This window comes from Scomber japonicus, chromosome 22 (genome assembly GCF_027409825.1).
Source record: "Scomber japonicus isolate fScoJap1 chromosome 22, fScoJap1.pri, whole genome shotgun sequence".
NCBI classification, from domain to species: domain Eukaryota; kingdom Metazoa; phylum Chordata; class Actinopteri; order Scombriformes; family Scombridae; genus Scomber; species Scomber japonicus.
The window spans coordinates 16,397,575-16,541,753 of NC_070599.1; the positions used below are offsets into that span (position 1 = coordinate 16,397,575).

Genomic DNA, 144,179 nt, shown 5'->3' on the forward strand with positions numbered 1-144,179 from the left:
TCTGTGACTGCCAGGAGAGTTTTGAGCTCAATATACATTTTAGTGGCCTATTCTTCTTCTTTTTTATATTTTCTTCTATTCTCCCACTTTTCTTGACTGATGATTCACTTTTTTTTGGATGATATTTCGGTTCTGTTTCTTGTGTAGTGTCTGCAGCCGCATTTTAGAGACAACGTGCTCATTATGACTGTCAATTTCCCCCAATTTCCTTTTCTAATTACAACAACAATCCTGCTCTAAATTGGTCTGGGAGGGAGAAAAAAAACTTCCTACATGGATCAGTAAAGGGAGAATGAGCCAAAAGTGACTAATGAGTGTGTTGTTGGGCTGTAATTACCTCATGTTGATCACAGCATAAGAGGTCAATTCACGTTGATTCATAATTTTAGTGAGTATTTTTGTCATTGTGACCTGTGAGCTGCAATTATGACTTCACCCTGCATGACACTGCAAGGGAAGAGAAGCTATTTATACGCCACAGGCTATTTTTGATCTCTTTATTTTGTGTGTATGAAGAAATATATAGATAAGATGAAGGCAAAACAAAGCAAAAGCATGGTGGAGGAAGTGCAACCAGGCCTATGAGCGTCTATATGGGATGGGTGAGAGGCAGCAAATGAGAGAAGAGGAGAGTTGAGAGCTCGAGAGGGTGGAGGGAGAGGAGGACAGAAGGAGGGAGGGTGTGAGACACAGCAGGCGTGTCCACTCACTCACCATGCTCCAGGGATTAGCTATTTAAAGTTCAGTCTCTCCGCGCCACAGAAACCTTTCCATACTGCCAATAAGGACGCACCAGGACGCAGCTTTTCTTATCAGGGACGCACTGAAGCGGGCTACTGAGAGGAGAGGACGCATTACTGAGAAAAAAACAGATGAAGAGAGAATAGTGGTGTCGCAGGTGGAAAACTACTAAGAATACTCTTTGCTTTCATTGCCTATCGTCAAACCAACAGTTCATTTCACCAGGTAGGTGACGCCACTTTGCCAAAAATAAATAAATAAATAAGTATTTACAAGAGAGCTGCTTTCTAGATTTGCTTTGTGTAGGATATTGTATGTGCGAGCTGGGTTTCTTCTGACAGAGAGTTAAGCAGATATAATACTTGACATGTAAGCCTCTGTTATCAAAACAGCTTTAGTGTGAGGGTTGCTTTTTTGGTTCTGGAGCAGGGAGGTGTGTCAGCAGGAGGGGTCCTGATCATAAATAAGCCCGTCTGGTATGCTGAGAGCTGTTTGAGTGTGTGTGTGTGTGTGTGTGTGTGTGTGTGTGTGTGTGTGTGTGTGTGTGTTGGAAAACCGCTTGTCAAACTTTATTCTGCACGCCTCAGTGAATCACTCATTATTCTCGTTAACTGTCCAGTCGGTCATCTTAATTGGCGTCACTAATTGGCACGAATATACAACGTGATTAATCTACTAGTTTAGCTGTCAAACGTGTCACTTTCACGCTATTAAATAAGCTAATCATGTCAGTGTCTCCTTCATGGTCGTCTGTACAGGTTTATTCGCTCAGACAGACAGATAAAGCGATGTGTAGTGTTCCAGGTGAAAGCTCAGATTAGCCTGTCTGCTTGTCTGGCGCAGAGCTTCTTCATTCAACCTTCCTACCTGCCCGCGCGCTGCAGAGCCCCGGGGGCCTGCGCCTTCTGCACGAGCGCCTGCGCACGTTCACCACCCAAACACCTGAAGCAACAAACTGAGTCACACATAGACTTATCATACTCTCGACTTGTCTTCACGGTGTCCTCTCATGATTAGTATAAACAAATGTCTGAACCGTGAATCATCCATCAATGGTCACAGATAAATGGGTGATTAACTCTTAATGAAGCTTTCAGAGAGCAAGCAGAGCAAGTGTTCTTTAGTTTATGGAGGGAAAGGCATCAACAGTCATACATATAATTATCCTGACACATAACACAGAAGAACATAATGATTTCAATTATATCAAACAGGAAGAATGCAACAGTGATTTTGAAGTTTTGGGGCAAATATGGGTTAAACACTTTTCAAAAAATGAGCAAATCAGCTGCACAAAAGTTGTAATATTTGCAACTATTGTACAATCTGGGTCACATTAGAAGAAATCATGAAATTTAGGCTAAAAGCAAAGTGTTCACAGTGTTTTGTTCCACTGGGCTCAAACTAAAAATTGGTCAAATCTGACCCTGAACAGTATGTAAGGGGTTAAGTACTTAACCAAACTGTAAAAGCACTCAATTACAGGCATAGACCTGCATTTTAAAAAAGTGCATAGGTATTATTAACAAATTGTACTTTGAGTTGCAAATGCAAAACTGCTTATTTTGCAGAAATGCCTCTTTATTACTGTATTTTCATGCTTCCATCACATATTACATTACTGTACTATTTCTATTGGTGTATTATTTAAGCTGCATTTGGTTGAATCTATAAAAATGCACCATATTTCATGAGCATGTGTTTGTAAAATCTTTATCAGTAACTCTTTACTAATGGCTAAGTAGCATAAAATGGACATATTTGAGTTACTTTCCATCACTGACAACATTACAGCCATTATATGATTTGTCTATTGTGTTAGATGTCTGCAGAACTTTGAAAGCTGATTTATCCACTGGCTGTGATGAATATTAATCAAAGAGGATTGTATGTTGCTATTAGTGGACACACTGGCACAGGTATACATGCACAGTGTATGTGTGTGTGTGTGTGTGTGTGTGTGTGCGTCATCCAGTCTGGCAGGCCTGTGTGAGACTTTATGTTGAGAGCTCCATGTTGCCACTTTCTTCTAAAGCTCTAAAAAAAAGGGGTGGACATGTGGAACTACATGGCTTTGGGAAGATTGTTATCACGTTACTGTAAGCTTTATGTGCTCAAACGCTGTTTACAGAGTAGATAAGGAGCTGCTGAGTGGGGACAGAGGGGGACTTGTGAAGGGAGCTTCGCTGGGCTGGGAGCAAAATTTGACTGATGGTTAAAAAAATATGTAACGACCACAGTTAGCAAACATGTCTGAGTGGCTGAGGTCTCCTGTTGACTTTTCCTGTAAACACACATGCACAAACATGCACTCAAAGTGATGAAAACATGCAACATGTGCCACATCTGAGATAATAAATCATCAGCCAGGAGTCGCTTGCTAATACTCCTCTGTGGGAAGGGAGAGGAGGAGGAGGGAGGGGGAGAGAGAGAGAGTGAGAGGGGATGATTGCGCAATTTTCGGCTCCATCACTGACCCACTGCTGATTGAACAAGTAAAACCGCATTATTCAGGGCTGCATGTCGCCTACTTCAGCTGCCTGCAGGCCAGGGCCTCCAATTTGAGAAAAACAAACAGGAGAGAGCAAAAAAGGAGGCCACGGCATAAGTCCAACCCCCCCCCCTTCTTCTCATGATCATCATTCTTTACCCTCTTTAGCTTTGTTTTTATCCTCCAGCTCTCCTCCCATCTACCTCGGATCTTGTGTTTTTTCAGCTTTTCCTTCTTCACTTTCTCCACTCCCTCCCTCCCTCTCTCTCCTCCTCCTCCTCCTCCTCCTCCTGCTCTCTGTCTGTGGTCAATGTGGCTACTGTCTCACTGCTTTCTAAGTGTGTGTGTGTGTGTGTGTGTGTGTGTGTGTGTGTGTGTGTGTGTATGTGTGTGTGTGAGTGTGAGTGTTTACCATCTGGGTTGTTTTTCTCGTCCAAACTACCAGACCGCTGTGTGCTGCCAGACCCCCACAGCCCAGTCATGATCTGGGCCCAAAATTCCTCACCACTGACCGAGGCCCTTGTGTCTAGTTAGCGTGTGTGTGAGCCGATTTTTTTAGCTAGTTAATACAGAAAGAATTTATAATCGGCGTGCAAGTCGAATGAAACTATAGCAGGTGGGTGAAAACAGTGTCAGCCTGTCTCTGTTTTGTGCCTGTGCTGTGTGTTCTTATCTCAAAGGCAGAACCTCTGCATTGACCTAAATATAATGGATTCACTGTCTGTAAATGGGATAGGATTTCAGAGCCACACCTGTGTGAAAGAGAGAAGCATTAAGAAGAAATGGAAGAGAGAGAGGGGGGGAGATAGGTTTTTCTGTGTGAATTTACCCCAGAATGAGCCAGTGAAATTAGATCTTTTTTTTCACTTACAAGTCGCCTCTGTCTTCTATTTAATGTGCAAAAGCAGCTTGGTGAGTGTGTGTGAGCTGTCACGTCTCCATTAAATTGCCTCACTGACTCAAGCTGCATGAGGAATTGGTGACTTAAAAAAAAGATGTTAGCCGAACACTGAACTGTGCTGTATGTCGCAATCGCAGTTTACTATTTGACATCAGATATCCCAAATCTTTCCCCTCTTGTGATTAATGAACAATGGGGCTCAGTGGATTATCACACACAAGTGGGTTTTCCCTTGAGGGGTTTATATCAGGCGCTCTAGGGGAGGAATTTGATGAGATCTGCAAGGGATGAAGCATGTCAGAAGTCTGCTCAGATATTTAAGAAATCAGGTTGATTGGCTGAATGGGAAGCCTGATTTTAAACTTCAATCACTTTCTGCTGCTTTTGTCTTTTTTTTTTTTTTTTTTTTTTAAATAAAAGGACGTGAAGGCCTTAGAAAAAGAGGTGAAAATTGAGGATGTTGCCGTGTGCTTTGCAGGAAATCATCCTCATCGTGAAGTCTCCCAGGAGCTATTTTAGTTTGTTTTAATTAACGGAAGCCCTCATGAAATGCTTTAGTGTTATGCCTTTGTTCGTCCGGGAGGAGAAAAAAAAAAGAACAATCTTCTACTTCTCTGCACAATTACAATAAAATCTGCCCTCCCCACCCTCACCACCCTCCATTTAACCTGACCCATTTCTTAACCTGACTAGACCTGAATAAATACCCTTTTTCCACTCTAAGCAAACACACAGCTCTTGCTCTAGTGTGCAGGCCCCCCCTCAGTTATGTTATCTTATCACTGAGCGAGGACACAGGTAGACGGACAATCCTTTAGGGGAATGATGAATGACTGACTTGTTGCTCTCTGAATCCGATCTACCAGCAAGGAGTTAGCAGGTATTAGATCAAAGATTGGGCGTGTGTGTGTGTGTGTGTGTGTGTGTGTGTGTGTGTGGATCAGCAGTAGGATAGTTCAAGGTTGATAAGTGTGTGAATCAGCTACTGTTGAATGAAACTGCACAATGGCTAGTTTTAGTGTCCCCGAAATGGAAACAGAAGCTTGTAGCTGGAGTTTAAGACATGCACTTGTCTGCTTGTTAGTCATGGCAGACATAGGTTGGATGACCTCTGCGTAATCTGTGTTTGATTGTGTGTGTGTGTCATGAGAGGGCTTATCAATTTCTCTGGCTGCTGTGTAGCTCATTGACGTCCTTTTCCAAGATTAGACGGCAAGAGGAGGAGGAGGAGGATGATGGCCCTTGAGTCGCAGGCTAATTGGTTGGCTGCAGGGCCACCGCCACCACGCCATTCAGTGATATTGTCAGCTTACATTAGGCTATCATGTCGCTGAGGCGCGGGATCATAATTCCATTAAACTGTGACCTGAGGATGAGACAAGGAGCTGTCAGCAGGCCCGGGGCGCTCAGTGACAAAGCAGCTTAGACAGGAAGCGAGAACTTTCATTTAATGTGACGCTGGCTTAGTATTTAAAGAGATGTTTCAAATGTAACCTTGTGCATTAAAAAAAAAGGTATTCATGTTACTGATAGCTGTCCTCTCTCTACACAGACGTTCCTGTCATGGGTGTGAAGATGCTGCAGTGTTTTCCTTTCTACAGACGCTGTAAAGAGCGCTGTAAGGGCCGGCAGTGCCCCCCAGTGGCAGGTGAGCAGCAACTACACCCTGACTACTTTTTTTTCCCTCAACAAAATACCATTTAATTTTTTTTTTTTTTAATTGAACACCCAATTAAATCTGACTTACTCTTCCTCCCTATTCTTCCATCCTTCAGTGCCCATAGAGGATATGAAGCCGCGTCTGGCCTCTACGACATCCTGGGGCAGCGACAGTGAAGGAGCGGGAAGCCTCAGTCGGGGCTCCCAAATTTATTTCTCCACCAAGGCCCGGCTGTCTTTTAGACACCAGCTGGACAGCAACATCAATGCAGTGGACGCCACCTACTGAGACACTGCGCAGGAGAAAAATTTCAAATTTAAAAAAACAGACTCCAATATTTTGAAGTTTTTAGTATTCATGGTAGATGAATTTGAAGTTAGTTGTGCAACGCCACAATTAGCATTTTAATGTCTCCTTCCGTGCTGCCCACAAAAGACATTCATCAGTTCAGACGCAGGAATGAAGCGGATAAAAACGGACTGAAGCAGCGTTTTCAGTCTCAGTGCATTAAATATCTGCTTTGGAGAGAGAAGACTGAACAGAGTGGATCCACCATGTCCCTAATGCACCTTTTACTGATGAGATAAGACTTGTTTACAGCATTCACTACCAACAAGTGCATTGTTTTCTTGTTTTTTCTACTGTTTGTTTTTATTTCTTCTTCTCTTTTTTTTTGACTACCTATTGTGGAATAAATTCACTTGATTAGGTCATGGTCTGTGTGAAATGTGGGTGTTTTACAAAGCAGGACACCTCAAAGTATGATGGTCGATATCTGGTGAGATTTTATCATTATTAGTCTTCATCATGTGTAAATGTTGCTAAACTTTGTGATCCTGCTCTGTGATAAAAAAAACAAACCCACACACATACACAGTGAAGCGTTACTGTACAAAACAGAAGAAAACTTTTCCTCTTTTACAAAACTGTAATCCTAGTAAGTGCATGAGCGTCATATTGACACATAATGTACAACAATTGCAGATCAGGTTTAAGGATGTTCAGCAGCTGTTTTTGCCTCTAAGTACTTCTCTTTTTTTTTTAAAATGTAAATTAAGCTGCACATTTTTTTCTGTTGGGTGTTATGGCTAATTTCTTCTTTAATATTTTTATAATTAAAAAAACTCCTGGTTACATTTCGTATATTAAAATGAATTTATTTTTAACTGACAGAAACAGCAGATTCTGTATGTGCATAAAAAAGAACAGATGTGAATTTAAACGCTGATCCAAAATGAGTGTTAAAAAACAACAACTGGTAAACAAAAAGGTCAATGTTTGTCCTTACATGCAAAAGTCATTGTCAATTATTCAAAATGAGTCAAAAAAACCCTGCATCTTTATTCTTTACTAACAAATAATAACAGAATTTACACTAAACACTGTCTCCTGTGTTCTTTTATTTTTTTCATCATTAATGCTGAATATCAAGTTTTGCAGCATATACTGTTTGTGGATTACATGTACATGAAAAACATCACTACGAACACTAAATGTAATTCACATTATTTCATCATGTGGTTTCAGTCGTTCACATTATCCAAACAGAGACGCAGACAATGTATCTTAACAATATTTATTTAAAAATTTACTTCTTAGTATAAAAAAAAGAAAAATAAACAACAAAAAAAACTGTCTATGGGTGATGACAGAAAACCTCTCTAGATGTGTGTCCATGGAGGATGTCGTCACTACATGTTCTTGGGTTTGGAGATGACGCCGTCTGGGTAGCGCTTCTTGAAGCGAGCCACGACTTCAGGATCCAAGAGGTGAATGCCATCGAGCTGGTTTCCAAGAGTGACCCTGAAAAGGAAAGAGGAGAAATACAGCGTGGGACCATCAGTACACCACATGTTGATATATATGTAGAGTAGTTAACTGGTGTGTAAAGGTTGATGATAATGATGATGTTACCAGTTGGGCTGGACGTTGTGGGGTCGACCGAACAGCTCGATCTTCCTGGTGCCGGGGGACAGTCTCTCTATCATGCCGTAGATCTCATCTGGTTTGTGACTGGTGGAGCGGACCTGGAAGAGAGTGAGTGGAAGATGTTAAATGAAGAAATATAATCTGTTTCATACCACAGAAGCCGTCATCTCAGGCTACATGGATCATATGAGTAACTACAGTATGTTTGATCAAGATGTTTACCTCTGCTACAATGACATCACAGTCCAACCCTCTGTTGAATCCCTGAGGGTTTCCCTTCACACCCACCTGAACAGAAACACAAATCACATGGCACATTTTTTACATGAATCACTTGTACAGACAGACGAGCACATATAACAGATTATAATACAGAACACAGAGGCATGTGAACGCACCAGGCAGTGCTCCTTCCCGTGGTTCAGCCAATGGCCGGTCCTCCCTGTGCGGATGATTCTCTGAAGCTGGTTGGTTTTCACCCAGATGATTTCATCGACTCGCTCGTACCTGAGAGAGAAAACAAAGCAACAAGAAACAAAGCAAATATATGAGAAATGAATCAAACGGTGTCTTAACAAAATGCTAACTTGATGGTGGTGGATGCACAGACAGGAAGACTTACCCCCATAGACTGAGACACTCTCTGCCCAGCTCCATAGCTCTGAAAAAACCCATAAAATGCACATGTGAGTCTGATTATAGACTAGATATTTCTAGATATTATAAAGTAAGCAAAAGGAAAGTGTATTTTTATCTAAACTATAATACAACCTTCTTGCCAGTATATCACTTTTGAGCATGTCCTAAGACTCCTGAAATGTTGTAGTTGTACTAAAAAGCTAGAAGTTGATTGAATTGTATTCAGTGCTTAGTTCAAGGACACACTGACACTGTAGGACAGAGAAACTATCCACATCTAGTAATCAAGCCCTCTCATCTGTGCTGTTGGGATGTACAGTATCAAACACTCGTGATTGAGCCATTTACTTAAGAATGTGTGTGTTGCCGTGGTTACCTGCCAGTGACCCAGAGGAAAAGGAAGCCGTCATCCTGCAAGATGGGGATGTTGAGTTTTCTCATCTCGTCGTCAGTCAGCGTGCCGTAGGGCAGCTCCATGTGGATGTCCCAGGGAGGGTCGGCCATCACCACGGCAAACTTACCCAGGATGGAAACGTCCAAGAAGCGAATATCGCAGCAGATCCACTGCAAATGAAAACACAAGAGACACTTTTATAACTTGCCGAAAAATGTATAAATACAGTTTTCACGCACTCTACTTAAATATCTGTTTCATTCAATCATTTATTATAAATTCTCAACTTTTTTTCCAGGCCCTACATTTAAAAATCTATCTATCTGTCCCCTCTCTTCCTCACCTGTGACGGGAAGAGTTTGCCAACGTTGCCGTCCGGGTCTCCCTCATGTAAGCCCAGCTCTGTGGACCCGGCCTGGGGCAGCAGGCTCCCCTCAGCTTCCGGAGGACTGTCGATCTCATAGTGGACGTATTTACAGGTGTCCATGTGGAAACAAGTGTTGAGGAAGGAACAGTCGCCCAGGCTCTCATCTGTGTGCTTGTTGATGATGCGACTAAGAGAGGACAAATAAATCACACAGTTCAACAGCTGTTTGTGTAAAGCAACACACAACCAAATACATTTTCCATATCTACTTAGCAGAAAGACAGTAAAAGCAGCTGTCTGTGTAACTTTGTTAACGGTGGCGTAGCGTTGCTGTGGCACCCAAGGTTAGAGGATATAACTGTGTGACTCCCTAAACACACAGATGGATAACTGTGTTTCCTTATTTGTAGAATAACGAACCAACCAGGCTAATTCATTACTGCATCGAGTATGACCATTTATGGCCATAGAGTATTTGTGGTACTGTCTGTGAAGGCTTAAAGACCATCCATGGAGGACAGAGTTTCCTCACAATCGTGGTGGCATCATGCATCAGACGGGTGTGTTGATAATACTTTGATTCTCCTTGGCCGAGTTTCAATAAACATGTTCAGTGCAAGACATCCTGGAGTCCTGGGCTCTTTCTCAGCTGATGAGGTGACAAACAAATTCTCTACAACAGTGGAAAGATGCCCTATTTGTCAAAATGATGTAATAGTCAGACCTGTGCTGTCAGATTTAGCAGCTGTGAAGTGTCAGATGTCATAGACAGAAGAAATTTGAAAAGAAAAAAAGTACACTGACCGGAAATGTAACTTTGTGCAGGGCTGAGGTGTGTCCCCAGAACGCACGCACTCCTCTTTGGTCCCGTGGTCGCAGAACTCTTGGACCTGAGCTCGGCCACGAGACCTGAACTTTTCCACGATGGACTGCTCTTTAGCTGTGCTGGTGTTCAGCAGCTCCAGGATCTCTCTGCTCACCTACACATTAAAAACATTGAGATAACGCCACATCAGTAATCACGCTCAAACCTCACCCTCTCCCAAAACTCTCCTCCTCAACCCCTCCTACCTACCTTCTTGCTCTGCTGCTCTTTTGTGGACTGCTGGTTCAGGAGGCTCTCTATCTCCATGTCCATATGAGACGACTGGCCTTTACTGCTCCTGCCCTTCTTGTCCGCCCCGCTCCCTGACGACGACGGCCCCGGCAGCTGCAAGGACAACGCTGGCGTCAGGGAGGTGGTGACGGAGCGCGGAGGAGAAGCTGAGCCTTGTAGCAAGGGTGAGAAGCCTGGAGCTCTTTTGTGCTGCGTTTGGTCCTCTGCTTTCCTCTTGACTCCCGCACGCTGAGCTCCGGCTACAGACCCGATCATAGCCCAAAGTTTTGTGTGATCCACCGCTACGACAACTGTGGCGGAAGAAGTTGTGGAAGACGAGGCTAAATTAGGCTGTCGGACGTCGATGAGCTCCTGAGCTGAGAATTTCAACAGAAGACTCTGGATGCATCCGTGAGTGACGGCAGATTCAGACTGTGAACGAGAAATACACATAATAAATAAATGTAATGTTTTTTTGTTTTTTTTTTACCACAAGCATTTACGTCCTTTGGATTCAGAGTCTTACACTGTTGAGTTCATTTGTGATAGCGAGGGAGTCTGTCGGCATTGAAAGACTCAGATCAGACAAATATCCCAGCAGCCTCTTCTCTAGTTCAGGGTCTGGTGGTTTTTCCGTCTCCTCCTGAGCGGGGAGTGGAGCTGACGGAGCCGGGCTGTCGCTCCTGGCTGTGGAACCCTCTGTGCTGCTTCCTCCATCTGATCGAGAGCAGACAAGAGAGGTTAATAGAAAACTTGCCCCGATTTAGAAAAAAGATATTCAATTTATAATGATTTAAAACTGAAAGAAGAATGCCCAAATTCTCTGATTCCAGTTTCTTAAATGTGAATATTTTCTGTTTTTTAGTCCTGTGTGTCAGTAAACTGAATATCAGGACAAAATAAGATACCTGAGCTTGTATTTTAGGCTTTGGGGAAAAAGTAATTGACATTTTTCAATAGAGCTGCAACTATTAGTCAACCAACAGCCCATCTATTGACATGATAACCAATTAATAATTTTGAGTGATCAACATTGTTCACTATAATTTGACATTAGGAGCCTTGATGCTTTTGGGGGTATGTAGACATGCATAAGGAAGTGTGTGTATTTTCAATGTACTGTTATGTGTATCTATTGAATGACTAAAAGAAGAAGGGTTGGTGTAATAAGTAAATGCTTCAGCCTACACCTTTTCAGTCAGAAACTGCTTTATTTATTTAGTTTTACTTTAGTTTTTCTCTTTTGGCTTGTCACTAGTACTGGTGGAGCAGGTGAAGGACAAGGGACGGGGACATATGATTGTTTTCTTTGTTTGTACATGAAAATAATCAACAGAAAAATCAATGATTAATTAGCCGCAGCATTATTTTTCCCCACATAAACTTTATAGATCAAAACGGATAATAGATTAATTGATAACATATCAACAAGATAAAATGCATGTAATTTCCTACTTAAACCTGAAGTAAACTCAAAGTTTGACTGGATTATTGTGATGATTTGCCTCCATCAGGAAGCAGGTTTAACACATCACTATGGCCTCTAGCACTTGCAAAATGACATTTACTCCACAGTGTATACTCTACTTGCCTAACTAATCAATTAGGTGACTACTACATTGATTATTTGACAATGAACTAGTGTTTAGTTTCCTCCCCCGCTGTGTTTAGTGTGCACCTACCCGCAGACAGCTGGGTCGGGTCTTTCCTCCGCCGCTGCAGTCTCTCCCGCAGAGAGTCCAGCTGCTTCTTGTGCGCCTGGATGTTGCTCCATGTGTCCGACATGACGAGCGCGACTCAAACACAGACACAAACACCGACACGGGACAAATAATGTTAGAGATAAAAGTTGGTCCGGCGTTAGCGCCGAGCAAAGATTGTATGGTGCACTGCGATAAAAGTGTCCGGGCGGGAACAGTGAGTGAAAGGTTCCGGCTGCGAGAACAAACGAGCCTGCTGGTTGAATTATATATTATTATTTAATTATGTATTTAAGATCAGAAACACTACACACTGTATATAATAATAGCTTATAGTCAGTGTTGGGGAGTAACTAGTTTCATTTGATTATAAAATAAATGTAAAATGTGTAATTAATGTACAGTTGATAATTACAAAGGAGATTACATCTGAAGTCAGACCTTTAAGATTTTGCTCGGTGGGAGCTTTTTTCCCCTCATTTTAAAATATTTAACATGCTACTGGATAGGTTTTTTAATATTTTGTAAATAAATCATGATGTGGGCTTATTTGGAGCACACATGGGCTTATATGATGTCACAGTAGCAATTAAGCCCATGACAGACTTTAGACTTAAAATAAGATATATTTGTTTTATATTCCAAAATCTACATTAACTAATAAATACATTTTCAAATGAGAGTTAAATCTTGCATTCATAAGAAATTATCTCCCTTATAAATCATGTCAGTATCCATGAAAAACACCTGAACTTTTTGGTGCTAAATGGTTAACTTTAACAGCTGAAAACTCACTAGAAAATTAGACAAGTGATTTTTTTTTTAAGTAATCAAATGTAATAAGTTACATTACTTTGATTAAGTAATTGAAATAGTTACATTATATATTACATTTCAAATCAGACTATTGGACACACTGCATTTTAATGTCAAATACTCTGCAATATTGGTATTTCATGTATAAGGACAATACTAATAATTTCCATTGTGTGCAATATTTATATAATATACATATATATTTATTTCACTTTAATCTGTGCAATAAGAATATCACCTCTGGTATATTACCACTCAATACCAATATTACTCTTGTAAACAATGTCACGATTATTTTTATTACATATTTTTATTATTATTATATCTTATTGTTGTTGTACTTATTATTTATTGTTCTTTATTCTTTTCTTATTTCTGCTTTTATATTCTATTTTGCTGTACACTTTGCTGCTGGAACAATGCAAATTTCCCCATTGTGGGACTTATAAAGGAATATCTTATTTTATACTAGTCCATCAATTAATATGTAAAGATGCCCCTCCACGGAAGCATTTTGAGTACGGACTACTCCCACTTCCGGCGTCACTGATAAAACCCTATTTCCTCTGTGCTAAAAGTTACTAGCTTTGTGTTAGCTCCCTACAAAGAGATGCATGTTTTCCATCAGCACACAGACACCACAGCCTTTGGTCTAACACTCATCTCTTAACTCGGTGTGTTGTGCTCCTGTGAAGGCTGCTCCTCCTCTGAAGGCTGTTGCTCCTCTGAACTAGCTCCCTAAAGATGGCGGAGGACGAGAAGAGCAGCGAGCCTGTGAAAGAGAAAAACGAGCTCCAAATCATGAAGGTAATTCCTCCCTCATAAGTCTTACATGTCTACTAAAAAACAACCTGTGAGTGTGTGTTTGGTTATTTTTCATGCTTTGTTTTTTCTTGACTTCTCACACAGTCGGTTTCATGTGCTCTCCTCTTTTAGTTTGGACATCTCGTTACTATAACAACTGCCTGCAACTGTCAAACCTTTTAATTTTAATCTAATTCACTCGTATATATGTCTCACGTTATTTTATGCAGAATGGCTTTACTGCTTTATTGTTTCTGCATTAAACTACCTTTTAAAAAAATGATTTGAAGTGTGCACAGTTTGCTGGCATTCATCCTTCTTGCTGAGTCACTAGATTATCAGGTAGCTTGAGGACATTTAATGCAGCAGAGATGCTCTAATGCTTCTTCTGCAGTCATGAGCATATATTGTTAAGCTGTGTAGACCGGCACGGTGCAAAATTCACTTTTTTTGCACACCAGCTAAATGATTAGTTAATGTTGAAATATTGGCAGTCACTGAGTAGATTACTATTGGATTTTTTTTTTGGCTAGTGAGTGAAGCAAATCCATTAGCCACTTGCTTGTTGTACCAGTATTTGGCTGGAGCTAATTGTGTGCCCTTGTTAGCTTGTTTAAGCCTTTCAAATATGCAATATATCTCATTCTTAACTTTCTTTTTTATAAGCATCTGTTGGTCAGTGAATGTGAACTGTGTGTGTGTGTGATAAATCTTTCTTTTTATGTAGATATTTTGAGTCCAGTTTTAGGCAGTGTACTGAATTTCATTGTGTATTCTATGCTATGACAAAAAAAAATTGCTTATGATAAAAGGTATATCTGTGCTTCAACTGTGATGCTTTTCAGACTCACAATACAATTTATTAACATGTAGGTTTGCACATGCCTTGTCATTGTGGTGTATTACAGTCACAAACATGCATAATCGAAATGAAATGTACACAAAATTAAATCATCTTAAATAATATGAAAAATGAGAGACATTTAAAATAAAAATAAGAATATATTTTGAGTGAAAAGAGCTGCAACAGGCTTAAATTTGTATTTTTAATCGTTTAGTCAAACTTGGTTTCATTGTGTTTTTTTTAATGCTTGAGTTTTTTGGTATTGAGTTCTTAATTAATTTAAAATCAAAATATATTCTGAGTGAGAAGAGCTGCAACAGGCTTATATTTTTATTAATTACAGGTGTATTTTTAGATACCGTCAAACCTTTGTCTTAGTTTCCTATATTTACATGGCCAAACATACAATCTCTATCTTGATAAATGTTATGTGATAAGACCAAGACTTCATTATTATATATCTTATTATCATTATTATATTGAGAATTTGTCAATAAACCAAGTCAAAGCAAACCCAAAACATCCATGACCATTTTACTGAATCATAAAAAAGCATTCATGGTCCAGTCCTGATGATGTGCTGTCATACTGGACCATGCTGCCCTAGTTTTCCACCCAATCAGAGTTGCACACCAGGCAGATTTAGCAGAGAAAAAAAAAGAGGTGCCTTTGGTCTATTTTTAGCTGCTGTCAAGATTTCACAATTCATTTTTCAGCATCTACCCTCTCCTTCTTTCTGCCCTGCCGTTACAGGAGCTCGTGGATGAGATGTATAACTACAGAGATTGTTACTTTGAGACTCACAGTGTGGAGGAGGCTGGAAGGAAACAGCAGGATGTCGCACAGGAGATGGAGAAGACGCTGAAGAAGCTGGAGGAGAAAGAAGGTGTGTGTGTGTATATATATATATGTGTGTGTGTGTGTGTGTGTGTGTGTGTGTCTTAACTGTACAAAAGCATATGTATACAGCTTATATGCAGAATATCATCCGATCCCACTTTCTTTCTGATCTCCCGCAGAGCGATTTAAGCACAAAGCAGAGTTCCTGCTGCAGAAGGGCAGGTGTCTGAACGTAGCTCCTGATTTCAGCGCCGTAGCGGAAGAGTGCCTTTCCCGGGCTGTGAAGCTGGAGCCCGGCCTGGTCGAGGGCTGGAACACGCTGGGGGAGCAGTACTGGAAAAAAGGAGATCTTACTGGTGCCAAGAATTGCTTCACTGGTGCCTTACAACAGGTACATTAAGGACAGAGAGACGGGGGATATGTATTTCACTTGGTCTGTTTCCATCGGGTCCCCTTGGCTTTACACATAGTACATAATTAGAGCGTGGGCTTTCTAGATGTTCAGTTCACTCATAATGTATTGTTTTATATTGTGGTTATATTATTAAGTTTGATAAGGGTTAGGGGTTTCCTTAAATGTAGACAGAACAGAGCATTTCACCTGTTTTTTGTTAAGGGTTGAAAATGAAGCCTGAGCTGTTTTTCTTTTAAACATCGAGGCATTACAGAAAATCTCGGACTGCTCTCATCACTTTCTATTTCTATATCTACATGCTAAGTCTGTGCTTCATCATATTTTTTTCTTCCTTCCTCTTTAGAGCAAGAACAAAGTGTCTCTGCGCAACCTGTCCATGGTGCTGAGGCAGCTGCCGGCAGCGGACAGCGACGCACACAGCAAGCAGGTGCTGGAGAGTGTGGACATGGCTCGACAAGCTGTCCAGCTGGATGTCACTGATGGGACTTCCTGGTGTGAGTAGAGCTTCAGGGGTATTTTCTTCTTCATGGGGCGTTGGGTAGAGGTCTTTGAGATCTCTGTAATGAAGGAGCTCTTAGTTATACAGACCCAGAGTTAGATGGATTGTGTGTAAATGTTCCTTTTTTTTTTTTTTTTTTTTTTACAGATATCCTGGGAAATGCTTACGTGTCGCTGTTTTTCACCTGTGGACAGAATCCACAGCTGTCTCAACAAGCTCTAAGTGCCTATGCACAGTCTGTGAGTAAACATATTCTTACTTAAACAGTGAACTTGTTTTTAAAATCCAAAAAAAAAAGGTACAAATTCATCTGTTTGATTCCTCTCTTTCTATCCCCTTTTATAGGAGAAGGTGGACAGAGCAGCGTCTTGTTACCCGGAGCTGCATTTCAACCGAGCCACTCTGTTCCAGTACGAGGAGATGTACGGTTCGGCGCTCGGCGGGTACAGCAGAGCGGCGGCGCTCGACCCGGGCTGGGAGGAGCCTCCGGAGAGGGAGAGGCAGCTGCTGGAGTACCTGGGGAAAGTCACAGAACTCATACAGAACAAGGTGAGAGTTACTACTGCCAGTGTCAGGACAGGATATGCATTATTTTATCACACTTTTCTTATTCAATAAAAGCAAAATATAAAGAATACAATGTTTTAACTACATGTATTTAATAGATTGTATTGTTTTTGACCCAATTTGGGAGCAAATGAATAGAGAAATTGATAGAAGCATTTGAAATCTTCTTAAGTAGCCTAAAACCAAGGATTATTTTCATTCTGCATTGACCTCTAAATTATTTTCTCAATTCTGTGATTCATTGTTAGCAAGATCCCAAATCCCAGAGCCCTAGATGACGTCTGAAGATATTTAGTTTAACTGCGGTAGAAAACCAGTAGATATTCACATTTGAGAAGCTGGAACCAGTTAATTTTTGTGGCATTTGCTTAAAAATGTACTCAAACTTAATCAACTATCAGAGTTGTGACTGATACATTTTTTGTCTATCAACTATGACTTTCATTTATCAACTGATTATTTTAGCTCTAGTAGATTCTTTATCACTTAATAGAATACAGTGAAACATGACATTTGGGGGAGAACATACAGGAATTGTTGTTGCATGTAACTAAAAGAGAAATGAAACTAAAGACCAAAATCAAACAGGGTAGAGGCTGGGGTCAGGAGGGGGTGAAAGAAGAGGGTAAGTGGCTAATCTCCCCCGACGATCTCAGTCCGCTCAACAGGCTCCTCTGCAATGAAGACGCCAAGGAGTCCGAAACAAAGAGAGTCATCACAAAGTTGAAACTAAATTATAGTTACAGAAATAATGTAGCTGGTCCCTGCAGTCAAATCTGGAACAAAGTTATGGGAAAATTCAATAGAGCAAATTGCATTTCAGTAAAGAGGGAACATGCAGTTACATAAAGGAGATGGATAAAATGCTGTCATTAAAAATAAAGATACACTCCTGAACTTTTAAAGAAGGAAATATCATGTAAGAAGTGAACGTGTATTATACTTTTATCATCTCCTTTTGTTTGTCCTGTCATTTTTATTTATGTCAGCATCATAGAATACGTATATTAATACATTTCTTCTCATAAAATGTCTTTTTTTTCAGCATGTTTGCTATTATTAATATTTGTAGTAATAACTAATTTATATAAATTAATAACCACAAGGTGGCAGCAAAGTCCTGCCCTGTTGTTCGATTTGCCTCTTACACCCAGTCTGTGGCTCTTTTCAGGGGAAGGTGAAGGCGCGTCGGTTACGGACGATGCTCTCTAACCTCAACACGTCGGCTTTGGGACCCTGCTCCTCCCCTCAGTTTCGTTCTCCGACGGGCCGCGTGGGCAGCCTGGAACCCCGAACTCTGTCGTCCCTCACGCACGGCCACAACGCCGGGGTGGCCGCCCTGGGCAAGGTGGTGTTCAGTCTGGCCTCGGAGGGTCGCATGGCCTTGTAAGTGCACTTAATCCTCGTGCAGTTTGCTTGAGTTTTGTTGTTAATTTCAGAGCGGTGTTGTTAAATCTCCTTTTTTCTCCCAGTACGTTCGGCATGGTGGACAGCGAGGAGACATGCATAGTGGTGATGGTGTACAACACGGCAGACAGCTGGGGCGTCCTCATAGGAGACACTGTAGTCATTCCTGAACCTCAGGTCAAACGACACAGTATAACACATAAAGATAAGGTCAGTGTTTGTGTGTCTGTAAATATTTGAGCGTCTTTGAGTCCCAGTTCTTAATATAATAATGTCTATTTCTTTTTTTTCTCCTTTTTTCTAGTCGTTTGACTTCAAAAGTATTCGAGTAGACTCTCCTCTGCTCACTATTGTGAATGGCAAAAGACAAAATGCCCAAAGTCAGATCGCTGCCTCTGTCAGCTACAAGCCTCAGAGCGAATGAGCACGAAGCGAAGAGGAGGACCAAGCATGGATGCTGGACGTAGAAGAAGAGTTTAGATAATTTTTTTGGGTGTATGAAGATTCCAAAGTTTGTGCCTGTTTCATTTTGTTTTGTACATACTGGTCTACATGTTACATTGTCTTTAGAGACACAGTTTGTTAATATTTATAAATAATTCCTTCTTTTTTTAAAAAAAAATTCTGTTGTTGTGTGAGCGAAATGAGTTATTTTGTAAGTGAACGAACAAACCTGTGATTACTTCAGTTTAGCCAGAGAAAAGAAAAAAAATCCTCTTATACTTCAAATGGTGCTCTGTCGATTCTCAAAGTGAGAAAAAAATGTTTAAATTTACAGTTTTGGTGTTTTATTCATTCAACAATCAGCAAAATGGACAAAATGTTTAAGGACTATTTTTATCAAACATCTCTTTTTTTTCCCCAAAAGACATTGTCGGATGTTTGTGGTCTCAAACAACTTGTTGTGCTGCGTTTTCAACACACTGTTTAAAATTGTATAGTATTTATGATTTCCTTTCATTAAGTCTTAATGCAATCATTCCTGATCACATCCAGAGACAGGAATGACTTTATTGGCCTTTTTACACAGCAGACATGTTGACACGTCACATTAGGAGAAGTGCAGGTGTTACTAATGACATTAATGACGTCTCGTTGTATTAAAGTATCTGACTGAAGAAAAGTAAATTCTGCCATCATTCATTTTTACTACTTACATCTGCGCTTTTCCTACTGTTGCATGTTAAAATGTCCTCTGTGAAAAAAGTTACCAGGTTGTTTTAAAAACAAAAAAAAAATCTGTACAAAAGACACTTTCAGTTGCAGCTGGTTAACCCAAACGGGTTAACCAGCTGCTTTGATTGTTTGCTGTGAAGTAGCAAAATTCACATTTCACACAATACCCAATCCACCCTTCACTGTTTCTCCTGCTATCTGCAATCAACAGCCCAGATTGCTGCAAATCTGTCCATTTAAACTTGTTTTTCTGCTGTTTACAATGCTGCAAATCAAATTACAACCTACCTTTTAGTGAGTTCAGTAACATGTACAGTATATACCATGTAAGGAAAAATGTGATTTCAAAAAAAAAAAAAAAAAGCTGATCTGATGTGGCAATAACACCACCAACCTTTTGATGTCACACTGTATTGTCCCATGGTTTTCTTCACTCCAGTTAGAGTTAAACTGTCCATGACTACAAAAAACCTTTTGTATATTTCAAATGTTAATAACACATGAAATTACTGACAGGAAAAAAAACTTTAAGGGCTGAATTCTACAGTGATGTCTTCTTAAATGTTTTATTTCTTTAAATCTGTCTGTTTTTGACAAGGAGCAGGTGAAGCTTACTCATTTTTGGCCAATCTGGTACAGTCTACATTAACAGAAGAGTTTTCTGTGTAAACAAAGTCTTAATGTTGTATTTACATTGGTCTAATACTTGGATAAAGAGCAGGACTGAAGATTCAAATTGGCTTTCACTGCCGAGTGTAGCCTACTATTTGTTATTACTGGCCAAGAACACATTTAGATCTGGAAACGACCATGAACACTATAAGATGCCTCCAGGCAACACCTCCAACTTAAATATTGAATAAAGAGAACATTTTGTTACAACATATACAAAATAAATGCAATTAAGCTGATGCTCCTCATCCACTGTGAAACCTGTGCCTGTCTCAGTGCTTCTTGGTGAAGGCTCGGCCTTTGTCTCTGGCGGGGGAGCTGAACTGGAAGAAGGTCTTGGCTCCGTCAGCCTCCAGGCAGGAGAAGAATCGGCTGTCCCCGTCGTGGCTCACCGAGAGGAACTGAGGGCTCTTCTGGGGAGTCGCCTGCCGAACCACCCCTGGGTGACACACGGGAGGTTGACGGATGTCCCTCATTGTTAGACAGAGTGAAATTCCCTTACATAGACAGTCAGCTCATTAGTCCCAGTGTTACTTCTTGATGAGTGTCTCTTATCGGCAGAACACCCACAGCTGTGTCTCCCTTTGTGCCGTTTAACATCATACTTGCTGAGTTTACTTCCTTTACTCATTAATCAATGTGGGCACAACTCAAATGTGACAACTGATCTTATTAAAGCTTTAAATTCTTCAGCCAAGGGCAGACAAACTTCTCACATTACCTTTTTTTAATCTCAACTAAATGAAAGTGACGAACTTACCATCATCGAAGAGTTAAAAAACTAGCAAATATCCACATTAGAGAGGGTTGATCCAAAGAAATGGGGAAATTTCTTAAATTTTGGCACTCAATATTGTAGCAAATTGATTTTTGAGTGATTAATTGACTAATAATATTGATTTTCTTAACTTGTTTGTAGTTAAATATATCTGTACTCTAACACATTCGACATTTGAAACCCTGAATTAGATTTATGTTTATTTGACTGCTTTACTTGCTTACCTGGCTCATAAGCTCCTGTAAAATTATGGGCACTTAAAAGTTTTTTATCTATCCAATCTATCCTTTCATTGTTGCACATTTAAGTTTAGAAAGGCGTTAACCTGAGATCAAATTATTGTTCTTACCGGTGCTGAAGTCATAATGTCCTGGATGTGGCAGGGTGTCTCTGTCCCCAACACCCACCACCATATTACGCAGCCTCAGAGAGTCGTACAACCCCTGTAGTTTCTGGTACTGCCTGTTCCTCTCCATCAGCCTCTCAGACACCTCACTGTACTTCCTCTTATACTCCTCCATCACCTGGCGGAGGAAAGATTTTATTGGTTTATTAAGTTGTCATCTATCACATATCCTGTTCCTTTTCTCAATGGTCTGACATGTTTATAATAGTTTACTGGCTAAATTGTAACTTTTTTGTGAATATTTGTGGAGATGAAGACTGAAAACATTTTGTATATGAGGTTCACCTCTTCTATTTCTTTCTCTATCATCTAATGTCACGAAAAGATGTTTCATCACTATTCCTTAGCAAGTCAGAGGGTAAACTGAAGCCATTTTTACCCAAATTACGATTAAAAAACAACTTTAGCACTTGATAACAGTCTTAGGGGCTCATTTCAAACATGAGATTACAAATCTGCACTTGAATTTAAGAGTTGCTGATTACTTTCTTCAGGGAGACAATTTCCCCCCTCATGGCGGTGAGCTCCAGTTCTCTGCTCTGGTTCTGCTGGGTCAACACCTTCTCCATCTGCTTCAGCTGCGACTCGGCCCGTGACAGACTGTACTCTTGATACATGCGTTCCTGATGGACCTGGATATAAAGAGATTGATGAGCTCATTGTTTTATAGGAAAAGACAACCAGACAACCAGACTGGCATAGAAAACAACATACCTTTATTTCTAGGAGTGTCTGTTAGATTTAATTCTCACTTTGTTCATATACATACAGACCTGATAACTCCAGAAGGCCAGAGCGCGGGCACTGATGTCCAGGATTACATCTGGTCGCAGACCTGCCAACACCATGGCTTTGTAGTCCTCTGAAGGTGACAGCTCTGTCCTCACAATGTCCAGCTTCCCAGACAGCGCAGAGGAGCAGGCCGGGCAGATTGCAGGAGAGCGGCTGAACTCACCGGACCCGTGCTGATCACAGAAAACGTGCGAGCAGGCCGTGACCCAGGCAAAGCCGTTCAGCTTGATCCGACACTTTGGGAAGTTACACAGGAGGGTGTCATCGCATATAGACATGGTTGTGACTGCAAAAAAGTACAGAAACAATTCAACAATGATTAGTGCAGCAGGCATTGTCATAAACTGATGGTAGAGGATTTCACCCTGTTGCACAGTCCTATGTGATGTATTACAGTTTAATATTGATCATAGATATCATGAATGGGTTAGAGTTAGACTCTACCTTATCAAGTAGAGACATAAAGAGTGAGCAATACTTTTAATAAAACCTGCAACTTTCCTGGATAATTAAGGCCCACTGGATCAACATATGTATATGTTTTGTGAAAGGTGTGTTTGCTAATTTAGTTAGTAGAAACAAACAGTAATGCTCCTCTTTGTGCTGGCAGCTCTTCAATAGGTGAATAAATAAAGGGACTGCACAGTGAATCTGGTTGCTATGTTAAATCTCCCATAGCAACCACCTGATATAACTTTACCTCATATTCAATGTTTCGTGCAATTCTAACTTGTTTCAAAGTGTCAATTAGGACAATGCTAAGTGAGAAATATTTGTTAGCCTCATATATTTCATAGATATTATAAATGTGTTAAATAGCGTTGTTTAAGTTAACTTTAACTGCCATTAATGCTAACTAGCATTAGCCCCCAGTCTTCTCGTCTACTCAAGCTAACTGTATGTTAATATCGGCTCTCTTTTCTTCAACTGCGTTTTAAAATCATATTTGACTACAAAAACTTTTTATTTTTATCTGTTAAACTCGAAACTGACACTTTAACCATAATAGGGGAGCGTATTTGTGTCCTTGTTAATTGTACATTTCCGCAGGTACGCAACTTACCGGTTGAGTCTTCTCTCGTCAAGTGGCAACAGGTGACGCTTAATCAACCCTGTAATTTGATTCGCTGATTTTAACTCGTATGATACGTCATTAATTATATAATTAATGTCACAACAATAAAGAAAACATTTCCAGCAATTAACAATTTTGAAATTAATCTGCTAATTATTTTAGTCAAATTTTACATTCATAAAATAAAATTCTTGAAGAAATTACTATGCTATTTGACTATTAAACAAACTGACTGATTTATTTTAAAACTCTACTAAGTCTAAAATCCTGTAATAAAAAATGAACCAAAACAATTAAGTTATGCAAACGCCTAACATTTTTTGCCTGATTAATTAAACCTTTTTTGTCTGTTCATAGGCTATATGGTGTTATTTTTATTGTTTGTATTGTTAAGTGTATTAGCCTAGATGTTTTTACTCACTGCTCACATGAAAATTTCATGACACTGATTGCTTTTTTTTTTTGGTGTTGTTGTTGTTTTGTATGTCCTTTCCTATGACACAAGTCCATTATGACATATCAACAAGTAAGTCGAAATAAAGTAGTTTTTTTTTTACATTAAATTTGAACAACACTTTTCATTCTTCATTCAAATTTCTGAATACACTTTTTCAACACTGATAAGAATATTATCAAGGAGAAAATTGACACCTGAAACAGCATTTTAGATTTTGACTCTCCAGCACCATTTTTCTGTTTATTTTCCAGGTGATGCTAATTATCTTGAATGAGGTTAAACAGTTCAATAAACAGCCCAGACTGTAACCTTTTGTTAAAATTTTTTTAGGAGGCTGTAATTTTCCCCAAATCAAACAATCCCCTATTTTCTTACCCAGTCTCTAAGTGGATATATATGTAGCTTATAATGTGAGACACCTACTTAAATATGGCCCCCCTCTTCCTCCTCCTACACCTCCTCCTCCTACTTTTTTCTCTCTCTCTTTTATCCATTTCTCCACGTGGTACAGGAGTAAAGGCAGGGGGTGAAAGAGGGGCATTGTGCTGTGCAGCAGTGGATCCGGGGATTCAGTGAGAGAGGGGAGATGCTCACTCAACTGTGTCCAGCACGCCATTGTCAAAGATTCCCATCTATTCTCTGCCTTTTAAATAGAGCTCCAGTGTAAGATGCTTTTTTGGGGTGGGGTGGGGTAGGGGGGGTATTATGCGCTTGGTGATAACACACGGAATACATGCATGCATGTGGAATGGCTGTGTGGCCCCACTTGCACACATTGGGCGACTCACTGTTGTTGATAATTGGCCCTATAGAAATCAAAGGGTAGAAATATTGCCTGTGCACTCCTCATCTGGCACAATAACTGCTGGGAAAATGTGGGATTTTTGACTCTTTACCGATGCAGACCACCTGCCACTCCATTATTATTGCCATGATTTCATTATCCACCTTGCTTAGACAGTAGACTAGTACACCTGGAGGCACATAAACGGATGTCACCTGATTCATTAGTAGCCTAACCTATATAATGCTTACGTATATTATTAAATCTTAATTTGGCTCCCCATGATTTGATTTATATACCAGCAATGATTAAAACATTTATCTTTAACAAATTGCCAATTCTAACGCCCTTTTTAATGTTTTTTAAGCATCCAACGGCTCTGACACCTCATTGTCATGTTTTATTGAAAGTTTATGGCTGCTGTGTGAGTGTGTAAAGAAAAAATAAAGCTGGGGAGAAAGAGAAAGAGAGAACCAGGGAGGCTGTGTGTTACACGCCATTGAAATGCAAATATCATTGAAGAACAAGGAGTGGTTCTGTGTGTGTGTGTGACTGTGTGTGTGTGTTTGCATGTGTGTGTTACTGTGTGTGTGTGTGTGTGTGTTCCCTGTATGTGCATGCAGCGGGGCAGCAGTGGGAGAGGAGGGGCGCAAATTGGACAAGTTTTTTGGGGGAGAAGAGACTTTAGAAAACAGCCACACACACGCACTCACGGCAGCTTCATATGACACGACGCAGACCTGCGGATTTCCAAAACACCTCTGCCCTCCTTTTTTTTACCTTCTTCCACGAAAAACGTCTCTCTTCATCATTTACAACTGCTTCTACGCTGTTTTTTCTACTGAATATCAATTTCACCTAAGAACTTGCGGGATTTGGGCGACTTTTTTATTTTTTTTATTGTTGATGGTTGGATGGTTTCAGGAGCGCGTCCAAGTGCGCAAAAACGTGCCTGGTGCCATTCAATCGACTGATGCCCCCCTCTCTGTCTGACTCGCCGTGAATCATGTCACGCCGGAAGCAGAAGCGACCCCAGCATCTCGTTAATGCGGATCCGGGGGGCCCAAGGCTGCTATCTCACGGTGAGAAAACATCTTTATGAGTGTGCATGGCATGCGTTTGTGACTTGAATTTCTTGAGAGAGAGTGAACGAGAGAGAGAAAGCATCCACCCTGCAACACATTGCCAAATGTTGCACTTCTTTGCATGTTGAATTTTATTCACAAAGTTCGAAAACTTAAAAAAAAAAAAAAAAAAAAAAAAAAAACTTAACAAAAGCAAAAGTTTGGATTTAGAGTGATATATATTATGTGTATTGTGGGGTTTCTCTTTTATTGCTGTGGTTTTTTCAGTCACTTAAACATGCATGGCCACATTCCATCAAACACACCTGATTTAACAGACTAAAAAGTTTAAGTCTGAGTTTGTCAACTGTAGAAACCCCTCCTGCTTAGTCATTCACTGTAATGGGCCCCACTAAATGGAGGCCTTAGGCACTTTCGTCGGGGCCAATAAACTTGTCCCTGTGAAGTGAATAGAGAAGGATTAACTAACATACATCTGTGGCCATTTTCATGTGCTGTTCATCCTCTAGGAAACCAACAGGCTGCTCAGCGCTGACTGCTGGAGGTCTTTGATTAGTATAGAGCACTCTCTTATTTGTTAACAATAAGGTGCATGGGTTGGGGGGAAGGGAAGGCAGTGTTTTTGGTAAAGATTAATCTTCCACCCTTCTATTCTCTCCTTCTTTTGCTCTTCATCCTTGCTATTCTTCCTTATGTTCCCCTCTTCCCCCCATTTTCCACTTTCTCATTACTCCCCCCCTTTCTTTCTCCCTCTTTCTCGCCCCCCAGCCCTATTGACTGTATACTCCTACAGAGTTGGGAGGTAGGGGGGTGGGGGGTGTCAGATGGATCAAAAAAAGATTGAGAGGTGATAGATAAATTGCTTTCGCAGTTATATACTGAGGGATAATTTATCACTTAAAGTGCATGCACCTTTGAATCTCTCCAGGTAAACTTCCACAAATGAAAGTAGGAGTTCAGATTGTGAACTATTTATATTCATCCTGCAGGATCAGCTTTGTTTATAAGTCACAGGGGAGGAATTTCACTGAGGTACAGTCTTTCATTCCATCACTATATCTCTCCAGGAGGGAATAGTTAGTTTGTCTCTCCATTGTTGTTACCCTCCCCCCTTCTTTTTCTTTTTACTCTTTCTCACTCTGTGCTCAAGATTTTGAAAGAATTTGACCCCTGAGCGGCAGAGGTCAGATTAGTTGACCAATCAGAGTGTCTGGACAGTGCCCAGAACCCTTAGCATGGCCTGACCCTTGACCTCCACTGTGACGTAAGGGGGGAAGGGTGAATAGGGAGATGAAAGACGTAACTGCTGAGGGGAGGGGGTGGGTTAAGAGGGGTTATGGGTTGTCTTGGTGATGCTCATTGTCCTCTAAAATGTGTTGCCATAGCAGCAAGGTGGTCTGTAAGCTTTTTTGTGTGTGCAAGATGTTTGAGGAGTTTTGCTCCGTAGAGCACAGATTGAGACAAGAAATTACAAAGACTCATAGACTGCAGAGTTCTCCCACTTGTTTATTTGCTTGTTCAAGGCAATTTCCTCACAGGCATTTCTTTTGAAGTTGTAACAGGATATTTTGGCATGCACACAAATTTGCAAACAAAAATTGTAAACAATAAGTGGAAGCAATGACATAAAAACACTTTGTAACTAAAGCAGAACATTTGAATTAATTTGCATACCTGGATATTCAGGCCGATATTGGAGACTCACTGTGATGTGTTCAGTTTGTAAAAAGTTCTTTCTTCTTTTTTATGTCAATCCTCAGATGATCACCTGGGCATGAAGTCACCATCCACATCTCTTGGCTCAGAAGTGACCTCATCAGGATCGTCCTCTTCATCCCCCACCTCTCTCCAAGACTGCCAGCCACCTCTGGCCCCTCGCCCATCCCCTGGTGGGCTCCACGCGCCCTCCTTACCCAGCGAGAGCTCGCCTCCTCCCCACTGGCCAAGCCACATCGCTCCCTTCACCACCTCCCTCCCCAACACCCACTCTTCCCTTTCCCCAGACTTTCCTCACCCGTCGCTGTCTTCCCAGACTCACTCACCTCCTCCCCTGGGTCAAACCTCAGGCTCCCACACTCTGTCTCATCAAGGCAATTCTCACTCCACCATGACCTCCCCACCAATGGGCAGTTCAGCCACCACCACTACCTCCTCATCTTCTTCCACCTCCTCATCCTGTATGCCACCCCACCGTGACAGCTCCAGCCCAGGTCAGCAGCAGACCTCCAGCTCTCCAGGGCAGCAGGGACAGATCCAGGTGCCTCCAACCCTGGCAGTACTTTTGGAGGAGCTTAGGGTTTTACAGCAAAGGCAAATCCACCAGATGCAGATAACAGAGGAAATCTGCAGGCATGTTCTAAGGCTTGGAGGGGCTGTCTTTGGCCAAGATAATAACACACAGGCTAGTGGTGCTGACAGCAACCAGAAAACTGCAGGGGTAGTATCTTCACCATCACCGACACACCCCTCTACTGCCACTCCAGTAACTACGGCGCCATCGCTTTTGACCGGACTTCCTTCTTCACTCTTTCCCCAGCCACTCATCTCCAAATCAGGCGCTTCACATAGTAATGGCAGCAGGGCGCCATCCTCCTCCTCATCCTCGTCTTCCTCATCTCTTTCATCCACTATCAGCTCCTCTGTTGCATCCTTACACCCGCTGTCTTTGTCACTGGGGCTACCACCACGCTACCTCCATGAGAAATCATCCAACACCTCTTCATTTGGTCACAGTAATGGTATCAGTTTCTCTACTCCTCCCCTTCCTCCCACCAGCCATTCCCAGGACCTCCAGCCCAGCTCCTCCCTCGGCTCTGCCTCCTCAGCGGGACGCCATCAGCATGTCTGCCGTTTTTGCGGCAAGGTGCTAAGCAGTGATTCATCACTCCAGATCCATCTGAGATCGCACACAGGTGAAAGGCCCTACCAGTGTCCGGTCTGCTTGAGCCGTTTTACAACCAGAGGGAACCTCAAAGCCCATTTCCTGCGACACAGAGAGCAGAACCCAGAGCTGTCTCTCTCACTGTTGCCACCAGCGCTGTCAGAGCAGACACAGAGTGGCTCTGCTCCTGGTGCCATCCAGAGAAGAAGAAAAAGGCGGGCTGATGATGATGAGCCATTTAATGGAGTGAAAGGCATGACAGAGAACATGGCTCTGGGATTCCTGTCTGGTGCGTCCACTCGCCCCTCACCTTCCTCTCTACCTCTGCCCCCCTCAGTGGACATGGCGCTGCTGTCCACAGCCCATTCACTTCTACAGCTGAACAGAGCTTCAGCTGCGGCTGCTGCCAGCGCATCTAGCACTGTAATACCTTCCTCTTCATCCTCATCTTCATCCTCTTCCATGGGCAGTCAGTTCAAAGGAGCAAAGCAGCAGCGATTTGATGAGAATACACCTCCTCACTCAGCCCTCCATACAACCTCTCCATACTCCCAGCTGGCCCACCTTCCCAAGATTCTCTTCCCTGGAGGTACCTCCCCTCACCACCTTGCACTTCTCAGACCTCCAGGCCACCCATCCACCTCCCACCTCACCTCTCCTCATCAGCTACCCTTCCCCTTCCCACCTTTCCCCAAACCGTCAACTTCATCTCCTTCTTCGTCTTCTCCCAATACCTCTACCCAGACCTCGGACACCTCCAAGTTGCAGCGACTGGTTCAGAAACTTGAAAAGCAACCCCAGGGAGGCTCCTCTCCTGCCTCCACCTCCTCACTAACCTCTTCTGAAGCTAACGGGGACACACATGGCCATGACCTGACCACCTCCTCCAGTGCCTATCGCAGGGAAATGTTGGCTGCCCTCGGCTTGAGCCCAAGTGCCAATGCTTCAGGACTACTGACCAGCCATGGAATCTCAAGATCTAGCACTACAACCACCACAACTACCCCTTCTCTGCCTACTGTTCAGGCTAACCAGTGTGGGGTGTGCCTGCGTGTCCTCAGCTGCCCTAGAGCTCTGCGTTTGCACCAGGCCACACATCTGGGAGAGCGGCCGTTCCCTTGTAAGCTGTGCGGTCGTTCTTTCTCCACCAAGGGCAGCCTCAGGGCCCACCAAGCTACTCACCGTGCAAGACCACCCAACGCCCGTGCCTTAAACTCCTGCCCACTGTGCCCACGTAAGTTCACGAATGCCTTGGTTCTTCAGCACCACATCCGCTTGCACCTAGGTGGGCAAATACCACCTGATGAAGACCTGCCATCTGAAGATGGCGCAGAGACTGAGAATTCTGTCTTTGATGATGGTGAGCATGGCTCCATTGGTTCCCCATCTAAAGCTCACCAGCTCCTTCCCCTGGCGTTAACAACTGGCTCCAAGTCTCCAGTTGGTGCTCTTGACTCAGGGTCCACTTCCAAGCAAGCCACAGCTGCTGATGCAACTTCTGTGAAGACAGAAGAATCTGAGGGCTCAACACCCAGTGTTAGCCCACCCCTGACCCGTAATCCCCCCTCAGCGGGAACCGAGGACCCCCTGCATGTGAGAGGCAACACCCTAATTGATGGTGCCCCCTTGAATGGCTCCAAATACTCTGAGGAGGAGACCCACGCTGACCTGGGCAAAGCACCCATAGCTACTTTTAATTCAGCTGTTGTGAATGGAGATTCAGAGGCAGATGACACCCCTCTTTCCCTCTGTGTGTCAAAGCCCACTGCAGAAAATGATATGCCGCACGGAGTGATTAATAATGATGTCACCTTGTCTGAAGAGAATAACGATTGCTCCACAGAAGAACAAACTACTAGTCCTGATTCTAACCCAAAACCTCCAGGTACAAACCCTTTACCTGCACTCACCCCTCCTGCCAGCCCCAAAGCCAGGGTAGAAGCAGAAGAGGCTTGTGGCAGTGTACCCCAGGAACCACAGGAGAGGGATGCTACCCAAAGTAAAGGGATGGGTGAGGCCAGCACACCCAGAGAGCCTTTGCCAGCATTAGACCCAGAGAAGGTCGCTCCAGTTGAGGAGGGTTACAGCGTGCCAGAAGAGCCTTTAGAGGACCCAGTGCCCTCTGTCCCAGCACCAGCAACACATTCCCAGCCTCCTCGCCCAGATAAACCCTACAGCTGCTCCCAGTGTGGAAAGGCATATGCCAGCCGTAGTGGACTGAAGGTAAGAGTTGAAGATATTAAGGATGAACACTGCTCTTGAGTTATAAGTTTGTGATGATTCAATTTCATGTCAGATTTAATCTTTTTGGACTTGTGAGTAATTTTTCCCCCCTTATTTCTCCCAACAATAGGGGCACATGAAAACTCACCCTGGAGCGTTGACCAATACCTCCTCCAAGGCTCAAACCAATGACAATGACATTGTGGAGGATCACAGTTCTCTTTCAGCCAATAAGAACCAAGGAGAACAGGAAGAAAAGCAGGGATTGGCTAAATCCCCAGAGAAAGGTGACAGCACAGATCCACCAACAATCAGCGTTGGTTCGGATGAGGCGGGCGAGCCTATGGACACTGCTGTGTAGAAAAAGTTAGTATTGTTAAATGGCTGCAGTCAGTTTTTAAAGGGTCCTGACAAGGGAATGTATTTTTTTAATAGAATAAGATTTGTTTTCTAGAGTTATTGATTCTAATTCATGTTTACCTTTCATTTTAGGCAGATAGATCTAGTTTGTGCTGTAGAGATTTGTGAATGTAGTACATGAGTCATCTTAACTATGTATTTTTGTACTTCAAAGACCACAGTGAGGCCTTATCTTCCACACTTCACAGCATTGTCATGATGAGAATTAATTGTTTGCGCCTTTTTTTGCTGACATTTTTCAGCACATACTGTATAAACAACCAGTATAAGCTGATTTGAAAAAGGAGGGTCCAGAAAAAGAAACTTACAAAATGAACTCAATACCAAAACAGGCCAAATTAGTAATGGCCAATGTCTGTAAATATGAGCTGCGGTTACATTTTATGCCTTTTTATTGTTACTTCGTTCCTTTTTTTAATGCGATGCTGCTGAATGCATGTTTCTGATGTGCTGAGTTGCACTGTGAGTTGCACTGTGTCCTGTGCTGCCGAAAAACATCTGCTGAAACAAACAAATGCTAGCAATGATGATGATGATGTTGATGATGATGGCGATGAATGTGTTAGATTATCAGTAACTCTGTGAACAGTCCTGTACTTATAGCTGTAATCTTTTGCTAGCGGCAAATTACTGTACTCATATTGATGATTGTAAATGGTTTTCCTGATTGCCGAGGCAATCTGCAGATTCACGCTGGACTTTTGCAGAACCAACGACAAGGATGAGCCCCGTCCGTTAAAGTTCCCCCTCCTTTATCTTTCCTTTTTTACCCCCTCTTCCCCCTACTCTACTCTCTCAAAGCACTTGAGAGTTTTCTGCTCCTGCAGAAATTGTCTGCACTCACTGCATTCCTGCTTAGCCCAGTTTAGTATTTGTATGCTTTTCTTTACCCTTTGTATCCCTTTTTTGTAGCAATGACACAAAATATGTTCCCATGGTTCCCATGTGATGTATAAAAGATAAATAAAACAATGGTGATGTGAAGAGGAGACCTGTTTGTTGCTCGTCTGTGGTTTTCCAGGGCCATGGGATTCGTATTTTTTTTTGTCTGGGTTCAGTTGAAGCCCGCTTCTCTGTGAATTAATTTATCTGTTTAAGCATTCTGTTTGCATGACTCTGATTCGGTGTGTGCCTGCATGTTGGTCAGTTTTTTCTTGTTTGTTCCAGCTCTGTGTGTCTGGATCGGGGGGTCCTTTGTCTGGGGCGCTGGGCTAGCTGTCTCCTAATTCTGCCTTTTTTTGCCCTCAATGTCTTTTAATATGTTTCAGTTCCCCAGTACTTTGTGTGTGAGTTTGTGTGTGTGTGTGTGTGTGTGTGCGTGTGTGTGAAAAGGATAATCAGAGCCTGTATGAGTGTGATTGAGGGTGCAGCTGTAGAGGCCGCCACCCCCCCTCCCTCCCCACCCCGCCTTTCCCTCCCCTCTCTGTGTCATACTCTCTTTCATACGCACTCTCTTTCATTTTCTCTTTCATTTCTCTCCCTCACTCTTTCTGCCCCCTCCACCCCCTCCACCTCCCCACTGCCTCACCCCCTCACCCCTATACTCCCCCCTATGCCCTCCCCCTCCCTCTCCCAACCCATGTAATGAGCTGACACACAGGAAGCTCTAATCCTCACACAATGCCACCCCTCTTCCCCCCAGAGTGACTGGGAGCGGGACAGGGGGCAACAGGGACCAACCTGGCCCAGCTGTCCCCAAAATGGCCGCCTTTAATCCCTCCAGTTTTTAGCCTACAGGGGCTCCCGAAACCATGACAACTGGTAACCAAGGAAAAGAATGCCCAGGGGACAAAAGGAGTGAAAGGAGCCATGTGTGAGAAGTTTGTCTACATGCGTTCGTGAGCGACAAGGGACGTGTCTCAATCAAATAAAAAAAAGAAAATAATGAAAAGAAATGAATTTTAATAGTTATAACAAAGAGAGAGAGGGGAGAGGTGAATAGAGAAGTCCACAGGTGTGATGGTGAGGGTATAGCAGCCTTTGATCACATAGCCTATAACACATTTATCACTCATCAATAAGCATCAATCAACACTTTGCGGACATCAATCATCTTCAGTGTGAAGGACAAAAGTTTTTCTTAGGTGTTAAAGGTCATGTAATGTGCATATTTAACCCGTAATTAATGAAGAAATAGCAGCAATCTGGGAGACAAAGAAGTTGTTTATCCACATTGGGCCTTATTCATTTCCTCTTAGTGATTAAACGTGCCACTCAACATGACTCCATTTCCACACCAGTTACAGACAAAGAGAAAATATGTAAACTACACATTTAAGTACTAATGTGTATAATAGACTTAAATGAATATATCCCAAATACTAGGCATGCATTTGATATTTGATGACATTTTGTTTCAGGAAGAGTTTCTGAACAGTTTTTGTTTTAAATGTTAGTCACAGAAATGTATCTATAGAGTTTATTTGTAGGAGAAACTATTGAAAGGTATTGAAACTATCTCTACATTCATTACAACACTGCACAAAGCAAAGGGACTTTAAAGCTGTGTTTATATTTTTTCCTTAGTATTTTTTGTAAAATAAATCTTGATCTCGGTTCCTGATTAAATCAAGCTTAACCATGCAAAAAACTACACGCTGAATCCAGTTTAAACGATTTATAGAAATGTTATATGGGCTGAATGCTGCAATATAAGTCTCACTAAAGTTGATATGAACTCCAATTACCAGACACACTGCAAATCCCTCAGTGATTTTTTAAAGAGCCACAAGAGGGAGCTATGATCCATAGTTTTTACATGCTCAAAAAAGTAAAATCATTTGCCAAGACATACTCAGTCCTTAGCATTATTTTACACTGACATATTATTATTCTTTAAAATCCTGCACAGAAACAATGAACATTTTCTGATGTATTCATTTATTTATTCTAATTTATTAACTATATTTTATTAGTAGTATGATATATATGTTTATTTCATTTTGTTTTTAAATTTTTTCTTTAGAGGGGTTTTCATGTACAGACAGATCACTTTTTTGCAAATAATTATTTGTCATTTTATCCTCCCAGATAGTGATTTATGACTGATTCATGAATGCAGACTGTTCTTATCAGTGTTCTTATCAAACACACCTTTCCTCAACCATTTATACTTATGATTAGCAGTGATAGAGAACTGCTAATCTTTTACTTTACATTTAAAGTAGAAATAAAGCATAACAAGTAAAAGTCATGCATTGAAAATGTCACAGGTTTACAATTCAAGTGTGTCTTAAAACAACAGTCAGGTGTCCATGTGAACACTGATAGAGGTTTTCCTCGCTGTAATCATCCCTCCTGCTCATACTGACTGTTAAAAGTTCCCCTTCAAATGTGCTTTAGATCTAAGTGACGGGGGCCAAAATCCACAGTGTGTCCACACAGTTATTTTGTGCAAAAATGCATCTAACCCTTATATACTGATTGGGTCAAATTTGACAGATTTTGACATTTGACAGCTGTAAAAATAACTCCCAAATATTGTTCATTTACCCTGAAATTGGTAAAAGTGGCCCAAACTGCACAAAAATGAACTTTTTAAGATTATATACTTTTGTACAGTTGCCACAGATTTTTGTGCATTGAGGCTGTTCTGGGTCAAATTGAATAGTTCATAGATAGTAGTCATGAGGATTTCTTTTAATGATCCAGATTCCATAATGTTTTGTAATTTTCAGTTTCAATAAAATAGATTTAAATAATTATTGCTATGTTCAAGTAAAATAGGACATAACAAAAATCCAAAAATGAGTGATGTAAAACCTCAAAAATACACTCTCTCTGCTTTCTAATCAGAGTTTAATCACCCATTTATTGATCAGTCAGTCATTTCTAAACAGATCTGTGGTTCAAAATTTGGTATAGACACTTTTTATGACACTTGATTTTGTATGACTATGATTCATGACTGTCAGGGTGTAGAATATCAGTATGTAAGGGTTAAAAGTGTATTTGAAGCTTATACAAGGCTTCTGCAGTCTGACGCATATTATGTGGCTATCTGACACATTTACAGTCTTTTTAGCATCACATTCCCTCTTTGTGTCTCCTTAGACAGTATCTCCCTGTTGAGCTGCGGTGACAGTAGTTAAACTTAATTCTTCCCTGAACGGCAATTGGTTTTGCAGCATAAGACGCAACATTACACAAACGTGAAATTACATTAATAAGAGTAACACAGACTCAGCAGCTTCGCATCAATGAACAGCATGATCACTGATGACTAACCGATCATCCCACTACATAAAGTATGACCATTACAATCAAAATGCATCAACAAATCCGTCCAGCGGCATCAACATAATCACACATTAACATGAACACCATTCTATAAGATGGCCTTCACACTCATGACAGTCAAGCTGCCTCCTTTTCCCTGAGTTGAGGAGGGTAATGTGTGGGGATGAATGAGTGTTTGTATCTGTTTGTCTTGACTGAGAGGAATCTGAGGTGGGTGCCAGAGGGCAGGGATTGAAACTCCTGATGAAGAGGTTGAGTGCAGTCAGACAGGATGGAATTTGCCCTCTTCACCACCTGACTGTTATACACAACAGGCAGTCTACTCTGCTGGACACCTGTACTTTTTCTGCTTGTATTCACCATTATAGCAACTGCATTCTTGGCTTTGATATTTAGACTGCCATACCACCTGATGAGGGGAAATTATAAAAAATGTAATCTATGTGGGATTTATAGAAAGAGAGTCATCAGCGACCTGAAATATTGAGGAGTTTCTGTAGTCAGCAAAGTTGTTGCTGACGTCTCCTACAAACCATTTCAGTATTAGGCTCCATTAAAAAGTGTTACAGATGATTAAACCAAGGTGTTCAAGCTCAGAAAAGCTTCTTCCTCTTGACCTTCAATTATGGAGTGGGAGGAGGGTGGCGTCTGAAGTCTAGTCCCATGTCTTCAGCTTTGAAATGCTGAGTTGGAGGAATGAGTTTTTGCACCAATGTAAAAACAAATTAACCACAGGACCATGACTCGATTCATCATCATAGAGGCAACTGACTATAATAATGTTATAATAATCATCTGCAAACTGTAATGTTGAAAGATATCAACTTGATTTGACTCATTTAGACTGCTGAAGCTTTACAAACTTTTAAATACATTTTTGCACAGTAGGAAGCTTGTGGATTTTGGACTCCGTCAATTACATTGTAAATGCATTATGAAGGGATCTAGTATGAACAGGAGGAATGATAATGGGAGGGGGGGGGGGTGCCCTCAGTGCTCATTTCAGGCCCTGACTTTAAGACGGACATGAAAAATTGTGAACCCGTCTTTTAATTTAAAGCACATAGCCTACTAGGAAAATGAACTTGTATGTATCAAAAACATAATCAATTTCAGAAAAGTAGTTCAATAAAATGTTACACAATTTCTGTATTCAAATTTTAGATTACCATCACTCAAGATGGGATAATTTTACTGTAGTGTAGTGTAGTGTAGACTAAAGTGAAAGTAATTTTAACCACTTTCTTTTCTGTTTTTTCACTGTTTTGTAGTTAAATCTATGAAAAATTTTCATATTTTCATATTTTAATCTTCACAGCAGCTAGTAGCTAAACCTGCCATACATATACAGTACAGTGGAGTAAAATGATCAATATGTCCCTCTACAATGTAGTGGAGAAGAAGTTTAAAGTTGCAGGAAATGTAAGTACTTCAGTTTAATTGTTCTTAGTTAAATTCCACCACTGTTAAATAGACCCTAATTGAAAATCAATACATACTTTAGAGTGTATATGTGCTACTTTAATTCATTACAATAAAGTGACTCAAGTTGTATTTGCATGATCTTTTTTTTTATAATCACATGGCTCTGCTGTCCTTTTCACTGTAACATTTATCAAACGTGCTTGATGTGCGTGATAATTTAATTAAACTCACTCAGGAGACACAATGCGGGGCAATTAAGCCCCCTCCTCCTCCTCCCCTCCTCTAGCCCCCACCTCCTCCCCTCGTCTCACCCGTTTCCTTGGTAGTAAAGCTATAGAAACCAGAAGTGCATAAAAGCCACAAGTGCATCAGCTGAGGAGCACAGTGGTGGAAGTCAAAACAAGAGGAAACAGGACGTACTGTACGGAGGCTTCATTGCACTGACAAAAACAGAGAGAGAGAGAGAAAGAGAAAGAGAGAAAGATCAATAATGAGACGGCGAGTCGATGAGGAGAGAAACGACATTTGAAGTCGTACTTTTTACTTGTGTGATCAGTGATTAAACTGCTGCTGCTGCTGCTGCTCCTGCGCCTTTTGGACACCAGGAAGGAGAACCCAAAAAAACGGACCTTGAACGCGTCTGGAAAAGGTGAGTCTCCCTCCCCAAACAGCTGCTTGTGCTTCACTGTCTTCATCAGGATAATTTCCACTGATATGAAATCATTATAGCCTCGTTTACAACACATGCTCGGGTCTGCTTATCATTTATTAACTTAATGTTTTTCCGCGTTGACATTTGGCACTGCCTGTACAGCTGCATCCTTAAAATCAAAGCAAGAGTGGCTCTGTGATACTGGTAACGAGCTTAAAAGACACTTTTGTCAGGCAAGTGTATTACATGTAGCTCATTTATATTTCAAATAAGAAAAAAAATGGGATTTTAAAGGTTTGAGAGAAGCTGAACCTGACATCTCAAAAGCATCTTAAAATAAATAAATCCTCATGACAATGAAAGGTGGGTTTCATTGATTAATGATTCATGCATCTCTTAAAAGGAGCTGAATAACCTCCACTATACCTCCCCTGTGAAGAGGATTTTCATGATCCAGGATGTAACCTTGAGTAACTTATGAAAGGCTGTACTTATCAGCAGCTTTTGGACCTTGCACTGTCTTTCTGTAAGAGCCTCGCCTCTCAGTGTCTCCAGCACGCGTTTGATCACATGCAAAGACACTCAATCTACTGTCCTTCTCCTTTGCAGTCACTCCTTCATGAACCCACGTGCTGCTGATCTGCTGCCACTGTGCCACAAGGTATCTGAACTTTTCAATATCCTCACAGGCTTCACACTCTCATTTGTACTTCTAACTTGCATTTTTAATATATGGTTGATTGCACTGTGAAATAGATCTTTGCACATGTTGATTGAGTTACCTGACTCAGTTTGACGATCCTTTCTCTGCCTGTATCACTTATTGGTGTCCTCTGTCTGCTATCTTGGGGTCAATTGTTGTTGACTCCCTGAGGTCTTTTTATGTTTCTAAGCTACATTTTGTCTCAGTATGAGTCACTGTTCTTGGTTGTTTGATCAATGTCTGCTCATGAAAAAATGCCCATGAAAGATTTTGAGTGATTTTAAGGTGAGAACATGCCTTGTAGATGTCTACATGGAGCCACAACAGCTTTGCAATAAAGCTAGAGGGTAGAAATAGTTGATAAGATAATAGATAATTATCTCAAAAACAAGCAGATCCTTTAAAATCATTTTTTATGCTTCTCATCCTTAAATCCCTTTTAAAAAGTTTCAGACAGGAGTGTCAGCATAGTTAAAATGTGTTTGTTAAATCTTAACATAATGTTACTGGAATCTCAGCCTTTATTTAGGTAATTCAAAACCTCATTAAATTTGTGAGTTTGTCAAGATTGCAGCAAATTGGAGCCCATTAACACAATGTCATTCAACTACTGAAGCGGAACGGTGAATGGTGCCCTACATGTGTCTGACTCATCATCAAACTCCATGCTGATGATAATGAACTTTGGAAAACATGTGACCAGTCACTGTGCTGACGCTCTAAAACTCTACGAGCTAATGTGTGTGTTTGTGTTGGCTAATAATCAAAATGTGTGTCTCAGTCGGAAATTCTTCCTCAGCTAGATGTATGGTTACTAGTGAAAACCCGGTGTTTTCAGGCATGTTTGCTCCTCTCTCTCTCCCTCTCCCTCTCTCTCTATCTCTCTCTCTGTCAATACACTCAACCTTAAAAGGCCATTTGCCGTGCAGCCTAATGGCTCTCCAATCCACCAAACTGTGGTATTCTTGCATGTTTGTTCCCACATTAGTGACTGTGACATAAAAATATGTTTTCGTCTGACTAGATTTGGACAAGATTGAAACAACGTGGGTATTTATATTTGTGCTATGACAAATCAGTCTTCATGGTAACAGCATCACTGACATGACCTTCTGCATTGCCCCCACAGATGGCAGGAGATGATCTACGATAGCTGAGGGAAAAGTTGAAGTCTTCCGTGTCACATCAAGGCGAAAAACACTACTTTTGTGACTGAAATCTCATCAAAAGAACTGCTTCTTAGTTTTTTAATTGATATATAATAAATAAGACACCAAAACACGAACAATGGCTTCCTACAGCCCTGCCCCAACACAAGAGGCACCAAACGGCGGCCCCCCGCCTGAGAAGTCTAATGGCGCGGACGAATCCATGAAGCTGAAGAAAGAGATCTCCCTCCTGAATGGGGTGTGCCTGATAGTGGGCAACATGATCGGCTCGGGGATCTTCGTCTCACCTAAAGGCGTCCTCATCCACAGCGCTTCCTATGGCCTGTCCCTTGTGGTGTGGACCATCGGTGGGATCTTCTCCGTGTTCGGCGCCCTTTGCTACGCCGAGTTGGGGACCACCATCACCAAGTCCGGCGCATCCTACGCCTACATCCTGGAGGCATTCGGAGGTTTCCTGGCCTTCATCCGCCTGTGGACGTCGCTGCTGATCATTGAGCCAACCAGCCAGGCCGTCATAGCCATCACCTTCTCCAACTACATGGTGCAGCCCGTATTCCCCACCTGTATCGCTCCATACTTGGCCAACAGGATGCTGGCTGCTGCTTGTATATGTAAGTACACATCTGGAGTGTGTGTGAATGTGTGTCTATTGCTTGTGCATGACATAGAATGACAGATGAGTCAGTGTAAGTGGTGAATTATGAGTCAGTGAAGATTTTCTGTTACAATCACATTCAATATCACGTCAGAAAGAAAGCATGTGAGTTGCGGTTTACAGACAGGAGAACTGAAAAATGGTGACAGCACAGCTGCAGTCAGCAGAAGAACACACCCGCAGCACATGAAAGAGGAACCAAGTGACCCCAAGGCTCCTGTGCCAATTAGGCAGAGTAAGGGGAAAAGCCATTTTACTCAATCTTCGAGAACTGATTTAGAAATCTTGGCATGGTGTCTTGCACATAAGGATTCGGGTCACAGGGTTTTTGCCCTGGAAACAGCAAGAAACTCTTCATAAATGTAAAGGGTAACCTTTCTGATGGAGGCAGCCCAGATTGCTGCGGTAACTAGAACACAATGGCACAGAGAAAGGGCAAAGCTGACAAACTGAATTAATCAAACTAACGAGAAATTCACAAAACTGCTCACTAAGCAACTGGAAACAACTGCAGAGGTGATGAAATACCAGCACGCGGACAACAAGACGCTGAGACAAGAAGACAAAGATGGACAGAGAGATTAGGCAATAGCACATAGATAAGCCCTATTATTAAAGATAAAAATATACAAATTGTACACGTGCTCGCAATAAATATTACTCATTCATCCATTAAACCCCCATCTGAACACACACTCACATAGCGTACACACTCGTGCCACGCACCGATAAGCAGTGCTCTGAGGAGGGCTGAGAGTGCTGATAGCTGTGAGGTAAAGTCCTTATTGCAGGGAGACTCTGACCTGAGCAGCATCTGATAGCTCAGCACAGGAGTCCAGCTTAAAACCAAATTAAACCTGTTTCCTGTTAGTGAAGGTCTCATTGATAAACTTTATACCCTTTGAGACTGGGAAACTGTGCGGAAACTATGTGATCAGACAGGAGTTTACGTTTCCTCTATGCCCCAATTTTGACTTTTCCTGTTTCTGCTGAGATCAAGGTTTTGGTCATACCATTATAATTTTACAGGTTATTTTTTATATCATACTTTAGTTATTTTTAACTTTAGTTTAATAAGAAAAGGCACATCTTCACACTGTTGCCTGTTAACTTTAACAGTAGTTGGTCAAAAACTAAGGAAGCTCATTTATGCCAAGTACAGAAAAAATAGTGATAAAAAGTAAAAAGTGAAAATAAAAGTTAGAATTATGAGATAGTTTTGACTTACTAAATAAAAATTACGACTTAATGAGTCAAGATGATTAGATACTGATATTTACCATTGGATCATTATGATTTACAAGGTAAAAAGCTTTTACTTTGCAAGTCATAAGACTCAGTAAGTCAGAAACTTGATTAAGCATCTCATACTTTTGAATATTGAGCAAGTGGATCTGAAACTTTAAGCCAAGGGAGAAGTTCTTTAATCTCTGTTCCCTCTAATGGCCAGTAAGGGATAACCTGCTGGCTCCATAAAGAAGTTGGTTTGTATAGTTTATGTGTTTATGGGGAAATGACTCACATCTCACGTGAATTTTTAGCTCAGTGAATGGTGTCCTAATGGCTTCATGGTCTCTCAAACACTAGTTCTAAGTCCAGCGTGATGTTCATTTAGTAAATTATGGCTCAATTTAATTTGAATCTAACAATAAAGCAGATACTTTAGGGTGTGACTAACTTGTGATTGACTACTCACTGCAACGAGGGCCTGGGGAGCTCCGTCTTCTTATCACTTCTGGCTTCAATATCCAAGATGGCGATGGTCAAAATGTTAAACTCGAGGCTTCACAATGGGAGTCCACAAACCAACGGCACCTCTGATATTTTTATATAATCTATGATATTTTGTCTTAGAATCTCATACTTATTGACTTAGTAAATAAAACTTAAAAAAAAAACCCAAAAACTTCTAAATGATGAAAAAAAACATCTTCATTACACAGAAAAAAAACATTATTAACCCTTTAAGTTAAGAAGGAGCCAAGTCAATGCTAACATTTTAAAGCGCTCCATTTATAACTTATTTTCCAATACAATAACAATCATATTTTTTAGCGGCTCACATCCAGAGATCTGGATTCACAGTTAGTGAACAAATGAATCACTTTTTCAGGATCTCTATTTCACCTCACATCTGGACCACATTTGACCTCTACTACCAGTCAAGCCATCCTCCTACACTCGATCTCACACCTCCCACCGTTCTAACCTTCCACTATCAACACACCACGCCTCTACTTCTGTGTGGCAACGTCTCCCCGGCCACCGCTCATCGCTGGCTGCCTCCCTGTAAAACGTTGTGTTTTGTTGTGTTTGACTGGGCCTCGTGCTGATAATGGACTTGTTATGATCCTCTGCCTGTCACTGTGGTGGAAGATGATAGTGTTATGATTCATCACTGAAGCCTCCTCTCACTGCGACCTGAGTGGGAGGCCTTTCGGTGGTCAGTGTGGAGGAGGAAAAGGACAGTGATGTTACGCTGTTTTGGTCCGGTCTTTAAACGTCTGGCTGATGTGGAGGTTAGTGAGAGGTGATAAGAACTTGTAGATAAAATATGTTCACTCAGCTGGTTTGTAGCTGAACTTGTTTAGTCAGTGCGCACAAGACTTGTGGAGTCAGGAGAAATGTTTAAACAACCACTCCCTTAAAATAACATTAATTATTAATTATTTCCCCCCTGAAAGGCTTGTTTTGTATGATTGTCAGAGATCTTTTTTATTTGAAAAGGTAAACACAAACCCCTTAAACACCTTCATCTTAGAAACCTTTAAAGGTGCAATATTCAACATTCATCCCCACTAGATGTCAGCAAACAACTATTTACTATGTAAGGATATATTAAAGTAATGGCATCCTAAGCAGACAATGAAGTCCCGCTACCTGTGTGTTTTGTAATCTCAGCCTCTGTTCTTTGTTTTCATAGCCTGTCCAGTCGTGCGTACATCTGTGTCTCTCTCATGGCCTCCCCGCATCAGTTTCCAACATGGCGGGCTCACAAATGTTCTCATATTGAAGCCAAACAGTACATTGAAAGTTTGATCTGAGTTTCGTGAGCTGTTGTTTCAGGTGTCGCACATTTGTTTTGATCTGAGATGCTGTTGCTCTAGTGCGACATCTAGTGGGGCTGTATGTCATACATTGCACCTTAAATTTACAAATTAGGTATCATTTAAGGACTACATAATCCCTGATTTATTAATTCAAGAAATAATTAAGGGATTCTTAAAGAGCAAAACAAAACCCCTTAAAAACACCCTAGACTGAAAACCACTGAATCCTTAATAACACATGAAGGTTTTTTACCCTGAAAAATTCAATTTCCCATTAAAAATACCTGAATTCATTTTAATCCATTAATCGTCACCTCAAAGTCCTATTAAAACAAATTTTGAAATTCTACATGACTAAATTAGTATAAATTTACCGTTAAAAAAAGGGGGTTCAGCTTCATAGTGAAATAAAGAAATACTTTTCAGAGCAGAGTTTATTTGACAGAAATTAGAGCCATTGTGAGTCTCTATGTTGTTTCTTGTGCAGTTGACCACTATTGGGAAACTGGAGGATTCAAAAGGAGAAGACATCCTGCTCCTTACTGTCCTAACATTCATGAACTGGAGGGATCATGTGCTGATAAGGGTCCAGACAGAGATAAGTCTCAGAAAGAAAGGAGCATGAAAACATCCAAAAACATCAATGCTGCTTTAAGTGAAGGAGGGCAGTAAGGAAAAAAGCAGCAGCTAAGATCACTGACCTCGAGTAGAAATTCACAAGGAGCTTTGATTCAATTTTATAAAAGCTTTTACATTTTCTCTCATCTCTATGATTGTACTAGGCCCTTGTGTTTGTGTGTGTATGTGTACGTGTGTGTGAGTGTGTGTAGGGTTGTATGTGCTGCACTCAGCTGTTTCCTCGTCTGACAAACAACAGTCTGCTTGAGTCAGCAGCACCGTTTCCTTAAACCCAGCAAACTCTCACACGGAAACGAGCGCTGAGTTTACAGAGCAAATGTCACCACCGAGACTGTTGAGGGATTCATTTGGTTCTCAAGAAATCCATTTGGATGTTTGTATCAGTAATACGTCCATGTTTATTAAGTGTATATGAACTTACTGTGGGTATTTCCCTTCAGGTTTGCTGACCTTTGTGAACTGTGCCTATGTGAAGTGGGGCACCAGAGTCCAGGACTTCTTCACGTACGCCAAAGTCATCGCTCTCATTGCGGTCATCATCACTGGCCTGGTGAAGATTGGAGAAGGTCTTTCATTTTATATTCTCCTTGAAATTTTAAGGATAATTCTCAAATAATATAATAAACAGTCAAATAATCATGAAATCATATTCCATTACTTACCTTTTCCTTTGTGTCCGTGTTTTCAGGTCACACGCAGAACTTCGAGGGCTTGTTCGAAGGCTCATCCCAGGACCCCGGAGGCATCGCTCTGGCTCTGTACTCGGCTTTGTTCTCCTACTCTGGATGGGACACCCTCAATTTTGTCACGGAGGAGATCAAGAACCCAGAGAGGTGAGGCTGGCAGGAGGGAGATAAAGATGATGGCATTTGATTGTCTCCAGTTTATCAGGTTTTTAAATACATTTTGGGACACAAGAGCTGATATTTCATATTTTACAGTGATAATTCACTTTGGTAGAACATTTATTATTCACCACTGCACCAGCTGTAATGATTTCCCATCACTTCATGCAAGAAATTATACCCATCCTTATTGTGGATATACATGTTTTGGATCTGTGTCTACATTGACTTTTGTCAGCATAGAAAGCCGGATGAGACTCTCATTCAGCAACTGGGGTTTTACTTAATTCCTTTACTATTACCATGTTTCACTATACTTGTTTACCAGATCCACAGTGTGTTTACTCCACCACAGCGATTAGGGGCAGAAAACAGGAAATCAGTTCCCAGAGGAGAAGCAGTGTCTTAAATAAGATCTCAGTCTCGATTCATTGACCTTTCCTAGACAGGAGCAAAGATTAATTATATATGTCATCATTTTAAATTAAATGATTACTAGCACTATGTTAACATGAACATTATTGGGGGATTGTAGATTGTGCACCTTCATTTTGTCCACACATTTAAGAATTTGTACTCATTATATGTAAAGGAAAAAAAAAGAGTGTTTGGTTACACTTTATTTTACATATGGCTTCATTTTATAGTAACTCCCCAGATATTTAACAGTTATTTTGAGGATATTTCGGACAATTATTAGAACATTTGAAAAAAAAAAGGCTTGTTCATTATATACTATTTGGTTTCACACTGTATGCAATGTAGACTCTTAACAATTCTTAATCAGAGAGAAAGAAACTTGCTTAGTTTTGTGTGTTCAATGAATCTTCACATATTAGATTCTTAAAAACATTTCTAGCAACAATGAAGATGACACTTAATACTTTTTAGGACATTTCTTTGAAAGGGTTTTGTCATTTTGGAGCATATGAGAAAAGTTTCCAGGGACTTGTATAAGTATTAGTATAAAATTAAAGAACCTGCACAATAAAGTGTTACTGAGGTTTTATTTGCATCTAATTTAACAGAATAACCAAAGATAATACTTTCTGTCTTTCGGATTATAAAAGAGGATAGATTAGCTTTTTAATGTGATCAATACCTTGTCTTTCTGACATGTCAGCCACTAACTCACATAGTGAACAGGATGTGACAGACAAAATGACGAGCGAGGGGAAAGAAAGGTTTGTGATGGTGTCTTTGAAGGAGACCGCATTAAAAGTATGTGTGTGTCTGAGCCTGTTGCTGTGACTCAAACAGCCAAACACTGATCAAATGAAGCGAGGTTACACATGTGATTGGATCACAGGCCTCTCCCCAAGTTCCCAGGCAGATTAAGTGATGAACACCCCCACCTCACCCCAATCCTCATCCTTCCCCTCACCCATGGAGTCGATTGGCTCTTGACCTGGAGACTCATGAGGAGCCCTGAATCTATGTCTCGTCTCACTTTTTTGCTTCCCTCTGCTGTTTATTTGTGTTAATTGCAGGAATCTGCCGCTCGCCATTGCTATTTCCATGCCCATAGTGACAGTGATCTACATTTTGACCAATGTGGCCTACTACACCATCCTACCCATGAACGCCATCTTAGACAGTGATGCTGTAGCAGTGGTAAGTGCCTGTAACCTCACAATAAATCACCTTATTTAAGCTTTATGTTCATCATCTTTTGTTAAAAGCTCTGTTTTCTCTCTCCAGACATTTGCAGACAAGGTGTTTGGAGTGATGAACTGGACTATTCCCTTAGCTGTGGCTCTGTCCTGCTTCGGAGGACTAAACGCCTCCATCCTGGCATCCTCCAGGTGAGTGATTCTGCTCTTTTTAGGAACATTTTGTGCCGTCATTTCATCCTTGCGTTATCAGAAGCTCACTAGTTGTCACTTGTGTCCATCAACGTCACTCATCACCACTCCGTTCCACATTTTTGTGTCTCAAAAGGCTGTTCTTCGTGGGCTCCAGAGAGGGCCACCTGCCCGACACCCTGTGCATGATCCATGTCACCCGCTACACTCCCATCCCTGCCCTGCTGTTCAACGTCAGTCTGCCCTTGTCATCTATTTTGTCTGTTAAATAATGGTTCCATTTTTTATTTAAAGTGTTGCATATTTGCCAAAGCCGCCCATCCTCACATTTCTCTATCTGACTTGCTTTATACTCTGCAGGGGCTCATGGCTCTCATTTACCTGTGCGTAGAGGACGTCTTCAGGTTGATCAACTACTACAGCTTCAGCTATTGGTTCTTCGTGGGTCTTTCCATTTTGGGACAACTGTACCTGCGCTGGAAGCAGCCAGACAGAAAGAGACCACTGAAGGTAGTGTATTGCGTTATTTCATCAACAATTCAAGGCCAAGGCTGGATTTAAGACATCTGATTATGTAGAGAAGCAATCCTTATGTCTAACCCCCCCCCTCTCTCTTCCTCCCTCAGCTCAGTCTCTTCTACCCCATCATCTTCTGTTTGCTCACTGTCTTCCTGGTGGTGGTGCCGCTCTATAGTGACACCATCAACTCCCTCATCGGCATTGGCATCGCCCTGTCAGGAGTGCCCGTTTACTTCCTCTTCTGCAAAACTCCAGCCTATAAGAGGCCAAAGCTGCTAAAGAACTTCATCGGTAAGAAAATTGCAGGATTTTCGTCCTTTTTTAAAAGCAGAAGTATTTCAAAGAGATCAATGTCTGGGTTGGTCAAAGGAGGTCCATGATCACTTTTTTAAACAATGAATGCCAATAACGTTTATTGCAGACCCCACCACAGGACTCTCACCTCTCTCTCACCTCTTAACATAATGCTCTACATGTTTAGCAAAGTAAGGGTGCTTGATATTGAATTGGAGCTTGCAGATGTGTCCGATGGATCATGGGTAAATCAGACCGCTGACGGTTATAGTTAAAGTGGTTATGTCGACAGCTATGTGCAACTTACTGAATATTAAATTAGAAATAAAAATAAAATACATTTTTATGCTCCAATTTTGCTGCAAGAAAATAAAGAAGCAACTGAAAAAACAAAATAGAAATAACAATGGGCGTTTTAAAAGAAACGCAGGCCAGATGTGAGGAATATGTGAGGGGCCTTATGATACGTCTTGTGGGCCAGCCTTGTTTTAAAGGGATCCATCACTATCATTCAGCATTAACTGCATGTACTTGGCTGGATGAAATATAAGAAACTGTATTTACTTGAAGGAGCATTTTCTATTCTTTTTTCACATTCGGAAATAATAATAATGTAAACATTTTGATTTCTTTAACTGACCATATCTTTTTTATTATTGTGAACCTAAACCAAATAGTAGAAATGCCCATTTATTTTTTTAGTGTAGTTAAATATATTTTATTTAACTTTAATTTAGGGGATAAAATATCAATAAAGTGAAAAAAGATATTTATTGTTTGACTAATTTAGTTAAAATCTCATTGGATTTTGTAGACTTTGTATTCCAGACAATATTTAATAAATAAATAAATGTGAGTAATATATTACTTCTACCATTAATGGACATTTCTATCAATTGGTGGAGCGTGATCTGAAGAATTGTTACGAGATGTAAGATGTGAGATGTTTAAAACGAATAGAATTTAATAATTAGAAATGGTTCACTCTGGTTAATTAGAACAAATAAATGAATAAATAAGATATCACTGCTCGAAAGCGGCCCTTTAAAAGGCCCATTAAAGTGTTAATAAATTGAAATAGTCATATATTGACTACTTAGCTTGGACCCAGCACTGAACTGCAGATTTTTACAGGTGTCAAATTAAATTTGTACAGTTGGATTCAGCTTAACTCTTATCTCGTCTTCACCTCTTTCAGCTAAGTCCGGCCTGTTCATTCAGAAGGTGTGCTACTGCGTCCTGACTGAAATGGACGTCGACAAGGCAGAGTAGAGACGTTTGGTTTTAACACCCTGCCGGAGACTGACAACGCACAAAAAAACCCACACAGAGGCTAAAACCTGAACTCATCCTGGCCAGTCACTGCTGCTCTTAGGCCTCGACGGACTAACATCGGGATTGAGCTGGACACGGCTCTCTGACCTGTCAATCATCACCCTGGTGATAATGTTAATGAATGCATGCATGATGGCGCCCCGGTGCTCGTTGGCAAGATTTCATTCAAGCTGACTGCGACTTCAGGGAGAACATTTTAATGCACTCCTGAAGAAATCAACTGCATCAGTTTTTTTTTGTATCACTGAACTGAAGGCATTATAGTAGAGGATTATTTAATTGATATGTCATGTGTGACGTCACATAACCCGAGAGATATCTTGTTGATTTTACTGGAAGGTTACAGATTATTGTTATTATGGTTAAATTGTTAAAAGTGGACAGGAGAACATTTTGAAACTAAAAGCACTGCTGACCATAGAAACAGCCTATTATTATTTGCACAAAGCAAAAACAAACATTTAAAGATTTGAATATGTAACTCCTCATTCACTCACGTGGAGAAAAAAGTTTTGTACTTTGAGCTGTAAAGTCTAGTAAAGTAAAGGGCTATTTTTACTCAAATTAACTTTTTTTTTTCTTTCAGTGTCTCTCAAAGACGGGCTGTTAAACGTAGTTTGAGACAGTTGAACTGCAAACACATATTTATAATAAAATGACTTGTTGACAACATAAAAGACTAATTTCTTTCTTTTTGCTGCAAGGATATTACTGATAAAGTGTATTAATGTGTTGTGTAATGACATAAAATGACAATATATGCATCAAAGTGGTTGTTTTGAGGCAGGTTTTATATTTTAATTAGAATAACACATACATAATGACAACTCTCACCTCCTGTCCTCTTTTCCCTCCTCGTCCTCCTTCTATAAATATGTACACAATTCATCATACTCTCAAACTATCAGCGGCTCTGATTCATCCAATAGTGTCCTTCCATGGCCTCGCTTTGCCACCGGCTGTCTTGTCTTTGGCTGATCCTGCGCTTATGGGAGGGGTCTGCTGGAGAGGATTGTGGGTAAATGTCTGCCTCAGTGGACCTGCAAAAAAGAGAGAGAAGGAATTTTAGAAATGACACACTGAATGAAACACATGTGCTGCAGTTTTCTTTGTAAACAGTTTCAGGTGCTGAATGCTTGGCAGCAGCGACGACTGTGCTGACGGCTCCACCTAGCGGTCAGGATGAGGAAGTACATGTGACAAACACAAAGTAGTTTCAAACCTTTGCATTGTTTTTTTCATAGTGAGAATGTTGAAGGGTACAAGAATTTAAAATGGTGCACAACAGGCATTAATAAATAAAGAATTGCGACCACATAAGATGCTTTTTTTAACAACACCATCAGTTGCATGTATACACCTGAAATGGCCTCAATACATATATTTATTTTCAAATGCAAACATACAGAAAATGACATTAAACATGTCTAATGTAGGGCTACAACTCACAAATATTTTGATTAATTGACCAATTGTGTTCTCGCTTAATTATTTGGTCTATAAAAAAGCAGCAAACAACTAAATCCAGATTACAGGTTCCTTGAGCTGATGGTGACAAAGACATGATTATTAAAATAGTTACTAATTAACATTCTGTTTATTAATTTATTGATTTATTGACAGACTGTTTCAACACTAGCACTAAAACTCTACATGTGAGGTGCTAAACATTCATATCAGTCGTTTATCACCTGCTGATTTTGCAGTAAAACTAACTTTATGGCCTTATTGACTCAACAGCAGAACCTGCAGTTTGTAAATCTGTACCACCAATATATGAAGGTGATCATTTTTATTACACTAATTTCTGACTCTCACTCTTGGGTAAAAGTGTCTGCAGAAAAGTCAAGCAAAACATCACCCACAATCCCCATTAATACTTCTTTTTTCCTTTCTATAATTATCTTTTTATTGTTCAAGTGTCATTGTTGCAATTCCTGACTTTGACCACAAGGGGGAGCACTTCCTCCATTTATACATTACTGCAAATAATGTACAAATTGTGCTGTGGAGATGTTTCATTTCTTTAACTGCACATTATTTTCTTGATAACACTGATTTGATTTTTTAATTGCCTCAAATATCTTCAAGATTTAAGCTTTAGTTCATCAAAATTATGGAACTACTTTGTTTTATGCATTTAAAGGGTTGTATCATCTTTGAGAGACTATTCTTTTTCATTTTAGCCAATTATAATATTTTTATATTACCACATACATATATTTCTCTCAATCCTTAATTTGCATTTAGAAACAACAGCCACCTCTTTCTTCTGATGTCACAAACTGTAAAATCAAGCCAAACTACGATGTGGATGAGAGTGGATCGACATATGTGAAGCTGCTGCTGGTGGAACTGACCTTTGGCAGCGAGGTCCAGATGATTTTTGATCCTTCGTTCCCTCTCTTGCAGCTGCTGAGCCAGCTGTGCGTTCTTCCAGCCTGGAAACACAACCAAAGAAATAAATCAGTGTGTTTTTAAACTTGTAATGTAACGTAAGAGGTTTAAGTAGTTTAAATCACCAACCTTTCTTCATGCTTTTAATGAAGCCTTCATTTTGAGGCAGGGCGGACTCTGGGTGTTTGATCCGTTCTGGGATCCCCAGTTTCTGTCTGACGAAGGGGTGTCTGAGCAGGGCGACTTGACCCAAGGAGAAGAAGTTGGAGGTTGTCCAGTAGGTAAATACAGCCTGAGGTTTGTTTGAGGAGGAAAAAAAGACTTTAGACACTGAATGTGACAAAGAGTTTAAGAGATTTAAGTTGTATTTACTGGTAATAAGATGAAGGAAAACACTGAAGAGTAGAAACAAATATGGCAAACTGACCGTGGGGAAGTTGATGGTGAGAGGGAGGATGACGAGGGGCATGATCCTGAACACTGTCTTCATAGCTTTCAGATTGGGGTTGTCAACACCGGACTCTGCACCCAGCTGGAAGCGACAAATGTGGAAGTTATTAAGGTGACCACCAGCCTGACTATAATCCTGATATTCTAATAATCAAGAGCTTGTGCTGATTGTTTATTATGTCTGGATGAAAAACAGAATAAGAGAGACAGGGTTCATATTACCGTATTGACCTGAATATAAGACAACCCCCCTTTTTCTAACCCCTATTTATGGAAAAAGATATTTATAAGATATAACACGCAGCCTAACCCTAACCCTAACCCTTTTCCTATAATCATCCTCAGTTCAGGTCAACAGTATTTTACAGTCCTATCAGACCAGTTTAAGGTTGGCTCACCTCCAGGATGAAGAACATGGTTCCAGTGACGACAAAAGGCAGGATGTAGAACGGATCTGACATCGTCAGATCTGGAAACCAGAGCACACCGCCGGTCTGCAAGCTGGGCACCGGCAGGTAAGCCATCTTCCTCAGTGCGATGAAGAAGGAGACGAAGATTGGTGCCTGCGGGGGACGGACAGAGTAGCGAGTCGTCCTGATAAATAACTGATACAAAGGCTGGAGAGATATTGCACAAAAACAAACTACAAAACAGTTAACGCATTACTGTCCTTCAGACGCTGAACTAGGCTCAGTTTTGGAGCTAGTGAAGTGAAGACACTGATATCATTAAAAACCAGATGACATAAGGCATCCAGTGGTACCAACCATATCATGTTAGGTTGTCAGGAAGGCGGCTAAATACCACTCCAAAGTTAGGATACATTTCATCAAGAGAAAAGGGCTAACTTTGAGCTCTCTGTCCTTATGTGAATTAAGCGTCTTTCTAGTTCTTTTTTTCATGGGCTATTGAGGACCTTGTTGAAATTCATCTGGGACTGTATTAATCCTGTAATTTCTCACTGTAATATCCATTATTACAAGCTTCAATATTAAGAAGAAAAAATGCAATTAATCACAGTCAACTGTGCGATTAATTAGTTTGTTTTTTTAATTGACTGACAACCTGAAATAAGTCACTAAGTACAAGGTTGATATGTTAACTTACTTGTATGCTTACTAAACATGTAGAATATTACCTTTGTTTTAAATAGATGAATATATTGTCATTTGTTTTTTAGAGTAGTTAAAATTAATTAGTTTTTAGCTCCTTATATTGAATCCATTATTATGATTATTTTGTTACAGTCAGGATTTCCCCCAGAAAAGGGCAACATATAAGAATCCTGCTTTAATCAGTTAGATGCATGCCGTGTTTTAAATATGATTGGAAACTTAAGATCAATCGTTTCGAGAATCCATTTAAAGTGATAAAACTGACCTGCACCAAAGGAACCAGGAAGCCACGGAGAGGATTCACGTCGTGTTTCTTCTGGAACAAGTTCAGGTCAGAGTAGGCTTTAGCAACTGCAACGTGAAAAAAACAGCAGCTCATTTATGAGAGCGAGCACAAGCATGGACGTCTGCGCTGTAACTGAAAACAGAAATGTAATCAAGAAGCGGGAACGAAAGTTTACAGTCAAATTTGTTTCCACTCTGTTTGGCCTCGTTCATCCGGTTGGTGAGTTTGGTCATCTCAGGCATGACGTTGTTCAGTTTGGCCGCCTCCCTCTGGCCCTTCACTATGACTGGAAACACACACAAACGAGCGACCACGGTTCCTAAACGAGGGCGGAAAGATTTATAGAAACGAAGAAGAGAAACAAGTCGATGAGAAGTGACGCACAAAGAAATACCGATATAACCTTGACCATTTTCTCATAATGCTACTATACTGCTTACCGACAACGATGGCACCCCACCAGGGCAAACCTAGATCTACGTGCATGACCTCTAACAAGTTCTGGATCAGTCCCACTGGTGTGTAAGCGGCGAGTCCCAGCTCCGCTAAAGTGGGTTCTGTAGCCGCAGCCTGCAGGACCTCCACTGCTGTCGGTGCAGCGTCGGCCACCTGCTCAATGATCGGCTGCGTTATGACGGGGGCGGCTGGGATCTGAAAATGTCAATCCGAACAGAGAATAACACGAATCAAGTGAGAATGTAAGAGAGGCCGTCGTCAGAGTATTTATCAGCAGAAGTAGCTTCAGCCACCTGTTCGATGATTGGTTGTGCGATGATGGGGGTGGGGTCTGCCGGCACGACTGGAGGTTCATAGGAAGCTCCCATGGATCCTCCCTCAGGTGGGATCTGGTGACAAGAATATCACTTTAGCAGGAGTTTAATCCGACAGTTCATTAATGTGAATTTGACTCTTGTAGCAAAGATTTAGTGCTTGAAGATATAAACTGTGTGTGCGGACATCATTTTGTCAACTTAGATTTTGCCATTATCATATAGAGTTGGCTATTCATTTCATATCTGTGGTTGTATCAGTCCATTGTGGGTGATGTTACAAATCAAAGCAGAACTGCTTTATTACATTTTTTACATGTTTTTCTTTTTTCTTGATAGGACTATTTTCTGTATTAGTCAAAAACGGGCATTTCTATTCCACCTAGTGCTTTTATCTGTTTTACATCTAAATTAGAGCTCCACAGATATATCAGTCAACCTATATTAGCCTATCACAGATATACATATTCGTATGTATTGGTGTATGTTGTCCGATATGTATATAGGCAACATTTTATGCATATTTGTAAACAAACAATTTGTAAAATATCATGCCTCCTTTACAAATCTTTGTGTTTTATAACCACATTTATTAGATTTTTTTTTACTCCTTGATATCTGTGCCAGCCGCAAAAACCCAGCATCAGTTGGGCCCTAATCTAAATTTGACGATACATATTAATATTGCAGCATACAATTACAAATACTGTGATAATGATCTTTTATGATCTTGCTGAAGATTTATTTGCATTAATAATGATTGAAAAAAGGCTTATATTTCTAATTCTGAACATTTTTATAACAGAAACCTGCAACTCAGAATCTTAAACTGTATATTTTAATCTTCCTTTCATGTACCTGGTTAAAAAATACACACTGAACATAAGCAACCATAAAGGGATAATCTAACTTTCTGAACAGTAATTTTTCCCTCAGATGAATCACCTGTATGCAGACTCACCTGTGAGCTGTTGTGTCGGACCGCCACGGCGCTCACCCACAGAAACTTCCCATGCTGTCTCCGGCCCAGCAGAGTCCTGGTGGTCGGACTGCTGCACTCAAACACTGTGTGCAGGTGGGACCTCTGCAGAAACCGCTGTTAGCAAAGCAGAGGGAATGAACGTCAGGCAGATGCTCACTTTACCCAACAATGACACATGTTGGTGCTGCAGCCACGAATGAATTCAGCAGAAATACTTTACATAGGTGTGACACTATATAAAAATGTTGCCTTCATAAGTTCACACATGGTGAAAGAGCTTTTATAAGTTTAAAAGGACAGGGTCACAATTTTTAAAATACATTTTTGCACATATTTTGCAAGGTCAAGTTATTTAATGTTACATCTCATTAGACGAGAATAAGGGAGTAAAAGTATCTTAAAGTTTAAGCTCTTCATCAGGCTGCTGTATAGCACATGTATACGTAAGTGCCCCATGAAATGATCTTCTGATAGTCAGTGTGAACAGGACAGCAAGAAAACCACATTTCCACTGTTCATTTGGGCTCCTGATTGTTGTTTTAAGACAGACTTGTTAACCTGTGTACTGGTCCTTTAACACAAGTATCAGGTTTAAGTTGAACACAGTGACCTCTAGGGGCATTCAGGTGATTTCTACAGCACTCTGTTAAATCTCAGTTTAGTTACTGTAAGTTAAACCTATATTAACAGCAGCTAAACAAAGGAGAGAGCAAACGCTGTAATATATGTAGCTTTAGGAGAGATTTCTGCAGGATCCACAGAGATTAAGGATAAACCTCAATAATGTCATGAAAACCGCTCATATTAACCAGTAGCAAACAGTTAGTTGTTTTTAACTTAATTATAAAAGTTGTAGCATATGAACTGTAGTGATTAACACTTAAACAGAGGGCTGAGTGTCTGCTACAGAGGCTGCTGCTGTCAAAGTCACAGAAGACAAGCTCATAACAGCGCTGTGAGGATGCTAACAGGCTAGCGAGTTAGCCGGGAGAAAGTCTCTGTTTTGTCTTTAATTCAGAGGCAGCGGTGAAATAGCAAGCGGCGGGTTGTAAGTAGGACCTACGTGCTTCCATATGTCTGGAAGAGGATGGCTGCCCCGGCTCGGTTTTCCAGTTTGTCTCAGGAAACATCTCGCTAAGCAGCCCGGAGTCACCCCACTCCGCATGGCGGCCATGTTGACTTAGAGTACAACCTGCTACGGAAAGCGCGAAGAGACAATTCAATCGCATTTTTCCCTTAGACATTTGTATCTGCCTCTTTTACACATGTTCTGCCTTTACTTGTCCACAGTTGTGAAGAAATACGAACAGTATAGCTTAATAGTAATCATTTTAATTTCAGATATCCTGTAAGAGTCGACATCATGCCTCCTTTACAAATCTCTATAACAAGTGTTTTATAACCACATTTGATGGATCATTTCAAGAAGAAATGTGTTTATGTAGGCTATGGGTCAGTGACAAATAAGGGTTGGCAAGATGAGCAATTCAAAAATATCTTAAAAATTTGTCTTGGTTTTATGAAATTTGGAATGACATTTGCACCATCAACCAAAAACCCAGCATCATTCAGGCCCTAATTTTTACTATACTGTATATTAATATTGCAGCATAAAATTACAAATACTGTGATGAAGATCTCACTTAATACTAATAGAAACAAACATTTAATTATTGCAGAATCTGCTCTAATAACTTGACAACTGCCTGAGTAAAAGAGTAAAACTAAATTATTTTGCTTCTACTGTCATACACCTAATGACTCTACAGAAGTTGTGTTGAACAATGAAAAAATATTATAAATGTGCATACTATTATATATCATTGTATAATTTATTTATGAAATTAGTGAAATAATCAAAGCAGAAATGTGTTAAATATTCAATCACTTTATTCGTACAACACTTTTGATATTAATGCAATATAACAAAAAATGCTTTACACAATAAAAAACGATACAAATTACCCCATCTCTATAGGGTTCCGGTGTTTACTATTATTTACAGAAACTGGTAGGTGGAACCACATGTTTTACACAAGGTAACCTCAGTTTGTTGATTAATACTCATGTGATCTGTTGCTTGATTTACAATCAAATATCAGTTAGTCATATATATGTAACATAAAGGAAGAAAAGTCAAAAAGTTAAAACAGTATTCCAGTCAGTCTATAGACCAGGATTTGGTGTGCACAGGTTCTCTTAGGGCATTATCAATCCTGCCTTGTTAAGTTTGATTGAATCGTAGTGCAGTAAGGCATTTTCCCCATTGGTGCAGTTAGTTTGGGCAGGTGTGAAAGCAGCAGTTGGACTCAGATGAGAGCCAAGAGGACAGGATTTATTTATTTTAATTGATCTTTATCTTTCTTCTCAGAATGAGAAAATGGGTCCTTTTTTGTTTCTATTTGCCAAGGATTTTATTTTTTAAGAAAAAACAGCTCGTCTTTCAGTTTGTATTTTAAACGAAAATCAAATAACCACTCACTTTTTGTTTTTCAATACTGGTTCCTGAAAAGAAAATCGAATGGCCAGAATATACACGGACCCCGACAAATAACCACATATTCGCTGTACGCCAACCTGCACAAAGGCTAAATACATAAAGCGGAAAAAAATAACTCAAATATTCATAACAAACAACACGCTTTTAGTGACAGCTCTCGCGCGGCTTTTGTTGATACATTTTGGTTCATTTCAAATTTGCTTGTGTGAAACCAAACCAAGGGCAAAATTCAACAAGGTAGCAACTCATCCACTGATTCAGACCGAAGCAAATTAACAACTGAGTAGATCTTGAGCTACCTCCAGGGTCATTTAGGTCACTACTGCTGTGACAGTATGTGAAAATGACAAATTTAAGTATCCCAGTAGGTCACAGATATATCCTGAGTAAAGTTAAAAATCTGCAAGCCTTTCCATACTTCGATTATTGCCCCTCTTGTCACCCATCCCATCATTTCCAGTCTCTCCAGTGCCACCTCCAGGCCACCCTATGCCCTCTAGACGTTTAAGCATTTGAATGATGGACATGTATTGGATTCCATATTCGGACAGCACGGTGTAGTCTCCAAACAGCTTCTTCTTTGTGATTATCTCTTGTGTGGTATCTAAATTAAGAGCACACACACACACACACACACACACACACACACACACAGGGAGTTTAATACAGCGTAAACATACCCAAGCATTTAAATGAAGTGAATTAACCATCATTAGTTTCATTAAACAGCTGCTACTTCATATCATGTTTACTTTTAGTTCCTTTACCTGCGTACTTGGACAGTCTCTCTGCTATCTTCTCCTTCAACTGCAGCACAGTCATCCTCTGCTCCTTGTTGCACACCTTGCAGATCACCATCTTCTTCCCCCTCAGACCAAAAACCATGATCTTGAAGATTTTCGGCATTTTGTGCTGTTTTTGTTTGCAAGCTGCTGGGATCTATTCAGGTTCTGCCACTTCAGGTTGTTGCCTGGATTATTAAACAGTAAAGTTAATTAGCTGACATGAGAGAGGGGCAAAGGACACTTCCACTTTCATCTAAACAAGATTATAATGTTAAAGGCCTCAGGCTTGAACACCCATGAACAGATGATGTGTCCTGTTATTAGAGAAAAAGCAGAGACGGGAGATATAGATAGATGTGTTCATTCAGAAATGTTGTCTTTGTTAAAACAGACTTATTTATCAGTCTTATTTAAACTTGAACCATAAGTTTCAAGTTCACAATCATTTTCACATAACAAATTCCACAAGTTATCCATTCACAATACAACTAAATGCTTACTACGAGAATAACAACACATTACTTTTACACACCAATCAGTGGACCAAAGCTTGCATTCTTTGCCTGCTGCTATAACCATCTTCAGACCGAGTGGATTTGGGTAATGTGGGACACTTTTGCAATTCTGACTTGTGTGCCATATTTACATACAAATCCAATGCACCTCATATCATTATGCAATCCCCAAGAAGATACATAGACAGATAGATAGCAGTTTGTAAACTTGTAGAGTACAACATGAGTGTGCTTGTTTATTGTTGTTGTGTTGTTTGTTTTATTCATGCCCAATTATATTATCATTAATTAATCAACATTGACTTTGTGTAAATCCCATGTCACAAACCTAAATATGGATTCCACAAGGGGTACTTCCAGTTTGACTATTTCCCTGCCACCATTTATGACATTACAGCCACAGTCATATGATTTCTAGTACTATGACACACCTGCTTGGATTCAACATTATAATCATGTTTACTTTAATGTTGTAGAAAAAGAGATAAATACACAAATCCACATTACACTACTCCACCCTACTTTACTTAAAGACGTTTAATATTATGAAAATATCACAACCGTTTTACCACATTAACAGTACATTGACCTAAATTAATTAACATTTAAATGTTCTAGACACTATACCAACCATGACGCTCAACCCCTAAAAACAACAAGTCATTTACTTCGTTTAGTTTTTACACGAAACCTTGGTTGAGCAACTTTGTTTTGGGGCCTTCAGTGCGCCACCATTCTGTGACGTCGTTTAGAGAGCTTTTTCAACTCAAAAAAGTTTCTACTACACAATTTTTTTTTTACCATACCTTCGTCTGAAAGGTTTAAAAAGTAATCAAAGATAATTTGTGATAAGTTAACAAACGTTACTTACCTGTTTTAACGTGATTCCAGAAAAGCAGAGACAGCAGTCAGTTACTTTCGGTTCACATGCGGTTGTTTATCTGCATCATGAGTGTTGATAGTGTACACGACGACTACAGGCCAGTAAGCGTATTACACATTCACATTTACTATTTTCATGTATAACCCTGAGTAATACAGGAAATGTAAAATGGTGGTTCCCATTTTGGCCAAAGAAAGAAGATTTGATAGAAAATGACAAGACACCTAGGTTTTCTTTTTGTATTATATTTTCTACTTTCCTGGAAAACATGCTTGACTGTTTCAGGTTGTCTACTCACTCACCTAATCCAGAATTATGTTTTCCTATAAAGTGCAACAAGTAGGCTGCTGATTTAATCCATAGTGTCTAAACCTGAGTCTGCATTTTTTTTAACAGAGTCTCCTCAGCTGCCATAAGAGTAACAGTCTTTTTTAAATTTAAGGATGAGGAGAAAAATAGTGCCTTCTTTTGGTCTCCTTTTCCCATAATTCCTGCTATTCTATTTCGACAATCTCCTTGATTTTTTCCTCAAAGTTTACATCTATTTCTCCTTTCCTTTAGGATTGCCTTTATTATGGAGTGGGTTATTTCCCTCAACTCCAGCCCAGGAACCCAGTAAAACTTGACTTCACACCTTGTCCTGCCAAATCTAAACAAACAGATAGAATCTCATGAATAAGGTCTGGCCAAATGCTTGACTTACCACTTTACCACAAAGCCCAAATAATGTCTAATAGTTCTGTTGTGAAAACAGGGCTTCTATTTGTAATATGCTTGTCAATCCTGAATCAAAGCTGAGCCTCATATACAACCCAAATCCTGCTTTCCCACTATCAGTGTCCTGAGCAATCTGTGAAAATGTTAATAAGATTCCATTACTTTGTTTAGACAATACTATATTTTTGAAACTATCACACTATTATATTTTTCTTGTAAAAAAAAGACAAGTAGCCCATATGTCTTGCTATGCTTTCCTCCTCCATATTCTGTTTCCTGGCCCACTGATTTATATTGCCAATAATGGCCTGTTTATAATCTTGCCAGCAGAATCACATGACCCTTGCAAAAGACACCAAGCTTGAAAGGTTTGATAAGAGCCACTTAGTTTTACCCAGTGCTGCAGCCCCAATCTAATGCACCTCAAGCATAAGGACATATCTCCCATTTCAATTTGCTGTGCAGGAATTGATGAGTTCTTGTAAGCCCCACAACCAAGGTTCAATGCCTTGGTCTGCAAGATATCTAATTTTCCAAGTAGTGACTTCACAGCCATGAACAAAACATCCATGGTCTCCCTCTCTGCCCCAACTCTCACCCAGCCAGACTTCTCATAACATTTTGACACTTAAACACAATACAACTTAAACATAGTTAACACTGGATCATCTTAACACAAGTGTTTTATATTAAAAAAGTACTTTCAAAGATAACACAGAAAAGCCTCTTTACAGCAAATAAGACTTTATTCATAGAGCACTTTTTAAAGTTGCAGCCGCTTCTTTCTCTTCCTTTTTTTGTCCCTTTGGCTTCTCCACTGGGCTGGCACTGTCCATTTTTTCGATCATTTTTCTCACACACCATGGTTGATACAAACTAACCACGGTGTACTGTGACATGCTGACCAGTCATTACTTGCCCAGTCGTCAAAATGAGAAATGAAACAGTCAATCATGAGACTTGATTTTCTTCACATGAAACTGTAGATGATGTTCAGTCATTTTCAGGCTGATTTATGAGGCCAAGAAAGATAATGCCACAGTGGATATTCTTAATATTCAGGATTATGATATGGTATGGAGTATTATTTATTTACTTAAGACTTTTTAATATTGAACAGGAAGGACACAGCGAAGAGACTCAAACAGCAGTATTACTGAAAATCTGAATCATGCGTGAGGACAATAAAAAAGGGTTAAAATTCAGGATTGTAAATGCATTAAAGAGAATTTCATCTTAACCACTTAACACACGCCCCTGTTTTTTATGCTGTTAGCCTAAACGACATGCCCAAGTTGTGAGCAGCACAGATCCCACATAGTTTGAGACTCAGAGATGTGTCTGGTATCATTGGAAAGGAAACACTCTCAGGATTCTTGTAAAAGGGTCTGTGTGATTCTGTGACTTACTGACAAAGAGTGGCAGAGGTTACAATGATGGGGTTGTTTACTCGCCCATAGGTTTGCCTTTACAATGACAAGTGTACAGACATTCAGGGACCTCTCAGCGAGATATAGACACAATGAGGCCACAGCCACAGGTCTTGGCTTCATGCAGTCCAAATTTGGAGTCAAAAGACCAAAAGATGAATTTTTCTGAATTATTTTTCAACAGGTATGTCCATGCGTTTTCCTCAGGTCCTTTTTGGAGACTCCAAATGGACCCTTGGTTACCAAAGCTGTATAACCACAATCAAACCTATAACTTCACAACCCCTTTGCCTACAATCAAAATCTTGGTCTCTAATGAAAGCTGACACCATATTATTATTATTATTATTATTATTATTATTACATATAACCATATTTTTTGTTTGGCCATATCTATCTATCTATCTATCTATCTATCTGTTTATTTTGGTATAAGTCATATGTCAAGTCGAAGAAGAACCAACCGTGTACCAATAAAGTGCGTAATGATATATGGTTCAACTCTTTTACGCACAGGGCGCATGCCGGTTACGCTTGGAGTTTGTTTATGGACAGCCAAACTTAATAGCTTAGTGTCATACACCGTTGGAAACCTCTGACTATTGGCTAAAAGGTTATCAACTTCATTTCACCGAATATTTCCATAGGCTAGAACAGCAGTCAATCAAAGCCATGTCGTCATTGTTGTCGGTCACATGTCCTCATTGGCTTTGGAGACATGGGCTGTGTCCCAATCTGGTCCCAATTGCGAGGCTGCATCCTCGAAGTACGCATTTAGAGGCCGATTACGTCACAACGCCGTGCGAAGGCTGTCCCAATTCGAAGACTCCTTCAAATGCAGCTTTGAAATGCGGCCTTCTTTTCCCTCTTTTTCGAGGATGCACCACTACTATCCTTCGCGGCCTTCCAGATCCCAAGATCCCAAGATCCTTTGCGCGGCGCTGTTCAGTGCCGCGAAAACACAACAATGGCGACACCAACAGGTGAAGACTTTTCATTCAAGTGTAAGTATTGGTTTGTTTTATTTAATTATTTGTACTTATTACTACTTATACTTCTATACTTTTACTAATTACTTATATTTTATTACTTGACTTATTTTTATATATATATATATATATATATATTTACTTATATTTATATATAGCTATACATATATATACACACACACATATATATATATATATATATATATATATATATATATATATATATATAGACTAAGATGAACAAATTTAGATTTTAATAAAGAGCTACGTTTGGGATTGTCACTATTATATGTTATACTTCATTATTATGATAATTTTTTGCTATATTAGAACCCTTTTGTCTGTTAACATAGCATCCCTGTGTTTACCTTTTCTCTTGCTTCCCTCTGTGTTTAGAACAATACTGGAAAAGATGGGCATGGAGGGGAAGGTCCAGCCCCACCAGGCGATAAAGAAGTGGTGATTTTATGTTAATGTTATAAAATAAAAAATATTGTCAATTGTTACACGTTGTCTATTCCATTTAGTAGGCTATTTACAACTTAAGTACAATTTATAACAGGGTTAACAAACGGCATAAAGTGCTACTGTTCAGGAAGAACAAGGGATTAAACCCACTGCGCAAAGAGACGTCCAAACGACGTCTTTTCCAAGTCATTTTTGCATGTCTAATTTTGGTCACCTCAAGGTGCAGACTGTTACTCCAGACGACGTCTTTCTTTCAACGTATACTTAACGTCCATTTATGACGTCCACAGTACCGCCGTGCAGGAGCTATTTCGTCTTTTCTACGTCAAACTATAACTCATTTTAGACCTTTTTTTTAACAGTACTGTTTAGGTTCAAGTTGCTCCACTGTCACCTCTCTCTCTCTCTCTCTCTCTCTCTCTCTCTCTCTCTCTGTGTGTGTGTGACCGAGCGGAGCCGCAACGGATAAAGAAGCAGCAGCTCAACACACACACCAACCCCGTATTACAAGAAATGGGTACAGTTTTTGTACCGCCGTTTTTGTTTTGATTTTTACATCCCTAACATGAATTTATTAATGTTATTCAAAACAAACAAATAAACGCACACACACACACACACACACACACACACACACACACACAGGGCACTTCTTAATACGAGGCAAAAAGGGCCCTATGTGTGCACGTGCCTGGATGAGCACAGGACAAGGGCTGCTTTGTTACAAAAGAGTCCATCAAAGCTGCGTAATCTAATATAATACAGTACAGCAGCTCTGTCATAAGTACCACATTTAGGAAGCATAGCTATACATTTTCAGTATTTGTTAAACTTATTGGAAATGTGAAAATTGTACTCCATGTTTATAATTGAGTTGCTTGAGTTGTGCTTGGTGGTGGTGTACTGGGGAGCATTATATTAAAAATGTTCCTAAAATGCTATTAATGGACACCATCATATGACTCACTCCAAGTTAAGGTCCACCATGTTACATTAAAAAACTAGATTTGAAGAGCAGCAATATGCAGGATAAATGCAGGGTTCAACACAGCAACATCCCACAGGACCTACAGGACAGACCCAAAGCTTTGGCACTGAGCTCACAGCTGTTGTGTTCACTATTGCTGTTGACATCAGCAGATGAGGCATTATGTGATGTTGGTTTTTCATTAGAACGTTTGTAGATCAGACATGAAAATCACTCACCTTTCGGCGAAATTCGCCGTTTTGAAACCAAAATAGATGTCCTACGTGAATCATGCATACGTGAATCATGAATCATGCGTCACTTGGTGTTTTTTTTTTTTATGTGAGTAGACCATAGACTGTATATATATATATATATATATATATATATATATATATATATTTTTTTTTTAATTTATTTCACACAATGGACATCGACAAACAAAGAGTGAGGGGGTTACATGCAAAAGTCAGATATCAAATTGATTGGAAAGTTACTTAAGACAACAAAAACATAGCGTGCAGGATAAAAAAAAACAGAATACATGTCTGATAGGCCACATTGGTTCAAAAACATGGAAACAAACAAAATACATGTTGAGTTCTTAAGGCTTTTTTGTTTTCAGACTGGCTGATTGTATTAATGTATTGCCTGATTTCCCCTTCAAGACGGTAAATGCATGGTATTTGATTATTGAATTTCCTGTTATGGATGTGAGTTTTGGCTAGAAATAATATTAAATTAATTATGTAATATTGGTCTGCCTGGGGTAGTGGGGTTAATGGAAAACCAAACAATACATTTTGATAATCCAGAACACAGTTTTTTTCAATATGTTGATGGATAAGAGTAGTGACATTTCTCCAAAAAATCTGCAGGTGGGGACATGACCAAAAGAGATGATGAAGATCCTCTGGAGCCTGTTTACAGAAGGAGCAGAGTTCACTGATGTCTTTTTTATATCTTTGCATGAATAAGTTAGTGTATTATTTTGAGGGATACTTCTTTCGTTTTATTTATGATGAAAAATTTGTGAGGAAGGGACCAAATGTTTTTCCAAACCAGATTAGTGAAGGTATTGTTCCAGTATGAAACGGCATTAGGGATGCTGATTATTTCTTTTTGGAATAGAGATCGTACTGTTTGGTTATTGTTCCTTGTTCCTGAAAAGCAAAGTTGACCAACTTCTGTCTGTACAGGCTCCAGAGGAAAAGGGTCTGTTTCCTGTGTCATGACATTTTTAAACAGCATAATTACACCAGAAGGTATTGCATCAAACACAATTGCGTATTCTTTTGGAGGTACAGGAAAGGTATATTTGTTTAAGAATTCTGAGTATGATAACAGTGTGCCATTTGATCCAAAAAGCTGACTGACTAAAGTTATGCCATGGGTGAACCAGTTCTCTATGAAAAGTGATCTATGTTTGTATAATATGTCCCTATTATTCCAAATGTAATATCTGTGGGGTGAGAAATTGTGTTTATACACCAAAGACCAGGAAAGAAGTAACTGTTTATGAAAGTTGGCTAATTTTGTAGGAAGTTTTTCAATATTGTAAGAGCAGAATAACAGAAATTTCAGGCCACCGATTTTAGAGAATATGTAATTGGGAATGAAGTTCCAGATTGATGTTGGGTCTCTAATAAATTGTCTGATCCAGTTGATTTTGAATGTGTTGTTCAGGGTGGAAAAATCAAGAAGGTTAAAACCTCCGTTTTCATAAGAGTTCAATAAAGTTGATTTTTTAATATAATGAATTTTGTTTTTCCATACAAAGTTAAGGAGAGTTTTGTCAATAAGTGCAGTAGTCTGCTTGTTTACATCCAGAGATGTTGCTGCATAGGTGAGTCGGGATAAGCCCTCTGCTTTAGATAAAAGAATCCTGCCCTGTAGAGACAGATCTCTTTGGAGCCAGAAGTTGAATTTTTTCTGTGTTTTTTCTATGATATAATTAAAGTTCATAGCGCACCTGCTGTCTGCGTTTTTGTTGATGATGATTCCCAGATAAGTGACAGAATCTTTTACCGGTATATTGCAGATGGATGTGCTGCTGCAGTCTTTGATTGGAAGCAGTTCGCATTTGTTCAGATTGAGATGAAGTCCAGATGCCCTGGAAAAAACTGAAATTCGATTAACAGCAATTGAGACCTGTGTTGCATTTTTTAGGAATAATGAAGTGTCATCTGCTAGTTGGCTGATGATGATTTCCCTGTCTGCTATGGAGATCCCTTTAAGGGGACTCTGTTTGATAAAATCAGAGAGCAGTTGGGCACATATTAAAAATAGATATGGAGACACAGGGCAACCTTGCCTGATTCCACAACCTAAATCAAAACGTGGAGAAGTGCCTGTATGCATTTTTATTGAACAGTTTGCCTTCTTATATATGGTTTCGATTGTTGAACAGAAGTACTTTCCAAAACCAAACTCCTGAAGAGCCTGAAACATAAATTTGTGTTCAATGGTATCAAATGCCTTACGAAAATCCAAGAACAAAATAAAGCTATCATCAGGGCAGTATTCAGCATAGTCAATGAGGTCCAGGACAAGTCTTATGTTATTTGATATATGTCTGCCCTTCATAAATCCTGTTTGAGTTTCATCAATAATGTCATCCAGTACTGCTTTGAGTCTTTTGGCTAAGATTCCAGCTAAGATTTTATAATCGTTATTGAGGAGACAGATTGGTCTCCAGTTATCAATGAGAAGTGAGTCTTTGTTAGGTTTAGGGATGAGTGTTAAGAGCCCTTGATATAAGGTGGGAGGAAGAGTCTGCTTGTGGATGCTTTCAGAAATCATGCCATGGAGGAAGGGGGCGAGTTTATCGAGGAATTTTATGTAGAATTCAGATGTCAGGCCGTCAGTTCCAGGAGATTTGTTTAATTTAAGTTGCTGAATCGCCAAATTGACTTCCTCTAAAGTTACTTGCTTGTCACAGAGGTCCCTTTGGGCACCACTAATAGGTTTTAGCTGAGGAAGCTGTTCAAAAAAGTGTTTTGTTGCATTTTCATCATACTGTGATTTATATAGGTTCCTATAAAACCTTAGGCAGTGGTTAGATACCATTTGAGGGTCATCTGTGACAGCTCCATCTATATTCAGTTTTTGGATGCAGTTCGTTCTGCTACGCGACTTTTCCAGCCTAAAAAAGTATGCTGTGTTTTTCTCCCCTTCTTCCAGCCATTGCTTCCTGGATCTCACATAAGCACCTTCTGCTTTGACTCTGTATATTTCATCTAGCTTGATTTGCTGCTCTGTTAGATATTTTTTATCATCCTCTGTTAAGTCTTCAGGCATGCGCTGGGTGAGAGTGGAAATTTTAGTAATCACTTCTGTTTCTTTTTCTTTTCTTATTTTGGCTAAGGTGGATACCATACTGTCTTAAGTATTTTGCTATTTCGAATTTCAATAGTTCCCAGTTTTTTTGGAAGCATTTGTCTCGCAGAGCCCTCTGCCAGTAACACTTATGAGAAAGTTAATCCTTTCTGTTACCACTTTATGTTTTAAGACTGAGTTGTTGAGTTTCCAGTATAGGTTCCGGCGATTACTGACATTCGGTCTGAAATTAATTTGGAGGTTTATAGTTTTATGGTCTGTGAGCGGGGTAGTTAAGATATTAGTATTGATAATATTTTCATCTAGGCTACTTGAGATTAACCAATAGTCAATACACGATCTGCAGGTACCAGTCTTGTTGGCCCATGTATAGGATTTAGAGTTTGGGTTCTTTTTCCTCCATATATCTACTAATTGAAATTTCTGCATAAATAAGATTATGTTTGAAATGGAACCTGTTCTGTTCTTGGGGGGCCATCTATCTACAGAGTCATCTATCGCAACATTAAAATCACCACCAACAGCAAAAAGCAGGTTTGGGTATTTGGTTAACCAGGATATGAAACTGGATCCTAAGGTGTCAAATAAGAAATCATTATCAGTTTTGGTGTTATAGCCGTATACATTAGCCAAAAGGACTATATCATCATCACACTTTATAATTAGTATAACAAATCTGCCATTTGGGTCACTCTCAGAGTGTAAAATAGCCCCTTCAAATTTGTTTTTCAGGGAAGTTACTCCTGCTGACCTTTCTGAACCATGCGAGAACCATAAGTCGTTTCCCCACTGATTTTTCCAAAATTTGGTATCATCTATAACTGAGTGGGATTCTTGTAGGAAACAGAAGTCAGAGTTTTGTTGTTTGATAAATAAAAACAGGGCTTTGCGTTTTAAGTTGTCACGCAGGCCTCTGGTATTAAGTGACACTATTGATAAAGACATTTTAGACTGTATAAAAGAAATGGACGTAACATCCGTGACGTCACCCATTGGTTTGTGGACTGCTGCTCGGAAGCCTGTGTCGCTACCCGATTTGAGTCTGACATGCGCAGTAGCGTCCGCGATCGTCCGCCATCTTGGACGGTTATGTACGGCAACTCCGCTTGGAAAAAACGCCCCCAGACTCAAAACGCGATACGTGAAATAAATCAGTTGTATAAACATATAAATAAAAATAAAATAAATCAATCGTATAAAAATATAAATATGAATAAATATAAATAGTTTGGTTGTAAATAGTTGTCAGAGGTTAAGAGTAGGTATACATATCATGGAAATATCTGGAAATCAGACATGTAAATATAAATAAAATAAATCAATAGTATAAATACATAAATATGAATGAATATAAATAGTTTGGTTATAAATAGTTGTCAGAGGTTAAGAGTAAGTATACATATCATGGAAATATCTGGAAATCAGACATGGAAATAAAATAATACGTAGTAATAGTAATAATAATTATATCTATCTATCCACTATCTTATCTATTTATATTTTTATTGATATATTTATATTGTATTATTATTTTATTATATACATATATAAAATAGATAGATAAGATAGTAAATATATACAATATATATCTATACATAGCTATAAAATAGATAGATAAGATAGTATATATATACAATATTTATCTATATATAGCTATAAAATAGATAAGATAGTATATATATACAATATATAATTATATATAGATATATACACACTATCTTATGTATCTATCTGTTTTATTTATATAATATTATTTTATTATATATATGTACATATAGATGTATTGTACTATAAACATATTATATATTTTATATTTTTTCAATTGAGAATGGTATAAACTAACTGAAGTTTTTAACATTACATTACATCCATTTTACATTCATAGAGCTTTGATTTTGGAACAGTTTTGTTAACGAAAAAAAGGCCAAGATTTATCTGATGTGTGATGTGCACTCTTTTAGACTTTGTTATAGACACAGGTACCACCCTTTCTAGTTCTGTCACAGCTCCTCCACTCACCTGATGGACTTCCTCAGCTGTTGTTTTGATGCAGACAGATATTTAAACTGTGGTATGCATGCCTCTGTTTGACACACTATCACAAGACCATTTCAAATGAATGAATGCTCAAGCCAGTACTGAAAGTTTGTTAACTTTTAGTTTATAACTTTGAAGGACCAAAGAATTCTATTTGAACATGAACCAAACATTTTAATCTAAAAATACAAAAATGTGTTTCCATCAAATTGATGTCAGAGATGGAAAAAACAAAAGACAGAGCTTAAACAGTATTGTCAAAGAATTTAAATCTTGAATTTTAACCACATGCTTAAAAAAATTAATATAAACAATGGAGGAAACAAAAGAAAAATTGTGCATATATTCAAGTAAAGACAATTTCATGTAATCACATAAGATGATATGACTCTACTCTTTAATTTAAAGAGACCCAACATTCCCCCATGAGCAAGCACTTGGCGACTCCGTAATGGGAAGAAACCTCAGGCAGAACCAGGCTCTAGGTGGGCAGCCATCTGCCTTGACCGGTTGGGGTTGATAGAGAAAGAGAGAGAGAAAGACTGAAGCAATCTGAATCTGGAGCATACAGGTATGTAGTTGATTAAGGCAGAAGGATGATTGTCAACAGTGCAGTCTCCCGATCATCTTCATCTTTTCCTGAAATTGCACAAAAATAACGATATTAGTACAACAGATATTATAGTAAACTTGAAGCTATATGGCACTGTCTTATGTCATATGTCATATGCTGTTTTTAACTTCAGTGTGATGGTATTAACTATTTTTGAATATCAATTTTTATAATTGATATTCAAAAATTTTTTAAGTGAAATTTCAGCTCATTTGGTACTTGTTGTGTTTTTTCTCTGAACTAAACAGTGTATAAAGCCGAGCCGACACTGACACCAGACAGAGACGTCATACCAGTAGGAGGCAGTGTGACACTGACCTGCTCTGTGGATTCCTCTGCTGATTGGAAATACTACTGGTTTAGACGTGACTCAGGTTCTTCTCCTCTTCAGTCCATAACAAATGTTAAACCAGTTAACAAGAGGTCTCAGAAGGAGGCATCTATTACTGCAGAGCCAATAGTATCCAATCTAGGCAGCGCCATCTTGAAAATTTCAGGTGCATGCCGGGAAAAAATGAACACGGATTCTACTTATATGGGCATGAGGCGGAGTCATGTACGAACGTATGGGCGGGACCAACGGCGGAGCGGGGACGCTGCGATTGGTTGCGAGGGCTGGATCTCAAGGACATTGGTCAATCAACCTGTCAATCACAACGTAGCCACGTAGCCTGCTTTATCGTTAAATATAAAATCAGGGAGGCCAAAATTTCACAAATGAACATCATACTGCATTGAAGAAGGCTTTAAACTAGCGATTGAGACCATAAACACATTTTGAAAACGTTTACTGAGGTTAGAAATCAAGTGAGAAGTTGGTGAATTCTCCATTGACTTGTATAGAGCCGGACGTCTTTTTGAACACAAAACGGTCGCCCCCTGGTGGCCTTTTGATAGAATGCAGCTCTAAGTTACTTCCGCATTGGCTTCTTTTCAGAGGACTGGAACTCCCCGCCTGGAGTAGACCTCATTAATACCATAGATAGACGATTAATACACGCACCTATTGTCAACCACTTTGTCGTCTGTCACATGTCCTCATTGGCTTTGGAGACATGTGCTGCCTCATCCTAAGCACTGATTGGCTGGTGTGTGTGGTGTCGTATGAAACAGTCACGTGTCCCACAGATGCACGCAGGGACCGTATATGGTTTGTTATGTGTGTTATTACGTTAAGTGTTGGACTAAATACATGGACATATTGAGGAAAGTATTCCGGTTTTATGGAAACGGATTTCATATTTCACAAGAATGGATACTTGGCGAGCTGTACAGAAAGTCCTGAGTCATAAGATGATCGTTGTGGATAAAGAGAAGACTTTGAAGGTATGTAGCATTATAGCTGTTAGCTTACTTTAGCGGAGTGGCTAGCCGAGCTAACCGCTAATACTATTACAGCTGTGAGCAACCATATAATTCATGAGTGGTCTTGAATGAATCAGGAGAATCTAAGCTTTCTAACAATGTACGGCATGACTATATATGTTTAAGGGTTGGTGTTTAAAACATTCAGAAGAACTTGTCGCTACCCCCCAACTTCCGGTCCGTCCCGTAGGCGGAACAGCGTGTTTTAAGTGTCTGCAGTTCCGATCCTTCATGTTGGCTGAAACAGACAAGTCACCTTCAAATATGCTGAAAACCATGTTGAAGTTTGGCCTGCAGTTAGTCTTCCCTAATATTTATGTGGCTTTGAGGATGTTCCTTACGTTGCCGGTGACAAACTGTGGGGGGGAGCGATCATTTTCTCATTTGGGGAGAATCAAAAATGAGCTGAGGACCACACCACCACAAATAGATGCCTGTCCTGTGGGAAACATTGATACTATTAAGTCTCAAATTAGGAGATAAATGTCTTTGACCTCAAATACTTTTTGGGAAGACTGTTGTTATGAGTTGGGTGATATATCTGATGTGATGGAAAAGCCATAAAATGTATATATGGTCTATGGGTAAAATAGCATGCTTACAGAGGAATCACTTGCACTTATTGTGCATATCTTGCTGAATCTGTGCCCTCACTGTATGTCTGTCTAGTCTTGCATTTAAATGCTGATTGCTTGTCAAATTCCTTTGTGTCTAACCTGATGCATTTAGTGAATAAAATGTGATTTTGTTTCGGGGATATTGTTTTATGGACTTACTTATCTTTATCTCTTTCTGTTTTCTGTCTGGTAGGAGAAAAGCTAAATGTTGGCTTCACAACTAGAGGTACCCTCAACAGGTTCCTTGAGGCTGGAGACATCACAGCTCAGGAGGTGGAGCTATTTCAGCAGGCAGCACGAGCGTTTCTGGTCAGAGCAGTGGAGTATGGGCTCAAGAACCTCCCCTTCAATGAGGCCCTTCTGAGACATGCAAGATTTATTGATGTCCAGCAGACGGCTGAGTGTGGGGTGGAAGACGCCTTATACTTTGTAGACAGGCAAGGGTTTCCACATTTTCCAGGATTTCACATATTTAATACTTTAAGTATTACGTTCAGTTTTGATCATGGTCACAAAACAAATCCTTAATTTGTTCTTCACACATGGTGTTTTTTTTAGATTTCAGGAACTACTTCCATTCCATGGGCCACAGGAACAGGATAAAGTGAGTGAGGAGTTCCTGGACTACCAACTCATGGACATCCCCATGCCCCAAGATCCCAGCACCTTTAATGTTGAGGAGTTTTGGGGGAGTATGTCCTCAACAAAGAGCAAGGTAAGAAATAGTTTGCACCACATGACATATATAATTAATATGAAATAATAAAAGCTAAGCATTACTGGGGATTTCCACTGGGTCCATCAGCAGCGCGGAACGGCTGCGCCACAGTTTTGCTCCGTCCTCTGCCCTGCGTCAACTCACACCGGGAGCGTTACAGCAGTAATTAATACTATTAATTTATTTATTTATTTGATTGTTCTTTATATATTTACTGCCTTATCTGTAATAATATTTGAAATGATGGAAAATCCAAAATGGTGGACTCAATAGGTCATTTTGACAAATTTATTTTCCACGAGGAGCTGGAAATTTGGGTTTTGTCACTGTATGAATAACAGGTAAGGAGACTGCCACATAATGCTCACTAATGCTGCAGCCAATTTGAAAACATTGTCATGAGAAAACTATTTGCACTAAGAGGAAGGATTTGCTGATACAATGGTGGGGGAATCCATACCTACAGGGATATAATAATATTTTTTATAACTAATTTAAATAAATTAAATTAGTTGAATTTTATGTTTAATGGTCAAATGATGATATATTAGTCACACATCATCATGTGAATAAGTACCATTTCTAATATATGTTCTATTTGAATGTTTTGACAGTATGGACGTGGAAGAATGGTTGATGGGTGGACACGGAAAAAGTGGGTGTTTGGAATGCTGGGTGTGAAGCACAGAGGACAGAAGACGATGCCTGTTCTCTGCTTGGTGGAAAAACGGACCAGACGAGAGTCGATCCCACTGGTTCTGCACCATGTTCGATCCACAATACTGACTGATGAGTGGCGGGCCTACCGTCAGGCTCTGCCTGAATTTGGATACAAGCATTATACAGTCAACCACAGTGTGGAGTATGTCGATGCTGATACAGGCTGCCACACTCAATACATTGAGAGGGCCTGGAGAAGTTGCAAGGAGACCATCAGGAGACTTGCACTGAGGATCTACTAAGAGATCACCTGATTATGATTGAGTGGAATGAATGGCCGGGTAAAAAACACTATAACGGTCCATTGGGGCGCCTGCTCCATGATATTGCAAAGGAATACAATTAGACAAATAAATGATGCAAAGAAGGCAACACATTGACATTCCAGGGAGTGTGATGTTGTTCATTGCTTTGTTGTTTATTGCTAATTTGTGGAAATATGGGGTGAGTAGACAATGAAATATTTAATTTTAAAGTGCAGTGTCCCTGAACATTGTATTGTCATTTCATTTTGAAATTAAGTTGTCATTGTTGTGTTGTAATCCCACCATTCCTGTCCACCACCATGTTTATCTAGGGTACAGTGTTGCATGTTATTGACTCTCTGTTCATGAATATGTTCAATACAATGATCAGACCCTGTTCTTTTATCAATGCAAAATAATCACTTTGTTATAGATCACCATTAAAAGAAGTCAAATAAATGGCCCCTTGTAGCAAGTTTAGGGACAATCCCTCACCCTTCCCATTTTTGACTTTTTCGACACTACCGGCCCTGTCATTTTTTTCAATTTTTGCCCGCTTTGGAAAATGCTTCACAATTTTCACACAATGCCTTCACGGTGCTTGATTTTACACATTTTTCATTCAGCCCGCCCCTCTGGCCCCTTGTAGCAAGTTTGGGGACAATCCCCCACCTTTCCCTATTTTTGACTTTTTGGACACTACCGGCCCTGTCATTTTTTTCAATTTTTGCCAACTTTGGAAAATCCTTCACAATTTTCACACAATGCCTTCACGGTGCTTGATTTTACACATTTTTCATTCAGCCCGCCCCTCTGGCCCCTTGTAGCAAGTTTTGGGACAATCCCCCACCCTTCCCATTTTTGACTTTTTCGACACTACCGGCCCTGTCATTTTTTTCAATTTTTGCCCGCTTTGGAAAATCCTTCACAATTGTCACACAATGCCTTCACGGTGCTTCATTTTACACATTTTTCATTCAGCCCACCCCTCTGGCCCCTTGTAGCAAGTCTGGGGACAATCCCCAACCCTTCCCTATTTTTGACTTTTTCGACACTACCGACCCTGTCATTTTTTTCAATGTTTGCCCGCTTTGGAAAATCCTTCACAATTGTCACACAATGCCTTCACGGTGCTTCATTTTACACATTTTTCATTCAGCCCGCCCCTCTGGCCCCTTGTAGCAAGTTTTGGGACAATCCCTCACCCTTCCCATTTTTGATTTTTTCGACACTACCGGCCCTGTCATTTTTTTCAATTTTTGCCCGCTTTGGAAAATCCTTCACAATTTTCACACAATGCCTTCACGGTGCTTGATTTTACACATTTTTCATTCAGCCCGCCCCTCTGGCCCCTTGGAGCAAGTTTTGGGACAATCCCCCACTTTTCCCATTTTTGACTTTTTCGACACTACCGGCCCTGTCATTTTTTTCAATTTTTGCCCACTTTGGAAAATCCTTCACAATTGTCACACAATGCCTTCACGGTGCTTCATTTTACACATTTTTCATTCAGCCCACCCCTCTGGCCCCTTGTAGCAAGTCTGGGGACAATCCCCAACCCTTCCCTATTTTTGACTTTTTCGACACTACCGACCCTGTCATTTTTTTCAATGTTTGCCCGCTTTGGAAAATCCTTCACAATTGTCACACAATGCCTTCACGGTGCTTCATTTTACACATTTTTCATTCAGCCCGCCCCTCTGGCCCCTTGTAGCAAGTTTTGGGACAATCCCTCACCCTTCCCATTTTTGATTTTTTCGACACTACCGGCCCTGTCATTTTTTTCAATTTTTGCCCGCTTTGGAAAATCCTTCACAATTTTCACACAATGCCTTCACGGTGCTTGATTTTACACATTTTTCATTCAGCCCGCCCCTCTGGCCCCTTGTAGCAAGTCTGGGGACAATCCCCAACCCTTCCCTATTTTTGACTTTTTCGACACTACCGACCCTGTCATTTTTTTCAATTTTTGCCCACTTTGGAAAATCCTTCACAATTTTCACACAATGCCTTCACGGTGCTTGATTTTACACATTTTTCATTCAGCCCGCCCCTCTGGCCCCTTGTAGCAAGTCTGGGGACAATCCCCAACCCTTCCCTATTTTTGACTTTTTCGACACTACCGACCCTGTCATTTTTTTCAATTTTTGCCCACTTTGGAAAATCCTTCACAATTTTCACACAATGCCTTCACGGTGCTTGATTTTACACATTTTTCATTCAGCCCGCCCCTCTGGCCCCTTTTAGCAAGTTTAGGGACAATCCCTCACCCTTCCCATTTTTGACTTTTTCGACACTACCGGCCCTGTCATTTTTTTCAATTTTTGCCCACTTTGGAAAATCCTTCACAATTTTCACACAATGCCTTCACGGTGCTTGATTTTACACATTTTTCATTCAGCCCGCCCCTCTGGCCCCTTGTAGCAAGTTTTGGGACAATCCCCCACCCTTCCCATTTTTGACTTTTTCGACACTACCGGCCCTGTCATTTTTTTCAATTTTTGCCCACTTTGGAAAATCCTTCACAATTTTCACACAATGCCTTCACGGTGCTTGATTTTACACATTTTTCATTCAGCCCGCCCCTCTGGCCCCTTGTAGCAAGTTTTGGGACAATCCCCCACCCTTCCCATTTTTGACTTTTTCGACACTACCGGCCCTGTCATTTTTTTCAATTTTTGCCCGCTTTGGAAAATCCTTCACAATTGTCACACAATGCCTTCACGGTGCTTCATTTTACACATTTTTCATTCAGCCCACACCTCTGGCCCCTTGTAGCAAGTCTGGGGACAATCCCCAACCCTTCCCTATTTTTGACTTTTTCGACACTACCGACCCTGTCATTTTTTTCAATTTTTGCCCGCTTTGGAAAATCCTTCACAATTTTCACACAATGCATTCACGGTGCTTGATTTTACACATTTTTCATTCAGCCCGCCCCTCTGGCCCCTTGTAGCAAGTTTTGGGACAATCCCCCACCCTTCCCATTTTTGACTTTTTCGACACTACCGGCCCTGTCATTTTTTTCAATGTTTGCCCGCTTTGGAAAATCCTTCACAATTGTCACACAATGCCTTCACGGTGCTTGATTTTACACATTTTTCATTCAGCCCGCCCCTCTGGCCCCTTGTAGCAAGTTTTGGGACAATCCCTCACCCTTCCCATTTTTGATTTTTTCGACACTACCGGCCCTGTCATTTTTTTCAATTTTTGCCCACTTTGGAAAATCCTTCACAATTGTCACACAATGCCTTCACGGTGCTTCATTTTACACATTTTTCATTCAGCCCGCCCCTCTGGCCCCTTGTAGCAAGTTTTGGGACAATCCCTCACCCTTCCCATTTTTGATTTTTTCGACACTACCGGCCCTGTCATTTTTTTCAATTTTTGCCCGCTTTGGAAAATCCTTCACAATTTTCACACAATGCCTTCACGGTGCTTGATTTTACACATTTTTCATTCAGCCCGCCCCTCTGGCCCCTTGTAGCAAGTCTGGGGACAATCCCCAACCCTTCCCTATTTTTGACTTTTTCGACACTACCGACCCTGTCATTTTTTTCAATTTTTGCCCACTTTGGAAAATCCTTCACAATTTTCACACAATGCCTTCACGGTGCTTGATTTTACACATTTTTCATTCAGCCCGCCCCTCTGGCCCCTTGTAGCAAGTCTGGGGACAATCCCCAACCCTTCCCTATTTTTGACTTTTTCGACACTACCGACCCTGTCATTTTTTTCAATTTTTGCCCACTTTGGAAAATCCTTCACAATTTTCACACAATGCCTTCACGGTGCTTGATTTTACACATTTTTCATTCAGCCCGCCCCTCTGGCCCCTTTTAGCAAGTTTAGGGACAATCCCTCACCCTTCCCATTTTTGACTTTTTCGACACTACCGGCCCTGTCATTTTTTTCAATTTTTGCCCACTTTGGAAAATCCTTCACAATTTTCACACAATGCCTTCACGGTGCTTGATTTTACACATTTTTCATTCAGCCCGCCCCTCTGGCCCCTTGTAGCAAGTTTTGGGACAATCCCCCACCCTTCCCATTTTTGACTTTTTCGACACTACCGGCCCTGTCATTTTTTTCAATTTTTGCCCACTTTGGAAAATCCTTCACAATTTTCACACAATGCCTTCACGGTGCTTGATTTTACACATTTTTCATTCAGCCCGCCCCTCTGGCCCCTTGTAGCGAGTTTAGGAACAATCCCTCACCCTTCCCATTTTTGACTTTTTCGACACTACCGGCCCTGTCATTTTTTTCAATTTTTGCCCACTTTGGAAAATCCTTCACAATTTTCACACAATGCCTTCACGGTGCTTGATTTTACACATTTTTCATTCAGCCCGCCCCTCTGGCCCCTTGTAGCAAGTTTTGGGACAATCCCTCACCCTTCCCATTTTTGACTTTTTCGACACTACCGGCCCTGTCATTTTTTTCAATTTTTGCCCGCTTTGGAAAATCCTTCACAATTTTCACACAATGCCTTCACGGTGCTTGATTTTACACATTTTTCATTCAGCCCGCCCCTCTGGCCCCTTGTAGCAAGTTTTGGGACAATCCCTCATCCTTCCCATTTTTGACTTTTTCGACACTACCGGCCCTGTCATTTTTTTCAATTTTTGCCCACTTTGGAAAATCCTTCACAATTTTCACACAATGCCTTCACGGTGCTTGATTTTACACATTTTTCATTCAGCCCGCCCCTCTGGCCCCTTGTAGCAAGTTTTGGGACAATCCCCCACCCTTCCCATTTTTGACTTTTTCGACACTACCGGCCCTGTCATTTTTTTCAATTTTTGCCCGCTTTGGAAAATCCTTCACAATTGTCACACAATGCCTTCACGGTGCTTCATTTTACACATTTTTCATTCAGCCCACACCTCTGGCCCCTTGTAGCAAGTCTGGGGACAATCCCCAACCCTTCCCTATTTTTGACTTTTTCGACACTACCGACCCTGTCATTTTTTTCAATTTTTGCCCGCTTTGGAAAATCCTTCACAATTTTCACACAATGCATTCACGGTGCTTGATTTTACACATTTTTCATTCAGCCCGCCCCTCTGGCCCCTTGTAGCAAGTTTTGGGACAATCCCCCACCCTTCCCATTTTTGACTTTTTCGACACTACCGGCCCTGTCATTTTTTTCAATGTTTGCCCGCTTTGGAAAATCCTTCACAATTGTCACACAATGCCTTCACGGTGCTTGATTTTACACATTTTTCATTCAGCCCGCCCCTCTGGCCCCTTGTAGCAAGTTTTGGGACAATCCCTCACCCTTCCCATTTTTGATTTTTTCGACACTACCGGCCCTGTCATTTTTTTCAATTTTTGCCCACTTTGGAAAATCCTTCACAATTTTCACACAATGCCTTCACGGTGCTTGATTTTACACATTTTTCATTCAGCCCGCCCCTCTGGCCCCTTGTAGCAAGTTTTGGGACAATCCCTCACCCTTCCCATTTTTGACTTTTTCGACACTACCGGCCCTGTCATTTTTTTCAATTTTTGCCCACTTTGGAAAATCCTTCACAATTTTCACACAATGCCTTCACGGTGCTTGATTTTACACATTTTTCATTCAGCCCGCCCCTCTGGCCCCTTGTAGCAAGTTTTGGGACAATCCCCCACTTTTCCCATTTTTGACTTTTTCGACACTACCGGCCCTGTCATTTTTTTCAATTTTTGCCCACTTTGGAAAATCCTTCACAATTTTCAAACAATGCCTTCACGATGCTTGATTTTACACATTTTTCATTCAGCCCGCCCCTCTGGCCCCTTGTAGCATGTTTTGGGACAATCCCCCACTTTTCCCATTTTTGACTTTTTCGACACTACCGGCCCTGTCATTTTTTTCAATTTTTGCCCACTTTGGAAAATCCTTCACAATTTTCAAACAATGCCTTCACGATGCTTGATTTTACACATTTTTCATTCAGCCCGCCCCTCTGGCCCCTTGTAGCAAGTTTTGGGACAATCCCTCACCCTTCCCATTTTTGACTTTTTCGACACTACCGGCCCTGTCATTTTTTTCAATTTTTGCCCACTTTGGAAAATCCTTCACAATTTTCAAACAATGCCTTCACGGTGCTTGATTTTACACATTTTTCATTCAGCCCGCCCCTCTGGCCCCTTGTAGCAAGTTTTGGGACAATCCCCCACTTTTCCCATTTTTGACTTTTTCGACACTACCGGCCCTGTCATTTTTTTCAATTTTTGCCCACTTTGGAAAATCCTTCACAATTTTCAAACAATGCCTTCACGATGCTTGATTTTACACATTTTTCATTCAGCCCGCCCCTCTGGCCCCTTGTAGCAAGTTTTGGGACAATCCCTCACCCTTCCCATTTTTGACTTTTTCGACACTACCGGCCCTGTCATTTTTTTCAATTTTTGCCCACTTTGGAAAATCCTTCACAATTTTCACACAATGCCTTCACGGTGCTTGATTTTACACATTTTTCATTCAGCCCGCCCCTCTGGCCCCTTGTAGCAAGTTTTGGGACAATCCCCCACTTTTCCCATTTTTGACTTTTTCGACACTACCGGCCCTGTCATTTTTTTCAATTTTTGCCCACTTTGGAAAATCCTTCACAATTTTCAAACAATGCCTTCACGATGCTTGATTTTACACATTTTTCATTCAGCCTGCCCCTCTGGCCCCTTGTAGCATGTTTTGGGACAATCCCCCACTTTTCCCATTTTTGACTTTTTCGACACTACCGGCCCTGTCATTTTTTTCAATTTTTGCCCACTTTGGAAAATCCTTCACAATTTTCAAACAATGCCTTCACGATGCTTGATTTTACACATTTTTCATTCAGCCCGCCCCTCTGGCCCCTTGTAGCAAGTTTTGGGACAATCCCTCACCCTTCCCATTTTTGACTTTTTCGACACTACCGGCCCTGTCATTTTTTTCAATTTTTGCCCACTTTGGAAAATCCTTCACAATTTTCAAACAATGCCTTCACGGTGCTTGATTTTACACATTTTTCATTCAGCCCGCCCCTCTGGCCCCTTGTAGCAAGTTTTGGGACAATCCCCCACTTTTCCCATTTTTGACTTTTTCGACACTACCGGCCCTGTCATTTTTTTCAATTTTTGCCCACTTTGGAAAATCCTTCACAATTTTCAAACAATGCCTTCACGATGCTTGATTTTACACATTTTTCATTCAGCCCGCCCCTCTGGCCCCTTGTAGCAAGTTTAGGGACAATCCCTCACCCTTCCCATTTTTGACTTTTTCGACACTACCGGCCCTGTCATTTTTTTCAATTTTTGCCCGCTTTGGAAAATCCTTCACAATTTTCACACAATGCCTTCACGGTGCTTGATTTTACACATTTTTCATTCAGCCCGCCCCTCTGGCCCCTTGTAGCAAGTTTTGGGACAATCCCCCACCCTTCCCATTTTTGACTTTTTCGACACTACCGACCCTGTCATTTTTTTCAATTTTTGCCCGCTTTGGAAAATCCTTCACAATTTTCACACAATGCATTCACGGTGCTTGATTTTACACATTTTTCATTCAGCCCGCCCCTCTGGCCCCTTGTAGCAAGTTTTGGGACAATCCCCCACCCTTCCCATTTTTGACTTTTTCGACACTACCGGCCCTGTCATTTTTTTCAATGTTTGCCCGCTTTGGAAAATCCTTCACAATTGTCACACAATGCCTTCACGGTGCTTGATTTTACACATTTTTCATTCAGCCCGCCCCTCTGGCCCCTTGTAGCAAGTTTTGGGACAATCCCTCACCCTTCCCATTTTTGACTTTTTCGACACTACCGGCCCTGTCATTTTTTTCAATTTTTGCCCGCTTTGGAAAATCCTTCACAATTTTCAAACAATGCCTTCACGGTGCTTGATTTTACACATTTTTCATTCAGCCCGCCCCTCTGGCCCCTTGTAGCAAGTTTTGGGACAATCCCCCACTTTTCCCATTTTTGACTTTTTCGACACTACCGGCCCTGTCATTTTTTTCAATTTTTGCCCACTTTGGAAAATCCTTCACAATTTTCAAACAATGCCTTCACGATGCTTGATTTTACACATTTTTCATTCAGCCCGCCCCTCTGGCCCCTTGTAGCAAGTTTAGGGACAATCCCTCACCCTTCCCATTTTTGACTTTTTCGACACTACCGGCCCTGTCATTTTTTTCAATTTTTGCCCGCTTTGGAAAATCCTTCACAATTTTCACACAATGCCTTCACGGTGCTTGATTTTACACATTTCTCATTCAGCCCGCCCCTCTGGCCCCTTGTAGCAAGTTTTGGGACAATCCCCCACCCTTCCCATTTTTGACTTTTTCGACACTACCGACCCTGTCATTTTTTTCAATTTTTGCCCGCTTTGGAAAATCCTTCACAATTTTCACACAATGCATTCACGGTGCTTGATTTTACACATTTTTCATTCAGCCCGCCCCTCTGGCCCCTTGTAGCAAGTTTTGGGACAATCCCCCACCCTTCCCATTTTTGACTTTTTCGACACTACCGGCCCTGTCATTTTTTTCAATGTTTGCCCGCTTTGGAAAATCCTTCACAATTGTCACACAATGCCTTCACGGTGCTTGATTTTACACATTTTTCATTCAGCCCGCCCCTCTGGCCCCTTGTAGCAAGTTTTGGGACAATCCCTCACCCTTCCCATTTTTGACTTTTTCGACACTACCGGCCCTGTCATTTTTTTCAATTTTTGCCCACTTTGGAAAATCCTTCACAATTTTCAAACAATGCCTTCACGGTGCTTGATTTTACACATTTTTCATTCAGCCCGCCCCTCTGGCCCCTTGTAGCAAGTTTTGGGACAATCCCCCACTTTTCCCATTTTTGACTTTTTCGACACTACCGGCCCTGTCATTTTTTTCAATTTTTGCCCACTTTGGAAAATCCTTCACAATTTTCAAACAATGCCTTCACGATGCTTGATTTTACACATTTTTCATTCAGCCCGCCCCTCTGGCCCCTTGTAGCAAGTTTAGGGACAATCCCTCACCCTTCCCATTTTTGACTTTTTCGACACTACCGGCCCTGTCATTTTTTTCAATTTTTGCCCGCTTTGGAAAATCCTTCACAATTTTCACACAATGCCTTCACGGTGCTTGATTTTACACATTTTTCATTCAGCCCGCCCCTCTGGCCCCTTGTAGCAAGTTTTGGGACAATCCCCCACCCTTCCCATTTTTGACTTTTTCGACACTACCGACCCTGTCATTTTTTTCAATTTTTGCCCGCTTTGGAAAATCCTTCACAATTTTCACACAATGCATTCACGGTGCTTGATTTTACACATTTTTCATTCAGCCCGCCCCTCTGGCCCCTTGTAGCAAGTTTTGGGACAATCCCCCACCCTTCCCATTTTTGACTTTTTCGACACTACCGGCCCTGTCATTTTTTTCAATGTTTGCCCGCTTTGGAAAATCCTTCACAATTGTCACACAATGCCTTCACGGTGCTTGATTTTACACATTTTTCATTCAGCCCGCCCCTCTGGCCCCTTGTAGCAAGTTTTGGGACAATCCCTCACCCTTCCCATTTTTGATTTTTTCGACACTACCGGCCCTGTCATTTTTTTCAATTTTTGCCCACTTTGGAAAATCCTTCACAATTTTCACACAATGCCTTCACGGTGCTTGATTTTACACATTTTTCATTCAGCCCGCCCCTCTGGCCCCTTGTAGCAAGTTTTGGGACAATCCCTCACCCTTCCCATTTTTGACTTTTTCGACACTACCGTCCCTGTCATTTTTTTCAATTTTTGCCCACTTTGGAAAATCCTTCACAATTTTCACACAATGCCTTCACGGTGCTTGATTTTACACATTTTTCATTCAGCCCGCCCCTCTGGCCCCTTGTAGCAAGTTTTGGGACAATCCCCCACTTTTCCCATTTTTGACTTTTTCGACACTACCGGCCCTGTCATTTTTTTCAATTTTTGCCCACTTTGGAAAATCCTTCACAATTTTCAAACAATGCCTTCACGATGCTTGATTTTACACATTTTTCATTCAGCCCGCCCCTCTGGCCCCTTGTAGCATGTTTTGGGACAATCCCCCACTTTTCCCATTTTTGACTTTTTCGACACTACCGGCCCTGTCATTTTTTTCAATTTTTGCCCACTTTGGAAAATCCTTCACAATTTTCAAACAATGCCTTCACGATGCTTGATTTTACACATTTTTCATTCAGCCCGCCCCTCTGGCCCCTTGTAGCAAGTTTTGGGACAATCCCTCACCCTTCCCATTTTTGACTTTTTCGACACTACCGGCCCTGTCATTTTTTTCAATTTTTGCCCACTTTGGAAAATCCTTCACAATTTTCAAACAATGCCTTCACGGTGCTTGATTTTACACATTTTTCATTCAGCCCGCCCCTCTGGCCCCTTGTAGCAAGTTTTGGGACAATCCCCCACTTTTCCCATTTTTGACTTTTTCGACACTACCGGCCCTGTCATTTTTTTCAATTTTTGCCCACTTTGGAAAATCCTTCACAATTTTCAAACAATGCCTTCACGATGCTTGATTTTACACATTTTTCATTCAGCCCGCCCCTCTGGCCCCTTGTAGCAAGTTTTGGGACAATCCCTCACCCTTCCCATTTTTGACTTTTTCGACACTACCGGCCCTGTCATTTTTTTCAATTTTTGCCCACTTTGGAAAATCCTTCACAATTTTCACACAATGCCTTCACGGTGCTTGATTTTACACATTTTTCATTCAGCCCGCCCCTCTGGCCCCTTGTAGCAAGTTTTGGGACAATCCCCCACTTTTCCCATTTTTGACTTTTTCGACACTACCGGCCCTGTCATTTTTTTCAATTTTTGCCCACTTTGGAAAATCCTTCACAATTTTCAAACAATGCCTTCACGATGCTTGATTTTACACATTTTTCATTCAGCCCGCCCCTCTGGCCCCTTGTAGCATGTTTTGGGACAATCCCCCACTTTTCCCATTTTTGACTTTTTCGACACTACCGGCCCTGTCATTTTTTTCAATTTTTGCCCACTTTGGAAAATCCTTCACAATTTTCAAACAATGCCTTCACGATGCTTGATTTTACACATTTTTCATTCAGCCCGCCCCTCTGGCCCCTTGTAGCAAGTTTTGGGACAATCCCTCACCCTTCCCATTTTTGACTTTTTCGACACTACCGGCCCTGTCATTTTTTTCAATTTTTGCCCACTTTGGAAAATCCTTCACAATTTTCAAACAATGCCTTCACGGTGCTTGATTTTACACATTTTTCATTCAGCCCGCCCCTCTGGCCCCTTGTAGCAAGTTTTGGGACAATCCCCCACTTTTCCCATTTTTGACTTTTTCGACACTACCGGCCCTGTCATTTTTTTCAATTTTTGCCCACTTTGGAAAATCCTTCACAATTTTCAAACAATGCCTTCACGATGCTTGATTTTACACATTTTTCATTCAGCCCGCCCCTCTGGCCCCTTGTAGCAAGTTTAGGGACAATCCCTCACCCTTCCCATTTTTGACTTTTTCGACACTACCGGCCCTGTCATTTTTTTCAATTTTTGCCCGCTTTGGAAAATCCTTCACAATTTTCACACAATGCCTTCACGGTGCTTGATTTTACACATTTTTCATTCAGCCCGCCCCTCTGGCCCCTTGTAGCAAGTTTTGGGACAATCCCTCACCCTTCCCATTTTTGATTTTTTCGACACTACCGGCCCTGTCATTTTTTTCAATTTTTGCCCACTTTGGAAAATCCTTCACAATTTTCACACAATGCCTTCACGGTGCTTGATTTTACACATTTTTCATTCAGCCCGCCCCTCTGGCCCCTTGTAGCAAGTTTAGGAACAATCCCTCACCCTTCCCATTTTTGACTTTTTCGACACTACCGGCCCTGTCATTTTTTTCAATTTTTGCCCGCTTTGGAAAATCCTTCACAATTTTCACACAATGCCTTCACGGTGCTTGATTTTACACATTTTTCATTCAGCCCGCCCCTCTGGCCCCTTGTAGCAAGTTTAGGGACAATCCCTCACCCTTCCCATTTTTGACTTTTTCGACACTACCGGCCCTGTCATTTTTTTCAATTTTTGCCCACTTTGGAAAATCCTTCACAATTTTCACACAATGCCTTCACGGTGCTTGATTTTACACATTTTTCATTCAGCCCGCCCCTCTGGCCCCTTGTAGCGAGTTTAGGGACAATCCCTCACCCTTCCCATTTTTGACTTTTTCGACACTACCGGCCCTGTCATTTTTTTCAATTTTTGCCCACTTTGGAAAATCCTTCACAATTTTCACACAATGCCTTCACGGTGCTTGATTTTACACATTTTTCATTCAGCCCGCCCCTCTGGCCCCTTTTAGCAAGTTTAGGGACAATCCCTCACCCTTCCCATTTTTGACTTTTTCGACACTACCGGCCCTGTCATTTTTTTCAATTTTTGCCCACTTTGGAAAATCCTTCACAATTTTCACACAATGCCTTCACGGTGCTTGATTTTACACATTTTTCATTCAGCCCGCCCCTCTGGCCCCTTGTAGCAAGTTTTGGGACAATCCCTCACCCTTCCCATTTTTGATTTTTTCGACACTACCGGCCCTGTCATTTTTTTCAATTTTTGCCCACTTTGGAAAATCCTTCACAATTTTCACACAATGCCTTCACGGTGCTTGATTTTACACATTTTTCATTCAGCCCGCCCCTCTGGCCCCTTGTAGCAAGTTTTGGGACAATCCCTCACCCTTCCCATTTTTGACTTTTTCGACACTACCGGCCCTGTCATTTTTTTCAATTTTTGCCCACTTTGGAAAATCCTTCACAATTTTCACACAATGCCTTCACGGTGCTTGATTTTACACATTTTTCATTCAGCCCGCCCCTCTGGCCCCTTGTAGCAAGTTTTGGGACAATCCCCCACTTTTCCCATTTTTGACTTTTTCGACACTACCGGCCCTGTCATTTTTTTCAATTTTTGCCCACTTTGGAAAATCCTTCACAATTTTCAAACAATGCCTTCACGATGCTTGATTTTACACATTTTTCATTCAGCCCGCCCCTCTGGCCCCTTGTAGCATGTTTTGGGACAATCCCCCACTTTTCCCATTTTTGACTTTTTCGACACTACCGGCCCTGTCATTTTTTTCAATTTTTGCCCACTTTGGAAAATCCTTCACAATTTTCAAACAATGCCTTCACGATGCTTGATTTTACACATTTTTCATTCAGCCCGCCCCTCTGGCCCCTTGTAGCAAGTTTTGGGACAATCCCTCACCCTTCCCATTTTTGACTTTTTCGACACTACCGGCCCTGTCATTTTTTTCAATTTTTGCCCACTTTGGAAAATCCTTCACAATTTTCAAACAATGCCTTCACGGTGCTTGATTTTACACATTTTTCATTCAGCCCGCCCCTCTGGCCCCTTGTAGCAAGTTTTGGGACAATCCCCCACTTTTCCCATTTTTGACTTTTTCGACACTACCGGCCCTGTCATTTTTTTCAATTTTTGCCCACTTTGGAAAATCCTTCACAATTTTCAAACAATGCCTTCACGATGCTTGATTTTACACATTTTTCATTCAGCCCGCCCCTCTGGCCCCTTGTAGCAAGTTTTGGGACAATCCCTCACCCTTCCCATTTTTGACTTTTTCGACACTACCGGCCCTGTCATTTTTTTCAATTTTTGCCCACTTTGGAAAATCCTTCACAATTTTCACACAATGCCTTCACGGTGCTTGATTTTACACATTTTTCATTCAGCCCGCCCCTCTGGCCCCTTGTAGCAAGTTTTGGGACAATCCCCCACTTTTCCCATTTTTGACTTTTTCGACACTACCGGCCCTGTCATTTTTTTCAATTTTTGCCCACTTTGGAAAATCCTTCACAATTTTCAAACAATGCCTTCACGATGCTTGATTTTACACATTTTTCATTCAGCCCGCCCCTCTGGCCCCTTGTAGCAAGTTTTGGGACAATCCCTCACCCTTCCCATTTTTGACTTTTTCGACACTACCGGCCCTGTCATTTTTTTCAATTTTTGCCCACTTTGGAAAATCCTTCACAATTTTCAAACAATGCCTTCACGGTGCTTGGTTTTACACATTTTTCATTCAGCCCGCCCCTCTGGCCCCTTGTAGCAAGTTTTGGGACAATCCCCCACTTTTCCCATTTTTGACTTTTTCGACACTACCGGCCCTGTCATTTTTTTTCAATTTTTGCCCACTTTGGAAAATCCTTCACAATTTTCAAACAATGCCTTCACGATGCTTGATTTTACACATTTTTCATTCAGCCCGCCCCTCTGGCCCCTTGTAGCAAGTTTAGGGACAATCCCTCACCCTTCCCATTTTTGACTTTTTCGACACTACCGGCCCTGTCATTTTTTTCAATTTTTGCCCGCTTTGGAAAATCCTTCACAATTTTCACACAATGCCTTCACGGTGCTTGATTTTACACATTTTTCATTCAGCCCGCCCCTCTGGCCCCTTGTAGCAAGTTTTGGGACAATCCCCCACCCTTCCCATTTTTGACTTTTTCGACACTACCGGCCCTGTCATTTTTTTCAATTTTTGCCCGCTTTGGAAAATCCTTCACAATTGTCACACAATGCCTTCATGGTGCTTCATTTTACACATTTTTCATTCAGCCCACACCTCTGGCCCCTTGTAGCAAGTCTGGGGACAATCCCCAACCCTTCCCTATTTTTGACTTTTTCGACACTACCGACCCTGTCATTTTTTTCAATTTTTGCCCGCTTTGGAAAATCCTTCACAATTTTCACACAATGCATTCACGGTGCTTGATTTTACACATTTTTCATTCAGCCCGCCCCTCTGGCCCCTTGTAGCAAGTTTTGGGACAATCCCCCACCCTTCCCATTTTTGACTTTTTCGACACTACCGGCCCTGTCATTTTTTTCAATGTTTGCCCGCTTTGGAAAATCCTTCACAATTGTCACACAATGCCTTCACGGTGCTTGATTTTACACATTTTTCATTCAGCCCGCCCCTCTGGCCCCTTGTAGCAAGTTTTGGGACAATCCCTCACCCTTCCCATTTTTGATTTTTTCGACACTACCGGCCCTGTCATTTTTTTCAATTTTTGCCCACTTTGGAAAATCCTTCACAATTTTCACACAATGCCTTCACGGTGCTTGATTTTACACATTTTTCATTCAGCCCGCCCCTCTGGCCCCTTGTAGCAAGTTTTGGGACAATCCCTCACCCTTCCCATTTTTGACTTTTTCGACACTACCGTCCCTGTCATTTTTTTCAATTTTTGCCCACTTTGGAAAATCCTTCACAATTTTCACACAATGCCTTCACGGTGCTTGATTTTACACATTTTTCATTCAGCCCGCCCCTCTGGCCCCTTGTAGCAAGTTTTGGGACAATCCCTCACCCTTCCCATTTTTGACTTTTTCGACACTACCGGCCCTGTCATTTTTTTCAATTTTTGCCCACTTTGGAAAATCCTTCACAATTTTCACACAATGCCTTCACGGTGCTTGATTTTACACATTTTTCATTCAGCCCGCCCCTCTGGCCCCTTGTAGCAAGTTCTGGGACAATCCCCCACTTTTCCCATTTTTGACTTTTTCGACACTACCGGCCCTGTCATTTTTTTCAATTTTTGCCCACTTTGGAAAATCCTTCACAATTTTCAAACAATGCCTTCACGATGCTTGATTTTACACATTTTTCATTCAGCCCGCCCCTCTGGCCCCTTGTAGCATGTTTTGGGACAATCCCCCACTTTTCCCATTTTTGACTTTTTCGACACTACCGGCCCTGTCATTTTTTTCAATTTTTGCCCACTTTGGAAAATCCTTCACAATTTTCAAACAATGCCTTCACGATGCTTGATTTTACACATTTTTCATTCAGCCCGCCCCTCTGGCCCCTTGTAGCAAGTTTTGGGACAATCCCTCACCCTTCCCATTTTTGACTTTTTCGACACTACCGGCCCTGTCATTTTTTTCAATTTTTGCCCACTTTGGAAAATCCTTCACAATTTTCAAACAATGCCTTCACGGTGCTTGATTTTACACATTTTTCATTCAGCCCGCCCCTCTGGCCCCTTGTAGCAAGTTTTGGGACAATCCCCCATTTTTCCCATTTTTGACTTTTTCGACACTACCGGCCCTGTCATTTTTTTCAATTTTTGCCCACTTTGGAAAATCCTTCACAATTTTCAAACAATGCCTTCACGATGCTTGATTTTACACATTTTTCATTCAGCCCGCCCCTCTGGCCCCTTGTAGCAAGTTTTGGGACAATCCCTCACCCTTCCCATTTTTGACTTTTTCGACACTACCGGCCCTGTCATTTTTTTCAATTTTTGCCCACTTTGGAAAATCCTTCACAATTTTCACACAATGCCTTCACGGTGCTTGATTTTACACATTTTTCATTCAGCCCGCCCCTCTGGCCCCTTGTAGCAAGTTTTGGGACAATCCCCCACTTTTCCCATTTTTGACTTTTTCGACACTACCGGCCCTGTCATTTTTTTCAATTTTTGCCCACTTTGGAAAATCCTTCACAATTTTCAAACAATGCCTTCACGATGCTTGATTTTACACATTTTTCATTCAGCCCGCCCCTCTGGCCCCTTGTAGCATGTTTTGGGACAATCCCCCACTTTTCCCATTTTTGACTTTTTCGACACTACCGGCCCTGTCATTTTTTTCAATTTTTGCCCACTTTGGAAAATCCTTCACAATTTTCAAACAATGCCTTCACGATGCTTGATTTTACACATTTTTCATTCAGCCCGCCCCTCTGGCCCCTTGTAGCAAGTTTTGGGACAATCCCTCACCCTTCCCATTTTTGACTTTTTCGACACTACCGGCCCTGTCATTTTTTTCAATTTTTGCCCACTTTGGAAAATCCTTCACAATTTTCAAACAATGCCTTCACGGTGCTTGATTTTACACATTTTTCATTCAGCCCGCCCCTCTGGCCCCTTGTAGCAAGTTTTGGGACAATCCCCCACTTTTCCCATTTTTGACTTTTTCGACACTACCGGCCCTGTCATTTTTTTCAATTTTTGCCCACTTTGGAAAATCCTTCACAATTTTCAAACAATGCCTTCACGATGCTTGATTTTACACATTTTTCATTCAGCCCGCCCCTCTGGCCCCTTGTAGCAAGTTTTGGGACAATCCCTCACCCTTCCCATTTTTGACTTTTTCGACACTACCGGCCCTGTCATTTTTTTCAATTTTTGCCCGCTTTGGAAAATCCTTCACAATTTTCACACAATGCCTTCACGGTGCTTGATTTTACACATTTTTCATTCAGCCCGCCCCTCTGGCCCCTTGTAGCAAGTTTTGGGACAATCCCTCACCCTTCCCATTTTTGATTTTTTCGACACTACCGGCCCTGTCATTTTTTTCAATTTTTGCCCACTTTGGAAAATCCTTCACAATTTTCACACAATGCCTTCACGGTGCTTGATTTTACACATTTTTCATTCAGCCCGCCCCTCTGGCCCCTTGTAGCGAGTTTAGGAACAATCCCTCACCCTTCCCATTTTTGACTTTTTCGACACTACCGGCCCTGTCATTTTTTTCAATTTTTGCCCACTTTGGAAAATCCTTCACAATTTTCACACAATGCCTTCACGGTGCTTGATTTTACACATTTTTCATTCAGCCCGCCCCTCTGGCCCCTTGTAGCAAGTTTAGGGACAATCCCTCACCCTTCCCATTTTTGACTTTTTCGACACTACCGGCCCTGTCATTTTTTTCAATTTTTGCCCACTTGGGAAAATCCTTCACAATTTTCACACAATGCCTTCACGGTGCTTGATTTTACACATTTTTCATTCAGCCCGCCCCTCTGGCCCCTTGTAGCAAGTTTAGGGACAATCCCTCACCCTTCCCATTTTTGACTTTTTCGACACTACCGGCCCTGTCATTTTTTTCAATTTTTGCCCACTTTGGAAAATCCTTCACAATTTTCACACAATGCCTTCACGGTGCTTGATTTTACACATTTTTCATTCAGCCCGCCCCTCTGGCCCCTTTTAGCAAGTTTAGGGACAATCCCTCACCCTTCCCATTTTTGACTTTTTCGACACTACCGGCCCTGTCATTTTTTTCAATTTTTGCCCACTTTGGAAAATCCTTCACAATTTTCACACAATGCCTTCACGGTGCTTGATTTTACACATTTTTCATTCAGCCCGCCCCTCTGGCCCCTTGTAGCAAGTTTTGGGACAATCCCCCACCCTTCCCATTTTTGACTTTTTCGACACTACCGGGCCCTGTCATTTTTTTCAATTTTTGCCCACTTTGGAAAATCCTTCACAATTTTCACACAATGCCTTCACGGTGCTTGATTTTACACATTTTTCATTCAGCCCGCCCCTCTGGCCCCTTGTAGCGAGTTTAGGAACAATCCCTCACCCTTCCCATTTTTGACTTTTTCGACACTACCGGCCCTGTCATTTTTTTCAATTTTTGCCCACTTTGGAAAATCCTTCACAATTTTCACACAATGCCTTCACGGTGCTTGATTTTACACATTTTTCATTCAGCCCGCCCCTCTGGCCCCTTGTAGCGAGTTTAGGAACAATCCCTCACCCTTCCCATTTTTGACTTTTTCGACACTACCGGCCCTGTCATTTTTTTCAATTTTTGCCCACTTTGGAAAATCCTTCACAATTTTCAAACAATGCCTTCACGATGCTTGATTTTACACATTTTTCATTCAGCCCGCCCCTCTGGCCCCTTGTAGCAAGTTTTGGGACAATCCCTCACCCTTCCCATTTTTGATTTTTTCGACACTACCGGCCCTGTCATTTTTTTCAATTTTTGCCCGCTTTGGAAAATCCTTCACAATTTTCACACAATGCCTTCACGGTGCTTGATTTTACACATTTTTCATTCAGCCCGCCCCTCTGGCCCCTTGTAGCGAGTTTAGGAACAATCCCTCACCCTTCCCATTTTTGACTTTTTCGACACTACCGGCCCTGTCATTTTTTCCAATTTTTGCCCACTTTGGAAAATCCTTCACAATTTTCACACAATGCCTTCACGGTGCTTGATTTTACACATTTTTCATTCAGCCCGCCCCTCTGGCCCCTTGTAGCAAGTTTTGGGACAATCCCTCATCCTTCCCATTTTTGACTTTTTCGACACTACCGGCCCTGTCATTTTTTTCAATTTTTGCCCACTTTGGAAAATCCTTCACAATTTTCACACAATGCCTTCACGGTGCTTGATTTTACACATTTTTCATTCAGCCCGCCCCTCTGGCCCCTTGTAGCAAGTTTTGGGACAATCCCCCACCCTTCCCATTTTTGACTTTTTCGACACTACCGGCCCTGTCATTTTTTTCAATTTTTGCCCGCTTTGGAAAATCCTTCACAATTGTCACACAATGCCTTCACGGTGCTTCATTTTACACATTTTTCATTCAGCCCACACTTCTGGCCCCTTGTAGCAAGTCTGGGGACAATCCCCAACCCTTCCCTATTTTTGACTTTTTCGACACTACCGACCCTGTCATTTTTTTCAATTTTTGCCCGCTTTGGAAAATCCTTCACAATTTTCACACAATGCATTCACGGTGCTTGATTTTACACATTTTTCATTCAGCCCGCCCCTCTGGCCCCTTGTAGCAAGTTTTGGGACAATCCCTCACCCTTCCCATTTTTGACTTTTTCGACACTACCGGCCCTGTCATTTTTTTCAATTTTTGCCCACTTTGGAAAATCCTTCACAATTTTCACACAATGCCTTCACGGTGCTTGATTTTACACATTTTTCATTCAGCCCGCCCCTCTGGCCCCTTGTAGCAAGTTTGGGGACAATCCCCCACTTTTCCCATTTTTGACTTTTTCGACACTACCGGCCCTGTCATTTTTTTCAATTTTTGCCCGCTTTGGAAAATCCTTCACAATTTTCACACAATGCCTTCACGGTGCTTGATTTTACACATTTTTCATTCAGCCCGCCCCTCTGGCCCCTTGTAGCAAGTTTAGGAACAATCCCTCACCTTCCCATTTTTGACTTTTTCGACACTACCGGCCCTGTCATTTTTTTCAATTTTTGCCCACTTTGGAAAATCCTTCACAATTTTCACACAATGCCTTCACGGTGCTTGATTTTACACATTTTTCATTCAGCCCGCCCCTCTGGCCCCTTGTAGCAAGTTTTGGGACAATCCCTCACCCTTCCCATTTTTGACTTTTTCGACACTACCGGCCCTGTCATTTTTTTCAATTTTTGCCCACTTTGGAAAATCCTTCACAATTTTCAAACAATGCCTTCACGATGCTTGATTTTACACATTTTTCATTCAGCCCGCCCCTCTGGCCCCTTGTAGCAAGTTTTGGGACAATCCCTCACCCTTCCCATTTTTGATTTTTTCGACACTACCGGCCCTGTCATTTTTTTCAATTTTTGCCCGCTTTGGAAAATCCTTCACAATTTTCACACAATGCCTTCACGGTGCTTGATTTTACACATTTTTCATTCAGCCCGCCCCTCTGGCCCCTTGTAGCAAGTTTTGGGACAATCCCCCACTTTTCCCATTTTTGACTTTTTCGACACTACCGGCCCTGTCATTTTTTTCAATTTTTGCCCACTTTGGAAAATCCTTCACAATTTTCAAACAATGCCTTCACGATGCTTGATTTTACACATTTTTCATTCAGCCCGCCCCTCTGGCCCCTTGTAGCAAGTTTTGGGACAATCCCTCACCCTTCCCATTTTTGATTTTTTCGACACTACCGGCCCTGTCATTTTTTTCAATTTTTGCCCACTTTGGAAAATCCTTCACAATTTTCACACAATGCCTTCACGGTGCTTGATTTTACACATTTTTCATTCAGCCCGCCCCTCTGGCCCCTTGTAGCGAGTTTAGGAACAATCCCTCACCCTTCCCATTTTTGACTTTTTCGACACTACCGGCCCTGTCATTTTTTTCAATTTTTGCCCACTTTGGAAAATCCTTCACAATTTTCAAACAATGCCTTCACGATGCTTGATTTTACACATTTTTCATTCAGCCCGCCCCTCTGGCCCCTTGTAGCAAGTTTTGGGACAATCCCTCACCCTTCCCATTTTTGATTTTTTCGACACTACCGGCCCTGTCATTTTTTTCAATTTTTGCCCGCTTTGGAAAATCCTTCACAATTTTCACACAATGCCTTCACGGTGCTTGATTTTACACATTTTTCATTCAGCCCGCCCCTCTGGCCCCTTGTAGCAAGTTTGGGGACAATCCCTCACCCTTCCCATTTTTGACTTTTTCGACACTACCGGCCCTGTCATTTTTTTCAATTTTTGCCCACTTTGGAAAATCCTTCACAATTTTCAAACAATGCCTTCACGGTGCTTGATTTTACACATTTTTCATTCAGCCCGCCCCTCTGGCCCCTTGTAGCAAGTTTTGGGACAATCCCTCACCCTTCCCATTTTTGACTTTTTCGACACTACCGGCCCTGTCATTTTTTTCAATTTTTGCCCACTTTGGAAAATCCTTCACAATTTTCACACAATGCCTTCACGGTGCTTGATTTTACACATTTTTCATTCAGCCCGCCCCTCTGGCCCCTTGTAGCAAGTTTAGGGACAATCCCTCACCCTTCCCATTTTTGACTTTTTCGACACTACCGGCCCTGTCATTTTTTTCAATTTTTGCCCACTTTGGAAAATCCTTCACAATTTTCACACAATGCCTTCACGGTGCTTGATTTTACACATTTTTCATTCAGCCCGCCCCTCTGGCCCCTTGTAGCAAGTTTTGGGACAATCCCTCATCCTTCCCATTTTTGACTTTTTCGACACTACCGGCCCTGTCATTTTTTTCAATTTTTGCCCACTTTGGAAAATCCTTCACAATTTTCACACAATGCCTTCACGGTGCTTGATTTTACACATTTTTCATTCAGCCCGCCCCTCTGGCCCCTTGTAGCAAGTTTTGGGACAATCCCCCACCCTTCCCATTTTTGACTTTTTCGACACTACCGGCCCTGTCATTTTTTTCAATTTTTGCCCGCTTTGGAAAATCCTTCACAATTTTCACACAATGCCTTCACGGTGCTTCATTTTACACATTTTTCATTCAGCCCACACCTCTGGCCCCTTGTAGCAAGTCTGGGGACAATCCCCAACCCTTCCCTATTTTTGACTTTTTCGACACTACCGACCCTGTCATTTTTTTCAATTTTTGCCCGCTTTGGAAAATCCTTCACAATTTTCACACAATGCATTCACGGTGCTTGATTTTACACATTTTTCATTCAGCCCGCCCCTCTGGCCCCTTGTAGCAAGTTTTGGGACAATCCCTCACCCTTCCCATTTTTGACTTTTTCGACACTACCGGCCCTGTCATTTTTTTCAATTTTTGCCCACTTTGGAAAATCCTTCACAATTTTCACACAATGCCTTCACGGTGCTTGATTTTACACATTTTTCATTCAGCCCGCCCCTCTGGCCCCTTGTAGCAAGTTTTGGGACAATCCCCCACTTTTCCCATTTTTGACTTTTTCGACACTACCGGCCCTGTCATTTTTTTCAATTTTTGCCCACTTTGGAAAATCCTTCACAATTTTCAAACAATGCCTTCACGATGCTTGATTTTACACATTTTTCATTCAGCCCGCCCCTCTGGCCCCTTGTAGCAAGTTTTGGGACAATCCCTCACCCTTCCCATTTTTGATTTTTTCGACACTACCGGCCCTGTCATTTTTTTCAATTTTTGCCCGCTTTGGAAAATCCTTCACAATTTTCACACAATGCCTTCACGGTGCTTGATTTTACACATTTTTCATTCAGCCCGCCCCTCTGGCCCCTTGTAGCAAGTTTAGGAACAATCCCTCACCCTTCCCATTTTTGACTTTTTCGACACTACCGGCCCTGTCATTTTTTTCAATTTTTGCCCACTTTGGAAAATCCTTCACAATTTTCACACAATGCCTTCACGGTGCTTGATTTTACACATTTTTCATTCAGCCCGCCCCTCTGGCCCCTTGTAGCAAGTTTTGGGACAATCCCCCACCCTTCCCATTTTTGACTTTTTCGACACTACCGGCCCTGTCATTTTTTTCAATTTTTGCCCGCTTTGGAAAATCCTTCACAATTTTCACACAATGCCTTCACGGTGCTTCATTTTACACATTTTTCATTCAGCCCACACCTCTGGCCCCTTGTAGCAAGTCTGGGGACAATCCCCAACCCTTCCCTATTTTTGACTTTTTCGACACTACCGACCCTGTCATTTTTTTCAATTTTTGCCCGCTTTGGAAAATCCTTCACAATTTTCACACAATGCATTCACGGTGCTTGATTTTACACATTTTTCATTCAGCCCGCCCCTCTGGCCCCTTGTAGCAAGTTTTGGGACAATCCCTCACCCTTCCCATTTTTGACTTTTTCGACACTACCGGCCCTGTCATTTTTTTCAATTTTTGCCCACTTTGGAAAATCCTTCACAATTTTCACACAATGCCTTCACGGTGCTTGATTTTACACATTTTTCATTCAGCCCGCCCCTCTGGCCCCTTGTAGCAAGTTTGGGGACAATACCCCACTTTTCCCATTTTTGACTTTTTCGACACTACCGGCCCTGTCATTTTTTTCAATTTTTGCCCGCTTTGGAAAATCCTTCACAATTTTCACACAATGCCTTCACGGTGCTTGATTTTACACATTTTTCATTCAGCCCGCCCCTCTGGCCCCTTGTAGCAAGTTTTGGGACAATCCCTCACCCTTCCCATTTTTGACTTTTTCGACACTACCGGCCCTGTCATTTTTTTCAATTTTTGCCCACTTTGGAAAATCCTTCACAATTTTCACACAATGCCTTCACGGTGCTTGATTTTACACATTTTTCATTCAGCCCGCCCCTCTGGCCCCTTGTAGCAAGTTTTGGGACAATCCCCCACTTTTCCCATTTTTGACTTTTTCGACACTACCGGCCCTGTCATTTTTTTCAATTTTTGCCCACTTTGGAAAATCCTTCACAATTTTCAAACAATGCCTTCACGATGCTTGATTTTACACATTTTTCATTCAGCCCGCCCCTCTGGCCCCTTGTAGCAAGTTTTGGGACAATCCCTCACCCTTCCCATTTTTGATTTTTTCGACACTACCGGCCCTGTCATTTTTTTCAATTTTTGCCCGCTTTGGAAAATCCTTCACAATTTTCACACAATGCCTTCACGGTGCTTGATTTTACACATTTTTCATTCAGCCCGCCCCTCTGGCCCCTTGTAGCAAGTTTTGGGACAATCCCTCACCCTTCCCATTTTTGACTTTTTCGACACCCTGTCATTTTTTTCAATTTTTGCCCACTTTGGAAAATCCTTCACAATTTTCACACAATGCCTTCACGGTGCTTGATTTTACACATTTTTCATTCAGCCCGCCCCTCTGGCCCCTTGTAGCAAGTTTTGGGACAATCCCCCACTTTTCCCATTTTTGACTTTTTCGACACTACCGGCCCTGTCATTTTTTTCAATTTTTGCCCACTTTGGAAAATCCTTCACAATTTTCAAACAATGCCTTCACGATGCTTGATTTTACACATTTTTCATTCAGCCCGCCCCTCTGGCCCCTTGTAGCAAGTTTTGGGACAATCCCTCACCCTTCCCATTTTTGATTTTTTCGACACTACCGGCCCTGTCATTTTTTTCAATTTTTGCCCGCTTTGGAAAATCCTTCACAATTTTCACACAATGCCTTCACGGTGCTTGATTTTACACATTTTTCATTCAGCCCGCCCCTCTGGCCCCTTGTAGCAAGTTTAGGAACAATCCCTCACCCTTCCCATTTTTGACTTTTTCGACACTACCGGCCCTGTCATTTTTTTCAATTTTTGCCCACTTTGGAAAATCCTTCACAATTTTCACACAATGCCTTCACGGTGCTTGATTTTACACATTTTTCATTCAGCCCGCCCCTCTGGCCCCTTGTAGCAAGTTTTGGGTCAATCCCTCACCCTTCCCATTTTTGACTTTTTCGACACTACCGGCCCTGTCATTTTTTTCAATTTTTGCCCGCTTTGGAAAATCCTTCACAATTTTCACACAATGCCTTCACGGTGCTTGATTTTACACATTTTTCATTCAGCCCGCCCCTCTGGCCCCTTGTAGCAAGTTTAGGGACAATCCCTCACCCTTCCCATTTTTGACTTTTTCGACACTACCGGCCCTGTCATTTTTTTCAATTTTTGCCCACTTTGGAAAATCCTTCACAATTTTCACACAATGCCTTCACGGTGCTTGATTTTACACATTTTTCATTCAGCCCGCCCCTCTGGCCCCTTGTAGCAAGTTTTGGGACAATCCCTCACCCTTCCCATTTTTGACTTTTTCGACACTACCGGCCCTGTCATTTTTTTCAATTTTTGCCCACTTTGGAAAATCCTTCACAATTTTCACACAATGCCTTCACGGTGCTTGATTTTACACATTTTTCATTCAGCCCGCCCCTCTGGCCCCTTGTAGCAAGTTTTGGGACAATCCCCCACTTTTCCCATTTTTGACTTTTTCGACACTACCGGCCCTGTCATTTTTTTCAATTTTTGCCCACTTTGGAAAATCCTTCACAATTTTCAAACAATGCCTTCACGATGCTTGATTTTACACATTTTTCATTCAGCCCGCCCCTCTGGCCCCTTGTAGCAAGTTTTGGGACAATCCCTCACCCTTCCCATTTTTGATTTTTTCGACACTACCGGCCCTGTCATTTTTTTCAATTTTTGCCCGCTTTGGAAAATCCTTCACAATTTTCACACAATGCCTTCACGGTGCTTGATTTTACACATTTTTCATTCAGCCCGCCCCTCTGGCCCCTTGTAGCAAGTTTAGGAACAATCCCTCACCTTCCCATTTTTGACTTTTTCGACACTACCGGCCCTGTCATTTTTTTCAATTTTTGCCCACTTCGGAAAATCCTTCACAATTTTCACACAATGCCTTCACGGTGCTTGATTTTACACATTTTTCATTCAGCCCGCCCCTCTGGCCCCTTGTAGCAAGTTTTGGGACAATCCCTCACCCTTCCCATTTTTGACTTTTTCGACACTACCGGCCCTGTCATTTTTTTTCAATTTTTGCCCACTTTGGAAAATCCTTCACAATTTTCAAACAATGCCTTCACGATGCTTGATTTTACACATTTTTCATTCAGCCCGCCCCTCTGGCCCCTTGTAGCAAGTTTTGGGACAGTCCCTCACCCTTCCCATTTTTGATTTTTTCGACACTACCGGCCCTGTCATTTTTTTCAATTTTTGCCCGCTTTGGAAAATCCTTCACAATTTTCACACAATGCCTTCACGGTGCTTGATTTTACACATTTTTCATTCAGCCCGCCCCTCTGGCCCCTTGTAGCAAGTTTTGGGACAATCCCTCACCCTTCCCATTTTTGACTTTTTCGACACTACCGGCCCTGTCATTTTTTTCAATTTTTGCCCACTTTGGAAAATCCTTCACAATTTTCACACAATGCCTTCACGGTGCTTGATTTTACACATTTTTCATTCAGCCCGCCCCTCTGGCCCCTTGTAGCAAGTTTTGGGACAATCCCCCACTTTTCCCATTTTTGACTTTTTCGACACTACCGGCCCTGTCATTTTTTTCAATTTTTGCCCACTTTGGAAAATCCTTCACAATTTTCAAACAATGCCTTCACGATGCTTGATTTTACACATTTTTCATTCAGCCCGCCCCTCTGGCCCCTTGTAGCAAGTTTTGGGACAATCCCTCACCCTTCCCATTTTTGATTTTTTCGACACTACCGGCCCTGTCATTTTTTTCAATTTTTGCCCGCTTTGGAAAATCCTTCACAATTTTCACACAATGCCTTCACGGTGCTTGATTTTACACATTTTTCATTCAGCCCGCCCCTCTGGCCCCTTGTAGCAAGTTTAGGAACAATCCCTCACCCTTCCCATTTTTGACTTTTTCGACACTACCGGCCCTGTCATTTTTTTCAATTTTTGCCCACTTGGGAAAATCCTTCACAATTTTCACACAATGCCTTCACGGTGCTTGATTTTACACATTTTTCATTCAGCCCGCCCCTCTGGCCCCTTGTAGCAAGTTTTGGGTCAATCCCTCACCCTTCCCATTTTTGACTTTTTCGACACTACCGGCCCTGTCATTTTTTTCAATTTTTGCCCGCTTTGGAAAATCCTTCACAATTTTCACACAATGCCTTCACGGTGCTTGATTTTACACATTTTTCATTCAGCCCGCCCCTCTGGCCCCTTGTAGCAAGTTTAGGGACAATCCCTCACCCTTCCCATTTTTGACTTTTTCGACACTACCGGCCCTGTCATTTTTTTCAATTTTTGCCCACTTTGGAAAATCCTTCACAATTTTCACACAATGCCTTCACGGTGCTTGATTTTACACATTTTTCATTCAGCCCGCCCCTCTGGCCCCTTGTAGCAAGTTTTGGGACAATCCCCCACTTTTCCCATTTTTGACTTTTTCGACACTACCGGCCCTGTCATTTTTTTCAATTTTTGCCCACTTTGGAAAATCCTTCACAATTTTCAAACAATGCCTTCACGATGCTTGATTTTACACATTTTTCATTCAGCCCGCCCCTCTGGCCCCTTGTAGCAAGTTTTGGGACAATCCCTCACCCTTCCCATTTTTGATTTTTTCGACACTACCGGCCCTGTCATTTTTTTCAATTTTTGCCCGCTTTGGAAAATCCTTCACAATTTTCACACAATGCCTTCACGGTGCTTGATTTTACACATTTTTCATTCAGCCCGCCCCTCTGGCCCCTTGTAGCAAGTTTAGGAACAATCCCTCACCCTTCCCATTTTTGACTTTTTCGACACTACCGGCCCTGTCATTTTTTTCAATTTTTGCCCACTTGGGAAAATCCTTCACAATTTTCACACAATGCCTTCACGGTGCTTGATTTTACACATTTTTCATTCAGCCCGCCCCTCTGGCCCCTTGTAGCAAGTTTTGGGTCAATCCCTCACCCTTCCCATTTTTGACTTTTTCGACACTACCGGCCCTGTCATTTTTTTCAATTTTTGCCCGCTTTGGAAAATCCTTCACAATTTTCACACAATGCCTTCACGGTGCTTGATTTTACACATTTTTCATTCAGCCCGCCCCTCTGGCCCCTTGTAGCAAGTTTAGGGACAATCCCTCACCCTTCCCATTTTTGACTTTTTCGACACTACCGGCCCTGTCATTTTTTTCAATTTTTGCCCACTTTGGAAAATCCTTCACAATTTTCACACAATGCCTTCACGGTGCTTGATTTTACACATTTTTCATTCAGCCCGCCCCTCTGGCCCCTTGTAGCAAGTTTGGGGACAATCCCCCACTTTTCCCATTTTTGACTTTTTCGACACTACCGGCCCTGTCATTTTTTTCAATTTTTGCCCGCTTTGGAAAATCCTTCACAATTTTCACACAATGCCTTCACGGTGCTTCATTTTACACATTTTTCATTCAGCCCGCCCCTCTGGCCCCTTGTAGCAAGTTTTGGGACAGTCCCTCACCCTTCCCATTTTTGATTTTTTCGACACTACCGGCCCTGTCATTTTTTTCAATTTTTGCCCGCTTTGGAAAATCCTTCACAATTTTCACACAATGCCTTCACGGTGCTTGATTTTACACATTTTTCATTCAGCCCGCCCCTCTGGCCCCTTGTAGCAAGTTTTGGGACAATCCCTCACCCTTCCCATTTTTGACTTTTTCGACACTACCGGCCCTGTCATTTTTTTCAATTTTTGCCCACTTTGGAAAATCCTTCACAATTTTCACACAATGCCTTCACGGTGCTTGATTTTACACATTTTTCATTCAGCCCGCCCCTCTGGCCCCTTGTAGCAAGTTTTGGGACAATCCCCCACTTTTCCCATTTTTGACTTTTTCGACACTACCGGCCCTGTCATTTTTTTCAATTTTTGCCCACTTTGGAAAATCCTTCACAATTTTCAAACAATGCCTTCACGATGCTTGATTTTACACATTTTTCATTCAGCCCGCCCCTCTGGCCCCTTGTAGCAAGTTTTGGGACAATCCCTCACCCTTCCCATTTTTGATTTTTTCGACACTACCGGCCCTGTCATTTTTTTCAATTTTTGCCCGCTTTGGAAAATCCTTCACAATTTTCACACAATGCCTTCACGGTGCTTGATTTTACACATTTTTCATTCAGCCCGCCCCTCTGGCCCCTTGTAGCAAGTTTAGGAACAATCCCTCACCCTTCCCATTTTTGACTTTTTCGACACTACCGGCCCTGTCATTTTTTTCAATTTTTGCCCACTTGGGAAAATCCTTCACAATTTTCACACAATGCCTTCACGGTGCTTGATTTTACACATTTTTCATTCAGCCCGCCCCTCTGGCCCCTTGTAGCAAGTTTTGGGTCAATCCCTCACCCTTCCCATTTTTGACTTTTTCGACACTACCGGCCCTGTCATTTTTTTCAATTTTTGCCCGCTTTGGAAAATCCTTCACAATTTTCACACAATGCCTTCACGGTGCTTGATTTTACACATTTTTCATTCAGCCCGCCCCTCTGGCCCCTTGTAGCAAGTTTAGGGACAATCCCTCACCCTTCCCATTTTTGACTTTTTCGACACTACCGGCCCTGTCATTTTTTTCAATTTTTGCCCACTTTGGAAAATCCTTCACAATTTTCACACAATGCCTTCACGGTGCTTGATTTTACACATTTTTCATTCAGCCCGCCCCTCTGGCCCCTTGTAGCAAGTTTTGGGACAATCCCCCACTTTTCCCATTTTTGACTTTTTCGACACTACCGGCCCTGTCATTTTTTTCAATTTTTGCCCACTTTGGAAAATCCTTCACAATTTTCAAACAATGCCTTCACGATGCTTGATTTTACACATTTTTCATTCAGCCCGCCCCTCTGGCCCCTTGTAGCAAGTTTTGGGACAATCCCTCACCCTTCCCATTTTTGATTTTTTCGACACTACCGGCCCTGTCATTTTTTTCAATTTTTGCCCGCTTTGGAAAATCCTTCACAATTTTCACACAATGCCTTCACGGTGCTTGATTTTACACATTTTTCATTCAGCCCGCCCCTCTGGCCCCTTGTAGCAAGTTTAGGAACAATCCCTCACCCTTCCCATTTTTGACTTTTTCGACACTACCGGCCCTGTCATTTTTTTCAATTTTTGCCCACTTGGGAAAATCCTTCACAATTTTCACACAATGCCTTCACGGTGCTTGATTTTACACATTTTTCATTCAGCCCGCCCCTCTGGCCCCTTGTAGCAAGTTTTGGGTCAATCCCTCACCCTTCCCATTTTTGACTTTTTCGACACTACCGGCCCTGTCATTTTTTTCAATTTTTGCCCGCTTTGGAAAATCCTTCACAATTTTCACACAATGCCTTCACGGTGCTTGATTTTACACATTTTTCATTCAGCCCGCCCCTCTGGCCCCTTGTAGCAAGTTTAGGGACAATCCCTCACCCTTCCCATTTTTGACTTTTTCGACACTACCGGCCCTGTCATTTTTTTCAATTTTTGCCCACTTTGGAAAATCCTTCACAATTTTCACACAATGCCTTCACGGTGCTTGATTTTACACATTTTTCATTCAGCCCGCCCCTCTGGCCCCTTGTAGCAAGTTTGGGGACAATCCCCCACTTTTCCCATTTTTGACTTTTTCGACACTACCGGCCCTGTCATTTTTTTCAATTTTTGCCCGCTTTGGAAAATCCTTCACAATTTTCACACAATGCCTTCACGGTGCTTCATTTTACACATTTTTCATTCAGCCCGCCCCTCTGGCCCCTTGTAGCAAGTTTGGGGACAATCCCTCACCCTTCCCATTTTTGACTTTTTCGACACTACCGGCCCTGTCATTTTTTTCAATTTTTGCCCACTTTGGAAAATCCTTCACAATTTTCAAACAATGCCTTCACGGTGCTTGATTTTACACATTTTTCATTCAGCCCGCCCCTCTGGCCCCTTGTAGCAAGTTTGGGGACAATCCCTCACCCTTCCCATTTTTGACTTTTTCGACACTACCGGCCCTGTCATTTTTTTCAATTTTTGCCCACTTTGGAAAATCCTTCACAATTTTCAAACAATGCCTTCACGGTGCTTGATTTTACACATTTTTCATTCAGCCCGCCCCTCTGGCCCCTTGTAGCAAGTTTTGGGACAATCCCTCATCCTTCCCATTTTTGACTTTTTCGACACTACCGGCCCTGTCATTTTTTTCAATTTTTGCCCACTTTGGAAAATCCTTCACAATTTTCACACAATGCCTTCACGGTGCTTGATTTTACACATTTTTCATTCAGCCCGCCCCTCTGGCCCCTTGTAGCAAGTTTTGGGACAATCCCCCACCCTTCCCATTTTTGACTTTTTCGACACTACCGGCCCTGTCATTTTTTTCAATTTTTGCCCGCTTTGGAAAATCCTTCACAATTGTCACACAATGCCTTCACGGTGCTTGATTTTACACATTTTTCATTCAGCCCGCCCCTCTGGCCCCTTGTAGCAAGTTTTGGGTCAATCCCTCACCCTTCCCATTTTTGACTTTTTCGACACTACCGGCCCTGTCATTTTTTTCAATTTTTGCCCGCTTTGGAAAATCCTTCACAATTTTCACACAATGCCTTCACGGTGCTTGATTTTACACATTTTTCATTCAGCCCGCCCCTCTGGCCCCTTGTAGCAAGTTTAGGGACAATCCCTCACCCTTCCCATTTTTGACTTTTTCGACACTACCGGCCCTGTCATTTTTTTCAATATTTGCCCACTTTGGAAAATCCTTCACAATTTTCACACAATGCCTTCACGGTGCTTGATTTTACACATTTTTCATTCAGCCCGCCCCTCTGGCCCCTTGTAGCAAGTTTGGGGACAATCCCCCACTTTTCCCATTTTTGACTTTTTCGACACTACCGGCCCTGTCATTTTTTTCAATTTTTGCCCGCTTTGGAAAATCCTTCACAATTTTCACACAATGCCTTCACGGTGCTTCATTTTACACATTTTTCATTCAGCCCGCCCCTCTGGCCCCTTGTAGCAAGTTTGGGGACAATCCCTCACCCTTCCCATTTTTGACTTTTTCGACACTACCGGCCCTGTCATTTTTTTCAATTTTTGCCCACTTTGGAAAATCCTTCACAATTTTCAAACAATGCCTTCACGGTGCTTGATTTTACACATTTTTCATTCAGCCCGCCCCTCTGGCCCCTTGTAGCAAGTTTGGGGACAATCCCTCACCCTTCCCATTTTTGACTTTTTCGACACTACCGGCCCTGTCATTTTTTTCAATTTTTGCCCACTTTGGAAAATCCTTCACAATTTTCAAACAATGCCTTCACGGTGCTTGATTTTACACATTTTTCATTCAGCCCGCCCCTCTGGCCCCTTGTAGCAAGTTTTGGGACAATCCCTCACCCTTCCCATTTTTGACTTTTTCGACACTACCGGCCCTGTCATTTTTTTCAATTTTTGCCCACTTTGGAAAATCCTTCACAATTTTCACACAATGCCTTCACGGTGCTTGATTTTACACATTTTTCATTCAGCCCGCCCCTCTGGCCCCTTGTAGCAAGTTTAGGGACAATCCCTCACCCTTCCCATTTTTGACTTTTTCGACACTACCGGCCCTGTCATTTTTTTCAATTTTTGCCCACTTTGGAAAATCCTTCACAATTTTCACACAATGCCTTCACGGTGCTTGATTTTACACATTTTTCATTCAGCCCGCCCCTCTGGCCCCTTGTAGCAAGTTTTGGGACAATCCCTCATCCTTCCCATTTTTGACTTTTTCGACACTACCGGCCCTGTCATTTTTTTCAATTTTTGCCCGCTTTGGAAAATCCTTCACAATTGTCACACAATGCCTTCACGGTGCTTCATTTTACACATTTTTCATTCAGCCCACACCTCTGGCCCCTTGTAGCAAGTCTGGGGACAATCCCCAACCCTTCCCTATTTTTGACTTTTTCGACACTACCGACCCTGTCATTTTTTTCAATTTTTGCCCGCTTTGGAAAATCCTTCACAATTTTCACACAATGCATTCACGGTGCTTGATTTTACACATTTTTCATTCAGCCCGCCCCTCTGGCCCCTTGTAGCAAGTTTTGGGACAATCCCTCACCCTTCCCATTTTTGACTTTTTCGACACTACCGGCCCTGTCATTTTTTTCAATTTTTGCCCACTTTGGAAAATCCTTCACAATTTTCACACAATGCCTTCACGGTGCTTGATTTTACACATTTTTCATTCAGCCCGCCCCTCTGGCCCCTTGTAGCAAGTTTGGGGACAATCCCCCACTTTTCCCATTTTTGACTTTTTCGACACTACCGGCCCTGTCATTTTTTTCAATTTTTGCCCGCTTTGGAAAATCCTTCACAATTTTCACACAATGCCTTCACGGTGCTTGATTTTACACATTTTTCATTCAGCCCGCCCCTCTGGCCCCTTGTAGCAAGTTTTGGGACAATCCCTCACCCTTCCCATTTTTGACTTTTTCGACACTACCGGCCCTGTCATTTTTTTCAATTTTTGCCCACTTTGGAAAATCCTTCACAATTTTCACACAATGCCTTCACGGTGCTTGATTTTACACATTTTTCATTCAGCCCGCCCCTCTGGCCCCTTGTAGCAAGTTTTGGGACAATCCCCCACTTTTCCCATTTTTGACTTTTTCGACACTACCGGCCCTGTCATTTTTTTCAATTTTTGCCCACTTTGGAAAATCCTTCACAATTTTCAAACAATGCCTTCACGATGCTTGATTTTACACATTTTTCATTCAGCCCGCCCCTCTGGCCCCTTGTAGCAAGTTTTGGGACAATCCCTCACCCTTCCCATTTTTGATTTTTTCGACACTACCGGCCCTGTCATTTTTTTCAATTTTTGCCCACTTTGGAAAATCCTTCACAATTTTCACACAATGCCTTCACGGTGCTTGATTTTACACATTTTTCATTCAGCCCGCCCCTCTGGCCCCTTGTAGCAAGTTTTGGGACAATCCCTCACCCTTCCCATTTTTTACTTTTTCGACACTACCGGCCCTGTCATTTTTTTCAATTTTTGCCCACTTTGGAAAATCCTTCACAATTTTCAAACAATGCCTTCACGATGCTTGATTTTACACATTTTTCATTCAGCCCGCCCCTCTGGCCCCTTGTAGCAAGTTTTGGGACAATCCCTCACCCTTCCCATTTTTGATTTTTTCGACACTACCGGCCCTGTCATTTTTTTCAATTTTTGCCCGCTTTGGAAAATCCTTCACAATTTTCACACAATGCCTTCACGGTGCTTGATTTTACACATTTTTCATTCAGCCCGCCCCTCTGGCCCCTTGTAGCAAGTTTTGGGACAATCCCTCACCCTTCCCATTTTTGACTTTTTCGACACTACCGGCCCTGTCATTTTTTTCAATTTTTGCCCACTTTGGAAAATCCTTCACAATTTTCACACAATGCCTTCACGGTGCTTGATTTTACACATTTTTCATTCAGCCCGCCCCTCTGGCCCCTTGTAGCAAGTTTTGGGACAATCCCCCACTTTTCCCATTTTTGACTTTTTCGACACTACCGGCCCTGTCATTTTTTTCAATTTTTGCCCACTTTGGAAAATCCTTCACAATTTTCAAACAATGCCTTCACGATGCTTGATTTTACACATTTTTCATTCAGCCCGCCCCTCTGGCCCCTTGTAGCAAGTTTTGGGACAATCCCTCACCCTTCCCATTTTTGATTTTTTCGACACTACCGGCCCTGTCATTTTTTTCAATTTTTGCCCGCTTTGGAAAATCCTTCACAATTTTCACACAATGCCTTCACGGTGCTTGATTTTACACATTTTTCATTCAGCCCGCCCCTCTGGCCCCTTGTAGCAAGTTTAGGAACAATCCCTCACCCTTCCCATTTTTGACTTTTTCGACACTACCGGCCCTGTCATTTTTTTCAATTTTTGCCCACTTTGGAAAATCCTTCACAATTTTCACACAATGCCTTCACGGTGCTTGATTTTACACATTTTTCATTCAGCCCTCCCCTCTGGCCCCTTGTAGCAAGTTTTGGGTCAATCCCTCACCCTTCCCATTTTTGACTTTTTCGACACTACCGGCCCTGTCATTTTTTTCAATTTTTGCCCGCTTTGGAAAATCCTTCACAATTTTCACACAATGCCTTCACGGTGCTTGATTTTACACATTTTTCATTCAGCCCGCCCCTCTGGCCCCTTGTAGCAAGTTTAGGGACAATCCCTCACCCTTCCCATTTTTGACTTTTTCGACACTACCGGCCCTGTCATTTTTTTCAATTTTTGCCCACTTTGGAAAATCCTTCACAATTTTCACACAATGCCTTCACGGTGCTTGATTTTACACATTTTTCATTCAGCCCGCCCCTCTGGCCCCTTGTAGCAAGTTTGGGGACAATCCCCCACTTTTCCCATTTTTGACTTTTTCGACACTACCGGCCCTGTCATTTTTTTCAATTTTTGCCCGCTTTGGAAAATCCTTCACAATTTTCACACAATGCCTTCACGGTGCTTCATTTTACACATTTTTCATTCAGCCCGCCCCTCTGGCCCCTTGTAGCAAGTTTGGGGACAATCCCTCACCCTTCCCATTTTTGACTTTTTCGACACTACCGGCCCTGTCATTTTTTTCAATTTTTGCCCACTTTGGAAAATCCTTCACAATTTTCAAACAATGCCTTCACGGTGCTTGATTTTACACATTTTTCATTCAGCCCGCCCCTCTGGCCCCTTGTAGCAAGTTTGGGGACAATCCCCCACTTTTCCCATTTTTGACTTTTTCGACACTACCGGCCCTGTCATTTTTTTCAATTTTTGCCCGCTTTGGAAAATCCTTCACAATTTTCAAACAATGCCTTCACGGTGCTTGATTTTACACATTTTTCATTCAGCCCGCCCCTCTGGCCCCTTGTAGCAAGTTTGGGGACAATCCCTCACCCTTCCCATTTTTGACTTTTTCGACACTACCGGCCCTGTCATTTTTTTCAATTTTTGCCCACTTTGGAAAATCCTTCACAATTTTCAAACAATGCCTTCACGGTGCTTGATTTTACACATTTTTCATTCAGCCCGCCCCTCTGGCCCCTTGTAGCAAGTTTTGGGACAATCCCTCACCCTTCCCATTTTTGACTTTTTCGACACTACCGGCCCTGTCATTTTTTTCAATTTTTGCCCACTTTGGAAAATCCTTCACAATTTTCACACAATGCCTTCACGGTGCTTGATTTTACACATTTTTCATTCAGCCCGCCCCTCTGGCCCCTTGTAGCAAGTTTAGGGACAATCCCTCACCCTTCCCATTTTTGACTTTTTCGACACTACCGGCCCTGTCATTTTTTTCAATTTTTGCCCACTTTGGAAAATCCTTCACAATTTTCACACAATGCCTTCACGGTGCTTGATTTTACACATTTTTCATTCAGCCCGCCCCTCTGGCCCCTTGTAGCAAGTTTTGGGACAATCCCCCACTTTTCCCATTTTTGACTTTTTCGACACTACCGGCCCTGTCATTTTTTTCAATTTTTGCCCACTTTGGAAAATTCTTCACAATTTTCAAACAATGCCTTCACGATGCTTGATTTTACACATTTTTCATTCAGCCCGCCCCTCTGGCCCCTTGTAGCAAGTTTTGGGACAATCCCTCACCCTTCCCATTTTTGATTTTTTCGACACTACCGGCCCTGTCATTTTTTTCAATTTTTGCCCGCTTTGGAAAATCCTTCACAATTTTCACACAATGCCTTCACGGTGCTTGATTTTACACATTTTTCATTCAGCCCGCCCCTCTGGCCCCTTGTAGCAAGTTTAGGAACAATCCCTCACCCTTCCCATTTTTGACTTTTTCGACACTACCGGCCCTGTCATTTTTTTCAATTTTTGCCCACTTGGGAAAATCCTTCACAATTTTCACACAATGCCTTCACGGTGCTTGATTTTACACATTTTTCATTCAGCCCGCCCCTCTGGCCCCTTGTAGCAAGTTTTGGGTCAATCCCTCACCCTTCCCATTTTTGACTTTTTCGACACTACCGGCCCTGTCATTTTTTTCAATTTTTGCCCGCTTTGGAAAATCCTTCACAATTTTCACACAATGCCTTCACGGTGCTTGATTTTACACATTTTTCATTCAGCCCGCCCCTCTGGCCCCTTGTAGCAAGTTTAGGGACAATCCCTCACCCTTCCCATTTTTGACTTTTTCGACACTACCGGCCCTGTCATTTTTTTCAATTTTTGCCCACTTTGGAAAATCCTTCACAATTTTCACACAATGCCTTCACGGTGCTTGATTTTACACATTTTTCATTCAGCCCGCCCCTCTGGCCCCTTGTAGCAAGTTTGGGGACAATCCCCCACTTTTCCCATTTTTGACTTTTTCGACACTACCGGCCCTGTCATTTTTTTCAATTTTTGCCCGCTTTGGAAAATCCTTCACAATTTTCACACAATGCCTTCACGGTGCTTCATTTTACACATTTTTCATTCAGCCCGCCCCTCTGGCCCCTTGTAGCAAGTTTGGGGACAATCCCTCACCCTTCCCATTTTTGACTTTTTCGACACTACCGGCCCTGTCATTTTTTTCAATTTTTGCCCACTTTGGAAAATCCTTCACAATTTTCAAACAATGCCTTCACGGTGCTTGATTTTACACATTTTTCATTCAGCCCGCCCCTCTGGCCCCTTGTAGCAAGTTTGGGGACAATCCCTCACCCTTCCCATTTTTGACTTTTTCGACACTACCGGCCCTGTCATTTTTTTCAATTTTTGCCCACTTTGGAAAATCCTTCACAATTTTCAAACAATGCCTTCACGGTGCTTGATTTTACACATTTTTCATTCAGCCCGCCCCTCTGGCCCCTTGTAGCAAGTTTTGGGACAATCCCTCATCCTTCCCATTTTTGACTTTTTCGACACTACCGGCCCTGTCATTTTTTTCAATTTTTGCCCACTTTGGAAAATCCTTCACAATTTTCACACAATGCCTTCACGGTGCTTGATTTTACACATTTTTCATTCAGCCCGCCCCTCTGGCCCCTTGTAGCAAGTTTTGGGACAATCCCCCACCCTTCCCATTTTTGACTTTTTCGACACTACCGGCCCTGTCATTTTTTTCAATTTTTGCCCGCTTTGGAAAATCCTTCACAATTGTCACACAATGCCTTCACGGTGCTTGATTTTACACATTTTTCATTCAGCCCGCCCCTCTGGCCCCTTGTAGCAAGTTTTGGGTCAATCCCTCACCCTTCCCATTTTTGACTTTTTCGACACTACCGGCCCTGTCATTTTTTTCAATTTTTGCCCGCTTTGGAAAATCCTTCACAATTTTCACACAATGCCTTCACGGTGCTTGATTTTACACATTTTTCATTCAGCCCGCCCCTCTGGCCCCTTGTAGCAAGTTTAGGGACAATCCCTCACCCTTCCCATTTTTGACTTTTTCGACACTACCGGCCCTGTCATTTTTTTCAATATTTGCCCACTTTGGAAAATCCTTCACAATTTTCACACAATGCCTTCACGGTGCTTGATTTTACACATTTTTCATTCAGCCCGCCCCTCTGGCCCCTTGTAGCAAGTTTGGGGACAATCCCCCACTTTTCCCATTTTTGACTTTTTCGACACTACCGGCCCTGTCATTTTTTTCAATTTTTGCCCGCTTTGGAAAATCCTTCACAATTTTCACACAATGCCTTCACGGTGCTTCATTTTACACATTTTTCATTCAGCCCGCCCCTCTGGCCCCTTGTAGCAAGTTTGGGGACAATCCCTCACCCTTCCCATTTTTGACTTTTTCGACACTACCGGCCCTGTCATTTTTTTCAATTTTTGCCCACTTTGGAAAATCCTTCACAATTTTCAAACAATGCCTTCACGGTGCTTGATTTTACACATTTTTCATTCAGCCCGCCCCTCTGGCCCCTTGTAGCAAGTTTGGGGACAATCCCTCACCCTTCCCATTTTTGACTTTTTCGACACTACCGGCCCTGTCATTTTTTTCAATTTTTGCCCACTTTGGAAAATCCTTCACAATTTTCAAACAATGCCTTCACGGTGCTTGATTTTACACATTTTTCATTCAGCCCGCCCCTCTGGCCCCTTGTAGCAAGTTTTGGGACAATCCCTCACCCTTCCCATTTTTGACTTTTTCGACACTACCGGCCCTGTCATTTTTTTCAATTTTTGCCCACTTTGGAAAATCCTTCACAATTTTCACACAATGCCTTCACGGTGCTTGATTTTACACATTTTTCATTCAGCCCGCCCCTCTGGCCCCTTGTAGCAAGTTTAGGGACAATCCCTCACCCTTCCCATTTTTGACTTTTTCGACACTACCGGCCCTGTCATTTTTTTCAATTTTTGCCCACTTTGGAAAATCCTTCACAATTTTCACACAATGCCTTCACGGTGCTTGATTTTACACATTTTTCATTCAGCCCGCCCCTCTGGCCCCTTGTAGCAAGTTTTGGGACAATCCCTCATCCTTCCCATTTTTGACTTTTTCGACACTACCGGCCCTGTCATTTTTTTCAATTTTTGCCCGCTTTGGAAAATCCTTCACAATTGTCACACAATGCCTTCACGGTGCTTCATTTTACACATTTTTCATTCAGCCCACACCTCTGGCCCCTTGTAGCAAGTCTGGGGACAATCCCCAACCCTTCCCTATTTTTGACTTTTTCGACACTACCGACCCTGTCATTTTTTTCAATTTTTGCCCGCTTTGGAAAATCCTTCACAATTTTCACACAATGCATTCACGGTGCTTGATTTTACACATTTTTCATTCAGCCCGCCCCTCTGGCCCCTTGTAGCAAGTTTTGGGACAATCCCTCACCCTTCCCATTTTTGACTTTTTCGACACTACCGGCCCTGTCATTTTTTTCAATTTTTGCCCACTTTGGAAAATCCTTCACAATTTTCACACAATGCCTTCACGGTGCTTGATTTTACACATTTTTCATTCAGCCCGCCCCTCTGGCCCCTTGTAGCAAGTTTGGGGACAATCCCCCACTTTTCCCATTTTTGACTTTTTCGACACTACCGGCCCTGTCATTTTTTTCAATTTTTGCCCGCTTTGGAAAATCCTTCACAATTTTCACACAATGCCTTCACGGTGCTTGATTTTACACATTTTTCATTCAGCCCGCCCCTCTGGCCCCTTGTAGCAAGTTTTGGGACAATCCCTCACCCTTCCCATTTTTGACTTTTTCGACACTACCGGCCCTGTCATTTTTTTCAATTTTTGCCCACTTTGGAAAATCCTTCACAATTTTCACACAATGCCTTCACGGTGCTTGATTTTACACATTTTTCATTCAGCCCGCCCCTCTGGCCCCTTGTAGCAAGTTTTGGGACAATCCCCCACTTTTCCCATTTTTGACTTTTTCGACACTACCGGCCCTGTCATTTTTTTCAATTTTTGCCCACTTTGGAAAATCCTTCACAATTTTCAAACAATGCCTTCACGATGCTTGATTTTACACATTTTTCATTCAGCCCGCCCCTCTGGCCCCTTGTAGCAAGTTTTGGGACAATCCCTCACCCTTCCCATTTTTGATTTTTTCGACACTACCGGCCCTGTCATTTTTTTCAATTTTTGCCCACTTTGGAAAATCCTTCACAATTTTCACACAATGCCTTCACGGTGCTTGATTTTACACATTTTTCATTCAGCCCGCCCCTCTGGCCCCTTGTAGCAAGTTTTGGGACAATCCCTCACCCTTCCCATTTTTTACTTTTTCGACACTACCGGCCCTGTCATTTTTTTCAATTTTTGCCCACTTTGGAAAATCCTTCACAATTTTCAAACAATGCCTTCACGATGCTTGATTTTACACATTTTTCATTCAGCCCGCCCCTCTGGCCCCTTGTAGCAAGTTTTGGGACAATCCCTCACCCTTCCCATTTTTGATTTTTTCGACACTACCGGCCCTGTCATTTTTTTCAATTTTTGCCCGCTTTGGAAAATCCTTCACAATTTTCACACAATGCCTTCACGGTGCTTGATTTTACACATTTTTCATTCAGCCCGCCCCTCTGGCCCCTTGTAGCAAGTTTTGGGACAATCCCTCACCCTTCCCATTTTTGACTTTTTCGACACTACCGGCCCTGTCATTTTTTTCAATTTTTGCCCACTTTGGAAAATCCTTCACAATTTTCACACAATGCCTTCACGGTGCTTGATTTTACACATTTTTCATTCAGCCCGCCCCTCTGGCCCCTTGTAGCAAGTTTTGGGACAATCCCCCACTTTTCCCATTTTTGACTTTTTCGACACTACCGGCCCTGTCATTTTTTTCAATTTTTGCCCACTTTGGAAAATCCTTCACAATTTTCAAACAATGCCTTCACGATGCTTGATTTTACACATTTTTCATTCAGCCCGCCCCTCTGGCCCCTTGTAGCAAGTTTTGGGACAATCCCTCACCCTTCCCATTTTTGATTTTTTCGACACTACCGGCCCTGTCATTTTTTTCAATTTTTGCCCGCTTTGGAAAATCCTTCACAATTTTCACACAATGCCTTCACGGTGCTTGATTTTACACATTTTTCATTCAGCCCGCCCCTCTGGCCCCTTGTAGCAAGTTTTGGGACAATCCCTCACCCTTCCCATTTTTGACTTTTTCGACACTACCGGCCCTGTCATTTTTTTCAATTTTTGCCCACTTTGGAAAATCCTTCACAATTTTCACACAATGCCTTCACGGTGCTTGATTTTACACATTTTTCATTCAGCCCGCCCCTCTGGCCCCTTGTAGCAAGTTTTGGGACAATCCCTCACCCTTCCCATTTTTGATTTTTTCGACACTACCGGCCCTGTCATTTTTTTCAATTTTTGCCCACTTTGGAAAATCCTTCACAATTTTCACACAATGCCTTCACGGTGCTTGATTTTACACATTTTTCATTCAGCCCGCCCCTCTGGCCCCTTGTAGCAAGTTTTGGGACAATCCCTCACCCTTCCCATTTTTGACTTTTTCGACACTACCGGCCCTGTCATTTTTTTCAATTTTTGCCCACTTTGGAAAATCCTTCACAATTTTCACACAATGCCTTCACGGTGCTTGATTTTACACATTTTTCATTCAGCCCGCCCCTCTGGCCCCTTGTAGCAAGTTTTGGGACAATCCCCCACTTTTCCCATTTTTGACTTTTTCGACACTACCGGCCCTGTCATTTTTTTCAATTTTTGCCCACTTTGGAAAATCCTTCACAATTTTCAAACAATGCCTTCACGATGCTTGATTTTACACATTTTTCATTCAGCCCGCCCCTCTGGCCCCTTGTAGCAAGTTTTGGGACAATCCCTCACCCTTCCCATTTTTGATTTTTTCGACACTACCGGCCCTGTCATTTTTTTCAATTTTTGCCCACTTTGGAAAATCCTTCACAATTTTCACACAATGCCTTCACGGTGCTTGATTTTACACATTTTTCATTCAGCCCGCCCCTCTGGCCCCTTGTAGCAAGTTTTGGGACAATCCCTCACCCTTCCCATTTTTTACTTTTTCGACACTACCGGCCCTGTCATTTTTTTCAATTTTTGCCCACTTTGGAAAATCCTTCACAATTTTCAAACAATGCCTTCACGATGCTTGATTTTACACATTTTTCATTCAGCCCGCCCCTCTGGCCCCTTGTAGCAAGTTTTGGGACAATCCCTCACCCTTCCCATTTTTGATTTTTTCGACACTACCGGCCCTGTCATTTTTTTCAATTTTTGCCCGCTTTGGAAAATCCTTCACAATTTTCACACAATGCCTTCACGGTGCTTGATTTTACACATTTTTCATTCAGCCCGCCCCTCTGGCCCCTTGTAGCAAGTTTTGGGACAATCCCTCACCCTTCCCATTTTTGACTTTTTCGACACTACCGGCCCTGTCATTTTTTTCAATTTTTGCCCACTTTGGAAAATCCTTCACAATTTTCACACAATGCCTTCACGGTGCTTGATTTTACACATTTTTCATTCAGCCCGCCCCTCTGGCCCCTTGTAGCAAGTTTTGGGACAATCCCCCACTTTTCCCATTTTTGACTTTTTCGACACTACCGGCCCTGTCATTTTTTTCAATTTTTGCCCACTTTGGAAAATCCTTCACAATTTTCAAACAATGCCTTCACGATGCTTGATTTTACACATTTTTCATTCAGCCCGCCCCTCTGGCCCCTTGTAGCAAGTTTTGGGACAATCCCTCACCCTTCCCATTTTTGATTTTTTCGACACTACCGGCCCTGTCATTTTTTTCAATTTTTGCCCGCTTTGGAAAATCCTTCACAATTTTCACACAATGCCTTCACGGTGCTTGATTTTACACATTTTTCATTCAGCCCGCCCCTCTGGCCCCTTGTAGCAAGTTTAGGAACAATCCCTCACCCTTCCCATTTTTGACTTTTTCGACACTACCGGCCCTGTCATTTTTTTCAATTTTTGCCCACTTTGGAAAATCCTTCACAATTTTCACACAATGCCTTCACGGTGCTTGATTTTACACATTTTTCATTCAGCCCGCCCCTCTGGCCCCTTGTAGCAAGTTTTGGGTCAATCCCTCACCCTTCCCATTTTTGACTTTTTCGACACTACCGGCCCTGTCATTTTTTTCAATTTTTGCCCGCTTTGGAAAATCCTTCACAATTTTCACACAATGCCTTCACGGTGCTTGATTTTACACATTTTTCATTCAGCCCGCCCCTCTGGCCCCTTGTAGCAAGTTTAGGGACAATCCCTCACCCTTCCCATTTTTGACTTTTTCGACACTACCGGCCCTGTCATTTTTTTCAATTTTTGCCCACTTTGGAAAATCCTTCACAATTTTCACACAATGCCTTCACGGTGCTTGATTTTACACATTTTTCATTCAGCCCGCCCCTCTGGCCCCTTGTAGCAAGTTTGGGGACAATCCCCCACTTTTCCCATTTTTGACTTTTTCGACACTACCGGCCCTGTCATTTTTTTCAATTTTTGCCCGCTTTGGAAAATCCTTCACAATTTTCACACAATGCCTTCACGGTGCTTCATTTTACACATTTTTCATTCAGCCCGCCCCTCTGGCCCCTTGTAGCAAGTTTGGGGACAATCCCTCACCCTTCCCATTTTTGACTTTTTCGACACTACCGGCCCTGTCATTTTTTTCAATTTTTGCCCACTTTGGAAAATCCTTCACAATTTTCAAACAATGCCTTCACGGTGCTTGATTTTACACATTTTTCATTCAGCCCGCCCCTCTGGCCCCTTGTAGCAAGTTTGGGGACAATCCCCCACTTTTCCCATTTTTGACTTTTTCGACACTACCGGCCCTGTCATTTTTTTCAATTTTTGCCCGCTTTGGAAAATCCTTCACAATTTTCAAACAATGCCTTCACGGTGCTTGATTTTACACATTTTTCATTCAGCCCGCCCCTCTGGCCCCTTGTAGCAAGTTTGGGGACAATCCCTCACCCTTCCCATTTTTGACTTTTTCGACACTACCGGCCCTGTCATTTTTTTCAATTTTTGCCCACTTTGGAAAATCCTTCACAATTTTCAAACAATGCCTTCACGGTGCTTGATTTTACACATTTTTCATTCAGCCCGCCCCTCTGGCCCCTTGTAGCAAGTTTGGGGACAATCCCTCACCCTTCCCATTTTTGACTTTTTCGACACTACCGACCCTGTCATTTTTTTCAATTTTTGCCCATTTTGGAAAATCCTTCACAATTTTCACACAATGCCTTCACGGTGCTTGATTTTACACATTTTTCATTCAGCCCGCCCCTCTGGCCCCTTGTAGCGAGTTTAGGGACAATCCCTCACCCTTCCCATTTTTGACTTTTTCGACACTACCGGCCCTGTCATTTTTTTCAATTTTTGCCCACTTTGGAAAATCCTTCACAATTTTCACACAATGCCTTCACGGTGCTTGATTTTACACATTTTTCATTCAGCCCGCCCCTCTGGCCCCTTGTAGCAAGTTTTGGGACAATCCCTCACCCTTCCCATTTTTGACTTTTTCGACACTACCGGCCCTGTCATTTTTTTCAATTTTTGCCCACTTTGGAAAATCCTTCACAATTTTCACACAATGCCTTCACGGTGCTTGATTTTACACATTTTTCATTCAGCCCGCCCCTCTGGCCCCTTGTAGCAAGTTTTGGGACAATCCCTCACCCTTCCCATTTTTGACTTTTTCGACACTACCGGCCCTGTCATTTTTTTCAATTTTTGCCCACTTTGGAAAATCCTTCACAATTTTCACACAATGCCTTCACGGTGCTTGATTTTACACATTTTTCATTCAGCCCGCCCCTCTGGCCCCTTGTAGCAAGTTTAGGGACAATCCCTCACCCTTCCCATTTTTGACTTTTTCGACACTACCGGCCCTGTCATTTTTTTCAATTTTTGCCCACTTTGGAAAATCCTTCACAATTTTCACACAATGCCTTCACGGTGCTTGATTTTACACATTTTTCATTCAGCCCGCCCCTCTGGCCCCTTGTAGCAAGTTTTGGGACAATCCCTCACCCTTCCCATTTTTGACTTTTTCGACACTACCGGCCCTGTCATTTTTTTCAATTTTTGCCCACTTTGGAAAATCCTTCACAATTTTCACACAATGCCTTCACGGTGCTTGATTTTACACATTTTTCATTCAGCCCGCCCCTCTGGCCCCTTGTAGCAAGTTTAGGGACAATCCCTCACCCTTCCCATTTTTGACTTTTTCGACACTACCGGCCCTGTCATTTTTTTCAATTTTTGCCCACTTTGGAAAATCCTTCACAATTTTCACACAATGCCTTCACGGTGCTTGATTTTACACATTTTTCATTCAGCCCGCCCCTCTGGCCCCTTGTAGCAAGTTTTGGGACAATCCCTCACCCTTCCCATTTTTGACTTTTTCGACACTACCGGCCCTGTCATTTTTTTCAATTTTTGCCCACTTTGGAAAATCCTTCACAATTTTCACACAATGCCTTCACGGTGCTTGATTTTACACATTTTTCATTCAGCCCGCCCCTCTGGCCCCTTGTAGCAAGTTTAGGGACAATCCCTCACCCTTCCCATTTTTGACTTTTTCGACACTACCGGCCCTGTCATTTTTTTCAATTTTTGCCCACTTTGGAAAATCCTTCACAATTTTCACACAATGCCTTCACGGTGCTTGATTTTACACATTTTTCATTCAGCCCGCCCCTCTGGCCCCTTGTAGCAAGTTTTGGGACAATCCCTCACCCTTCCCATTTTTGACTTTTTCGACACTACCGGCCCTGTCATTTTTTTCAATTTTTGCCCACTTTGGAAAATCCTTCACAATTTTCACACAATGCCTTCACGGTGCTTGATTTTACACATTTTTCATTCAGCCCGCCCCTCTGGCCCCTTGGAGCAAGTTTTGGGACAATCCCCCACTTTTCCCATTTTTGACTTTTTCGACACTACCGGCCCTGTCATTTTTTTCAATTTTTGCCCACTTTGGAAAATCCTTCACAATTTTCAAACAATGCCTTCACGATGCTTGATTTTACACATTTTTCATTCAGCCCGCCCCTCTGGCCCCTTGTAGCAAGTTTTGGGACAATCCCTCACCCTTCCCATTTTTGATTTTTTCGACACTACCGGCCCTGTCATTTTTTTCAATTTTTGCCCACTTTGGAAAATCCTTCACAATTTTCACACAATGCCTTCACGGTGCTTGATTTTACACATTTTTCATTCAGCCCGCCCCTCTGGCCCCTTGTAGCAAGTTTAGGGACAATCCCTCACCCTTCCCATTTTTGACTTTTTCGACACTACCGGCCCTGTCATTTTTTTCAATTTTTGCCCACTTTGGAAAATCCTTCACAATTTTCACACAATGCCTTCACGGTGCTTGATTTTACACATTTTTCATTCAGCCCGCCCCTCTGGCCCCTTGTAGCAAGTTTTGGGACAATCCCTCACCCTTCCCATTTTTGACTTTTTCGACACTACCGGCCCTGTCATTTTTTTCAATTTTTGCCCACTTTGGAAAATCCTTCACAATTTTCACACAATGCCTTCACGGTGCTTGATTTTACACATTTTTCATTCAGCCCGCCCCTCTGGCCCCTTGTAGCAAGTTTAGGGACAATCCCTCACCCTTCCCATTTTTGACTTTTTCGACACTACCGGCCCTGTCATTTTTTTCAATTTTTGCCCACTTTGGAAAATCCTTCACAATTTTCACACAATGCCTTCACGGTGCTTGATTTTACACATTTTTCATTCAGCCCGCCCCTCTGGCCCCTTGTAGCAAGTTTTGGGACAATCCCTCACCCTTCCCATTTTTGACTTTTTCGACACTACCGGCCCTGTCATTTTTTTCAATTTTTGCCCACTTTGGAAAATCCTTCACAATTTTCACACAATGCCTTCACGGTGCTTGATTTTACACATTTTTCATTCAGCCCGCCCCTCTGGCCCCTTGTAGCAAGTTTAGGGACAATCCCTCACCCTTCCCATTTTTGACTTTTTCGACACTACCGGCCCTGTCATTTTTTTCAATTTTTGCCCACTTTGGAAAATCCTTCACAATTTTCACACAATGCCTTCACGGTGCTTCATTTTACACATTTTTCATTCAGCCCGCCCCTCTGGCCCCTTGTAGCAAGTTTGGGGACAATCCCTCACCCTTCCCATTTTTGACTTTTTCGACACTACCGGCCCTGTCATTTTTTTCAATTTTTGCCCACTTTGGAAAATCCTTCACAATTTTCACACAATGCCTTCACGGTGCTTGATTTTACACATTTTTCATTCAGCCCGCCCCTCTGGCCCCTTGGAGCAAGTTTTGGGACAATCCCCCACTTTTCCCATTTTTGACTTTTTCGACACTACCGGCCCTGTCATTTTTTTCAATTTTTGCCCACTTTGGAAAATCCTTCACAATTTTCAAACAATGCCTTCACGATGCTTGATTTTACACATTTTTCATTCAGCCCGCCCCTCTGGCCCCTTGTAGCAAGTTTTGGGACAATCCCTCACCCTTCCCATTTTTGATTTTTTCGACACTACCGGCCCTGTCATTTTTTTCAATTTTTGCCCACTTTGGAAAATCCTTCACAATTTTCACACAATGCCTTCACGGTGCTTGATTTTACACATTTTTCATTCAGCCCGCCCCTCTGGCCCCTTGTAGCAAGTTTTGGGACAATCCCCCACTTTTCCCATTTTTGACTTTTTCGACACTACCGGCCCTGTCATTTTTTTCAATTTTTGCCCACTTTGGAAAATCCTTCACAATTTTCAAACAATGCCTTCACGATGCTTGATTTTATACATTTTTAATTCAGCCCGCCCCTCTGGCCCCTTGTAGCAAGTTTTGGGACAATCCCTCACCCTTCCCATTTTTGATTTTTTCGACAGTACCGGCCCTGTCATTTTTTTCAATTTTTGCCCGCTTTGGAAAATCCTTCACAATTTTCACACAATGCCTTCACGGTGCTTGATTTTACACATTTTTCATTCAGCCCGCCCCTCTGGCCCCTTGTAGCAAGTTTAGGGACAATCCGTCACCCTTCCCATTTTTGACTTTTTCGACACTACCGGCCCTGTCATTTTTTTCAATTTTTGCCCACTTTGGAAAATCCTTCACAATTTTCACACAATGCCTTCACGGTGCTTGATTTTACACATTTTTCATTCAGCCCGCCCCTCTGGCCCCTTGTAGCAAGTTTTGGGACAATCCCTCACCCTTCCCATTTTTGACTTTTTCGACACTACCGGCCCTGTCATTTTTTTCAATTTTTGCCCACTTTGGAAAATCCTTCACAATTTTCACACAATGCCTTCACGGTGCTTGATTTTACACATTTTTCATTCAGCCCGCCCCTCTGGCCCCTTGTAGCAAGTTTGGGGACAATCCCCCACTTTTCCCATTTTTGACTTTTTCGACACTACCGGCCCTGTCATTTTTTTCAATTTTTGCCCGCTTTGGAAAATCCTTCACAATTTTCACACAATGCCTTCACGGTGCTTGATTTTACACATTTTTCATTCAGCCCACCCCTCTGGCCCCTTGTAGCAAGTTTTGGGACAATCCCTCACCCTACCCATTTTTGACTTTTTCGACACTACCGGCCCTGTCATTTTTTTCAATTTTTGCCCACTTTGGAAAATCCTTCACAATTTTCACACAATGCCTTCACGGTGCTTGATTTTACACATTTTTCATTCAGCCCGCCCCTCTGGCCCCTTGTAGCAAGTTTTGGGACAATCCCCCACTTTTCCCATTTTTGACTTTTTCGACACTACCGGCCCTGTCATTTTTTTCAATTTTTGCCCACTTTGGAAAATCCTTCACAATTTTCACACAATGCCTTCACGGTGCTTGATTTTACACATTTTTCATTCAGCCCGCCCCTCTGGCCCCTTGTAGCAAGTTTTGGGACAATCCCTCACCCTTCCCATTTTTGACTTTTTCGACACTACCGGCCCTGTCATTTTTTTCAATTTTTGCCCACTTTGGAAAATCCTTCACAATTTTCACACAATGCCTTCACGGTGCTTGATTTTACACATTTTTCATTCAGCCCGCCCCTCTGGCCCCTTGTAGCAAGTTTTGGGACAATCCCTCACCCTTCCCATTTTTGATTTTTTCGACACTACCGGCCCTGTCATTTTTTTCAATTTTTGCCCACTTTGGAAAATCCTTCACAATTTTCACACAATGCCTTCACGGTGCTTGATTTTACACATTTTTCATTCAGCCCGCCCCTCTGGCCCCTTGTAGCAAGTTTTGGGACAATCCCTCACCCTTCCCATTTTTGACTTTTTCGACACTACCGGCCCTGTCATTTTTTTCAATTTTTGCCTGCTTTGGAAAATCCTTCACAATTTTCACACAATGCCTTCACGGTGCTTGATTTTACACATTTTTCATTCAGCCCGCCCCTCTGGCCCCTTGTAGCAAGTTTGGGGACAATCCCCCACTTTTCCCATTTTTGACTTTTTCGACACTACCGGCCCTGTCATTTTTTTCAATTTTTGCCCGCTTTGGAAAATCCTTCACAATTTTCACACAATGCCTTCACGGTGCTTGATTTTACACATTTTTCATTCAGCCCGCCCCTCTGGCCCCTTGTAGCAAGTTTTGGGACAATCCCCCACTTTTCCCATTTTTGACTTTTTCGACACTACCGGCCCTGTCATTTTTTTCAATTTTTGCCCACTTTGGAAAATCCTTCACAATTTTCAAACAATGCCTTCACGATGCTTGATTTTACACATTTTTCATTCAGCCCGCCCCTCTGGCCCCTTGTAGCAAGTTTTGGGACAATCCCTCACCCTTCCCATTTTTGACTTTTTCGACACTACCGGCCCTGTCATTTTTTTCAATTTTTGCCCACTTTGGAAAATCCTTCACAATTTTCACACAATGCCTTCACGGTGCTTGATTTTACACATTTTTCATTCAGCCCGCCCCTCTGGCCCCTTGTAGCAAGTTTTGGGACAATCCCTCACCCTTCCCATTTTTGACTTTTTCGACACTACCGGCCCTGTCATTTTTTTCAATTTTTGCCCACTTTGGAAAATCCTTCACAATTTTCACACAATGCCTTCACGGTGCTTGATTTTACACATTTTTCATTCAGCCCGCCCCTCTGGCCCCTTGTAGCAAGTTTTGGGACAATCCCTCACCCTTCCCATTTTTGACTTTTTCGACACTACCGGCCCTGTCATTTTTTTCAATTTTTGCCCACTTTGGAAAATCCTTCACAATTTTCAAACAATGCCTTCACGATGCTTGATTTTACACATTTTTCATTCAGCCCGCCCCTCTGGCCCCTTGTAGCAAGTTTTGGGACAATCCCTCACCCTTCCCATTTTTGATTTTTTCGACACTACCGGCCCTGTAATTTTTTTCAATTTTTGCCCGCTTTGGAAAATCCTTCACAATTTTCACACAATGCCTTCACGGTGCTTGATTTTACACATTTTTCATTCAGCCCGCCCCTCTGGCCCCTTGTAGCAAGTTTTGGGACAATCCCCCACTTTTCCCATTTTTGACTTTTTCGACACTACCGGCCCTGTCATTTTTTTCAATTTTTGCCCACTTTGGAAAATCCTTCACAATTTTCAAACAATGCCTTCACGATGCTTGATTTTACACATTTTTCATTCAGCCCGCCCCTCTGGCCCCTTTTAGCAAGTTTTGGGACAATCCCTCACCCTTCCCATTTTTGATTTTTTCGACACTACCGGCCCTGTCATTTTTTTCAATTTTTGCCCACTTTGGAAAATCCTTCACAATTTTCACACAATGCCTTCACGGTGCTTGATTTTACACATTTTTCATTCAGCCCGCCCCTCTGGCCCCTTGTAGCAAGTTTTGGGACAATCCCTCACCCTTCCCATTTTTGACTTTTTCGACACTACCGGCCCTGTCATTTTTTTCAATTTTTGCCCACTTTGGAAAATCCTTCACAATTTTCACACAATGCCTTCACGGTGCTTGATTTTACACATTTTTCATTCAGCCCGCCCCTCTGGCCCCTTGTAGCAAGTTTTGGGACAATCCCTCACCCTTCCCATTTTTGATTTTTTCGACACTACCGGCCCTGTCATTTTTTTCAATTTTTGCCCACTTTGGAAAATCCTTCACAATTTTCAAACAATGCCTTCACGATGCTTGATTTTACACATTTTTCATTCAGCCCGCCCCTCTGGCCCCTTGTAGCAAGTTTTGGGACAATCCCTCACCCTTCCCATTTTTGATTTTTTCGACACTACCGGCCCTGTCATTTTTTTCAATTTTTGCCCACTTTGGAAAATCCTTCACAATTTTCACACAATGCCTTCACGGTGCTTGATTTTACACATTTTTCATTCAGCCGGCCCCTCTGGCCCCTTGTAGCAAGTTTTGGGACAATCCCTCACCCTACCCATTTTTGACTTTTTCGACACTACCGGCCCTGTCATTTTTTTCAATTTTTGCCCACTTTGGAAAATCCTTCACAATTTTCACACAATGCCTTCACGGTGCTTGATTTTACACATTTTTCATTCAGCCCGCCCCTCTGGCCCCTTGTAGCAAGTTTTGGGACAATCCCTCACCCTTCCCATTTTTGATTTTTTCGACACTACCGGCCCTGTCATTTTTTTCAATTTTTGCCCACTTTGGAAAATCCTTCACAATTTTCAAACAATGCCTTCACGATGCTTGATTTTACACATTTTTCATTCAGCCCGCCCCTCTGGCCCCTTGTAGCAAGTTTTGGGACAATCCCTCACCCTTCCCATTTTTGATTTTTTCGACACTACCGGCCCTGTCATTTTTTTCAATTTTTGCCCACTTTGGAAAATCCTTCACAATTTTCACACAATGCCTTCACGGTGCTTGATTTTACACATTTTTCATTCAGCCCGCCCCTCTGGCCCCTTGTAGCAAGTTTTGGGACAATCCCTCACCCTTCCCATTTTTGACTTTTTCGACACTACCGGCCCTGTCATTTTTTTCAATTTTTGCCCACTTTGGAAAATCCTTCACAATTTTCACACAATGCCTTCACGGTGCTTGATTTTACACATTTTTCATTCAGCCCGCCCCTCTGGCCCCTTGTAGCAAGTTTTGGGACAATCCCTCACCCTTCCCATTTTTGATTTTTTCGACACTACCGGCCCTGTCATTTTTTTCAATTTTTGCCCACTTTGGAAAATCCTTCACAATTTTCACACAATGCCTTCACGGTGCTTGATTTTACACATTTTTCATTCAGCCCGCCCCTCTGGCCCCTTGTAGCAAGTTTGGGGACAATCCCTCACCCTTCCCATTTTTGATTTTTTCGACACTACCGGCCCTGTCATTTTTTTCAATTTTTGCCCGCTTTGGAAAATCCTTCACAATTTTCACACAATGCCTTCACGGTGCTTGATTTTACACATTTTTCATTCAGCCCGCCCCTCTGGCCCCTTGTAGCAAGTTTTGGGACAATCCCTCACCCTTCCCATTTTTGACTTTTTCGACACTACCGGCCCTGTCATTTTTTTCAATTTTTGCCCACTTTGGAAAATCCTTCACAATTTTCACACAATGCCTTCACGGTGCTTGATTTTACACATTTTTCATTCAGCCCGCCCCTCTGGCCCCTTGTAGCAAGTTTTGGGACAATCCCCCACTTTTCCCATTTTTGACTTTTTCGACACTACCGGCCCTGTCATTTTTTTCAATTTTTGCCCACTTTGGAAAATCCTTCACAATTTTCAAACAATGCCTTCACGATGCTTGATTTTACACATTTTTCATTCAGCCCGCCCCTCTGGCCCCTTGTAGCAAGTTTTGGGACAATCCCTCACCCTTCCCATTTTTGATTTTTTCGACACTACCGGCCCTGTCATTTTTTTCAATTTTTGCCCACTTTGGAAAATCCTTCACAATTTTCACACAATGCCTTCACGGTGCTTGATTTTACACATTTTTCATTCAGCCCGCCCCTCTGGCCCCTTGTAGCAAGTTTTGGGACAATCCCCCACTTTTCCCATTTTTGACTTTTTCGACACTACCGGCCCTGTCATTTTTTTCAATTTTTGCCCACTTTGGAAAATCCTTCACAATTTTCAAACAATGCCTTCACGATGCTTGATTTTACACATTTTTCATTCAGCCCGCCCCTCTGGCCCCTTGTAGCAAGTTTTGGGACAATCCCTCACCCTTCCCATTTTTGATTTTTTCGACACTACCGGCCCTGTCATTTTTTTCAATTTTTGCCCACTTTGGAAAATCCTTCACAATTTTCACACAATGCCTTCACGGTGCTTGATTTTACACATTTTTCATTCAGCCCGCCCCTCTGGCCCCTTGTAGCAAGTTTTGGGACAATCCCTCACCCTTCCCATTTTTGACTTTTTCGACACTACCGGCCCTGTCATTTTTTTCAATTTTTGCCCGCTTTGGAAAATCCTTCACAATTTTCACACAATGCCTTCACGGTGCTTGATTTTACACATTTTTCATTCAGCCCGCCCCTCTGGCCCCTTGTAGCAAGTTTTGGGACAATCCCTCACCCTTCCCATTTTTGACTTTTTCGACACTACCGGCCCTGTCATTTTTTTCAATTTTTGCCCACTTTGGAAAATCCTTCACAATTTTCAAACAATGCCTTCACGATGCTTGATTTGACACATTTTTCATTCAGCCCGCCCCTCTGGCCCCTTGTAGCAAGTTTTGGGACAATCCCTCACCCTTCCCATTTTTGATTTTTTCGACACTACCGGCCCTGTCATTTTTTTCAATTTTTGCCCACTTTGGAAAATCCTTCACAATTTTCACACAATGCCTTCACGGTGCTTGATTTTACACATTTTTCATTCAGCCTGCCCCTCTGGCCCCTTGTAGCAAGTTTTGGGACAATCCCTCACCCTTCCCATTTTTGACTTTTTCGACACTACCGGCCCTGTCATTTTTTTCAATTTTTGCCCACTTTGGAAAATCCTTCACAATTTTCACACAATGCCTTCACGGTGCTTGATTTTACACATTTTTCATTCAGCCCGCCCCTCTGGCCCCTTGTAGCAAGTTTGGGGACAATCCCTCACCCTTCCCATTTTTGACTTTTTCGACACTACCGGCCCTGTCATTTTTTTCAATTTTTGCCCGCTTTGGAAAATCCTTCACAATTTTCAAACAATGCCTTCACGATGCTTGATTTTACACATTTTTCATTCAGCCCGCCCCTCTGGCCCCTTGTAGCAAGTTTGGGGACAATCCCTCACCCTTCCCATTTTTGATTTTTTCGACACTACCGGCCCTGTCATTTTTTTCAATTTTTGCCCGCTTTGGAAAATCCTTCACAATTTTCACACAATGCCTTCACGGTGCTTGATTTTACACATTTTTCATTCAGCCCGCCCCTCTGGCCCCTTGTAGCAAGTTTTGGGACAATCCCCCACTTTTCCCATTTTTGATTTTTTCGACACTACCGGCCCTGTCATTTTTTTCAATTTTTGCCCGCTTTGGAAAATCCTTCACAATTTTCACACAATGCCTTCACGGTGCTTGATTTTACACATTTTTCATTCAGCCCGCCCCTCTGGCCCCTTGTAGCGAGTTTAGGAACAATCCCTCACCCTTCCCATTTTTGACTTTTTCGACACTACCGGCCCTGTCATTTTTTTCAATTTTTGCCCACTTTGGAAAATCCTTCACAATTTTCAAACAATGCCTTCACGATGCTTGATTTTACACATTTTTCATTCAGCCCGCCCCTCTGGCCCCTTGTAGCAAGTTTTGGGACAATCCCTCACCCTTCCCATTTTTGATTTTTTCGACACTACCGGCCCTGTCATTTTTTTCAATTTTTGCCCGCTTTGGAAAATCCTTCACAATTTTCACACAATGCCTTCACGGTGCTTGATTTTACACATTTTTCATTCAGCCCGCCCCTCTGGCCCCTTGTAGCAAGTTTTGGGACAATCCCTCACCCTTCCCATTTTTGACTTTTTCGACACTACCGGCCCTGTCATTTTTTTCAATTTTTGCCCACTTTGGAAAATCCTTCACAATTTTCACACAATGCCTTCACGGTGCTTGATTTTACACATTTTTCATTCAGCCCGCCCCTCTGGCCCCTTGTAGCAAGTTTAGGGACAATCCCTCACCCTTCCCATTTTTGACTTTTTCGACACTACCGGCCCTGTCATTTTTTTCAATTTTTGCCCACTTTGGAAAATCCTTCACAATTTTCACACAATGCCTTCACGGTGCTTGATTTTACACATTTTTCATTCAGCCCGCCCCTCTGGCCCCTTGTAGCAAGTTTAGGGACAATCCCTCACCCTTCCCATTTTTGACTTTTTCGACACTACCGGCCCTGTCATTTTTTTTCAATTTTTGACCACTTTGGAAAATCCTTCACAATTTTCACACAATGCCTTCACGGTGCTTGATTTTACACATTTTTCATTCAGCCCGCCCCTCTGGCCCCTTGTAGCGAGTTTAGGAACAATCCCTCACCCTTCCCATTTTTGACTTTTTCGACACTACCGGCCCTGTCATTTTTTTCAATTTTTGCCCACTTTGGAAAATCCTTCACAATTTTCAAACAATGCCTTCACGATGCTTGATTTTACACATTTTTCATTCAGCCCGCCCCTCTGGCCCCTTGTAGCAAGTTTTGGGACAATCCCTCACCCTTCCCATTTTTGATTTTTTCGACACTACCGGCCCTGTCATTTTTTTCAATTTTTGACCACTTTGGAAAATCCTTCACAATTTTCACACAATGCCTTCACGGTGCTTGATTTTACACATTTTTCATTCAGCCCGCCCCTCTGGCCCCTTGTAGCAAGTTTAGGGACAATCCCTCACCCTTCCCATTTTTGACTTTTTCGACACTACCGGCCCTGTCATTTTTTTCAATTTTTGCCCACTTTGGAAAATCCTTCACAATTTTCACACAATGCCTTCACGGTGCTTGATTTTACACATTTTTCATTCAGCCCGCCCCTCTGGCCCCTTGTAGCAAGTTTTGGGACAATCCCTCACCCTTCCCATTTTTGACTTTTTCGACACTACCGGCCCTGTCATTTTTTTCAATTTTTGCCCACTTTGGAAAATCCTTCACAATTTTCACACAATGCCTTCACGGTGCTTGATTTTACACATTTTTCATTCAGCCCGCCCCTCTGGCCCCTTGTAGCAAGTTTTGGGACAATCCCTCACCCTTCCCATTTTTGATTTTTTCGACACTACCGGCCCTGTCATTTTTTTCAATTTTTGCCCGCTTTGGAAAATCCTTCACAATTTTCACACAATGCCTTCACGGTGCTTGATTTTACACATTTTTCATTCAGCCCGCCCCTCTGGCCCCTTGTAGCAAGTTTTGGGACAATCCCTCACCCTTCCCATTTTTGATTTTTTCGACACTACCGGCCGTGTCATTTTTTTCAATTTTTGCCCACTTTGGAAAATCCTTCACAATTTTCACACAATGCCTTCACGGTGCTTGATTTTACACATTTTTCATTCAGCCCGCCCCTCTGGCCCCTTGTAGCGAGTTTAGGAACAATCCCTCACCCTTCCCATTTTTGACTTTTTCGACACTACCGGCCCTGTCATTTTTTTCAATTTTTGCCCACTTTGGAAAATCCTTCACAATTTTCACACAATGCCTTCACGGTGCTTGATTTTACACATTTTTCATTCAGCCCGCCCCTCTGGCCCCTTGTAGCAAGTTTTGGGACAATCCCTCACCCTTCCCATTTTTGACTTTTTCGACACTACCGGCCCTGTCATTTTTTTCAATTTTTGCCCACTTTGGAAAATCCTTCACAATTTTCAAACAATGCCTTCACGATGCTTGATTTTACACATTTTTCATTCAGCCCGCCCCTCTGGCCCCTTGTAGCAAGTTTTGGGACAATCCCTCACCCTTCCCATTTTTGATTTTTTCGACACTACCGGCCCTGTCATTTTTTTCAATTTTTGCCCACTTTGGAAAATCCTTCACAATTTTCACACAATGCCTTCACGGTGCTTGATTTTACACATTTTTCATTCAGCCCGCCCCTCTGGCCCCTTGTAGCGAGTTTAGGAACAATCCCTCACCCTTCCCATTTTTGACTTTTTCGACACTACCGGCCCTGTCATTTTTTTCAATTTTTGCCCACTTTGGAAAATCCTTCACAATTTTCACACAATGCCTTCACGGTGCTTGATTTTACAAATTTTTCATTCAGCCCGCCCCTCTGGCCCCTTGTAGCAAGTTTTGGGACAATCCCTCACCCTTCCCATTTTTGACTTTTTCGACACTACCGGCCCTGTCATTTTTTTCAATTTTTGACCACTTTGGAAAATCCTTCACAATTTTCACACAATGCCTTCACGGTGCTTGATTTTACACATTTTTCATTCAGCCCGCCCCTCTGGCCCCTTGTAGCAAGTTTTGGGACAATCCCTCACCCTTCCCATTTTTGACTTTTTCGACACTACCGGCCCTGTCATTTTTTTCAATTTTTGCCCACTTTGGAAAATCCTTCACAATTTTCAAACAATGCCTTCACGATGCTTGATTTTACACATTTTTCATTCAGCCCGCCCCTCTGGCCCCTTGTAGCAAGTTTTGGGACAATCCCTCACCCTTCCCATTTTTGATTTTTTCGACACTACCGGCCCTGTCATTTTTTTCAATTTTTGCCCGCTTTGGAAAATCCTTCACAATTTTCACACAATGCCTTCACGGTGCTTGATTTTACACATTTTTCATTCAGCCCGCCCCTCTGGCCCCTTGTAGCGAGTTTAGGAACAATCCCTCACCCTTCCCATTTTTGACTTTTTCGACACTACCGGCCCTGTCATTTTTTTCAATTTTTGCCCACTTTGGAAAATCCTTCACAATTTTCACACAATGCCTTCACGGTGCTTGATTTTACACATTTTTCATTCAGCCCGCCCCTCTGGCCCCTTGTAGCAAGTTTTGGGACAATCCCTCACCCTTCCCATTTTTGACTTTTTCGACACTACCGGCCCTGTCATTTTTTTCAATTTTTGCCTGCTTTGGAAAATCCTTCACAATTTTCACACAATGCCTTCACGGTGCTTGATTTTACACATTTTTCATTCAGCCCGCCCCTCTGGCCCCTTGTAGCAAGTTTAGGGACAATCCCTCACCCTTCCCATTTTTGACTTTTTCGACACTACCGGCCCTGTCATTTTTTTCAATTTTTGCCCACTTTGGAAAATCCTTCACAATTTTCACACAATGCCTTCACGGTGCTTGATTTTACACATTTTTCATTCAGCCCGCCCCTCTGGCCCCTTGTAGCAAGTTTGGGGACAATCCCCCACTTTTCCCATTTTTGACTTTTTCGACACTACCGGCCCTGTCATTTTTTTCAATTTTTGCCCGCTTTGGAAAATCCTTCACAATTTTCACACAATGCCTTCACGGTGCTTGATTTTACACATTTTTCATTCAGCCCGCCCCTCTGGCCCCTTGTAGCAAGTTTTGGGACAATCACCCACTTTTCCCATTTTTTACTTTTTCGACACTACCGGCCCTGTCATTTTTTTCAATGTTTGCCCACTTTGGAAAATCCTTCACAATTTTCAAACAATGCCTTCACGATGCTTGATTTTACACATTTTTCATTCAGCCCGCCCCTCTGGCCCCTTGTAGCAAGTTTTGGGACAATCCCCCACTTTTCCCATTTTTGACTTTTTCGACACTACCGGCCCTGTCATTTTTTTCAATTTTTGCCCACTTTGGAAAATCCTTCACAATTTTCAAACAATGCCTTCACGATGCTTGATTTTACACATTTTTCATTCAGCCCGCCCCTCTGGCCCCTTGTAGCAAGTTTTGGGACAATCCCTCACCCTTCCCATTTTTGATTTTTTCGACACTACCGGCCCTGTCATTTTTTTCAATTTTTGCCCACTTTGGAAAATCCTTCACAATTTTCACACAATGCCTTCACGGTGCTTGATTTTACACATTTTTCATTCAGCCCGCCCCTCTGGCCCCTTGTAGCAAGTTTTGGGACAATCCCTCACCCTTCCCATTTTTGACTTTTTCGACACTACCGGCCCTGTCATTTTTTTCAATTTTTGCCCACTTTGGAAAATCCTTCACAATTTTCACACAATGCCTTCACGGTGCTTGATTTTACACATTTTTCATTCAGCCCGCCCCTCTGGCCCCTTGTAGCAAGTTTTGGGACAATCCCCCACTTTTCCCATTTTTGACTTTTTCGACACTACCGGCCCTGTCATTTTTTTCAATTTTTGCCCACTTTGGAAAATCCTTCACAATTTTCACACAATGCCTTCACGGTGCTTGATTTTACACATTTTTCATTCAGCCCGCCCCTCTGGCCCCTTGTAGCAAGTTTTGGGACAATCCCCCACTTTTCCCATTTTTGACTTTTTCGACACTACCGGCCCTGTCATTTTTTTCAATTTTTGCCCACTTTGGAAAATCCTTCACAATTTTCAAACAATGCCTTCACGATGCTTGATTTTACACATTTTTCATTCAGCCCGCCCCTCTGGCCCCTTGTAGCACGTTTTGGGACAATCCCTCACCCTTCCCATTTTTGATTTTTTCGACACTACCGGCCCTGTCATTTTTTTCAATTTTTGCCCACTTTGGAAAATCCTTCACAATTTTCACACAATGCCTTCACGGTGCTTGATTTTACACATTTTTCATTCAGCCCGCCCCTCTGGCCCCTTGTAGCAAGTTTTGGGACAATCCCTCACCCTTCCCATTTTTGACTTTTTCGACACTACCGGCCCTGTCATTTTTTTCAATTTTTGCCCACTTTGGAAAATCCTTCACAATTTTCACACAATGCCTTCACGGTGCTTGATTTTACACATTTTTCATTCAGCCCGCCCCTCTGGCCCCTTGTAGCAAGTTTTGGGACAATCCCTCACCCTTCCCATTTTTGATTTTTTCGACACTACCGGCCCTGTCATTTTTTTCAATTTTTGCCCACTTTGGAAAATCCTTCACAATTTTCAAACAATGCCTTCACGATGCTTGATTTGACACATTTTTCATTCAGCCCGCCCCTCTGGCCCCTTGTAGCAAGTTTTGGGACAATCCCTCACCCTTCCCATTTTTGATTTTTTCGACACTACCGGCCCTGTCATTTTTTTCAATTTTTGCCCACTTTGGAAAATCCTTCACAATTTTCACACAATGCCTTCACGGTGCTTGATTTTACACATTTTTCATTCAGCCTGCCCCTCTGGCCCCTTGTAGCAAGTTTTGGGACAATCCCTCACCCTTCCCATTTTTGACTTTTTCGACACTACCGGCCCTGTCATTTTTTTCAATTTTTGCCCGCTTTGGAAAATCCTTCACAATTTTCAAACAATGCCTTCACGATGCTTGATTTTACACATTTTTCATTCAGCCCGCCCCTCTGGCCCCTTGTAGCAAGTTTGGGGACAATCCCTCACCCTTCCCATTTTTGATTTTTTCGACACTACCGGCCCTGTCATTTTTTTCAATTTTTGCCCGCTTTGGAAAATCCTTCACAATTTTCACACAATGCCTTCACGGTGCTTGATTTTACACATTTTTCATTCAGCCCGCCCCTCTGGCCCCTTGTAGCAAGTTTTGGGACAATCCCCCACTTTTCCCATTTTTGACTTTTTCGACACTACCGGCCCTGTCATTTTTTTCAATTTTTGCCCACTTTGGAAAATCCTTCACAATTTTCAAACAATGCCTTCACGATGGTTGATTTTACACATTTTTCATTCAGCCCGCCCCTCTGGCCCCTTGTAGCAAGTTTTGGGACAATCCCTCACCCTTCCCATTTTTGATTTTTTCGACACTACCGGCCCTGTCATTTTTTTCAATTTTTGCCCGCTTTGGAAAATCCTTCACAATTTTCACACAATGCCTTCACGGTGCTTGATTTTACACATTTTTCATTCAGCCCGCCCCTCTGGCCCCTTGTAGCGAGTTTAGGAACAATCCCTCACCCTTCCCATTTTTGACTTTTTCGACACTACCGGCCCTGTCATTTTTTTCAATTTTTGCCCACTTTGGAAAATCCTTCACAATTTTCAAACAATGCCTTCACGATGCTTGATTTTACACATTTTTCATTCAGCCCGCCCCTCTGGCCCCTTGTAGCAAGTTTTGGGACAATCCCTCACCCTTCCCATTTTTGATTTTTTCGACACTACCGGCCCTGTCATTTTTTTCAATTTTTGCCCACTTTGGAAAATCCTTCACAATTTTCACACAATGCCTTCACGGTGCTTGATTTTACACATTTTTCATTCAGCCCGCCCCTCTGGCCCCTTGTAGCAAGTTTTGGGACAATCCCTCACCCTTCCCATTTTTGACTTTTTCGACACTACCGGCCCTGTCATTTTTTTCAATTTTTGCCCACTTTGGAAAATCCTTCACAATTTTCAAACAATGCCTTCACGATGCTTGATTTTACACATTTTTCATTCAGCCCGCCCCTCTGGCCCCTTGTAGCAAGTTTTGGGACAATCCCTCACCCTTCCCATTTTTGATTTTTTCGACACTACCGGCCATGTCATTTTTTTCAATTTTTGCCCGCTTTGGAAAATCCTTCACAATTTTCACACAATGCCTTCACGGTGCTTGATTTTACACATTTTTCATTCAGCCCGCCCCTCTGGCCCCTTGTAGCGAGTTTAGGAACAATCCCTCACCCTTCCCATTTTTGACTTTTTCGACACTACCGGCCCTGTCATTTTTTTCAATTTTTGCCCACTTTGGAAAATCCTTCACAATTTTCACACAATGCCTTCACGGTGCTTGATTTTACACATTTTTCATTCAGCCCGCCCCTCTGGCCCCTTGTAGCAAGTTTTGGGACAATCCCTCACCCTTCCCATTTTTGACTTTTTCGACACTACCGGCCCTGTCATTTTTTTCAATTTTTGCCTGCTTTGGAAAATCCTTCACAATTTTCACACAATGCCTTCACGGTGCTTGATTTTACACATTTTTCATTCAGCCCGCCCCTCTGGCCCCTTGTAGCAAGTTTAGGGACAATCCCTCACCCTTCCCATTTTTGACTTTTTCGACACTACCGGCCCTGTCATTTTTTTCAATTTTTGCCCACTTTGGAAAATCCTTCACAATTTTCACACAATGCCTTCACGGTGCTTGATTTTACACATTTTTCATTCAGCCCGCCCCTCTGGCCCCTTGTAGCAAGTTTGGGGACAATCCCCCACTTTTCCCATTTTTGACTTTTTCGACACTACCGGCCCTGTCATTTTTTTCAATTTTTGCCCGCTTTGGAAAATCCTTCACAATTTTCACACAATGCCTTCACGGTGCTTGATTTTACACATTTTTCATTCAGCCCGCCCCTCTGGCCCCTTGTAGCAAGTTTTGGGACAATCACCCACTTTTCCCATTTTTTACTTTTTCGACACTACCGGCCCTGTCATTTTTTTCAATGTTTGCCCACTTTGGAAAATCCTTCACAATTTTCAAACAATGCCTTCACGATGCTTGATTTTACACATTTTTCATTCAGCCCGCCCCTCTGGCCCCTTGTAGCAAGTTTTGGGACAATCCCCCACTTTTCCCATTTTTGACTTTTTCGACACTACCGGCCCTGTCATTTTTTTCAATTTTTGCCCACTTTGGAAAATCCTTCACAATTTTCAAACAATGCCTTCACGATGCTTGATTTTACACATTTTTCATTCAGCCCGCCCCTCTGGCCCCTTGTAGCAAGTTTTGGGACAATCCCTCACCCTTCCCATTTTTGATTTTTTCGACACTACCGGCCCTGTCATTTTTTTCAATTTTTGCCCACTTTGGAAAATCCTTCACAATTTTCACACAATGCCTTCACGGTGCTTGATTTTACACATTTTTCATTCAGCCCGCCCCTCTGGCCCCTTGTAGCAAGTTTTGGGACAATCCCTCACCCTTCCCATTTTTGACTTTTTCGACACTACCGGCCCTGTCATTTTTTTCAATTTTTGCCCACTTTGGAAAATCCTTCACAATTTTCACACAATGCCTTCACGGTGCTTGATTTTACACATTTTTCATTCAGCCCGCCCCTCTGGCCCCTTGTAGCAAGTTTTGGGACAATCCCCCACTTTTCCCATTTTTGACTTTTTCGACACTACCGGCCCTGTCATTTTTTTCAATTTTTGCCCACTTTGGAAAATCCTTCACAATTTTCACACAATGCCTTCACGGTGCTTGATTTTACACATTTTTCATTCAGCCCGCCCCTCTGGCCCCTTGTAGCAAGTTTTGGGACAATCCCCCACTTTTCCCATTTTTGACTTTTTCGACACTACCGGCCCTGTCATTTTTTTCAATTTTTGCCCACTTTGGAAAATCCTTCACAATTTTCAAACAATGCCTTCACGATGCTTGATTTTACACATTTTTCATTCAGCCCGCCCCTCTGGCCCCTTGTAGCACGTTTTGGGACAATCCCTCACCCTTCCCATTTTTGATTTTTTCGACACTACCGGCCCTGTCATTTTTTTCAATTTTTGCCCACTTTGGAAAATCCTTCACAATTTTCACACAATGCCTTCACGGTGCTTGATTTTACACATTTTTCATTCAGCCCGCCCCTCTGGCCCCTTGTAGCAAGTTTTGGGACAATCCCTCACCCTTCCCATTTTTGACTTTTTCGACACTACCGGCCCTGTCATTTTTTTCAATTTTTGCCCACTTTGGAAAATCCTTCACAATTTTCACACAATGCCTTCACGGTGCTTGATTTTACACATTTTTCATTCAGCCCGCCCCTCTGGCCCCTTGTAGCAAGTTTTGGGACAATCCCTCACCCTTCCCATTTTTGATTTTTTCGACACTACCGGCCCTGTCATTTTTTTCAATTTTTGCCCACTTTGGAAAATCCTTCACAATTTTCAAACAATGCCTTCACGATGCTTGATTTGACACATTTTTCATTCAGCCCGCCCCTCTGGCCCCTTGTAGCAAGTTTTGGGACAATCCCTCACCCTTCCCATTTTTGATTTTTTCGACACTACCGGCCCTGTCATTTTTTTCAATTTTTGCCCACTTTGGAAAATCCTTCACAATTTTCACACAATGCCTTCACGGTGCTTGATTTTACACATTTTTCATTCAGCCTGCCCCTCTGGCCCCTTGTAGCAAGTTTTGGGACAATCCCTCACCCTTCCCATTTTTGACTTTTTCGACACTACCGGCCCTGTCATTTTTTTCAATTTTTGCCCGCTTTGGAAAATCCTTCACAATTTTCAAACAATGCCTTCACGATGCTTGATTTTACACATTTTTCATTCAGCCCGCCCCTCTGGCCCCTTGTAGCAAGTTTGGGGACAATCCCTCACCCTTCCCATTTTTGATTTTTTCGACACTACCGGCCCTGTCATTTTTTTCAATTTTTGCCCGCTTTGGAAAATCCTTCACAATTTTCACACAATGCCTTCACGGTGCTTGATTTTACACATTTTTCATTCAGCCCGCCCCTCTGGCCCCTTGTAGCAAGTTTTGGGACAATCCCCCACTTTTCCCATTTTTGACTTTTTCGACACTACCGGCCCTGTCATTTTTTTCAATTTTTGCCCACTTTGGAAAATCCTTCACAATTTTCAAACAATGCCTTCACGATGGTTGATTTTACACATTTTTCATTCAGCCCGCCCCTCTGGCCCCTTGTAGCAAGTTTTGGGACAATCCCTCACCCTTCCCATTTTTGATTTTTTCGACACTACCGGCCCTGTCATTTTTTTCAATTTTTGCCCGCTTTGGAAAATCCTTCACAATTTTCACACAATGCCTTCACGGTGCTTGATTTTACACATTTTTCATTCAGCCCGCCCCTCTGGCCCCTTGTAGCGAGTTTAGGAACAATCCCTCACCCTTCCCATTTTTGACTTTTTCGACACTACCGGCCCTGTCATTTTTTTCAATTTTTGCCCACTTTGGAAAATCCTTCACAATTTTCAAACAATGCCTTCACGATGCTTGATTTTACACATTTTTCATTCAGCCCGCCCCTCTGGCCCCTTGTAGCAAGTTTTGGGACAATCCCTCACCCTTCCCATTTTTGATTTTTTCGACACTACCGGCCCTGTCATTTTTTTCAATTTTTGCCCACTTTGGAAAATCCTTCACAATTTTCACACAATGCCTTCACGGTGCTTGATTTTACACATTTTTCATTCAGCCCGCCCCTCTGGCCCCTTGTAGCGAGTTTAGGAACAATCCCTCACCCTTCCCATTTTTGACTTTTTCGACACTACCGGCCCTGTCATTTTTTTCAATTTTTGCCCACTTTGGAAAATCCTTCACAATTTTCACACAATGCCTTCACGGTGCTTGATTTTACACATTTTTCATTCAGCCCGCCCCTCTGGCCCCTTGTAGCAAGTTTTGGGACAATCCCTCACCCTTCCCATTTTTGACTTTTTCGACACTACCGGCCCTGTCATTTTTTTCAATTTTTGACCACTTTGGAAAATCCTTCACAATTTTCACACAATGCCTTCACGGTGCTTGATTTTACACAATTTTCATTCAGCCCGCCCCTCTGGCCCCTTGTAGCAAGTTTAGGGACAATCCCTCACCCTTCCCATTTTTGACTTTTTCGACACTACCGGCCCTGTCATTTTTTTCAATTTTTGCCCACTTTGGAAAATCCTTCACAATTTTCACACAATGCCTTCACGGTGCTTGATTTTACACATTTTTCATTCAGCCCGCCCCTCTGGCCCCTTGTAGCAAGTTTTGGGACAATCCCTCACCCTTCCCATTTTTGACTTTTTCGACACTACCGGCCCTGTCATTTTTTTTCAATTTTTGACCACTTTGGAAAATCCTTCACAATTTTCACACAATGCCTTCACGGTGCTTGATTTTACACATTTTTCATTCAGCCCGCCCCTCTGGCCCCTTGTAGCGAGTTTAGGAACAATCCCTCACCCTTCCCATTTTTGACTTTTTCGACACTACCGGCCCTGTCATTTTTTTCAATTTTTGCCCACTTTGGAAAATCCTTCACAATTTTCAAACAATGCCTTCACGATGCTTGATTTTACACATTTTTCATTCAGCCCGCCCCTCTGGCCCCTTGTAGCAAGTTTTGGGACAATCCCTCACCCTTCCCATTTTTGATTTTTTCGACACTACCGGCCCTGTCATTTTTTTCAATTTTTGACCACTTTGGAAAATCCTTCACAATTTTCACACAATGCCTTCACGGTGCTTGATTTTACACATTTTTCATTCAGCCCGCCCCTCTGGCCCCTTGTAGCAAGTTTAGGGACAATCCCTCACCCTTCCCATTTTTGACTTTTTCGACACTACCGGCCCTGTCATTTTTTTCAATTTTTGCCCACTTTGGAAAATCCTTCACAATTTTCACACAATGCCTTCACGGTGCTTGATTTTACACATTTTTCATTCAGCCCGCCCCTCTGGCCCCTTGTAGCAAGTTTAGGGACAATCCCTCACCCTTCCCATTTTTGACTTTTTCGACACTACCGGCCCTGTCATTTTTTTCAATTTTTGCCCGCTTTGGAAAATCCTTCACAATTTTCACACAATGCCTTCACGGTGCTTGATTTTACACATTTTTCATTCAGCCCGCCCCTCTGGCCCCTTGTAGCAAGTTTTGGGACAATCCCTCACCCTTCCCATTTTTGACTTTTTCGACACTACCGGCCCTGTCATTTTTTTCAATTTTTGCCCACTTTGGAAAATCCTTCACAATTTTCACACAATGCCTTCACGGTGCTTGATTTTACACATTTTTCATTCAGCCCGCCCCTCTGGCCCCTTGTAGCAAGTTTTGGGACAATCCCTCACCCTTCCCATTTTTGATTTTTTCGACACTACCGGCCCTGTCATTTTTTTCAATTTTTGCCCGCTTTGGAAAATCCTTCACAATTTTCACACAATGCCTTCACGGTGCTTGATTTTACACATTTTTCATTCAGCCCGCCCCTCTGGCCCCTTGTAGCAAGTTTTGGGACAATCCCTCACCCTTCCCATTTTTGACTTTTTCGACACTACCGGCCCTGTCATTTTTTTCAATTTTTGCCCACTTTGGAAAATCCTTCACAATTTTCACACAATGCCTTCACGGTGCTTGATTTTACACATTTTTCATTCAGCCCGCCCCTCTGGCCCCTTGTAGCGAGTTTAGGAACAATCCCTCACCCTTCCCATTTTTGACTTTTTCGACACTACCGGCCCTGTCATTTTTTTCAATTTTTGCCCACTTTGGAAAATCCTTCACAATTTTCACACAATGCCTTCACGGTGCTTGATTTTACACATTTTTCATTCAGCCCGCCCCTCTGGCCCCTTGTAGCAAGTTTTGGGACAATCCCTCACCCTTCCCATTTTTGACTTTTTCGACACTACCGGCCCTGTCATTTTTTTCAATTTTTGCCCGCTTTGGAAAATCTTTCACAATTTTCACACAATGCCTTCACGGTGCTTGATTTTACACATTTTTCATTCAGCCCGCCCCTCTGGCCCCTTGTAGCAAGTTTAGGAACAATCCCTCACCCTTCCCATTTTTGACTTTTTCGACACTACCGGCCCTGTCATTTTTTTCAATTTTTGCCCGCTTTGGAAAATCCTTCACAATTTTCACACAATGCCTTCACGGTGCTTGATTTTACACATTTCTCATTCAGCCCGCCCCTCTGGCCCCTTGTAGCGAATTTAGGAACAATCCCTCACCCTTCCCATTTTTGACTTTTTCGACACTACCGGCCCTGTCATTTTTTTCAATTTTTGCCCACTTTGGAAAATCCTTCACAATTTTCACACAATGCCTTCACGGTGCTTGATTTTACACATTTTTCATTCAGCCCGCCCCTCTGGCCCCTTGTAGCAAGTTTAGGGACAATCCCTCACCCTTCCCATTTTTGACTTTTTCGACACTACCGGCCCTGTCATTTTTTTCAATTTTTGCCCACTTTGGAAAATCCTTCACAATTTTCACACAATGCCTTCACGGTGCTTGATTTTACACATTTTTCATTCAGCCCGCCCCTCTGGCCCCTTGTAGCAAGTTTTGGGACAATCCCTCACCCTTCCCATTTTTGACTTTTTCGACACTACCGGCCCTGTCATTTTTTTCAATTTTTGCCCACTTTGGAAAATCCTTCACAATTTTCACACAATGCCTTCACGGTGCTTGATTTTACACATTTTTCATTCAGCCCGCCCCTCTGGCCCCTTGTAGCAAGTTTTGGGACAATCCCTCACCCTTCCCATTTTTGACTTTTTCGACACTACCGGCCCTGTCATTTTTTTCAATTTTTGCCCACTTTGGAAAATCCTTCACAATTTTCAAACAATGCCTTCACGATGCTTGATTTTACACATTTTTCATTCAGCCCGCCCCTCTGGCCCCTTGTAGCAAGTTTTGGGACAATCCCTCACCCTTCCCATTTTTGACTTTTTCGACACTACCGGCCCTGTCATTTTTTTCAATTTTTGCCCACTTTGGAAAATCCTTCACAACTTTCACACAATTCCTTCACGGTGCTTGATTTTACACATTTTTCATTCAGCCCGCCCCTCTGGCCCCTTGTAGCAAGTTTTGGGACAATCCCTCACCCTTCCCATTTTTGATTTTTTCGACACTACCGGCCCTGTCATTTTTTTCAATTTTTGCCCGCTTTGGAAAATCCTTCACAATTTTCACACAATGCCTTCACGGTGCTTGATTTTACACATTTTTCATTCAGCCCGCCCCTCTGGCCCCTTGTAGCGAGTTTAGGAACAATCCCTCACCCTTCCCATTTTTGACTTTTTCGACACTACCGGCCCTGTCATTTTTTTCAATTTTTGCCCACTTTGGAAAATCCTTCACAATTTTCACACAATGCCTTCACGGTGCTTGATTTTACACATTTTTCATTCAGCCCGCCCCTCTGGCCCCTTGTAGCAAGTTTTGGGACAATCCCTCACCCTTCCCATTTTTGACTTTTTCGACACTACCGGCCCTGTCATTTTTTTCAATTTTTGCCCGCTTTGGAAAATCCTTCACAATTTTCACACAATGCCTTCACGGTGCTTGATTTTACACATTTTTCATTCAGCCCGCCCCTCTGGCCCCTTGTAGCAAGTTTAGGGACAATCCCTCACCCTTCCCATTTTTGACTTTTTCGACACTACCGGCCCTGTCATTTTTTTCAATTTTTGCCCACTTTGGAAAATCCTTCACAATTTTCAAACAATGCCTTCACGATGCTTGATTTTACACATTTTTCATTCAGCCCGCCCCTCTGGCCCCTTGTAGCAAGTTTTGGGACAATCCCCCACTTTTCCCATTTTTGACTTTTTCGACACTACCGGCCCTGTCATTTTTTTCAATTTTTGCCCGCTTTGGAAAATCCTTCACAATTTTCACACAATGCCTTCACGGTGCTTGATTTTACACATTTTTCATTCAGCCCGCCCCTCTGGCCCCTTGTAGCAAGTTTAGGGACAATCCCTCACCCTTCCCATTTTTGACTTTTTCGACACTACCGGCCCTGTCATTTTTTTCAATTTTTGCCCACTTTGGAAAATCCTTCACAATTTTCACACAATGCCTTCACGGTGCTTGATTTTACACATTTTTCATTCAGCCCGCCCCTCTGGCCCCTTGTAGCAAGTTTGGGGACAATCCCCCACTTTTCCCATTTTTGACTTTTTCGACACTACCGGCCCTGTCATTTTTTTCAATTTTTGCCCACTTTGGAAAATCCTTCACAATTTTCACACAATGCCTTCACGATGCTTGATTTTACACATTTTTCATTCAGCCCGCCCCTCTGGCCCCTTGTAGCAAGTTTTGGGACAATCCCTCACCCTTCCCATTTTTGACTTTTTCGACACTACCGGCCCTGTCATTTTTTTCAATTTTTGCCCGCTTTGGAAAATCCTTCACAATTTTCACACAATGCCTTCACGGTGCTTGATTTTACACATTTTTCATTCAGCCCGCCCCTCTGGCCCCTTGTAGCGAGTTTAGGAACAATCCCTCACCCTTCCCATTTTTGACTTTTTCGACACTACCGGCCCTGTCATTTTTTTAAATTTTTGCCCACTTTGGAAAATCCTTCACAATTTTCACACAATGCCTTCACGGTGCTTGATTTTACACATTTTTCATTCAGCCCGCCCCTCTGGCCCCTTGTAGCAAGTTTTGGGACAATCCCTCACCCTTCCCATTTTTGACTTTTTCGACACTACCGGCCCTGTCATTTTTTTCAATTTTTGCCCGCTTTGGAAAATCCTTCACAATTTTCACACAATGCCTTCACGGTGCTTGATTTTACACATTTTTCATTCAGCCCGCCCCTCTGGCCCCTTGTAGCAAGTTTTGGGACAATCCCCCACTTTTCCCATTTTTTACTTTTTCGACACTACCGGCCCTGTCATTTTTTTCAATTTTTGCCCACTTTGGAAAATCCTTCACAATTTTCACACAATGCCTTCACCGTGCTTGATTTTACACATTTTTCATTCAGCCCGCCCCTCTGGCCCCTTGTAGCGAGTTTAGGAACAATCCCTCACCCTTCCCATTTTTGACTTTTTCGACACTACCGGCCCTGTCATTTTTTTCAATTTTTGCCCACTTTGGAAAATCCTTCACAATTTTCACACAATGCCTTCACGGTGCTTGATTTTACACATTTTTCATTCA

At 41.8% G+C, this 144,179-nt stretch overlaps 7 protein-coding genes and 1 long non-coding RNA gene across 8 annotated transcripts; 4 read left to right on the top strand and 4 right to left on the bottom strand.

The window, feature by feature from the left end:
- The first annotated feature begins 931 nt into the window (after positions 1-931).
- si:ch211-237l4.6 (uncharacterized protein LOC446130 homolog) lies at positions 932-7,173 on the top strand. Its single transcript, XM_053343304.1, has 3 exons — positions 932-966; positions 5,686-5,781; positions 5,909-7,173. Exons 2-3 carry the CDS (start codon positions 5,697-5,699, stop codon positions 6,079-6,081), a joined length of 258 nt encoding a protein of 85 aa, XP_053199279.1. The 5' UTR covers positions 932-966; positions 5,686-5,696; the 3' UTR covers positions 6,082-7,173.
- A 108-nt stretch (positions 7,174-7,281) lies between these two features.
- mettl3 (methyltransferase like 3) lies at positions 7,282-12,078 on the bottom strand. Its single transcript, XM_053343303.1, has 11 exons — positions 11,901-12,078; positions 10,745-10,935; positions 10,198-10,650; positions 9,927-10,102; positions 9,099-9,309; positions 8,738-8,925; positions 8,345-8,383; positions 8,121-8,229; positions 7,945-8,010; positions 7,708-7,820; positions 7,282-7,596 (listed from the first exon to the last, which is right to left on the bottom strand). Exons 1-11 carry the CDS (start codon positions 12,001-12,003, stop codon positions 7,485-7,487), a joined length of 1,761 nt encoding a protein of 586 aa, XP_053199278.1. The 5' UTR covers positions 12,004-12,078; the 3' UTR covers positions 7,282-7,484.
- Positions 12,079-13,296: 1,218 nt separating this feature from the next.
- On the top strand, positions 13,297-19,055 carry ttc5 (tetratricopeptide repeat domain 5). Its single transcript, XM_053343408.1, has 9 exons — positions 13,297-13,541; positions 15,136-15,268; positions 15,402-15,613; positions 15,981-16,131; positions 16,284-16,375; positions 16,482-16,685; positions 17,875-18,089; positions 18,176-18,320; positions 18,415-19,055. The coding sequence occupies exons 1-9, from the start codon at positions 13,479-13,481 to the stop codon at positions 18,532-18,534; spliced, it is 1,335 nt and encodes a 444-aa protein (XP_053199383.1). The 5' UTR covers positions 13,297-13,478; the 3' UTR covers positions 18,535-19,055.
- Positions 19,056-20,230: 1,175 nt separating this feature from the next.
- LOC128384032 (E3 ubiquitin-protein ligase CCNB1IP1) lies at positions 20,231-22,212 on the bottom strand. The gene is made up of 5 exons (XM_053343609.1): positions 21,916-22,212; positions 21,628-21,774; positions 21,086-21,260; positions 20,961-20,972; positions 20,231-20,397 (listed from the first exon to the last, which is right to left on the bottom strand). Exons 1-5 carry the CDS (start codon positions 22,210-22,212, stop codon positions 20,231-20,233), a joined length of 798 nt encoding a protein of 265 aa, XP_053199584.1.
- A 3,044-nt stretch (positions 22,213-25,256) lies between these two features.
- On the top strand, positions 25,257-30,800 carry si:ch211-212k18.5 (sal-like protein 2). The gene is made up of 3 exons (XM_053343098.1): positions 25,257-25,332; positions 27,096-30,439; positions 30,570-30,800. The coding sequence occupies exons 1-3, from the start codon at positions 25,257-25,259 to the stop codon at positions 30,798-30,800; spliced, it is 3,651 nt and encodes a 1,216-aa protein (XP_053199073.1).
- Positions 30,801-36,922: 6,122 nt separating this feature from the next.
- Positions 36,923-48,598, top strand: slc7a7 (solute carrier family 7 member 7). The gene is made up of 11 exons (XM_053342951.1): positions 36,923-37,172; positions 37,785-37,836; positions 39,008-39,658; positions 43,832-43,957; positions 44,080-44,224; positions 45,727-45,850; positions 45,938-46,041; positions 46,178-46,274; positions 46,402-46,551; positions 46,668-46,851; positions 48,053-48,598. The coding sequence occupies exons 3-11, from the start codon at positions 39,166-39,168 to the stop codon at positions 48,124-48,126; spliced, it is 1,497 nt and encodes a 498-aa protein (XP_053198926.1). The 5' UTR covers positions 36,923-37,172; positions 37,785-37,836; positions 39,008-39,165; the 3' UTR covers positions 48,127-48,598.
- Positions 48,599-48,962: 364 nt separating this feature from the next.
- oxa1l (OXA1L mitochondrial inner membrane protein) lies at positions 48,963-55,363 on the bottom strand. The gene is made up of 11 exons (XM_053343354.1): positions 55,253-55,363; positions 54,169-54,303; positions 53,187-53,282; positions 52,878-53,088; positions 52,613-52,756; positions 52,417-52,502; positions 51,435-51,599; positions 51,014-51,118; positions 50,716-50,878; positions 50,550-50,630; positions 48,963-49,229 (listed from the first exon to the last, which is right to left on the bottom strand). The coding sequence occupies exons 1-11, from the start codon at positions 55,361-55,363 to the stop codon at positions 49,108-49,110; spliced, it is 1,419 nt and encodes a 472-aa protein (XP_053199329.1). The 3' UTR covers positions 48,963-49,107.
- A 720-nt stretch (positions 55,364-56,083) lies between these two features.
- On the bottom strand, positions 56,084-58,933 carry LOC128383975 (uncharacterized). The gene is made up of 3 exons (XR_008324008.1): positions 58,861-58,933; positions 57,457-57,659; positions 56,084-57,293 (listed from the first exon to the last, which is right to left on the bottom strand). It is a non-coding gene; the product is annotated as an uncharacterized LOC128383975 (long non-coding RNA).
- Positions 58,934-144,179: the final 85,246 nt, after the last annotated feature.

What these genes read in the sequence shown, in the direction of transcription:
- oxa1l (XM_053343354.1), bottom strand. Translation starts at nt 55,363, where the DNA reads ATGGCCGCCATGCGGAGTGGGGTGACTCCGGGCTGCTTAGCGAGATGT. An exon ending in TCCTGGTTCCTTTGGTGCAG is followed by an intron (nt 51,600 to 52,416) that starts GTCAGTTTTATC and finishes CGTCCCCCGCAG; the next exon opens with GCACCAATCTTCGTCTCCTT. An exon ending in TCTGGACCTCGCTGCCAAAG is followed by an intron (nt 49,230 to 50,549) that starts GTCAGTTCCACC and finishes TCTTTTTTGCAG; the next exon opens with GTCCACTGAGGCAGACATTT.
- mettl3 (XM_053343303.1), bottom strand. Translation starts at nt 12,003, where the DNA reads ATGTCGGACACATGGAGCAACATCCAGGCGCACAAGAAGCAGCTGGAC. An exon ending in TTCCTCTGGGTCACTGGCAG is followed by an intron (nt 8,384 to 8,737) that starts GTAACCACGGCA and finishes GGGTTTTTTCAG; the next exon opens with AGCTATGGAGCTGGGCAGAG. An exon ending in GAGTGTCTCAGTCTATGGGG is followed by an intron (nt 8,230 to 8,344) that starts GTAAGTCTTCCT and finishes TTTCTCTCTCAG; the next exon opens with GTACGAGCGAGTCGATGAAA.
- ttc5 (XM_053343408.1), top strand. Translation starts at nt 13,479, where the DNA reads ATGGCGGAGGACGAGAAGAGCAGCGAGCCTGTGAAAGAGAAAAACGAG. An exon ending in GAAGCTGGAGGAGAAAGAAG is followed by an intron (nt 15,269 to 15,401) that starts GTGTGTGTGTGT and finishes GATCTCCCGCAG; the next exon opens with AGCGATTTAAGCACAAAGCA. An exon ending in GTATAACACATAAAGATAAG is followed by an intron (nt 18,321 to 18,414) that starts GTCAGTGTTTGT and finishes CCTTTTTTCTAG; the next exon opens with TCGTTTGACTTCAAAAGTAT.
- slc7a7 (XM_053342951.1), top strand. Translation starts at nt 39,166, where the DNA reads ATGGCTTCCTACAGCCCTGCCCCAACACAAGAGGCACCAAACGGCGGC. An exon ending in GCTGGCTGCTGCTTGTATAT is followed by an intron (nt 39,659 to 43,831) that starts GTAAGTACACAT and finishes ATTTCCCTTCAG; the next exon opens with GTTTGCTGACCTTTGTGAAC. An exon ending in CCTGGTGAAGATTGGAGAAG is followed by an intron (nt 43,958 to 44,079) that starts GTCTTTCATTTT and finishes CCGTGTTTTCAG; the next exon opens with GTCACACGCAGAACTTCGAG.
- si:ch211-237l4.6 (XM_053343304.1), top strand. Translation starts at nt 5,697, where the DNA reads ATGGGTGTGAAGATGCTGCAGTGTTTTCCTTTCTACAGACGCTGTAAA. An exon ending in GCAGTGCCCCCCAGTGGCAG is followed by an intron (nt 5,782 to 5,908) that starts GTGAGCAGCAAC and finishes TCCATCCTTCAG; the next exon opens with TGCCCATAGAGGATATGAAG.
- si:ch211-212k18.5 (XM_053343098.1), top strand. Translation starts at nt 25,257, where the DNA reads ATGTCACGCCGGAAGCAGAAGCGACCCCAGCATCTCGTTAATGCGGAT. An exon ending in CCCAAGGCTGCTATCTCACG is followed by an intron (nt 25,333 to 27,095) that starts GTGAGAAAACAT and finishes GTCAATCCTCAG; the next exon opens with ATGATCACCTGGGCATGAAG. An exon ending in CCAGCCGTAGTGGACTGAAG is followed by an intron (nt 30,440 to 30,569) that starts GTAAGAGTTGAA and finishes TCCCAACAATAG; the next exon opens with GGGCACATGAAAACTCACCC.
- LOC128384032 (XM_053343609.1), bottom strand. Translation starts at nt 22,212, where the DNA reads ATGTCTATATGCGATGACACCCTCCTGTGTAACTTCCCAAAGTGTCGG. An exon ending in TGGCCTTCTGGAGTTATCAG is followed by an intron (nt 21,775 to 21,915) that starts GTCTGTATGTAT and finishes CTTTATATCCAG; the next exon opens with GTCCATCAGGAACGCATGTA. An exon ending in AAATTGTCTCCCTGAAGAAA is followed by an intron (nt 21,261 to 21,627) that starts GTAATCAGCAAC and finishes TTCCTCCGCCAG; the next exon opens with GTGATGGAGGAGTATAAGAG.